Source organism: Ammodytes marinus (assembly GCF_949987685.1).
Source record: "Ammodytes marinus genome assembly, chromosome: 12".
Taxonomy (NCBI): Eukaryota; Metazoa; Chordata; class Actinopteri; order Uranoscopiformes; family Ammodytidae; genus Ammodytes; species Ammodytes marinus.
Genome location: NC_137216.1, coordinates 22,321,360 through 22,465,538, shown reverse-complemented (window position 1 = coordinate 22,465,538; position 144,179 = coordinate 22,321,360). Strand labels below are relative to the sequence as shown.

The 144,179-nt window shown below is 40.4% G+C and overlaps 8 protein-coding genes across 19 annotated transcripts in view; 3 read left to right on the top strand and 5 right to left on the bottom strand.

Annotated features, from left to right (window-relative positions):
* abi3bpa (ABI family, member 3 (NESH) binding protein a) overlaps nt 1-19,759 on the top strand; it is a 28,020-nt gene extending 8,261 nt beyond the window's left edge. Inside the window, exons 5-23 of one of the 8 annotated variants that reach the window (XM_080037738.1) lie at nt 793-983; nt 1,710-1,753; nt 2,546-2,588; nt 3,319-3,384; nt 3,520-3,597; nt 5,970-6,878; nt 7,373-7,450; nt 7,862-8,047; nt 8,825-8,890; nt 11,373-11,435; nt 14,620-14,742; nt 15,135-15,224; nt 15,346-15,558; nt 15,866-15,971; nt 17,033-17,112; nt 17,669-17,698; nt 17,815-17,973; nt 18,456-18,578; nt 18,661-19,759. In XM_080037738.1, coding sequence (XP_079893864.1) covers nt 793-983; nt 1,710-1,753; nt 2,546-2,588; nt 3,319-3,384; nt 3,520-3,597; nt 5,970-6,878; nt 7,373-7,450; nt 7,862-8,047; nt 8,825-8,890; nt 11,373-11,435; nt 14,620-14,742; nt 15,135-15,224; nt 15,346-15,558; nt 15,866-15,971; nt 17,033-17,112; nt 17,669-17,698; nt 17,815-17,973; nt 18,456-18,578; nt 18,661-18,776 — 2,764 coding nt within the window. In that variant the 3' untranslated portion in view covers nt 18,777-19,759. The remainder of the gene's footprint in view (nt 1-792; nt 984-1,709; nt 1,754-2,545; nt 2,589-3,318; nt 3,385-3,519; nt 3,598-5,969; nt 6,879-7,372; nt 7,451-7,861; nt 8,048-8,824; nt 8,891-11,372; nt 11,436-14,619; nt 14,743-15,134; nt 15,225-15,345; nt 15,559-15,865; nt 15,972-17,032; nt 17,113-17,668; nt 17,699-17,814; nt 17,974-18,455; nt 18,579-18,660) is intronic. The other 7 variants (XM_080037740.1, XM_080037739.1, XM_080037741.1 and 4 more) reach the window with 7 other exon arrangements.
* A 615-nt stretch (nt 19,760-20,374) lies between these two features.
* tfg (trafficking from ER to golgi regulator) lies at nt 20,375-37,063 on the bottom strand. 4 transcript variants are annotated; one of them, XM_080038741.1, is made up of 8 exons: nt 36,924-37,063; nt 35,005-35,218; nt 34,496-34,579; nt 31,281-31,427; nt 29,834-30,001; nt 29,565-29,705; nt 22,874-22,972; nt 20,375-21,612 (listed from the first exon to the last, which is right to left on the bottom strand). In XM_080038741.1, exons 2-8 carry the CDS (start codon nt 35,186-35,188, stop codon nt 21,182-21,184), a joined length of 1,254 nt encoding a protein of 417 aa, XP_079894867.1. In that variant the 5' UTR covers nt 35,189-35,218; nt 36,924-37,063; the 3' UTR covers nt 20,375-21,181. The 4 variants fall into 4 exon arrangements, with proteins under 4 accessions (XP_079894867.1, XP_079894868.1, XP_079894869.1 ...); XM_080038742.1 differs by having other exon boundaries at nt 20,375-21,609; XM_080038743.1 differs by having other exon boundaries at nt 22,889-22,972.
* A 244-nt stretch (nt 37,064-37,307) lies between these two features.
* On the bottom strand, nt 37,308-39,314 carry jagn1a (jagunal homolog 1a). Its single transcript, XM_080037877.1, has 3 exons — nt 39,259-39,314; nt 38,395-38,504; nt 37,308-38,281 (listed from the first exon to the last, which is right to left on the bottom strand). Exons 2-3 carry the CDS (start codon nt 38,487-38,489, stop codon nt 37,819-37,821), a joined length of 558 nt encoding a protein of 185 aa, XP_079894003.1. The 5' UTR covers nt 38,490-38,504; nt 39,259-39,314; the 3' UTR covers nt 37,308-37,818.
* A 2,452-nt stretch (nt 39,315-41,766) lies between these two features.
* On the bottom strand, nt 41,767-44,270 carry col8a1a (collagen, type VIII, alpha 1a; the record flags this gene model as incomplete). The annotated part of the gene is made up of 2 exons (XM_080038673.1): nt 41,767-43,685; nt 43,976-44,270. 2 exons carry the CDS (start codon nt 44,268-44,270, stop codon nt 41,767-41,769), a joined length of 2,214 nt encoding a protein of 737 aa, XP_079894799.1.
* A 30,970-nt stretch (nt 44,271-75,240) lies between these two features.
* On the top strand, nt 75,241-94,326 carry dcbld2 (discoidin, CUB and LCCL domain containing 2). The gene is made up of 15 exons (XM_080037627.1): nt 75,241-75,602; nt 77,276-77,500; nt 79,529-79,666; nt 84,886-84,937; nt 85,029-85,101; nt 88,705-88,838; nt 89,024-89,064; nt 89,313-89,528; nt 90,113-90,237; nt 90,774-90,921; nt 91,012-91,158; nt 91,246-91,339; nt 91,548-91,597; nt 91,689-91,823; nt 92,225-94,326. Exons 1-15 carry the CDS (start codon nt 75,515-75,517, stop codon nt 92,641-92,643), a joined length of 2,085 nt encoding a protein of 694 aa, XP_079893753.1. The 5' UTR covers nt 75,241-75,514; the 3' UTR covers nt 92,644-94,326.
* A 60-nt stretch (nt 94,327-94,386) lies between these two features.
* tmem30c (transmembrane protein 30C) lies at nt 94,387-98,193 on the bottom strand. Its single transcript, XM_080038693.1, has 7 exons — nt 97,845-98,193; nt 97,464-97,580; nt 97,072-97,179; nt 96,429-96,519; nt 96,185-96,337; nt 95,892-96,104; nt 94,387-95,457 (listed from the first exon to the last, which is right to left on the bottom strand). Exons 1-7 carry the CDS (start codon nt 98,040-98,042, stop codon nt 95,270-95,272), a joined length of 1,068 nt encoding a protein of 355 aa, XP_079894819.1. The 5' UTR covers nt 98,043-98,193; the 3' UTR covers nt 94,387-95,269.
* A 377-nt stretch (nt 98,194-98,570) lies between these two features.
* cmss1 (cms1 ribosomal small subunit homolog) lies at nt 98,571-135,890 on the bottom strand. 2 transcript variants are annotated; one of them, XM_080038175.1, is made up of 10 exons: nt 135,797-135,890; nt 102,116-102,252; nt 101,311-101,382; nt 101,076-101,214; nt 100,916-100,975; nt 100,714-100,816; nt 100,559-100,619; nt 100,290-100,377; nt 100,109-100,197; nt 98,571-98,897 (listed from the first exon to the last, which is right to left on the bottom strand). In XM_080038175.1, exons 1-10 carry the CDS (start codon nt 135,843-135,845, stop codon nt 98,814-98,816), a joined length of 882 nt encoding a protein of 293 aa, XP_079894301.1. In that variant the 5' UTR covers nt 135,846-135,890; the 3' UTR covers nt 98,571-98,813. The 2 variants fall into 2 exon arrangements, with proteins under 2 accessions (XP_079894301.1, XP_079894302.1); XM_080038176.1 differs by having other exon boundaries at nt 101,076-101,211.
* On the top strand, nt 128,572-132,550 carry LOC307258580 (filamin A-interacting protein 1-like). The gene has a single exon (XM_080038174.1). The coding sequence runs from the start codon at nt 128,889-128,891 to the stop codon at nt 131,121-131,123; it is 2,235 nt and encodes a 744-aa protein (XP_079894300.1). The 5' UTR covers nt 128,572-128,888; the 3' UTR covers nt 131,124-132,550.
* Nucleotides 135,891-144,179: the final 8,289 nt, after the last annotated feature.

The window sequence follows — 144,179 nt, the reverse complement described above, 5'->3', positions numbered from 1 at the left end:
ACACACACACACACACACACACACACACACACACACACATGCAGTTGGTGCAGACACTCTTACATAACGGCATTAACCGTAAATGATTCCCAGAGGTCTCTCGGGTTACTAAGCAGTGGATCCAGGACAGTCTGTGCATCCAGGTGGTTTGAGGAGAGGAATCCACCAACACAGCCTGACACAGCTTTCCTTCTCTCAAAGAAATCTAAAAAGGTCATTTTGGAAGCATTAGATGAAAAGCTCAAACTAACCTTCTGGAAACAACTGTCCTCTTGGTTTAAGTTGCAATATTAGTTTCATATCCGTTTTCTGAATAAGTGGACAAACGCATGCATCAGCCCTTTTGTGGGTTGTTTTAATCAAAACATTATTTCCGGACTGTGGAGCTCATGAAGAAATAAACAGTGTGAGACCCCAGTGGAAAACTTTGGATGAATATTTTTTGCAATTTTGCATACACTCTTCTCGAAATAAGCTGTTGGAACATTTTCAGCAGTATATGAACCAAAACTGAAAAAAAACAAGGCAATATGATAGTATGGTATCTAACAGCTAGTCGTAGTTATAGTGTGACATTTACATGTAAATGTCCTTGCTGGCATATTAAAGATTGAAATGCCAGAACCATCTTAATTGAGAATGAAAACAATCTTGATATAAAAAAGGCAAGTACATTTTCTGTATAGTTCTTGAACTAAAGATAATCTTTCACCCAGACGTCTTAGCTTCTTCACAGATGAAAGATTGACTGTTTAACTCCATTTTCCCGATTTTTCCCTGTCTTTGGTCCAGACACTACACGGTGCGCTATCGTGAGAAGAACAGGAAGTGGAACTACCAGACCTGCCCAACAAGTGACACAGTCATTGACAATTTGAAGCCCAATGGGGTCTATGAGTTTGGTGTCCAGCCCAACTCTAAGGATGGCAGCGGATCGTGGAGCAAGCCGGTCATCCACAACATCAGCACAGGAAGCAACGACGGTATGTTTGTCAGATTTTCACATGATATTCTCGCCCCAAATAAAGAGCACTTTGGCTATGGATGTCACAAGAAGAAAATAAAACAGTCAGAATCAACAAAGATTCATGCAACATAAGTGGACATGTGTGGACATAAACATGGGCATACACACTATGTAAATAATATATATATGTTTGAATAGGAAAATCCACAGAAGAGGACAGATGCTTATTATATGCCTCTGGCCTTCAGAATAACTGGGGAACTTTTCGGTTATCATCAACGATCAGTAATTTAAAGGTGCTCAGAGGAAATTTCAGTTTTTGTTAACTCTGCACCCCCTTTTGACAAAAGCGGTAGTGTTTTTACTGCGCCAGGCCCAGATGTAGCTCCTGGGTGAGCGTAGCCATTAAGGCATTAAGAAAAACAGTAACAATTTACAATAAGGTACACATAATTGTAGTAACTACTACATATAAATGCATTACCTACTACATAGGTTTAATTTAGTAACTACTACATAGGGTTTAAAAAAAGTACTGTAGTAACTACTACATTTATGCATCGACTACTCCAAAGGTTTTTTGTTAACTTGTATTAGGCCACTTTTGAAGAACTCTCTCATTCAATCCTTTAAGACAAAAGCATCTTGAGAAAAGCATGTTTGCAATTTAGTTCCTTCACATTCTATTTGTGTGTCTGTGATGACTTATTTTCCGATTTCTTATTTTGTGTCATGTTTCTAGAAAAGCCCATCAGGAAAATCGTTACACGTCCCGTCACCCCTGAGGTATGTACAAGACACACTTTTAAGTTTCTTATCAAAGCACAACCCATGTTCTTAACAGTCTAGATATGTGAATACAGGTTGAATATGCTAAATGGAAAAAGTTTCAGTTAGAGTGAAGAGACTTTAGGTGCACTTCTTCACCTAAAAAAGAAATATTTCTGGGGACAGGGTGTATCTTTTGGATCAGGCAATACGCTTTGGAGCCCGTGTTGTGCACTTTGGTGAGCTTATGCTACTCTCAGGGTTGTTTGCCTCATTCATTTTCCATCCCACTGCTGAATGGAAACAGCACCAATGCAGCCAGGACCAGTCAAGCCAAGAGAGCAGTCTGTAGCTAGCTAACTTCTGGAGTGGAACAAAAGAGAGAGAGAGAGAGAGAGAGAGAGAGAGAGAGAGAGAGAGAGAGAGAGAGAGAGAGAGAGAGAGAAAAGAGATGAGAAGAAAGATAGAGGAGGAGGGATAAGAGTGTGCAAATGAGTTGAGAGGAGAAAACGGGGCATTGATTTACTGACAATGCAGGGCTTATGTGTCACATGCTCCTGGCTTTGTAATGGTAAAATATCACAGCTGTTGAGAATCAGCCCTGACACTTGCCCCTTTCCAGAGGGAAACTTCAAATAACAAGCTTCTCACCAGGGATTTTTACTCAATTCGACATGGTGTAGAAGGCCTAAATTTGTGGGAGGGGAAGGAGAATAACATGGGGTGGAGGCCAAATGCTAATACTTTGACTTATTGTGATCATTTGATTAACTAATTCTTCCCTTTCTCCTTTTGTCTTTCACCCATCAGAAACCTTTGACGCCACACTCCTTCCCCTTTGGGCCTCGCCACGGTAAGACAATAGAGACATGCTGCTTTGGTCAAACCCACTGAACCCTTTTTTAAATACAGCAGCAGAATTTTTTTTTATAACGCATTGTGATTTATCGCCGCTCAGAAATGTCTGTTTCAGCCCTTCTCTCTGACCCCTGCTTTAAGCACTGGAAGAATTTTAACTAGAACTTTGATTTATCGTTTTGCAGACAGGACCTCGTCATATCCAGTCGCACGTTTTAATAATTCACGATTTTTCAGTTTGCTGGTTTATTGCAGATGACATGTACAGTAAAGCAGATTTCAAACTGTGTCCATGCTGATGGGGTTAGCAAAAAGCATTATTTTGCACAATCCATATTAACTGCACAGTAATACTGTATGCGTGTGGAGAAGCTATCGGTATTGTTTCTACTAGCAATAGCTCAAATTATAATGTGTAATTTATAACGTTTTAGCAACATCTGAGCTAAAACAAGTATGAATATAACTGGTTTTGCGTTCCTCAGGTGGCCAGAATACTACTACATATAATTTTAAAAGTTCATAACACATCACTGTTGTGTTTACAGTTGTTTATGCTGCCCAAGATTCAGATACTGTATTTCTACGAACATTGCACATTTTGCTGATGAGAACATATAATACCTTTGTGAAATTGCTTTACGTTACTTTTTTTCAGGTCTATCAGTCAATGAATCTTATGTGTGACTCCTTTACTTAAAACTCTCTTCCCTTGTCCTTGTCAGTTCACCATAACAGGACCGGGGGCAGACTGCCTAACTCCGGGAACATAGCTCCAAAGACAACTCTTGGTAATGACTTTTCTGACCTAAAGCTAAGTTCAGAGGTCCCAAAAAGAAAAAAAACATACATGCATACATCAGTTTTTTTTGCAGGACAAACATAACTTCTTTCCCAGGTCTTCTAACGTACACTATATTTCTCAGCTCCTTCCACAACTACTACACAGGCATCTGTGTCGACCCGTGGATCCACACGGCATGTGGCCAACAAACAGCCAATCGGTAAACACTGAATCATGGTTCTCTTTGAAAAAAGCTTTGTGGCTATTATTCCGGCTGTATGCAGTCATTGACTTGTAATTACGGGGCTTTCAATACTTTAAAGTGTCCTTTGTAATAAGCTGCATGAGCATAAGATGCATGCTTTAAGTGAGTACAGTAGCTAGACCTCCTCTGTGGAAGCCTATGGTGTCAGCTCTTTGGGTTGTAATGAGGGTACGGTAAGTGGGCTTGGCTGAATGGCATTTAAGCAAAACAATAAAGCTTGCAACAACTCGTAATTATGTTTTCAGGGTTCTGTTGTGAGTGTTACAAATCATTTGCAAGTTATATCGCAAAGCCAGGAAAATCAGTTTGACCAAGATTTATGTTGGGGTGTTCTTCGTCTTTGAGAGAAAGTGACCTTTGGACAAGACTTGAGAACGTTGTTAGGTGCTGCTAAGTCAAATAATGCATTTAAGATCAGTCTTATTTCAATTTTCCTGCGTGTGTCTCTGATTGCTATTTGTAAATCCATAATTACCAACACAATCCTTATCCGGCATTAATCCAATTCACTATGTAAGTTATTATGTTGTGCACTTTCACTACTGATGTTTTTCTTTCAGTATAATTTACATGATGATCAGCCATTACATTTTCAGCTATTTCTAAAACCTAAGGCTTTTGCTTTTCAATGCAGGGCAGGTGATGGTGTGAAGTATGCATGACGAAACTGCATGCACCAGACCTTCCTTTCTCTCCAACAGGAACTCAAGCAGAATTTCTATCTTCCTCTTTTCTGGTACTTTTCAGTTATGTGTCCCTTTCTCCAACATGCATCTTTTATTCTAATTGTGAGTAACCTTAATTATTACCAAACAAAACTAGTGTTTTACCATACACATTCCATGTTCCAATTCTGAATATGACCAAACAGTCCTGTTTAATTTCAAAGATTCCATCAAAAGTGTAGACCACAACTATTTGGTATTTGCAACCCGTATTATCTCACTATCCATTTGGCACCAGTCTACGTTTTCAACTTGATCTTTGTCAACTCTTTGTCAGCCATTTACATAAAGGTGGTCACAAATCACTGGTAATATGAACAGCTAGAGCTTTTTACCAGTTATCCATTTTGTGTTGATGTAAAACTGTAAGCTCAGGTAACATGAAAACCATTTAGTATTTTATTGTGTTATGAAAGCAATATCCTTGAGATCATATCCAAAATGGACCTAACATGAATGAGGGGGACCTGAATGTACCATAGTTTTGGTTTCTCATTAGGGAAAAGGCTCATCATTGGTCTGGCCCTCTGGTACTCTGAAGGTTCTACTGTCATGGGATGCATTGATTCAGAGGATCTATAGTCCCTGTATTGAGACACAGCTATAGTTTCAATATATATTTAAAGATCACATATTATGCTAATGTTGGTCTTCTCACCTTGTGACGGCATAATGGGAAAGAAATGTTTTGAACACAGGTTTTCAGAAAGGGGGAGAAAGAGATAGAGGGTTGTTTCGTCTCATACTCTGGGAGTATTTAGTCACACCAGGGACCCAATATCATTTAAAAAAAACATGAAAAAGTGCATTTTACATAATAGATGACATTTGATATAAAATTTCCAGAAATAATCATTTGCCCATTGTTATGGTCCCTGCTCTGGCTATGTTGGTCAGTTCCACTAAATTAGCCAACAACCCCCAGAACAGAGGTATTTTAAACATAACATGGCCTTGCGAATGAGTCGAGGTACTAATGGCCTGGAATGCCATGTTTTCTCTCCCTGCTGTTTTTTTCCACTTTGTCTTTCCTTTCTTCTTCCTTTTCCTCTTTTTTTCTCTTTCACTGAGGTGAACTTCTGATCAGATTGAACAATCCATGTTTAAAAATCTATTCAAATCACACAGAAAGCAATAAGTCAGCAACTCTTACACCCTCATCTGTCATAGCTTCTTAGAAGCTCCGCCAAAGGATTTGGATGGCCATCACTCACAGGCATTCAGTAGCTGAGTCTGTGTGTGGTAACACAGCTATTGCATTGAAAACATGTCCATATAGTATCGATGCCTTTGAAATTGGACTCCCTTTATCAGATTAGTGCCAGAAAGAAGTAATTGTGTAACCTGTGCTGTAGTCCAACATTAGCTTTGTCAGTCCTCAGGCTCAGTAGCTGTTGGCACTCCTGCTGATCTAAATGTCAGCTATTTCCTAACAGCCTTTATGTCGTGCTTTCATCATTTTCATGACAATAAAATACCATATTGTTTTATGACATGTCATGTAGGAAAGAACCTTACCTACAGAATATTATATTAAGATTATATTTTACAGCACAGTATTGTGGCTTGATGGCCATATTTTCTCTCTCTCCAACAACCTAGGAGGAGACCTCTCCAGATCTGTCTTGCCTCCTTTCCTGGAGGTCCCATTAGATTACGAGCTCCGTCCTCCACAATACATTACAGCCACTGTGGCGTCCGCGCCAGTCCTTGGTACAAATGTGAAGAAACATGGTGGGAAAAATTCCCAGTCCCAAACTAATGCACAACCTCAACCAAACCCCTCGCTCCAGTATTATGGATCACCACCACCACAACCAAAGCCCCAAACCCAAAAAACTCAACTAAGGCCCTGGGTAAAGGCTGACTCTGAACCACAACCCCAACCAATATCCCAACCCATATCCCAGACCCAACCACAACCCCAACCAACACTCCAGCACATACCCCAGACACAACAAGGACTACCAAATATTCACATTCAGCCCGCACCTCAACCACAATCAAACACAACTCAGCCACAAACCCGAACACAACCTCAACCAAAATCCAACCCAGAGCCTCAACTAACCACTCAGCAGCAACCCAAGGCCCAACTAACACAGAAACCAAAGAACAATGTTTCACAACTTCTACCCAAAAGCCAACCCACACCCAAAACATGGCCTCAAACAAAAAAGCAGCGACAACCTCAACCAAAGAGGCAACCAAAGCCTCAACCTCACCCTCAGCCAACAAGGACAAGGAACCGACAACCAACTCACTCAAAGATTCAGCAACGCCCCCAATTACCAACAAAGAGTCATACCCAAACTGCACCTCATTCTCAACCCATTCCTCAACCAACACATACACAAAAGATCAAGTCTCAGTCCCAAGTTGAACCTCTCCCCAAGCCACACCGGGGTTCTAGGCCCCGACCACAACATCAACCCGGGCTTCCTATTCAGTCTCAGACCAGGACCTACTCTGAACCCACCAAGGTCACCCCAAGGCAGGGTTTCCCTACGGGTAAAGACCCTTCTTTTTGCAATCAGCAATCCACACAGTCAAGTATTAAAACCTTATGTTTTGAAGTGGCATATTTATTTACAGTTTGGTTGCATTTGTTTTTGTTTTTAAAATTGACAAAACCAGATATATCTTGTTATTGTCAGAATCTGGTTAATACATTTAAAATATTTTCAGGTAATCTTAATGAATTGCTGAAAATCTATGATTGTAATACATTTTGTGTTCATATTTTATATGTTAACTCATCCAAACCATGATTAAATGCTCTCAATTGGTAAAACAAGGTGAGATCTAAACATGTCATCAAAATTGGTCTTCCATACCAGCTAGAGTTCAATATTGTGTGACATTAATGTAGACTTGATTTAAAGCCAACAATCATCTCCTTGTGTTTGGCAAGTAAGGGTAGGATATGCCCCCTTTACATTTAAATTCAAAAGTTTATCCATCTACATATTATTTAGATAAATAGTGAGTTTTCTTTCATACAGCTCCTAGTCCACCAGAAGAGGGCAAGCCTTTGCCAAGACCTGCCCTGGCTACAGAGAAGGCTGGTAGTTACAACCAGGGTAAACTCCATGACCAGTTTGTCCCATTACCATCTCTGCTTTTCGTCAAGTCACGTGGAACCCAGTGTTTTCAGTTGTACCCATTGGATAATGTAACTCTTTCCCCATCTCCATCTCCATCCTACCACCCCACACACCCAACCCCATCACTATCCCTGCGTCCATGTGTGCCTCCATTTTCAGCCAAGCACACTCACGTCACGCCTGCCCACTTGCAACCAGAGCAGTCTGACTGGCTTGCCGATCTCATTTATGTCTCCCTCCCATTTCATTCAGTCCACTCTTTATGTTGTCCTGTCTTCTACATTATTTTTCATCTTTGTGCTCTTTCATTTATTCCATTAAGGTAAAGCTGTCAACGTCGGACGTGGATCATCTCTAACCTCCCCAATTGCCTTTCTTCCCATGTAGGTAGTGGTGTCCGCAAACCGTCCGTTGCTGAAGTTCCTCGTTCACCCAGCTCATCAGTTCTTCTAGGAGGAATAAACACCACGCAGTCTCGCACCCGGGTTCCGACTCATTCCAATCGTAATGGTGGCCGACCATTTTCTTCATCCAAGACACTCACTTCCTCTCACAGCTCCAGCACACCAGGGGGTAATGGATTACTCACCTCCTTTCCTCTCATTCATTCTCTCTTCCCAAGTAGCTGCCTCAGGTTATCTTCTACTGTCAGCACTGTCTCACACTTTTGTCCACAGCCGTGCATCTAAACAAGAAGACCAAACAAACTCATTGCACTCGATGTAGCACCTGATCTGTGTTTGAATGCAAACAATAGACATTTGGATGCTTGTGCCTTCCTCTACTCCTCCCTCAATCTTCTTCTTCACCTTGTATTACAGTCCATATGTTCTCCAAGGTCTGCCACATGTGCGCGGTGTGTATTTCATAGCTAGCACGAGCAGCAGTTGCGTCTCTGGGGTCAGGGTCGTTAACATGATTTACGGTTCCTCTTACTGGCCGTGTGGGAAGTCTGGCCGCAGCACTGGGCAGGACATACCACATTTTACACCAACCATGCCAAGCCAAGCACTGTGCACACAGCACAGCCGCTGCAGCTAGTCTTTCTTTTTCTTTCTCTCTCTGCATCTCTACCTGTACTCCCCAAAGAGTTAGAGAAGAATAGAGAGTGGGAAATGTCAACTGACTTAAGTTTCAAAGCAAGGGCACTTTCATTTGTATAGCAGGAACATCTGTAAACCCGGATGGAAAACACTAAAAGATCTCCAGCTTTCTTGTCACTGACATTGGACAGTGTTGATTAAACAGACAGTAAAAAAGGAAGACAAAGATAACATTGTCTTTCTTATTTGGTTTGTCACAGTGACAAAACCAAACACCTTATAACAGCGCTTTTTCTCCCTCCAACAGCCGATGGAACGCATCATAGTGGCAATACTCTCCCTAAACCTGTGGTGTGGTCCAAAGAGAAACCTGGTAAAAACAAACCAAGTATAATCGCCTTTCAGCGTTCCTCATTCACTAACCCAAGAGGCATTGTTATGTCCCTGACACAGTCACGCTGATGTGTGCTTTTGTCACAATCATCCCATACTTTGTGATTTTCATCATGTCTGTCAGTGTAATGTTTTACTGTATGTCTAGTCGTGGTCTATGTTGTCCAATACATATACAGTATTGTCATTAGCTTATACCTGACTGAGACTGAAGCCATATGACCTCCTTACTTTGGCATATACCTGCCCTCTATTTAATTTCCCACACATATAGACCTGTAAATTGAGAATATCTTTAGTATGCCTGTTGTGAAAGGTGAATATGGTTTGACCTTTTCTTCTGGTCAATCACATTGTTTACTTTCTGCCAGGCATGCTCAGTTAATGTTGGTTATCAAATCCATCTCAAGTAGTATTGCAAACCATATCTGAAACCACATGGGGACACCCTGCTGACTCCTTTTTGTTTGAGGTTGTGCTTCAGTCCTACGTCACAGCTGGTGTGTGTTATTTCTGGAAACTTTGACAGTTTCAGAGGTCTTCAAGGAGTCACATGGCTCTCTGGAAGCAACTCTACATTTTCCCTGCCTCCCTGCACACCCATCCAAGCACCAAATGACTGTTGATACCTTTCTAAAACAACACTGTTACTTATTATTGTGGACCAACGCTTAAGCCGAGTTTATTTTTGAGCGTGAGCTCAGTTTCACCTTGGCATTTGAACTTGAATTTCTTTCAAATATTTTCGTAGTGTGGACTACAGCTGTGTAATGGACAGTGTCCATCCATTACTACTTCAGTAGGAATATTTTTTCTGGACAGAACTTATTCCGTCGTGTTTTTAATTGCGTGTTGTTTTTTTCTGGTTCTCGCCCTGAAGGGTAGGAGGAAGTTATCTGACAGAACCCAGCGGTCACAACACCACTGCTGCTGTTTAACATCACAGATGAATCTGAGGCCTTTGGCACTTTGAGAGTCTGCCTGCTATTTGAGAGGTTAATTGTGGGACAACATGCCAAAACACGCACTGTAGAAACTGGAGAACACCAACCGGATCATATTGTATACGTATATTGTTGACATTACATCTTATCACATTACATCACTGTGGTCCTGTTCTCATTTCCTGCCCAGTTAACCATAACATCACTCATTTGTGATGTCAGTTCTTCACCTCATGTGCCTCTGGCTTTCTTATTTATATATCTTGAGACTGGCAGTCAAATTTCGGCATTATCATATAGTGCGCCGTTATGTTCAAGCATATGTTTGCCATTAGCTGTCATTTAGACCATGTGTGAGTTAAAGGCTCTCCAAGTATGTATTCTTGGGGTTAATCAGTTAGACTTGTTGGCAGATGTTAAGTTGTCTTGATAGCCTCAATGTTTTTCTCTTGGGATTGATGCCAGAGATCGCTGATTTATGCCGACAAGTGGGAAGTCTGCCCCAGAAAGGAAACAAATCCAAGACAAATGTTTTTGGGGTGTTTTGGCGTCAACGATCGGACAATTACATAATCTTGTTGAAAGGGGTATCAATAATTAATTTCCGAGATATGAACATGACAAATGACGAGGGAAAAATACGCTCTGTAATATGAATCTGGTTATCCAGAATCCTGCTTGAAATTGACGATCCCTAGCAACTCAGATAAGAAATGTGTCAAGCCTCCCAGAGCTTCTCCAGCAAAGATTTAGGATAATTATGCTTGTTTAACAACACTAAATCATGGCAGTACCTTCATGTTAAGAAATTTGAATCTGACAGTTTGTAGCTAAGGTGTTTTCATTACAGAGCATTGATTACTTATCGAGTAAAGGCAATTCATTTATTGTGTTCATTACAGCAGTTTAGGGTGAAATTGATCTGGACGCATTGCTTGGCCTGATTTTTGTTTTCTCTGGGTTGAAGGAATTTTGCTGAAGTTTTGGTTGTGAAACGGCATTATATCCAAAATAATCTTTCACAGTAGGGAGTCAAGGCTTACTAAAAACATATTGGAATATTGGACCTGCTACCTTACTTTCCTGTTGAGGGTTCCCTGAGGATTTCAAATTCCTTAGTTATACTTTTGGGGATTGTGGGATGTGTGGTTAAAGCACCGGCTTTTGGTTTCAAGGTTATTAAACACTGACATGGCTTTCATTAGTCATAGACTATGGCAGTGTTCTGTGGCAGCTCTTCTCAAAATAGTTCACATGCAATCCGCTTTGCTTTTATGTGCTTTATTGTTGCTTGTGTTTGTACACTCATTTTCAACACATTTGTCTTCTGCTCTACCAAATGTCCTCTTATTTTTTCGAATCCATAAACTTCTTTGCCATTCTTTCATCATTATTTCACTATAAAAATAACCAAAACACTTGTTTTCAGTTTTGTATTTCTCCCACAGTGCCGACAACCTGTTCTGTTTAAATGTGGTCCTTAATCTGATATGGACTCTTGTTTCCCACAATTTGCAGTTCTGCGTCCCTCTATTCCTGTCAACAAGAGACCCAACCTGGTGGGGAAACCTAATGACCATGGTGAGGAACAGTGGGCAGTGATGAACACTTAACACTGCTGCACCTTGCCCTTTCCACTGTCCCTACACACACACACACACACACACACACACACACACACACACACACACACACACACACACACACACACACGCGCGCGCACACACACACACACACACACACAGCTAGTCTTGGGGACACTGCTGCTTTGGTAGCCACTGGCTCTCATACTTTTCCTTTATTCCCAGCTTTAGATGCAGAAATATTTTATGCCAGCCACCCGTCTCATCCTAATCAACTATTTTCCATAATGGAATTAATGAGCATATTGAAATGTTATCAGTAACATCTCAAGTTAAAGCTGGGATTTCGGATTGGTCAAAGTTAACATGAGCTGACACTTTGACCAATCAGAGCGAGGCTCCGATTCTCCATTCTTATTGGCTGTTGGGACTGTCCATTCACTTTGGCACGACGTTGTTGGTGTAGAGCGTGTCAGGGTGGGACCATAGTGGAGGGACCAAAGAGAACAAGTGGAGCGGTTGAGGTATTTGGATTCAAATCTCTATCCCAACTGCCATTTTCACCCCAGCTTTCAAGGAACAGTTTGGCACCATGAGAGTTAGAGATGAGAAGATTCATACCACTGTTATTTCTGATTTATGGTAAATATGAAGGAACAGCCAGGTAAAGGTTAGGTCAGCTTAGTTTAGCACAAACACTGGAGACAGGAAGCGGCAAGCTTCACTACTGCCCATAGTTACAGTTTTTGCCTAATGCTTACACACTGATAGTGGTTGCTAGGCCCAAAGCATCACAACCTCTAACTTTGGTGACCATGCCCTAAACACAAGCACCAACCCCACAAACACAAAATATGCTTTGCACTGTGTTTGAAATTCTCCAAAACACTTCTTGCAAAACACTACACACAGTTTTTTACATAAGACACATTGTTCAAAAATGAAATCTCCTGCAATCATTGGGAAAACACATCTATGTAAAATACTAAACACATCCAAACTTGGAAAAGCACACAGACTCACACACATGAAATGTACAAAATAAAGCTAATTGAATACCAATCATTGTGTGCCTTAGCATTACAAATAGACTTCAGGTGAGCTCAGCTTCTTTGTGAGACAGTAAGAGCCAGGGGAAGAGGACAAGAGAGAGCGGTAGGAGGACAAGGACAAAGAAGGCAACAGACGGACACAGGGTCACTATAGTGGACCATGTTATAGATCATGGCCTATCAATGTAGGAGCCTGGGCAGAAAGTCCAGCCCAACTACACAATAGCTCCATAATTAGGACATTTAGACTGGATATCAGGAATATTTTTCGCTGTTGGCTCTCAAAGGATGAAATTGTGATGTCGATGAGGCGATGTGGCCAGACGCAAGTGTGAGGCGGTATCCAAAGGGTTCATAATCCACCTGCCCCATTCCTTACAACACTGTTTTTTTTCATTGTGCTACCTATGTGTTAGGTAGCACAAAAAAAAAAACCCCTATGTGTTAGGTAGCACAAAAAAAAAACCCTATGTAGTAGGTAACACAAAAAAAAACCTATGTGTTAGGTAGCACAAAAAAAAACCCTGTGTAGTAGGTAACACACAAAAAAACCTATGTACCTATGTAGTAGGTAACACATATCTATGTAGTAGGTATGTAGTAGCTACTACAATTTTGTGTACCTTATTGTAAAGTGTTACCCACTTTTTTTTCCAGAAGCTTTTTTATTTTTATTTTCATATGTCTAGATGAGCTGTAGTGAATCAATCTTTCACAAAAAAAATCAGTATGAGACTTCTAAAACCATCCAAAGTACTGAATACAGATGTGTTTTGCATAAAGCACATCTGTGTGTTGTTGCTGTTTGGAAAGAGTAATTCAAAGGTGCATGTGTGTATTGTTTTGATGCTAAAACCAGTTTTGAGATGGGATTGTTATGTTTTGTTTCAAGAGTTTCATTTTGCCGTATGTGCTTTGTCTCATTCGGCCTGTGTGTTAAGTTTTGACACAGTAGGCCAAAGTCTGCAACATGTGTGTAAGCGATCGGCAAAAACTGTAACAAAGTCTGTCACTCAATGAGTGGAAACCCTAGGAAGTCAATGGAGGTCAAATTGAATGTTCTGGTTTGTGGATTCTTTTACCTTCAGATTAGGGTCAAGATAGCAGTTTCCCCATGTTTCCAGTCCTTATGCTAAGCTAAACTGTTGGCTGTAGCATCATATTTATTGGACTGATATGACTGTGGTATTAATCTCCTAATCTAACCCTCTGCAACGTTGTTGGACTATTCTAAAAATGTCCCCAAACTGCTGCTGTTTGTAGATACAGATGACACAAGGTTTTTCTCCGACAGTGACATTGAACCTAAAAACAAATTAAGTTCAGGCCTATTTGTTGTTGAATTTTCTCTATATCTTTTGACATGATTGTTCAATGAGCATCTTGTGTAAAAAATTCTGTCCATGTTGTATTTCTCTTGTTGTTTTGTTGTCTGAATGAAGCTTGCTAGACCGAATCTTAAAACCCTTGCTAGCGTGGAAACACTCTTGTTTATTTATTAGTCCCACATGAAGCAAATTTATTCAACATTAATCCACCACACATATTTTTACAAGCTCCAGTAAATGTCTGCCGTCTGTTATAGTTTGAAAAAAAAACACAGAGTGCTTACAACTCAAGCTTGCAATGAAATATACAGTGTTTACTAATGAACAAAACAGCTTTAAACTTAACATTACAGCCCATCTCAGCAGTCTTGTCTAGAATTTCTGTCTCACACTGTTCTCTCTGTCACTTGTTTTGTTCTTTCTCATTCTTCTCTCAGCATAAGTGTACTTAAGTGCACAAAGCCAGTGTCAGTGTCAGTGTGTGTGTGTGTGTGTGTGTGTGTGTGTGTGTGTGTGTGTGTGTGCGTGCCTGCGTGTATGCGTTCATGTACGGTTTTTGAGCATTTGGGCATCCTTGGTCTCAGCAGATGTATTCTGGCAGATCTCTTTTCCCTTTAAAAACCACTTGAGATACAAGCTATCTCTGATCTTTCAGCAGCCAGGAAAAGGCCAGTGAGTTGCTCAGCGAGGATGGCCAGAGCAGCTGGATCACAACTGTGTATTACTGTGAGTCAGATGATGAGAGTGAAGAATTGATCTCTCCTCCTGGTCTGCCCCCCTTTCCCCTCTTCTCTGTTCTTAGATAAACCCATGGATCTGAAACAAGGAGAAAAGGAGTCCATATTGAAGCCATTCCCTCTGGTCACAGCCAAGCCCAAGCAAGAGCGCAGACAGGAGACAACCACCCATTCCCCGGCATTAAACAGTATGAGTAACCCAACTTTGAATGCATCTTAGGAGGAACGTTATGACACTAACTGCTTCCATTCCTGCAGGAACAATAGAGTACCTCTATATAAGAACAGCATGTGATTAAAAAAACAAAACACAAAAAACGTCGGTCTTCATGCACATGATAATAATCAGGAGATATCAGTGATGCAGCTTGCAGATGTGTATAGTTGTAAGATAAAGAAAGAAAGAGCAGAACATTTTGAATATTGGGAAGCATGCAAAAAAAAGCCTGTGTGCAGGCCAGAGCAGGTGCTGGGCTGGCTGACCTGGGCCAGAACTGTAAAAATGAGGACAGAAAGAGCTGCCAGGGGACTGCTGGCCCATCAAACTAATCCCAAGCCCTCTCTCCTGTTTCCTTTTCAGGCAGCCGGTTTGACATTAATGAAAACTCCTCGATATTCAGGCCATTGCCTTCTTCAGAGGTTGACTTCATGGGCAAGACACGCTTTGTAGGTAAGACTTCAATAGATGTGTTAGATCTCACACTAATCCGGTTCTGCATGAATCAACAGAAGAGTTGCTGAGGTAGCATGCATCAAAGAGTAACTGCTGTTTTTATTGTGCCTTCGTGCAGCTCCCCATGTGATCTACAAGACGGATAAGAAGCCAGATGAGCCGTGCTCCATCACCTCGTCCCTGGCTTACTTCCCTGATGATGAGGAGGGCAGTGATCAGAATGTGACTGGTCCACCTCGCGTACCTCCCTCCAACCTCACTGTGGTTACTGTGGAGGGCTGCCCGTCTTTCGTCATTCTAGACTGGCAAAAATCTGACAATGACACCAGAGGTATAGTAAATACACACTGACAGACATTTGAAAGAATGACAGACCTGCGGTTTAAAGCCCCAATTCAGCTCTTGGCTCTTGGGTGGTTGAGTCTCAAGGGTCCAAATTGCATCAGAGTGCTTGGGCGCTGTTATTGTTGCTTACAAAGTCTAATTTTGCTTTGGAGAATGAGCACTTCTATGGAAGTGAACTCCATTTCCACTCAGTCCTGTTGTGTCTCCAATCTTATCTTATATTGAAATGCAAAAGCTCACTGATATTCCAATGGAGATATTCCTGGTTAAATAAAGGTTAATAAATGTTTCAGAGTATGAAGTTGTATCCACCACTAACGGACCAAATGGAGAGGAGGTGTCCATATTGACGACCAACCAGACACACACTGCTGTGGAGAACCTCAAACCAGAAAGCAGGTATGTGACTCAGACATATTTATGTAGAACAAATCATGTTGTGGAAAAATGGGACACAATGCCTTAACATGTTTTTTACATTAGTCATTTTTAGTTTAGGAACAACCTGCAGTTTTACGTTTGGGTTCCTGTGGAGATTTGGCCTCTAGTAGACCTATGGAGCAAGCAACCTATGGAGTGTTTTACTGGTTGTGTGTGTCTGGTGCGCACACACTTGGCCAGACATTACAGCCCTCGTGATACACATACTGGCCAATTGTGTCAAACTTATTCCACTGATCTACACGTAGCAGTAACATGTCAATAATGACTTCAACGCACCAACAAAGATACTATAGACAAAGCCTTCTTGCTAGTTAATATGGGTGTAAACAATCCAGGTTTCAAACAATTAACAAAAAACTACTTTGCAAGTATATAATGAGAAGAAGAAAAACATCCATCAAGTCCATTTTTAGACCTCAAAGATACACACAATGAGTTTTGATGAGTAACACAGAATGTAAACATTGCTTTTGTTTGCTTTAAAGAAGACTCCAAAGCAGCCCCTTCAACAAATCATGATTGTTTGAACTGCTGGCTGAGAAGATCAAGAGAGCTGTGTTAAATGCCACTGAAAAAGCTGTATTTGTGCTTTAATTCAAGGCATCTTCAGATAAACTTGCATTGTCTTGCAGCTCACGCTTGGTTTTGCATATAAAAAAAGGGCCAAAGTGACACAAAAGCTGAGCAAATCTGGGTGGAGAGGGTCACTGAGTTTTTAATTAGATCTCAGCATCTGGAGTCTCAGAACTCACCAGAAACCTCCCCCTGGGCTGGGTTTGCTGGCCCGACTACTGCCAGGACATCTGAACGCAGCACGTGGAATAACCATCAGCTGTGTGTGTGTGTGTGTGTGTGTGTGTGTGCGTGTGCTTGTGCGTGTGTGACCTTTTCCTAGCCGTCAAAGGCATGAAAAAAATATTATGTGTCCCACTGCCAGTATTTGAAGGAACTTAAATTGAAAACTTCTTAAAGTTTGGAGCATGCCTTTTATTCCCTCTCTTTCTTTCGTATTTCAGTTACGAGTTCAAAGTCACACCGAAGAATGAGATGGGAACAGGACCTTCCACTGATCCCGTGTCTTTTAGCACAGAATCAGGCAAGTTTCAAAAACCATTTAATCCACTAAGTCTTGCTGGAGGATCTGCCTCATAAACCCCGATGTGTTAAACCTCGGGGAGACCAATTAGTTGCATGCGACTGTATATGTTGTTAATTATCAGGCAGTGATTAGCATTGCTTTGAATCTCAGAAGGTGGGATACTATGCAGTTGTTACTAAGACAAGGGTCTTGTAAACTCATCAGATGTACTCTCAGAGAGGAATATCATCCACCTGGTGAGAATAACACTCTGAACAAAGCTACATTTGTACCAGTCATAAAGCAGCTGAAGTAAAGTCATGAATTGATCAAATGCTATGTTTTAAACCCACAATAAAAGCACAGAGAGGGAATGCTTTGCTTAGTTGGCCTCATGCCTTGCGCAATCAAAGCGCAGTCTGTTGGGGCAGAAAACTGTAAATGCTTTGCCAAATGGGCTCCGACACAAGTATGGGTTTGTCTTGCTCAGTAATTCAAGATGTCTCATGACTACGTGTTAATTTTCAGTTGTTTTGATGACGTTATTCATTGCAACGTTTTGTCCCGTTTGTAGCGGATCCACGAGTGAGTGAAAATGTTTCAGGTGACTATCATCTTTTTCTTTTCCTATCATTATGTTCAAGGAAGATTAAGATTCACCTATTTACACAGAGAAAAAAACAATGTATGAAGTATTTGCTTCTACTGATTTCCTCACAGGCAAAGATGCCATCTGGACTCAGTTCCCATTCAAAGCCGATGAGTACTCTGAATGCAATGGAAAGCAGTATGTGAAGAGAACTTGGTACCGAAAGTTTGTGGGTATCCAGCTTTGCAACTCCCTGAGATACAAGATCTATCTGAGTGACTCTCTCACTGGTAATTACAGACATGATTTAATGACATGAAACATTAGTGAAGTAAGCAGCTGCGTGGGGCCCCCAGGGGCCAAAATGTCAACTCTGTGGGAATTCCCTTGTTTTAGTTGGATAGCTATGCACTTTTGCCTTATTATTAGTGGTTCAATTGGCATCAATCAACCCTAAGAGGGACATTCAATTATTTATTTATTATGAAAGCTTTGCTTAGGACCCCAAAAAAGGAATGGGTTGGACCAATAAATAAGGCAATGAATATGAAAAAAAATTGAAGACTAAAAATACAACAGTCAAAAGCATCTGTTAATATCCAAACAAGGGTTGACCTGTAAGTGAAGTTATAAACAAACGAAAAAATACAAATCCAACCCAATCCAACCATTTATGATGAATAACCAGATTAATTTATTGTTATTGTTAATATTTACAGTTGGATTTATTACCATAGATAGACAAAACCTGTTTCCTTTCTGTTCACGGTAGGGAAGTTCTACAACATTGGAGATCAGACTGGGCACGGTGAGGACCATTGTCAATTTGTGGACTCCTTTCTTGATGGACGGACCGGCACCCAGATGTTTGCTGACCAGCTACCAAGCAGGACAGGTATGTCAGTGAGCCATGACCATTAACTGTCTGATTATTTTCTTTCGTAGCATCTTATCCCTCCTCTTTGTCCTTGTATCAGGTTTCTATAGAGCAATGAGACAGGAACCCGTCAGCTTTGGAGAGATTGGAGGGAAGTCCCATGTTACTTATGTAGGCTGGTACGAGTGTGGCACACCTATACCTGGAAAGTGGTAAGACCCCACAGGGCGAGAAGAAGACCCCTAACAAGGCCTGAAGGGAGGTTGGGCCTTACTATCATGTTACCATGGACACTGTTGATGGGTCTGTCTGTTTGAACTCACCGTAGTCACCCAGGTATGAACCTGTACGTATCACAAAACTCAATTGAGTGCATTTTTAACATTGGTCTCAATTTCTGTATTTATCAAAAATGTCACAGCCGATGAAAGAATGCAGGAGTTTGAGTGAACCGAAATGTTGAATATACACTAATCACAGAGAAAATGTTGGGAAGCTGGCTCCCAAAGTGTAATAACTTGTATCATGTTATTTATCAAGGCGATCATTTCTGAATATTCTGTACGTGCTCTGGCTTTTGAGATGAGAAAGTATAAATTGTTTCCAATACTTGCATGTCAGGTGAGCACACACATTGGGCATTTGTATACAGAGAGGCACCAGTCAAACTTTCATTGTACATTTGGACTATAAATACAAGTACAAGACATGCAGAATTGACGTTCTGCTGGCCCTAAGGGATTAATAGCAGTTGCAGTTTGCACAGTATTAAACCTTTGTTTATATATATGTATATTGTGTGAAATACAATTTGTACACCAGGGATCATATAGTTTGATACATTTCAGCTCAAAGATTAAACAGCTTTAGCCAAAGTGTTGATTTGTAACAAACTAAGAATGCCAAAGTTCGAGGCCAATGTTGGTATGGGGTTACGTGGTAACAAAAGATTTATGTATTTTTAATGCTTGTGCAGTCTTTTCCTGTATTTTCTAAAAAAAACAATATGTATAAAAAATGTGTAAATGACACAAGTAAATAACATAAATTATGTTTTTGTGTTAAAACGTATTACAAATTGTACATAAATCTAAAATTCATGGGAGAGAAATTGACAGGATTTTTTCCACATCTGTCATGAAGGCAGTTGTTTTTGATGGACCATGTATGTTTTCAGCAATAAATCTTGTTTTTATATATACTGTTCTTCATTTCAATTTGACTTCAATGCCTTCAGGAAAATAAGGGAATGTTAGGGAAAATATGTGTTCTTTTGGTCAAGTTCTGATCCGAAGTAAATGAAACACAAGGATTAAATAAATAAATAATAGTAAATTTAACACCAAAGTTGGACATGTAATCCAATTTACTATCCCTAAACTTTGTGCAAACGGTTTCAATATTCCCCATTTACAGTGGAAAAGCATCTAAAAGAAGAGTGATTTCAGTTTGGCACAGGCCAAGTGACGAGCAAAACTGAATGCACTTGTCTAGAATAATCATTTTACTAAACCTTTGGGCTCAATTTTTCTCACTCAGTGAGACAGTTTGACATTAAAGACCAACCACATACTCCTATGCCACATGTCCCAGCCAACCACAACCCACAGGCAGGAAAACAAAATAGGAATACCAGCATTACCACAGTTTTCCAAATCTGGGAGAAGGGAAAGGGAGAAGCCAAACTTAACAGAGACATGAACTAAGAAACCACAAAGAGGGAGAAGGAGTGTGTCGAAAGAAAGACGGCAAGGCAAACTTAGTGCCAAGAGCAACACAATAACAAATCAAAAAGATAAAAAGAGCCATCCAGCTGGGTTTCAATCATTTATTAGGTTCAAGAAAAAAAGGTTACATTTTATACATAAACAACTACTCTCACTTGAAAGTGTAATTGGATTTATTAGTAAAAACCAGTGATAAGAGAAAGAGAGGAATAGCAAGCTTTACTGGAGGTGATATTACAAGCTAAACAAAATAAGTCTTCTTCATGACAATGGGATCTACACCTCCCATAAGCCATCACTCAGCTAGTGTTCCCAACATGGGGCAGTTCAGTTTCATTGACACATCATTAATACCGACATGGTGGGTGAAATTTATCAAATGAAGACAAATAAACAAACAACAAAGGGGTCATTTTTTCATATATATATATATATATATAGTGTCTTGAGAAGATGTTTTGGGAAATATGTCATTGACATGACAAATGCAGACGTTGGATGCTGAAAGGAACGACAAACACTTTGTGCAACAGACTGTTTTTGGTCTCCCAGGTGAGCGCATACAGACTGGTTAACATTTTTACAATGACGGATACAAGAGGGCAGAGCAGACAGCGGACTGCTGACTGAAGGAGAGGGGGGAAAAAGTAACACAAGGAAAACACACCGGGGCCAGAACAGAGTGGTATGTTGGAGAGACAGCAAACAAAACACTAACCGTTGGACTGGGGGGAGTTGCTTGTTTCATATTTGGACTTGATATTTGAACGACTGGGACAATGCAGAGCAGTAAACCATTTAGGGTCCTGCACCCACTCCAAAGAGATGGAGCCACATGTAGGGAAGGGGTTTTAGGGTGGGCTTGTGAGGATCAGTAGCATCCACTATCCTCTTTTACCGGTATCCAGGGCCTGGCTGAGTGTAGCCCTGGACGTAAGGTGGGCGGTTGCGGGCGTACGGGTTAGCAGCTCCTGGGGGAGGGGTGACATTGGTGCCCGGAGGTGGGGTGTACCCTGGGCGGGGTTGGTACCCTGGGCCGGGCTGGGAGCTTGGCGGCAGGCTGTAGTTGGCAGGCTGGTTGGCCTGGGAGGTATAGTTTTGGGGAGGGAAGGCTCCAGGTGGATACTGCTGGGCTCCTTGAGATGGATGGGGCTGCTGCTGCTGCTGCTGCTGCTGGCCACCCTGCTGGAAGGCCTGAGCCGGGGCCGGAGCAGGACCGGGGGCTGGAGCCTGGGAGGAGGGTGGCGCGTAGTTCTGAAACTGCTGCTGCTGCTGTGGCTGTGGTGGGCCAGGCTGAGGGGCTCCGGGCTGGGGGCTGTATCCTGCTTAGATTAGGGAGGGGAAAAGGGAGACTCTTTAATTACTATAGAGGAGAGACAGCAGCTACCCTTTTGCATTTTTAAAAGTCACATTAGGGATGTCCATGGTTAACTGGTTAACCGTTAACCATTAAGAAGATCTTTAACCGGTTAATACTAAAGGTTAAACGGTTAAAAAAATTAAATAATCTTAATTTCTCTGAAATCCGGACTCTTATTTTGATATCGCTAAACCGGATGTAAGAATGCCAACTATCGGTAAAGAATGAAACGAGAAGTGTAGGCTACGCTCAACTTTATAATAGGTCCATGGTACGCTCCCAGTCACGACTTATGGTCACATTACAACACTCCCGTGTCATATATTTCTATAATTTAATTAACAGCGTGGGCTCCCGCTAGCTTAACATAGCGCTAGCATTAGCCTTCTTGAGGTGGATGCTGTCCTGCATCTATCACCGTCTCAGTGAGTGTGTGAGGGAGTGACAGACAGCCAGACAGTGAGTGCCCGCCCCCTGCACAAACATAGGTCTGCCATGATTGTGTGCCAGGATCAATAGCGAAAATCCGTCATAAACAAAAGCGTTAAGGATCATTATGCAGTACTGATAACATCGGAGCTTATCAATATTACGGTCTTTCAAAATGTTGCCCCGTGCTCAGCACTACTTAGCACCGGGTTTCGGTGGGCTACCCATCCCCTAAGCCTGTGTGTGTGTGTGTGTAAATGTCCCTTTCAGTCTCTTATTGCACTTTCTGCTCCTACATTCGCATACTAGACCTCTTCTCACAACAGACAAAGGTGCCGTGTGAATGTCAAAATGTAGGCATTTAAATTGGCTACTGGTGCCTGAATTGTTTTTAAATTAATATGCCGGTCCTTGGAACAAAAAAAGGTCGGGAGCACTGCTGTAATGCTTCATGTATTTCACTATAAATAGGCTACATTAAATCTTAACGGTTAACCGGTTAATAACCGTTAATTCTGGTGGTTAACCGGTTAAAGAAAAAATTCTAAATGGCCATCCCTAAGTCACATATTATGCTTATTTTCAGGTTCACATTTTTATTTTGGGTTTCTACTACAAACTATTTTCATGATGTTGTGTCCGAAAAAAAACTTCATATTTCTCACAGTGCCATTTCTGAATCTGCTCTTTTGAGCATCTGTCAGAAACAGGGGACCCATATTAATGTTAAAAAAAACATGAAAAGGGGCTTTTTGCGTAATAGGTGACCTTTAAATCCTGACCATTTGTACTCTTACCAGAGTATTGCATACCGTACTGCTGCTGCTGCTGCGGTGGGGCACCGGGTTGCTGAGGTGGGTATCCACCTGGAGCCTGGTACTGCTGGTAGACCTGACCTGAAAGAACAGGGACAAACAGGGACAAGCATTGTCAGCAGTCAGTTGGCAAAACATTCATCATGAATGCATCTTGGCTGCATTTAAACGATGCTTTCAGATATCAGATGACTATTCAAATAATGCAAATGGTGTGTCTGTATCTTCAAGGAAACACCGGTGCACCTGGACAGAACAGCACCCAACTGCTTTGATAAAAACAGCTGCAACTATTTGTTACTACCGAAGAACATGTCTCTGTGGTATATTACAGGAAGAATTTTCCCAGGGCCTGAGTAGACATAAACACACACTGAGGCTGACATATGTATCCACTTTTGAGATACTATAGGCACGAAAACTCATCCGGACAGGGAGTTGTCCTCTGCACCAGACATGTCTTAAGTTTGCAGACGGTGACTTCCTGTTGCATTTTTAGTAACTATGACTTCACCAGTACACACTGCCTATGTGCATATGTAGGAGACGGCCGCCATACCCGCTATAGCTCCTTTTTGGCTTCATTTCAATGATAGGCCTTAAATGGCAATTCTCCGAATATCCAAGTACGTGTGGAGCATCATTAGCAGTATTTGAGTTTCACGACAGGTCATCAGTAATATCTTGCTCGACAGCGATGCCATTGTACATCTTCCTCCAAAAAACCTGGAAACTTTTTCCCCTTGTTATTTTAAATTTGCTCATCAAGCTTTCCTTTCCACTGAATGCCTGAATGTTGAGCAAACATGCAAAGACTTGGCAAGCTAGTGTTCTCCCCTTAACAAGTCTACTCTCCGGGCTGGCATGGACATTGGGCTGACGACACATGAAAAGCAAAGAGAGAAGGCAAAATGAAAGAGCCGCATTGGAGTCGACTTGTTTCTCAAGCCATGGTCAAACTGGTGCCGACTTTATTCTCGTTGGGAGGGCTGACATAATGGCACTTCAAATATTTCTAGTTTCAACAAAGCAAATCTGAGAACAAAACCCCACAAGGAACAATCAAATTATCATCAGAGAACCTCAACGCACTTAAGAGACAACTCCAATTGTTTGTAATACATTGTTTTTATGTCCAAGCAGCTGAGGTTTATAGTCGTTTTTGTGCTAGAGAAGGCATGTGTGTTAGATTGGCTTATTCTCCTGGGGCCGGTTGCACCAACTGGTCTTAACTAAGCCTGGTCGTAACTGCTAAGTAGGGCTTAGCTAAGACCAGGCTTAAGAATGGACCTAACGCCGGTTGCACCAACGGGACTTACGCCTGGTCTTAACTACGCCCGGTCTTAGCCATGCGCGGCCATGTGAATGTTCCATGGAATGCGCATATCACTGCGTTGCTAGGATACCTCATGACGACATGCTATTTTGTTGAGACTGGACATCCAAAATGATGGAGGAAATGAGAAGAGAAATTTCACTTATTCAGAAATAAGAAAACTGATAGAAATAGACCAACACCGAGAACAAGGCACACTGACTGCAAGCAGTCCAACGAGGCTACTAGTGAGGGGAAAAAAGCAGCTTGGCGTGTGATTAGGTCTAGGCTACAGACAGCGTTAAAATAGGCCTAAATATTAGGCTACATATAGCGCTATAACCTATCTACTCGGCCCAGGCACGCGGCATGTCTTCCCGTGACCGGGACAAGATTTTACGTTTATAATGCCCCCTGCTTCCAATGCACAGAAAGACGAGAGCCTTCAGTAAAGCGCTGAGGTGCGCACTGATGCGCATTACCAATAGGTTCTCATTAGAAATTCAATCAAAACGTAGGTTTTACAAAATTAATAATAAAAATTGTATTGGAAAACAGAGTTTATGGCCAGTGACGTTGTTTTAACAAAAGCCAAGACATAACTGGTTTATGCGCGCGCAGCACATTGTTTTGTAGGGACTTTTTTCTTGTGCCTATGACTCTCAGCAGCGCTCTCTCTATGACAAAAAATGACCAAAAGTTAGAGGAAAGCCCGTTTGTGGGAGAAGATTGGGTGCACACTTCTACATAGGCTTTTACAGTAGCATAGTATTTATTTTCTATTGTTTTTGTTTTTATAACGGATCGTTGCGCACACAGCCTATATGACGACGATAATTTTTGTGAAGGCTACATAAACGTGTTGTTAACATAGGTCTACCCTTTGTCATGCGGACAAAGCATGGGAATAGAAAACAGTAAACAGTAAAAGCAGTGTCGATCATACTGTAGTCTACAGCGACAGTCGAGAATTACGATCAGATTTTTCATTCTCCCCCTCTCTCTTCCAGCGCACTTGATCCAAGCGCACCGCCACCGTTTATGCCCGTAAAAAGCTAGGTGTACACGGGCCCTTTATTAAAAAGTAACAAAATCACATTGAGACAACTTAAAGTTGGTAAAGTAGGCTATACAGGTGCCTGTCTGCGTGTTGCCTGACAGCCATCGCCGTATGCAATTAATGCCACAGCGCATCAAGTTAGGCTACTTCAGTGCATTATGCCAACAGCTGAGTCTTTTAACAAGGGATCCATGCAGAGCTGCAGGTGAAGGGATCGCCTCTCCCGATTAACCAGTTAACTTGATGCGCAATGGCAATAATTAAAAAGGAAGAGCAGGTAGGCAGACACCTGTATGGCGTTTTACCTTGAGAGAGAGAGAGAGAGAGAGAGAGAGAGAGAGAGAGAGAGAGAGAGAGAGAGAGAGAGAGAGAGAGAGAGAGAGAGAGAGAGAGAGAGAGAGAGAGAGAGAGAGAGAGAGAGAATACGTGCGGCACACCATTTCTTTCCGCGAGCATTACTCATATTCTCTCATACCTTTGCTTTTGTTGACACACAACTGGATGGATTTGATGTTTTTGGTATAAAAACAGCTTAGAATTTTGACTTTAAGCCTGCCCCTGACCAGGCGTAGGATTTACGCCTAGTCTTAGTGAAAAGAACGCTAAGCCCAGTTGGTGCAACCGGCGTAACTGTTAGGTCGGACTTAGAACGCCAAGTTACGACCAGGCGCAGTTAAGACCAGGCTTACGCCCAGTTGGTGCAACCCAGCCCTGGGGCCATATTACAGAAACGTCCTATCTTAAGTCCTAACTTAAGATAGAAGAGTCTAAGATAGGATTTTCTCTGATTTGGTATTACAGAAGCAAATCCTAACTAACTTTAGGAATCCTATCTTATTACCACATCCTATCCTAAGTCTATTTAGGAAATCTTAACTGCTAAATCAAACGTCAGTTTGCAGCATTTCTGTCTGTTGCATAGCAACCGACAGTGTTCTATCTCAACTGACTCTCAGCCCAGCCTGACAGTATTGTGTAGGCTGACAGCTAACTTTGCTTTATGGAGCAGAAAAGGCCTTTGACTTTAAAAAAGACAAGTTTGAGCTGTTGGTGACATCTGTGGAGAGGGTGAAGGAAGTTTTGTCTCCAACAATTTTTTTTCTTTTTTTTTTTTTAAAGAGTAATTTCAAGTCATTCAATAGCCTTTCAGTAAATACATTAACTGTGTCTCCATTGACTTGGTTTAAAAAAATAAAACACAGCTAGTCTGGGTCTAACTGAAAAGTTAGGCTGGCTGAAGGGTTATCCTAAAGTTAGGAGACATTTTTTAAGATTCTGGGCAGTTAGGATGCTTCTGTAATACACTTTTCCTATCTTGACTTAAAGGCCTACTTCACCGGTGGGAATATGAAGGTGTATTGAATTCTCTTGTGTGACAGTAAGAGAAATGTAGGGTTAGACAGTGAGACCATAAAACACTCTATCTGCCTTTTCTCAGGCTAGGATGAACCAATTTCTATTTTTTTTGCACATTTATACTACATGGGATCTCAGAATTCAATACACCTTCATAAACCCACCGGTGAAGTAGGCCTTTAAGATAGGAACATTGACTTAGGAACTGTTCATCTGTAATGGCTATTTTCCTAAATCAGGTCCTAACTCTAATTACCATGGTTACCAAACAGTTAAGATAAGAATTGTGAGTTAGGAAGTTTCTGTAATACGGCCCCTGTTCTCCCCGGTCTGTAATCCATCATGACTGTTATGTAAGAGACTAGAGTGATGGAAGGATGCATGGCTGTCAGAGCCCTTTGGCCTCGGGGACTTCAGTTCCCCTCCAGTGTAGCCAAGAGGTCAACTAGGAGCCTGCTCAGCTCACCGTGGGAGGAGATGCATTCTTGCTTCAGGAGAAAATGATGTTCAGTGGAAGAAAGAAGCCTTTGGCTGCAGTTCTGTTGACCTCTAAGCATGCCTCAAGAAGGAGTCATGAGAACAAGGTCCTATTTTTAAAATAAACATTTCACACCAAATACACTTCTGCCCATCTGATAACCAGAAGTTTACAGTTCTTTCTCGTGCAGATGTAGATTATTGCCAAGGGTCTTTCAGCATCTCTCAAAGACAACAGGTTGAAGTCTTTACCATCTTCGCATGGAGCTTGTTAGCAGCATTCCTATGCTAACAAGTAACCTAGGGTTGCATTTAAAGTGAGCTCAAGGCCACTTTAAAAAAAGCTACACAGGCTCAGTTGGCATCCAAACTCATGTACTACTTTTTATATGTTCTCGTGTGTTGACTGGGTTTTTCTGATTTGCCTTGAGGCTATCATACTTGCAAACAATCTGACGGAGGAAAAAAACAATGAGTATGGAAAGGGTTGAGTGAGAGAGCAGGCTCGGAAAGATCCAGTTTAATGTCTTTATGTTCCAACCATCTGCTAACTGGAAAGTAGAAAAGAGATGAATAAGGGAAACTGTAAAGAAGGGAATAGGATAGGAACTGTCTGTTGCTATGTCGGGCTCGGAGATGTATCTAGCAACCTGCACCAAGCTTACAACATGGTATCCAGACAGAACTGCATATTTGAATATAAACAATACTTTTCAGATTACATTTTTTTTTCTTCCTCCACAAACTTTCCACTAGTGCCTCTGGATAGGAATCATCACACCAACAACATCTGGAATACCAGTCAGAATCAAATCGTAAAGAACAAGTAACCTATTGGACAAAAAAGTCTGTTGTTTTCTCCTTTTGCTCATGTTATGGAAGGAAAGGAAAAAGCCATGAGCAGCTTTCAGCTGAACTGAATAACGTAGTAACTGAATATGTTTCTGGATCAGCTAAACTCTTATTGAGCCCAACAGATATAGGCCCTGGGACGCCAACCAGGCCAAACCACAAACCACCAGTCAAATGGGAGTAGTAAGACCATATGTGTGCTGATCATCAGCGAGGCAGGTGTGGTAAGGAGACAGCATGAGAGCTAGCATGAAGTTACGGCTCTCACAATGTGCACCTCCTTCGCTCCAGTGGTCTCCCCGTTTGGCTAAGCCAAACCACAAACCTGCAAACAATCCAATCCGCTGACAGCGATGTGAATAAACATTAATACACTATGCTTCACCTCTGTGGCTGCACCTGCCTAGGCCTTTTCGTCAAAACAAGATGAGAAAACAAGCCAGAGAATTCCCTAATGTTAAGGGAGATACTTGGTCGAAGGAAACACAGACATGCGAGATCAGCACAGCAGACCCCCTCGACGCAAGAACGGTACTGCATTACGCACATGTATGGAAATAAGCCTTGTTTTTGAGTTGTGTAAGCATAGAACCTTTGTTCATTTATCTTAATCTCAGCCTTGGGTTTGGGTCCAATATGTCCGTGTCTTAAAAATCTTCCACCGGGGGAACAGCTATGATAAGGTCTCTGCTAAGTAAGATAAACCCCAATTTAAAATGTAATCAATACCCTTGTTTACAATGTTAAGATTCCACAGAGGTTAGACTCGAGGACCATTTCTCATTCAGTGAAACTTGCTGCTTCAACACCAGAGTGGATCTTTTTTTTCTTCATAAAGCATTTTCTTACAGTACCGGCAGTAAAGTGTGAATGTGTCACTGCAAACTTTAGTCAATGTATAAAGCTGAAAAAGATACTGATATTCATCATATACACTTTTTCCTTCAATTGAAATGATTTGCTTCCATTTCTCGGTCCCCATTCCTTCTATGGCCTGTCTATTTTGTTTCACTTTGTGTATTTTTCTATCACTTCTAGGTATTTTGTCCCTTCCAACCTTTCTGTGGATAATAAAGTTCACTTTGATTACATATTGATTTATTCCACACAAATGTCAAAAGAATTATGAATTATGGCTTAAGCGGTGCTGGATTGACTTCAAGAACCAATACCACAGTACTGCAGAACGTTTTACATTTCTAGTACCTGGATTGTAAATCAAATCCTACCTACTTTAATTCACCATAGGATATTTGTTATGCTGTCTACCTCAGATTTAAATAAGGCAGAACTAGTCTTCTAAAATAGAAGAGCCTGGATCAGTAGTTGTAGTTTAGGGCAACACATTGAAACTCACTCAACAGGGGGTGACATTTTTATGAGTCTATGCCGGTGGTAATGCTGTAAAAACCACATATATAACAGCACCACTGTAAAATAAAGTGTGATTGGCCCAGTCACCGAGGCTCTACAACTCTCTGGGGTCATTATAGTATTACACTTTGCATTTTTTTTCTAACAACGACAGGTACCGGTGCTATTTTGTGTGTGTATACCATTCAAACGCTGTATTAAATATGGCATGTGTGTATTTTGGATTTCTTGTGTCTCACCATCCATGCTAGTCGGGGGTCCCTGTTGTACATAGGGAGCCTGTGGTTGGGGGGGCACTCCTGGCTGAGGGGCTGCAGACGAGGAAGAAGCAATGCTGTCAGGCGTCCCTGAGCGCTCCTCTGGTGCAACCACTGGGGGAGCTACTCAGACCGCACACAGCCAGACACACACACACACACACAGCAGAGATACGAGTTTATCACATTAAGGCTATACACTCAAACAAAACTAATTACTTTTTTCCTGCTAATGGAATAGTGTGCAATACCTGGAGCCTGGTCCTCGCTCAGGCCAAAAGCAGAGATGACATTCTTGCTGACCTCGTCCTGGTTTTTTAACGGGTCAAAGGCTGACATGCTGGCCGCGCTGACGGGAGTGACCTGTTTCACTGCGGGGTCTGCTGCCAACACTTTGCCTTCACGTACATCCACCGATTCTAGAGACACGGAGAACAGAAATTGTTTAGGAACCAAAAGAGAAGGAAACCAAACGTTAACTATAATGTAATGCCTGCATGCAGTCCTTTCACTAGTTTAGAAAACTTTAAAATAAAATAAAATATTTTTTACAACACCATTGACACAGACATGTAGTACAAGGGGTGTGAGGGTTTCAATGTTCTGTACAAACTGCCAAAGCCTCATAAAATACTTTATTATAGTCCAGCATTTTCACTCAAAGAACAAATCCACCTGTTTGACTCAGCATGGTGCCAGACTGCAAACTAGAAATCACCCGAGTTAGTTTGTTCCAGCCAAATCACATATAAATATGTACTTGTTCAGGAGAGGGCAGAATTGGAACATTTAAGTTACAGCTAACAGCTCAGTTTTAATATTTTATAGCCTATTGCCATAGTGCAATGGTCACAGTTGTGATAAAAAGGGGAAGGACGTCTTTGTACTTGAGATGTGTGTGGGTGGCAGTGACCACAGTCAAACTGGATTGAACCAGTACACAAATGTTACAAATGTAGCATATAAAAACAGACAAATCCTATTACATTTTTCTTTTTATAAATTATTTCAATAATGACTAACCCTCATAAACTGTCTGTCTGGTGCCAGTTTCCGTGTGGGATATAAATGTGAAACATGAACGGGTTTTGTTTGTTAAGGAGGCCATGCGATGGTCCTTATTGAGATTAGGAGACCAAAGACACAAGGTTTGTGGTTTGTTCATACCACCTGGACTGTGTGTATGTCTGACCGTTAAACACAAGCATGTGTGGGTGCTTTTAATAAGTAGGCAGAAGTTTTGAGTTTCCATGTTGCAATGATTCCAAGAGCAGTTGTAAACACACACACACACACACAGTAAGACAGGAAAGACTGCAAAGTGTAGGTGTTTCAATGCTCATGAGATACTCAATTTGAGGCTGATAAGGATGTTGAAAGTTGACAGTATATAGCACACACTTAATATGGATCCCATACATTTGTTTTTTGAAGAAAGTAGAACATGAGCATTGCATCTGCAAAATCAACTTGTCGGTGCTCTCTGGTGGACAAACTATGTAATGGGAAAACTGTTTATAAATGACCTCAAGCTTAGTTTTGCTTGTGTGGCAAAACTGAACTGATGCAGTTATATCTACAATACCTAATATCGGATGATCTAGCTCTCACGTGTGTGTGTGTGTGTGTGTGTGTGTGTGTGTGTGTGTGTGTGTGTGTGTGTGTGTGTGTGTGTGTGTGGAGGGGGGTGTTGCTTACCACTGTCTGGTGCTGTAGCAGCCATACCGGGATCTGAGGGGGGCTCCAAGCTGTCCAGGAGGTTGTTGACTTTATTTCGCAGCTCAATGAGCTCCCTGCGAAGGTACTTCACCTGACTCGACTCCAATGGCCGCGGCTGACCATTCACTGCAGTTAATAATAGGTGGAGAGAGAGAGAGAGAGAGAGAACCTTGGTCAAACAGTCAAGTCAAACATTTCTCTATCTCTGCACAGCTGACTCCAATTGTGTTTCAGACGGTCAGACCTCAAGGAGGGTGACGGATAGGACTTGAATCCTGATTGCTTTTACAGAAGACGAGAATCCCCTAGTCCATACCTTTTATTGATGGGGCATTTTTATACATTAGGAAATCTGGATCTCATTAATTTTGACACAGATCATGTTCTAGATCCGAGTTATAGCCCTGAGAGCCAAGGAATACCTGGGTCAGACCATTCAGAAGTGTCTTGAATGCAAGGCAGATTGTAAACAAAGCTACGGGTGACCGTAAAATGTGGTTATAGAGGACCAACAGCTGACATTATACTGCTACCACTGACGCGCATATGAAATTAGCATTGAGGATTGTTGTTGATAATATACACCCAGTAAAAGCCAAGGACACACTCTGTTATTCACTTCATTACAACAAAATGGACTTTGTAGGTCTGGAAAATCTGGTAATTCTACACTAAGTATGTGTATATTATAAATGATGATCTGTTGGTTCCACACTGTGAATACCTGGGATTACACAGATCATCGATTACACGGCTAAATCCACAAAGACACTTACAATAGCAGCCAGGATGACAAAAGAGTACTGTTTGGTAATGCTTACTTAATGAAAAAAAAAAAAAAAAAAAAAAAAAACATTTAAACCAATAAGTCTTTTAATATTACACCGTCAATCCACAAGGAACACGGGACAAGATCCTTGTCTTCCACCCGATGTGACCTGCACGACAAGGATCACTCTCTCGTCCCCCTTTGTTCCCCCACACCATTTCCAATGGCAAAATAATGACCGCGAGAATGTAGATGGCCAGACATTCCTCTCTATCATAGGTTTCTGGTTAATGCTGAACAGAGATGCAAGGGATCAGGAGGCACTTTGTGAGAACGGATTCCAACTTCTCTCACTCGCATTGACTCTCGACACGTCTGAGAATATCAGTTCCACATGAGGTGATGAGCCACAACTCACATTTGATTGGGAGGATGTAAAACACAAACAAGAAGAAAAAAAGAAAAAATCCAAATGTTTCAACTCCCTGGCTAATATTAGCAGCAACAAAGAAGACAGATTGACTGGGGAGCACAGCACAGAAAACTACATCATGTTGTCCTTTCAGATTCAAGATTGAGCGTCACTGTATTTCTGACTTTTGCGAGAGCCATTTTGAGTTTCAAATCTCGCTTAGATTATTACATTTGAAAAAAAAAAATGCAAACAGCTGATAGCTATATTATCTAGACTCAATTACTTACATATCATTAACTTTTACTTCTATTTCTGCCTATAGTCCCACACTGATAAATCCCTAAACACTACTTTATAATTTTTTTCCTGGCAGGAAGGAGAAGACTGAAACATTATATAGACGATTAAACAGTCCTGCATTTAAATAATGAATATGGTTTACAGGAAGTAGAATAATTCATTGACAATTACAAAAACACATGTGATGTAAAAATGGCCTGCCAGGGGATATAATCAGTGAAAACATTAAGGTTGCGTTCCGAATCGCATACTTTCTTTTTTCTATTCTACATACTACATCCGACGATAAAAAGAATCTAGTTAGGATGCAGTAGGCATACTATTGGGACATACTTTTCTCTCTTATTTCATCATAACATTGCGCCTTGATCTTGCCTCTTGCTTTTATATCCGTCGCATCCCCGTTTGTTTTCATATGGAGGCTTCGTCGATGTTACGTCACTTCACGTGCGCACTGGATTGTGGGTCAGAATCGCCCAAATAGGATGCACTTTTCAACACTAACAATCTTGGCCGCATGAAGTAGGACATCCGGGTACTTCTAACCATCCTAAATCTGGCCACAAGAATCGGGACATCCTAAATCTTTTTTCTACATACTATATAGTAGAAAGTATGCGATTCGGAACGCAACCCACGTTGCATATTGACATATCCTGATTCATCTTGACTGGTGGGTATGGCCTAATGTGGACATGTATGTTTTAGCATGCTTGAAAGAAAACTGTCCTGGATTTATTATTAAAGATTAAAGAATAAGACGCTTAAGCTTATAGATGGATCGATGGAATATACTTCACCTATAACTTAATGTGCGTACAGTATCTGCCTTCTTTGTTTTCATGCCCACAGTAGCCCACACACTCTTTAAGTTACCAGATCTGAATTCATTCAACAAACAAAATGCCCTAATAGCTTAAATAAGAACATACACATTGAGAGCATGTTCACAGTTTTTGTTAATGTCTGGAAAAAAGTTTTGAAATCAACTTTATATCAGTGTTTAGTAATCAAACCAGACAGAAAACACCATTTAACCATAAAACTGTACATATATGCCATGTTGTTTCAGGGCACGCCCTGTTTTTTATATTATCCAATTCAAGCAATGTTTAAATCATCGATCGATTAAAACTGAACTCCATCTGCTGTATGTATTTTCTGTAAAAAAATATGAATTTTCAACATTTTATGGAACACAATATTAAACAAAAACAGGCCTCAAGCCTGCATGTTAGGGTGAGGCCAACTGGTTTGAGGAAAGAGATTAATTCTTCTGTGGAAAGTCACATAACTACAGGGCTTAATGACTGTGGATTTAGCTCGCACATATTTCAGACTATGAACAAGTATAACTGGCACAGGGCTTTCGCAGTACATCAACTATTCTCTTTGTTTGTTTGCTGAACCAGCGCAAAGAAACAAATGAAATTCCAAACAAATTAGTCAGAAGAGAATACAGGCAAGTTTTCCTTGGACAGAGAAGCACTGAGGTTTTTGTTGAGTGAAACACAAGCTGGACTGCCCTCCAGTGACTGGTTGCTGTAACAGCTATGAAAAACATCCTGGTCTACAGTTTATCACCATGTCTCATCACATGATGCCCGACATCTACTGGCTTGAAGTTTGGATTCCTCAAAGAAAAGTTAATTTTGCATGGCTTAGTATGATTATGAAGGGCAAAAGAAAGAAAAGCCTTTAATAACTTACCAAACAAAGTCAATTTGAGTATTCTACTACACTGGATGGCGAAGGAGAGGTCAGAGCTGTCAAAGATGGTGATGAGGTCATCATCTAGAAGAAGGGCAAAGACAGGCAAGATGATTAATTACAAGGGAAATTACCTCTGAAAGAAAAGTATGTTAAGATGCCAGTGACATGATCAAGTAATTAGTTAGTATTGTTATATTAGTATTATTAGCACTTTTTAATTTTGTTATTAAGAGTATACACATACTTCACATAGCTATTGATACAGTATATCACTGACTATATTAATGTGAGTTTATAATATTATTTTTTATTAAAAGTACCTTCAAATGTATCAATTTCCATTTTATCCTTCCTACTTTTGCCAGTATGGCCTTACTTTAGGATTAAGTTTAATTTGAAGTGGTATTATTTAAAAGGGCATTAAACAGTCTTAAATTGGGGGAGGGGGGTACCCTGCATTCACACTTTTACCCTTGACACCAATTAGGGCCCGTGTCACGACTCACCTTCGTCCTTGTATTTGATGGTGACCTCGTCGTTACTCTGAAGCTTCCCCCTGAAGACGCGCTGCATCATCAGCACTAGCTCATCGTATGTTATGTCTTCGTTGTGGATGGGGATGCGTCTGATGTCATCGCCCAGCTGCGCTTTGATGATCAGCTTCCCACTCAGGTCCAGCTGGCCGTTCATGGTGCCGTCCGACCTCGTCTGCTCCCACCACTTAAAAACAGGGTCAGAGGAGAGGAAGGTTAAAAAAAATCAACCAACACACAAATATTGTCCTAGCTTTCCTTATCTCTTTCTCAATGCTGATTAAGGCCTTTTTGACCTCTATGTATGACAAATTAGAAGCAGCTGAGTTTGACTAGCTTTGATAATATTTGGGTTATTATAAAATGTATATTCATACAATTGGTTAATGAGGTCACAAAGTACTTACGGCATCCAACATCAAAATTTGTTTATTTTCTATTCAAATTATAGTCAAATACTGTGTGTGTGTGACGTGAAAGTAGGTCATCAGGTCAGGGGAAGTGGTTGTTGTAAGAGTTGTTATCTATGATCCAGAGGCCTTGTGAAGATTATAGAGAGAGGGACAAAGCTTCTCTTTACATGGGATTTGAATGAATATTCTCCCTCAAACTTTAAAAGTGATGACATCTTCCCTCGTGTCAGTTTGTCCTGATTATAATCTAAAAACAAATCATATAAATAATCCAATAAAGAGACTATGACTATGCCATAATAATATCACAAAGTTTCACTTAAACTGCATCTGAGTCTAAGGGTCAAACTTCATTCAGTGAGGTGGCAGTTCTGGTCCATCACACAACTCCTTGCAGACTTTGACCCAAAATATCAGCCAGTATGATAAGAGAACCAGACCTTTCAACTACGTTCAATGGACCTTTTAGGAAAATATAATAATGTGATAATTTGTATGCTTGACAGTTGAAACTCACAGGTTTTAAGTGTACGCAATCGTACGTGTGCAGTGTAACTACAGTATATCTTAAAACCAAACATATGCAGTATGCAATAATTAAATACCTCTCATTTATCTCGTTTAATCACCAGTTGGATTAACCGACTTCACCTGCTGGTGTTCTAGGCCGGAAATATATACAGCAGTGAATTTAATTCCAGCAATGCTACGGCTTTAGTTTGACTGTCCTAGCCAGATGAATAATTGGCTGGATGCTAGGGATTGAGTTGTAGCTAACGTTTAGCATACACTTATGTTGAATAAAGGGACGGCAACACAACTGATTTCTACCTGGTTCTAGTTCTAACAAATTAAAGTTTAGTGGCATCGGAATTATACTTGTAAAAGCGGAATTGTCAAAAAGCAAGTCTGGTTAACGCAAATTACAAAACACGCCCAATCGCAGAGTCATCTGTCAGCGGCCCATAAACAGCATCTAATGACTGCTAACGTTTGCAAGGCCATCTCATCATTACCGTTTAATTAGTGACAAAATATAGATGCGTGCAGAATTTAACGAATAAGATAGTTAGTCTCCTTTTGTACTACACAATAAGATACCCAGCCCTCATTTCACTGTTTAGCAAACGATCGGGAATAGCAGTTTACTATTTAACTACTGATAGCTACCTGTAAGAGCATTCAGAGCTAAGTAAATAGCATATTCCTAATTAAAGAATGTCACAACTTTGCCTTACTGAAAATCACAATAGATTCGTAGTTGATATTTTGTTGACAACTTCCTAACAATTAGTCTCGACACCTGTTTGGGCGAGTTAGCGTAGCTGCGTAGCCAAAGTAACGTTAGCTGCTAGCTGCTGAGCTAACCACTTAGCTTGCTATCCGGTAACATACACACTCAAACAGGGATGGGAAATGGTGTGTAATTAAACTAATACATACTATAGCTGGACGCCAGGCAAAAATAAGGTGTTTTACCTGAATCAGACGACTTGACCACGCTGTATTTCACAGGTTTTCCCCAAACCGTGAAAATGAAAATATATTAGTTAGCCTAGCCAGACCCCGGTGTCAGCAGCATCAGGAAGCGTCCTCCAAGCTGTCAACGTCAACCAGTACGTGGCATTCGTTGTGCGCAGCCGCAGAGCATCTGGAGCAAAGTGCGTGTGATTAACTCACCTAATTGTAAAGATTATCAAACACCAGATGTAACAAGTTAAAGGGCATTGATCAAATTTTTATTTGGTTTACAATGCATATTGTATTCATGTACACAGGCTTTAGAAACTGCATGTTTGATTCTGAATGAAAATACCTCAAAAGCAGAGCATGCAGATTGTGATTCATTTATGTTATCTTGGTAAGAATTCTGAAATAAATAAATAATAAATTGTGGGAGGTAGACTTAATGAAGGAGGTATCATCAGCACACCCACAGCAAAGGCAAACCTGCTTCCTTATTCTCAACAAAGTTTGTATGTTGGAACTTCAATGCCTTCAGTTTTTATACTTGTATAAAAGACATCTATTCTTTTAAAGTCATGGAAACATTTTCAGAGTGATGACCACAATGTCCTGTTTCTAAATGACCTATTTATGCCACTATGCATTGTATATGCAAGAGAAACCTCATCATCATCAAGATCATCATCATCAATATTTTCTTTAAATAAATAATTGTGACAAAAGAATCCAGTTTCCAGCACATATTGTACCTCTTACTCTATTTAACTTCTATGTGGTGTCTAAGATAGGCTATGATTTAGAATGATAACAGTAACTGAATAAATAGAAATAAATAAGAATCATAACATATATAAATTAAGATAAAAACACAGTTTTTCCCAGTCAGTCACAGCCTCCTTTAACGCCATTATTTCTTCTTCTTCTCCTGAGTATCATCGAACCATGAGTCTAACAACTTTTTCATGTAATATAACTGCCAGGCGTGCACTTGAATAGCAATCACCATGACGACGTACATCACAGTCACTGCGGAGAAACCAAAAATGAAGCGGTAGGCCTTCCCATGGCGGTAGAGCTGCTGCGCTACAGGAAACATCTCCATTGAGCCATAAAGGAGAGGTGCCACACAGAACAGCCCTCCGCTGATCATGGATATGACCAAGTAACTGATATTGTTCTTTGGCAGTGACAGGCTGCTGCAGAGCAGAGGGAGGAGGCTGAGCAGGTAGGGGTACTCCCACTGGAACGGCATGGACACTGTGTTATGTGACACCAGCTTTAAGTGACTAACAGTCACCTGTGCTGCAACCAGCAGCCATATGAGAAGTTGGACCATGTTTAACCTCCGCACCTCTGACTTCAGGGAGGCACTGTAAAACAGATATCAGATAAACAGGGTGTATAAGCAAACCTTTTTTATATTATTGCTGTTCAGATACTTTTATTTAATGACCTATATCAGAAACAAATAAAAGTTACTCACCTCATTTGGTAAGGTGGGGCAGGTGCTACTCTCTCTCTGGGTTTGAATTCACTTCCATTGGTACTAGCAGCTCTGGCGCTGGCACGTGACGTCATGATGAGGGAAAAATTCTAAAACACAAAACAAATCAAATTTCAGAGGCGAAAAATTGACAAACAAGAACTGAAACAACCGACTTTTTAATTATTTGATCATTTGGTCTGTAATTTTTGTAGATTACAATTTCATAAGCAGAATCAGAATTCAGAATCAGGTTTATTGCCAGCTATGTTCACATATACAAGGACTATGCCATGGTCTGAGGGTGCACAAAATACATACAATAAACTCAAACACAGAGAACACAACAAGGCAAGTCAACGAATATATAGAGAACAATTACAATATAAATAGAACACGATCAAAAAGTAGAAAATGATCAGACAGATGAAGGTATGTTAATGTAACACATTGAGGATATTGTACGTTAATAGCATGTACCATAAAATGATGTCTTCAAATTGTTAGGCTATTTGATCATTCATTTATCAACACATTACCTGCTTATGAGACTGGACCCAGGAAGCAGATGCAACGTCGTAAAAAAAGATGCTATCAAAGGGTGTTATTTTAATACCAAAGTGCTAAGAAGTACTTAAATGAAATTACATTGTTCAGTCAGATTAGTAATACTGGTGTAGCATATTAATTTACGGCAGGCTAGCGCGTGAGCTGCTATTGCTAGCTAATCTAATTCAGCCTTATATTTTTTGAGATACGTAGCCTACTGTATTTTTGGGTCAGGCCAGCGTCGACTTTTTATCAGTACTTCCACTAGACTAGAGTATGACACCATATAAAATATGTATTGTTAGTAAAGCTTACCGCTGAGTATTTTCCTTATCGTCTGGTTTAGCTCCTTGTTTTATGTACTAACAAAAGATGTGAGGGACGGAGGTCGTAAACAGCTCTACGCATGCGCACAATCTCATCCACCAAGGGACGTCCCACTCCACCGCAGCATCAGCATCTCTCCTCACCATGCCCCTCACAGATAGGCCACAGCCGGCAGAAACCAGCCCTGCGTTCCAATACCCGTACTTCCATACTATTATTTAGTATGCCAGAAAATTATTTAGGATGTCCCAAAACATGCACGTCAATTGTAGTATGCTGAAAATACATAAACCCCCACTAACTCCAATAGCATTTTGGAGTATTCGTCTTTATTCTTGACATTTCTCGACAAAATTAAAAATAAATCTTCCTTATCTGATTTTTTTTCTCTCCTGTGGCCCCTTAAACTCTTCTGTACTTTAGTATGTAGTGTAGTAAACAGAAAAAGTATGTGAATTGGAACGCAGGGCAGGATGCTCATTCACGATTTGAACCGGAACCGGAACCTCTTTTTTAATTTTTATATTAGCTGATATTGTGCTTCAGGGGGTGTCAAATGTTGTTTTGAGTGAAACGTTACCAACCAACAGATGACTTCAATCTGAGGAAATCAAATCACACATCAAGTGTCAACTAGGAGAGGTGTAACCTGACAATCCTTTGCCATTTTATAGTAACAGGGTCGCTCTCATAGTTTCTTGTGGATGAGTCCCCAAAGTGAATTTACAAACCTCAGTCAATTGTGTGTTGTTGTTTTTTGTTTCATGTGAGCTTAGAAATAGAGATGCTGACAATTGTTTTTTTTTACTGAAACCATTTTTATTTAGAAAAAACAACATTGACAATTATAACAAACATGAAAAATTATGACATACAAATATTTGGTTACAACGAAAATATTAGCACCATGGTTAAAAGGAGAAATACACATTTATTTTCCTTCAAAAGTTGTCATGTTTATGTCCTTGTCATTGCATTTAGGAAACCAGCAGATAAAATAATAAATTACTGATGATTATATAACTGTTGTTATGAATTGCTGCAACATGTACTTGTTGTAACATAAATATATTTTTTATTGACAGTGATGCTGGCAGCAATACATACTAAATACAGCGCCCAAGGATCCACAGATTATTTTACAAATATGACTCCTTCCTAATTATACTGCCATTACAACTATGAAGTTACAAAACAGTCACAAAATAAATTCAGTTGACTTTTAGATTTAAAAACAGTAATTAGAATATACTTTTTAAATTTATTTTCAAAATGATTCTGGTTTGTTTTGAAAATAAATTGTTTAATGCAGATCAAAGTCTTGGAGAGATTTGTTTCTCCAATAGCAATATTGACTGCAACATATCCTGATTCCTGTCGAGTATTATATTGAAGTTAAAACGGTACATGTCCATATTTACCATTTGTCACTTCAAGCTGTATAAAGCTATAGTTTAGATAGTGACACAGAGATGCTGTATAGTGTGATGTAATGTTTAATATACATGTTGTGTATGGAGTGGTTTTCATAGTATCAGGATATGCTGTATCTTTTTGAACTTCACACGTTTGCATTAATCCCATACAATTATTCACAAACATTAAAACATAAAATGAATAATACATTCTTACTCTTTCATTCTCACTCATTGGAGCAATTGTCAGTCAGCAACATAGATCATGAGTGTGATTTAACCCCCATTTCTATGTGCCCCTACACATGCACATAACACACTTGTTGTCCTTGAAATATTTAAGGCCTTCACACACCTGAAAAGAAAAAGGTTCAACTTGGGACCATGGAGAGATTCATCTATCAATATCAAAATTGGATGGTATATCATTAATCTTTTCCCAAAACTTATTTGGTCACAGTCCTTTGCAGTTAAAATGATGAGAAATGTGTTGGCCTTGGAAACATGTACAAACTGCTGTGATGCTTGCTTATCAATATAGATAGAGACACTGTATTTATACAAAGGTATGCATGCAAAAATACAGATTTCCTACCAAAATGAATATGCCTTGATGTTTTCTACTGTTTTCACATTCTTCATCACACGGGGTAGCTGCCAGTTTTGAAGAGGTGCAGTGACACAATTTGAAAATGATGCTACAGTGTAATCAGAATGATAATGTTGTTTTTTATCTTCTTTTGCATACACTTCACATGTTCCCTTCATTGTTCCTGATGACAACTTGCACTCTTGTGGGGGTTTGGCACTCTTCGGCAGCCATATTTATTTTCCTTTGAATACATTATTTTATTTCTTCAAAGCTGTAAAAGAAAACATATATGCTTTAATTACACGGCTACAGGGCTAAACATATCAAGAACGTCATACTTAAGATTTTCCTTGAGACATTTTATCTTCTCCTTTCATGTGTGCTGACAAGATCAATAGTTAGTCTTAGGTGATGTATTATCATGTTTTATATCATACAAAAATATGCCCCTACTTCGTTCTCATGAAGACCTCTTCCTCCCTTTGTGGTTTACATTGGATACAACAAATACCCAGAAAAGGAGGAGTGCACATACTGCCCAGCATAAAGTCCTGCTGCCTGATCGGAGGGCATCTGAATATACACTGTGTCCCCAGGTTGTAGGGGCAATACGGCACTCCCTGATGCTTGATCTAGGGAACCTTTTGTGTATTCATCATATGTATACATCACTGGCTCATCGTTCCTCATCAATGCCACCCACACATTAGCTCCTTTGCAATTAATGTGGTAGGCAAAATAATAAATGCCAGGCAGGTCACAGGTGAAAATTCCTGTCTGGGGATTGTAGTTTTGGCGACCATTGTACAAGAGCTTTTCAAAAATGACAGGAGTGCCCACAGGTGGAAAAGGAGTGGTTCCTACGGCTGTGAATGCTGGCATTTCCAACCCACTGGCACCCATTTCTTCTGCCCCATACTTGTCCTTCTTACCATAACCACCAGCCTTTACACCATCTACTGACGGGCCCAGAACTCCAGCCAAGTCAGGAGACATACCAGGTTCTCCAGATGGGCCTGGTGGTCCAGGAGGGCCCGGCCGACCTGGCTGTCCAGAAGGTCCTGATGGTCCCTCTTTCCCTTGGGGTCCTATGGGACCAGTAAGACCTCGAGTACCCTCGCCTGGTACGCCTGGTGGACCGGGGACACCACTATCTCCTTTTGGCCCCATCAGACCAGGAGGCCCAAATGGCCCTGTTGCACCATCAATTCCAGGTATTCCTTTAGGGCCTTGAGGTCCTACTTCACCGGGTAATCCATCTAGACCTTTGGGTCCGGGAAGTCCTAGAGGACCACCCGTACCAGGTAGACCTTTATGCCCACTTTCTCCTTTGGGACCACTTGGTCCTGGTGTACCTCTTGGTCCTGGCTCTCCAGGCTCTCCAGACATTCCATCCTTACCGGGTAACCCAGGAGCACCAGGGTTACCCTGGGGTCCATCAAACCCTTTAGGCCCCCCTTCTCCACAGTCTCCTTTAGGACCAGGTGCACCCATTCCTCCTTTGGGTCCCAGAGGGCCCATAGGACCTATTGGACCACCTGGTCCAGGGCGTCCAATCATACCAGGTATTCCTCCATAGCCTTTATCTCCTTTTGGTCCTGGAGTTCCAGGTGGCCCACCCATACCCTTATCACCCTTTGGTCCTGGGAGTCCTGGTTTACCAAATCCAGGCAGTCCTGGCTTTCCTGGCAGACCTGGTTGTCCTGGGTGTCCTTTTCCACCTCCCATGCCTGGTTGTCCTGGCAGACCATTTTGACCTGGCTTTCCTTGACCAGGTAGTCCTGGTGGGCCAGGTTGTCCTCCTTCACCAGGTAGCCCACCTGGTCCTTGCTCTCCTGGGGGTCCTTTCTCTCCTGGTGGTCCGTGTGGCCCTGGTGCCCCATTTAACCCAGGTTTCCCAAACCCAGGAAGCCCTCTTGGGCCAGAAGGTCCATTGTGCCCTGGAAGCCCTTTGTGACCAGGTTGTCCTGGCTGCCCCATCCCCCTGTCTCCTTTGGGTCCTGGTAATCCTGGTAGTCCCGGCAGACCTTTGTGACCTGGCTCTCCTTTGGTTCCTGGTTGGCCTGGTAATCCCTGTACCCCTGGTTTACCTATTCCTGGAAGCCCAGGTGGTCCTGGGGGACCCTGAGCACCTGGCTGTCCAGATGGTCCTTCTTCACCACTCGGCCCCATTTCTCCTTGTGGTCCAGGCTCTCCATTAACTCCTGAGATGCCTGACAGTCCTGGTGAACCCGGTTTGCCCACTCCGGGCACCCCTAGTGGACCAGGAGGTCCGGGTCGTCCTGCAGGTCCTGGCTGTCCATTCCCTGGAGGTCCAGGAGGTCCTGGAGGTCCCTCTAGCCCAGCCTCTCCAGCTGGGCCAAGCACTCCTTGGGCAATCCCCTCCGCTCCACTAGGGATTGTCAGACCTATAAGAAATTAGACACATCTTTGACCAAAAATGATGAATTTGATCACACATTGATAAGATTTGTTGACAAATGGGCAAGCATAGACATGAACATTGACCCTCATTTGGATGTAAAAATGCTTGATACTAAATATTTCTTGTGAAGAAACAATAAAGCAAATAGTTGAATATTTGCGAAAAATTAATTAATAAAAGTGTTTGCCCCTATCCTGTTTCAGCAGGTCATGTCACATGTGTTAAAAATCTTGCAAAATTGCTGATAACTGTTAAAAATAATTAATATCTCACCTTTGTCTTGGCCACCTTTATAGCCGCCCCCTTTACGAGCATTGTCTGTTCCTTTGTTCATAGGCAGCTGGGGTAGCTCCTTCCTGTACTGGGGATACTGCATATAGGGCACCTCTTTGCCATGGTACTGTTGTTGGGGATAGCCTTCTTTGCCCATGCCCATGTGTTGAAGGTGCTGCATTGGCTGGTATTGCTGAGGGTGTTGCTTGTGTCCATAGTATGCCCCACAGCTATCATAAGTTAGTACTAACAGCTGTAACAATGTCAGCAACAGGGGGACAGGATGGTGTGGCATGGTCAAGGCCTGTATAGAAAGTAGAGAAAATAAGATATTAGGGAGTGCTGTATCCTATTTAAAATCCTGTACATTGGTAAGTAGATCAAACAGTAGTTTGGTAGTAATTTAGCATTTCTTGAAAATATCATAAATCCTTAGATTTTATGAAGGGGAGAACCTCATTTGCAAAATGCAGGCAATGTGAAGCTGCACTCTCTCTCTCCCTCTGCTGGAAATACATCAGAACTACACAATAGTCTTGAGAACGGGGCTTCAATCAGTCACACTTACACACACACTCTGTGGGTGTGTCATTTCTGTATGATTGTCAAACGCAGACAACTTTGGAGTCAAACAGACGGTTAAGTCTATAGTATTTTCAATATAAAAAGCACCATAAATAATATCACTTACTAAAAACCATTGAACAAATTAAATTGATCCAAAATGTCTAAAAGCTTACATTACATTTTTTATTTGTATCTTATCTTCCTCGTTCCTTCCTATAAACAATACATTTCTAAGAGTGTATAAAGAGAGGTTTCAATTAAGTGCCTAACAAAGTAACAAATCTTCAGCAAAAGCAATTTCGTCCGATTTACAACATAACAACTTGCATGGCTCAAAATGTGTCTATTTATTTATTTTGGACTGATCTTTTGTATATATTAGGGATACAACCATATAGGCATAATTGAATTCAAACAGACCTTATATAATTCTGGAAATTGACTGCTAAAGATGATACTGTATATATTGTTCAGATTCATTAAAAAAAACACATTCAAAATAGGATAAAGAAAGATTTATTCTAAGGAATGTGAAGTCATATTTCAAACTGCTTTGTTTTATCTGTATCTCTCTAGTGTTGCAGAAAAATTAAGTGATTATATATATATATATATATCTTTTGATACAATATTCTGTAATAAATAATGTCCAATGTTATGATGTAAAAATGTGTTACAATAAAAAGTTACAATATAATACAAAGTAGCTTTTTGTTGTTGTGAGATCTTAGTTGATTGGACTGCTTACATTTTATGTTGACTGATTCTGTACGTTAACATTGTGGTGATCGATAACCTTCTGCAGATTCAGAATGATAAGATCGTGTTTAAAGACAATTACCACAGGTTCCAATGTGGTTTAATTTCAACTTTGGCTCTGCTTAAGATTAATTGTACATTGTTAGATATAAACCTGATTTAATGAGACAACAAGGCGTCACTCCCACAGACTAGTCTGGGATAAACTGCACTTACTATAGTTGTCCACAGGATGGAGCCACACTGAATGTACACACTATATGCACTTCGTGGGCTAAACTTTTCCCTGAAAACTCATACATTGTACAGAAGCAGAAACATTTTGATGCCTAATGCTTAAAAAACTACTGCAGTGATTAATCTGTCCTATACGGTTCATAATGTTGCCTTGCACTTTACAGAGAGAAGTCATGTTACAAAAACCATATGAAATGCACATTATTACAGGGCAAACTCCTATTTGTTTAAATGTAATGTTGATGATTTACATATCCTGAATCATAAATGATCAAAATGTGTGTTGGAAAATTATTGGAAGATTAGCATGGAAATGCACTCAAAGATTGACACACAAGCCTTCTTTGTCTCCTTTTACAACAGTGTGAAGTATTTCTGTCACTTCCTAGTCAACTCCCTGGTAAGCACACCACACTGCTCGTGTGAATAAAGGCATTCGCATTAAAGGTGCACTATGTAACTTTGGGTGGTTCAGATAAGTGAATTTTTTCTAAGGTTAAGTTGTTCTTTTAACTGAATATAATTTACTCACAGGAAAATTGGATCCTGTGAACACTGTTTGAAGTTAGAAAGCTACCTGACAAGTTACTGTTTCACTGTTGTTGTTTACATCAGCAGGGCCCACAGTTTTGTTTACAAGCATATTCTAGTATTTCGTTTGGTTCCAGGTGTCTCTAAATATTTTTTTTTTGATTTATGATTATACAATTTTTTAATACGATTGTAATTACATGTAGAACATTTTTATTTGTAAAATAACTGCAGGCTACGCATATGTACAAACAAATTACCCTCTCCTGAAACTGCATAGTGCACCTTTAACGACACAAGAATCACACATGGTATCCAGTGAGAATGATCTAAAGCCACCCAGGTGCTTTTCTGTTAACCGTAGACTTTTCACCCAAGGTCCATTCATTTGATAATGCTTGTCTGATGTACTGTATTTGTTTTCTCCTTTAGGCCTGCAACAAAAGGTCGGTCCGCTTGCGGTCAAGCTATTCAACAAAGACATCCTATGTATCCATTACTTAACCCCTTGGGTTCTCTGTCTTAAATGGTCAGTAACAGAGCAAGGCAAAGGGGTTTGCTTTTTGCTGCCCAGCACACAAATAACTCACTTCAAGCTCCTCAGAGTATCTAGTATCTCAGTCATTATTTACAGGGACCATTTTCATCCTAGTCTCAGTCTACATATGTCCTGTCACACTGGTTCAAACGTAATCCCAGTCCTAATTTTATTACGGATGACTCTTCTGTATTTTTTTTCTGATTCACGTCCTAAACCACATCCTTTCTGTCCACTCCATCACTGGCTCTTTGGATCTTTTTCAGCCCTTTCACCTTTTTCTCAGTCGACTGGTGATTTTGACAAGGCCGTGCCACTGTCTCTCCCGATGAGAGCCAGTCTTTGAAAGAAGAGCGCATAGTTTCCAGGGCAAAAGAGGCCAGACATGCCATAAAGTCCAAAGGAATACCACTGAGTTTTTCCCAACAAGAACTGGAATCTATTTTTGCACTAAGCGGAAGCTGTGATCTATTCCCAGTATCCTAATCAACTATAGGAATCTGTGAGGTGTACTGACAGAAAAGAAAAGACCCTGATTCTAAGGTGTGACACAGTTTTGCCTTAGCATCAAATCTCCTTCATTATCTGTGTGAGGCTACGTTAAGTTTCCCAAAATGGGAACTTTTAGGACAACATTGAATAACAGCCTAAACAGTAAATATAGGGTGATAATAGAAATATATTGAGTATAATGAAAGAAAGAGAAAGGTGTATCTGGTTTTATTTAGAGGGTAAAAAGAGTGTAAGAGTAAGTCTACAGCATGAGAAGGGCCTGAGGAATGTTTCTAGGAGGGAGAGCGCTGATAACAAAGAATGACACTGTGTATACGTTCACTGTATACCGGATACAAAGAACTTTAAAACCTTTTTTAGACCAAAATCTTATCCATGAGGGGTGCATGCAGGTTTAAAGACAAAAGTGCTTCAATACCAACACATTTGTCAAATTGAAATTTGAAATGTTGTCCATTTTAAATTGACAAATGTCAGGAAATTAAAAAAAATATTAAAAGATAATAATATAGATTGACATACAGTACGCATCAGAATGAATATTGAAATAGGTGTTAAATTCCATGGTAAATGTACATAAAATCATTTAAAGACCTACTTCACCGGTTGGAATATGAAGGTGTATTGAACTCGGAGATCCTATGTAGTATAAATGTGCAAAAAAAATTAAATCGGTTCATCCTAGCCTGAGAAAAGGCAGAAAGAGTGTTTTATGGTCTCACTGTCTAACCCTACATTTTCCTTCTTGTGACATCACAATAAGGGTCAGGATTAACAGGACAGCTGGGCCAAGGGAAGACTTGGAGAAGACTGAGGAAAGAAAAACCTCATTCATTATATTATAATAGTGATTTTATAATGATAGAGCGCTGGTTCCCTATGGGTGAAGTATTCCTTTAAAGCTCCCATATTATACACTTTTCGGTACTATTATACACCATATTATATGGTCTTAGTGGTCCCTAATACGCTTTTCTTTAATTGTTTGCTGAAAAAAACTTTCAGATAATTTATTGTACTATGCTGATGTTCAGCTAATCTCACAATGGCCTATTTTTTAAAAAGAGCTGCAGCTCCCCTCGTAAATATACAATCTTTGAGCCCCCCCGCCCCCTGTCCGGAAGTGAAGCCAGATACGCCTCGCCCTCTGTCTGTCAGGGCCGTGGACCAATAAGAAATAGGGGTGTGGGCTGCACAGTGGAAGCTTCTGGCTTTCCAGTTTTTGAGGTCAGAAACGAGGAGAATTCTGACTGGAGTATATTGGGGGGGAGGGGTGGGGGTTTCAGAAAGGGGGAGAGTGAGAAAAGGAGAGATTGTTATTTTTCTTAATATTTTGGCAGTCTCTAGGCACACCGTGGACCCATGGATATGTTAGAACACATTTAAAAAGTGCATTTAGCATAATATGTGACCTTTAAAGATGTAGTGTCATTGCCATTATAAGAATGCATTTTTTTGTTATTTTAAGCTAACTAAAAAGTCAGTGATATCAGGGAAATACTGTATATTGTATAATGATATATATAATGTAAGTGTTCCCCCTATTATGAACATAAAAAAGTACAAATAAAAACGTTTTAAGAAAATATATGTGACACTTTTACTACCTTGAAGGAACGTCCCAGCTCAGTGTTGGTATGTTTTTCTGCATGTGTGTGTGTGTGTGTGTGTGTGTGTGTGTGTGTGTGTGTGTGTGTGAGATGTTTTTTTTTTTTAAAGATATTTTTTGGACATTTTTATGCTTTATTGATAGTGCAGAGAGACAGAGGTGAAATGGGGCAGAGAGGGGAGTGACATGCAGAGAACGATCGCGGGTGGGAATCGAACCCGGGTCTGCTGCTGGGCCCGGCCCGGGAGGGGGACGCCTTACCAACTGAGCTAAAGGCGCCCCCTGTGAGATGTTTTTAAAGGACTGGAAATACAAAACCTACGTCTACAGATCACGAGGACCATACAACGAGGGTCTGTTCAGTGTCACATAGTCACTCCGTAACGTTGTCATGGCGACCGCTGAGTGATGGAAACACCTCCCATATTGACCTGCTGAGCTGCTTGCCAACACATTATTCTACATAAGTGTGGCCTCCACAGTGACTTGTTCACACAGTAGGGCCACTTTCAGACTCTGACATAAACATTAACCAGCTATTTTCCACCCTTTAACTTGTTACGAGAGAAAACAGAAAGAGCGAAAGGTGCGGTTATAACAAAGTATCCATGAAGAAGTCTGTTATACCAATGTATGTGTCGTCTTTCCATCCACACAGATATCAGAGATGAAGTCACATATGAATAGGCTAAAGCTGTGAGAAGTCATGATTGCGTGTGCCAGTTCTGCACAAATGTCACATTTTTCACACACGGGTGTAAAACAAGTTGGCTCCTTCAATGATGACTCTCTGACAAGCAACCATTTTTTACGGACACTAAACAGGAACAGAAACCATGTTCTACATTTTCATGCCAGGCAGATGTCACCCATGTGTTATCCTGTTAACAATGTATCAATACTGGTTTGTTTATGAGGCACACATAAACACATAGTAGAACAATTGTATACAACAGAAATAGGCTAACATTGATCCACATGGCTAAAACTTTTTTGTAAACTATCCATATGTGTGTCGTTGGTCTGGTATATTTGACACATCAACATTTTGACCTGATTAAAAACCCCCACCTGAGATACAGTGAGGGCATTACCAAAGTGACAACAATTAATCCTGAGGGGAACATCCTCTGTAGACCGTGAATGATTGTACAAACTTTCATACCAATTAATTCAAAAGTTATTGAGATATTTCAGTCTGGACAAAAGTGGTAAACCAACAGACTGACATTGCCATTGCTGGAGCAGCCACATTTTTTGTGGATGAAAAATATGTGCAGAATATTATGTTAACAGTATATTCTGACTTCATCACTTATCTCTCTTAAAGCTACATTGCGTAACTTATTTCGCTCCCATAAGGAATTCTGAGTAATTACAAAAACACAGCATCTACATGCAGTAAGTATTTGGTGATTGAAAAAGGATTTTTATACATTCTGCTCTACGTCCAGGTGTTTTCTTAGCAAACAACAACTGAAACATTTCTTGGGCTCTTCTTAGGATTTTTTCTGAGCTCCTGCACTAGTGTCGGGGGGGTGACACCAATTTGTAAATGCTGCCATACAGAGAAATACAGAGAGAGTTTTGTGGACCTGATAGGCTAACATTTATTTTACTTTATTTTGTAAACAATTATAAAAAGTAAGAGGGGGTAGGACCAGAAAAGTTTTTTTTTAACTTCTTCCTATCCCTATTGAACATGAACTATATTATTTGAGTTATGTATTTGTTGTTTAGGATCCCATTTGTTTGTTTTTTTTAATTTACTATTCTCCTTTTTTATTGCTCAATTGTTTTATTTATGTTTGTATTATTATTTTCTTAACCATGTTCAATAAAGACTAATAAATCAACTTTGTGTCAACTAGTTTGGCGATGGCATGAATGTAACCGACATTCATTTTTATGAAAAAGTTACGCACTATAGCTTTACATACTAAACAAAGTGAAACAGATACAGTTCGGCAATTATTTTTTTACACATGCCACATCGCATCACTTTCAGTGTCACTCAAATTCAACCCAACACATCAACCATGAGTCAACAGCCCAGAGGGAAAAGGACGAACAAATATCTGCGGTTCGGACCCTAATTTTTCAACATCTGCTGTCAAGATCATATGCAGCCTGGTCATACACCACTGGGGCTCTCAGCATGTCTTGCATGGCCCAGACAGTCCCAAAAATAAGCAAACCTCAAAGTAGTCTAACATTGCATGTAATATGTGTGTATGTGCGTGTGCCTATGCTTCCCCCAATTACTTCCAGATGTCCATCTTTTTGACATTTTACATAAACGAAACACGATAAATTGTGTGTCAGGTGTGCGTCGTAAGGGGGCTCATGGGCATCACGTGTCTGTAAGGTATTGTTTCTGCTGAGTGAACCTGAGGTGTTGGCTACTGCGGTTTATACAAGCTGCAATCTCTACAATCTCATTAAAAAGCAGCTGTGCACACCCCTCAACTATAATGTGAAAAAAAAGGATAAGGCTCTTAAAACTGCAGGACAAAAACTCACCCTCCTTAGAACATTTGATTCACTATTACATGTCTGGAGAGAACATTTAAAACAAAAATGTACATTAGGTTGGCTCAAACTTGATATAAACTCTATTTAAAACTATTAAAAAACTGTGTCAGTTTTCAAGAATGTTATTTATGAGTTCAAATGCTTTTCAGTTACTTATCCATCCAGAGCTGCCATTAAACATGATAATAAGGATTGTCATTGCAATGTGTATGTACAACTCCGAGCACACTACAGGTACCGAGCTCTGAAATGTAACTCTGCTTTAGTTTCAATTTGGATTTTTTGGATTTAAGACAAAGGACTTATGATTTCATTTATTTCTCTAGGAAAGGCTGAAAATTTCAAACGGGGAAAACAGTCTGCAATCATATTGTCACTGTGTGTTAAAGCCAAAATGATTAAAGGGAAAATAGTACACTCCAAAAAGTTATGTTAATTAGTAAGTTTGTACTTGCATTTATTAGAGCAAATACCAATGTTGGGCAGGAATAAGAACATCAGAATAGATACTGGTTGAGAAGAAACACACACACACACACACACACACACAGTGACGGAGCCAGCAACAGTGACAGTCGATGAGACACGACAGCCAAGCTCAAGCCGCTAATCTTAAAAGTACTTTTCAATTTCTCCTCTCATGCTCATTAGACTGAAATGGAAATATAGCTCTGAGTCTGCTGTCCCCGGCGTCTCCAGACACATCTGTCTATTCTCTCTCGGCTGTTAGAGAGAGAGAAAGCTCTCTTCTCACCCACAACCTTTCTTCCTGTGTGTCTGTGTGAACAGGTTGAGGCCTGTTCTGAACCGTCTTTCGTTTGCCCTGGCTGGCCCTTTTCCTCCCCTCGGAAACATCCCCGTTCCCTGACCCGAAAGCCAGAGGGTCAGAGGGCCAGACTGGGTGTCTCTTTAAACAGCCTCGCTAACAGATCTGGGAAAAGGAAGGACTACAGAATAGTTCAGTGGTGATGAGACGCCAGTGGTATTCATCACATGATGGGCAACAGTTGTGTGTACAGTTGTTTCTTTGCTTGTGCTTTGTGTGTATGGGTGCAGGAGAGAAACTTTACAGAAGCCACCAAGCTCCTTAAAATGTTGTTATTCGTCCAGATTAGGTCTTTGGGGTTTCCTCCTTCTGCGTATGACAGGAAGCCTGACCAAGAGCTAGTGTTTAAATCCCCACTCAACATGGTTGGCAAAACCGCTCACGCCTTCCTGCCCTGCACCGCAAACCATTTACAAATGCAACCTTAAGCCAGCAGCGGGGAACCCTCGCACTCACTCTTGGTAAGTGCCCTGACGCTGTGGTTTTTCTCAGGGAAAAAGGGAACAAAACATTTGCAGCTCCTCAGCTCCCTAAACACAGCTTTTATCACAAAGCACACCTCGTAAAATTATCACCTCCTCAAGTCACGCTGCAAACGTCCTCGCTCAAACAAACGTCGTACACAAAGCAGAGGAATACCATACTCCAGTCCACACACTCGCACACACACACACACACACACACACACACACACACACACACACACACACACACTGCCACAGCTGTGCAGCTATATGACCAAAGTTTGGTGTTTACTTCTTTCCCTCTCCTTAACCCTACCATTATTCTTGGCTTTCACTAGGTTCATTTGTTCTGTGCATTCCTGCCGAATAATGTATTCAGGAGGGTACAATGTTGTATGCACATGCACGCACAGACACACACATACACACATATACAAGCACACACTCTATTCAAAAGGTTACTTGTGCATGGGACCAGCTATATTTACAGTAGGGCACACTCACACTAGGCCATTTGTAAGGGTCACATCTTATTCAGCACTTTTGCCCCCTAAGGTCACTGCAGGGGCAATTTGCTGATTTTATATTATGATGCAATGCAAAGATCGATAAGTAAAGGAAGAGAGAAAGAAAAAGACGTTGCGTGCAATAATAAGAAAGGAGGACTTTGTAATCAATGCTTTAAAAAGAAGGAAAGGGATACTGAAACTCTTTAGAAACTTGTTCAATATAGTATAATTTTTTATCAGATCACAATACAGCACAGACCAAACTACACATTAATAATCCAATGAGAGTCAAGGCCTAATCTTAATCTAAATAAATAACAATTGTGTTCGATTTTGAATGATTTCATCCTTACTTTCTTAGGAGACCGACACATCTATGTTCACAGCCAATCCACATGACCCACGCTACATTGTTTCATTCACAGTAACTCAGCAAAGTAACTCTTAATATATGGAGGATGGATTCTGATAATAACATGAAGATTTTATCCATCATCAAGTGCATAATGTAACAGTCACTGTGACAAGGCATCAATCCCTCGAGTTCTATCCAATAAAGAGCATTTTGAAGCAGATTTTAGGCCCAGAGAGACAGAGCTGCTCAGAGAAAAAGACTGTGTGTTTGCTCTGGAGTCTCTTCTCACCAAACTGCCGCTCTTGCCCCCATCACATACATCTGACAGTTTGGCTTCAAATTTCTGCATACAAAGACACACATGCACACAAAACACTCTAATGCATATTTGCTTTCCGCACAGGCATTCACAGGTGGACATATGGCATCTGAACAGCTCTCTGGAGCTATGGAGAAAGCTAATGTCTGACTAGGGATGCTATACAATGCAGTGGCCTTGACACCACTCTAGCTTAACAGATGTTCTGCCTTCTTCTGTGCAGAGATTATGCTTCACAAACTAAAGGCTATATAGGTAGGCCTTTCATTTTGCCCAGAGAAACCCCAAACATATATCAGAGACGTTTATCACAAAAAAAAAAAAAAACACCAATTATTTTGGCCTAGAAATAAGAATTAAAAAAGCAATCATTGACATCCATCTGTTGTGCTTTATTTAATATTTATCGTGTTATATTTACCTTAGAACTTCAGCAGTTTAATGCTTTGTCCAGAGCTGACATTTTGTTCAAATGAACCATCCCATTTCACAAAGAGTGTCGGATGTAATCAAATATTTTCAAAATGCATTAGTGCCAAATTAAAATGAATGCAAAACTTTGAGTTTACTCACTTAAAGACGATACGGTGTGAAAAAACACTACAAACTAAATTGAAAGAATGTACACATGATTCATTAAAAGCCAATAAAACAACACGCATGGACATGAACAAGAAAATACAGAATACATTACACAAATTAACTGATAAAATAAGATTCCATTCAAATGCATAATGAAACCCAGGCTATATTGAGAATAGGACGGTGCTTACCTTATGTGAGTGGCCGTTTAAAAGGAAATAATCACTGCAGTCAAGACTGACTGACAGAATAGCAGACAGATAGACAACCACACAGAGGGAACCCTGGGAAATGTGCTCATAACAGTCGCACACCTTGTGGACTTGTTGCTTATATCTGCTGGAGGGTGGAGCCACTCGGGTGGGTGGGAGAAAGAGAGAGGAATGGAGTGATGGAGGGATGGAGACTTGACTGAGTGCTTATAACTACCCCCCCCCCAAAAAAAAGTTACGCCATAATTTACAGTGGCAGACCGGGTTCACATCTCCCTGCTGACTGACCACATTGGATGACAATGATATACAGGAATGTTCCCGTCATAAATGTGTTAATGTCTTAATCTATGGGCCATTGTATGCAGTAAAAAAAAGCAGAGTAATTCATTATTTATGTGTATGAGCCCAGACACACTGGAGCTGGTTGTTTTGATCACCTGTCTGGGTACACACCTGGGGAAAAAAAACGTAACACACACACGCACTCGCACACGCACACGCACACGCACACGCACACGCACACGCACACGCACACACACACACACACACACACACACACACACACACACACACACATTTAAAGGTTGTGCAGACTACATAACCCTATTCATTTGATCAATTAAAAAAAAGCAACTGCATCTTTGCCATTGGAAATACAGTATGTGTAAATATTAAGAGGTGAGTATTAACCATGCTACATTTTATTACAGTATTCCCATTTAATAAGACTTAGAAGATATAATATTCAAGATATAAGCTCAACAAATAAAAACATATATGTTTGCTGTAGTCACGCCTTAGATATAGCATTTAAATTATGTAATAGGCTAAAGAAAACATTGTGTTTTTCTGAAGTTAGACTTTACTAATAGTATAATGCATTCAGAATTGGTGCCACTTGATGTCAAACAACTACATAATAGGTGTATTCATCATTAATGAATTCATAAATTAACACATTTACGCGTGCAACTTCCGTTATATTATTCGAATGTAAGCTAAAATAGCATATTATTTGTGGACTTTCGTAATTAAGTATTTCAGACAGTATTTGACTGTATGAGAATCATATTCCATGAGTGTAAGTTCAACACCTGCCTTTTCTGGTCTAGAAGCAGAAGGATAAACAATAACATCCTTGCTTTAACACCCGTCAGAGCAACAGTGTGAAAGATTTAGTCAGCATAACGGTAATCGTTGTAAAAATCCGCCTGATGAGCTCTTAGAGGAAGCATTTGGTCACAGCCACAGACTAAAATTATTCCTTTTTTCTCAGAGGTCCTTTGTCTGTCCGTGATGGAAGACACTTTCCAGGGCAGTTTTTGACACCTGTTTACAACAGCTTAGTAACTCTGACGTGTCCTGCCACTAACTATTACACAGCACGTATATACAGCATCAACCCTCGGCTGGGCCTGCTATGTGTTTGCACTTTTATTTCCATCTTGCGTCAATGGCTCTGCTCTTTGCTCTCCTGATTTTATACACGGTACAGAGGCCGGCAGTGTGTCCCGGATGAGGGTGGCTTAGTGCGTGCGTGTATGAGGGATAGTGTGTGCCAGTCGGTTCCAAAGTGACACAGTGGTGTAAAAGGGTGGATGTCCTGTTGCATCTCCAACAGCCAAGTGTCAGCTCAGTCAGCTTACTGCTCTTGGCGTGACTTGTTAGCTGAAGGCTGTCAGTCATTTATGAGGAATTCAGTTTTTTTATGCAGAGTGTGTGTAAAGCAGTAAGACACATTAGTCCCTCTATTGCATTTGTCTTAGATCGGTGTGAAAAAGCTCTAATGACATTGTCCTTTGTTGTGAGGTGAGCAGTATAGAGCCATCTAATGTTAAGCTTCATCACTCCAACGTTTGTATATCTGGTGCAACCTTGACATCATATGTTATTTAATGCAGTTTTCATCTCTGAGGAGCATAGCTTGTAACTGTAACACCCGCCCACTCAAACAAAAAAACTCATATATATGCAATGAATGCAACACACACACACACACACACACAGGCACACACACACACACACACACACACACACACACACACACACACACACACACACACACACACACACACACACACACACACACACACACACACACACACACACGCAGGCACACACACGCAGGCACACACTTTGAGTTGCGGTGTGAAAGGTACACGATGGCCAGGGGGTAATGAGTTGTGTGTGTTTGCCCTCGTGCTTCAATTCTCTTCCTGTTCCATTAATGAAGCCTCAATGGGCCTCGCAACCGCCCCTCACCATCCGGCCTGCATCTGTTATAATGTATGCTGCTGCACGTGAAAGTAGACCCCGCGTACTGATCCGGTCCTGTGATTACCAAACTACAAATCACAGTTTTTCTTTCTCTCAGGAAAAATTGATTTGGTACTCTCCAGCACTAAATGGCAGCCAGATAGCATTAGTAACACTTTTGTGAACATATTACCCTCACAAGTTGGTGGAAACCAAATCAGAGACAAAATGGAGACCGAAAGGAGAGCGGGCATTGTAGTGAAGTGTAGTCATTTACCTCATTACTCCAATGTTGGGCTGCCATGTGCCATCAAAGTGTCAAAACATAGTATATTATATTAATTCAGGTTTATACTTCGATACAAATCATATCATACAATTATTATTTCTTATTACATGGGGAAATATTGGCTGTTTTCGAAATCAAACTTTATTTATGTATAAGAATGAATGCGGCAGTTTGACTATGGCTGCTCTCATACAGATTTTGTACATCATAAAGAACTTTTATGGTAAGCTTAGTACGCGTAATATAAAACAAAAGTAACCATGCGTAGACCTTAGGTTTTTCATGTAAAGAAATAAATATATTCAAAATTCACAACGCAAAGATATCTAGTTGTTTAGGTGCACTGCCTATGTAGGAGAAACTGTGTTGGGGTTATAAGCATGAAGATACATAACTTTTCACTGCTGTATGAGAATAAAATGAGGACAGGGTTCCTAACCAAGTTCTCACATACAGCAAGAACAAATAACCCAGGAATCCACACACAAAAACACATAAATAACATATTTCATAAGTACTTACCCAAACACAGAATGGCACGCAGCATATGCTATAGAGTGTCTTTGTTTTCCCAGCAGCTGGCATGCCTCCTCTGTGCCCTGAGAAAGTTTACGATTCGTATTATGCCTAACATTATCCAGACCCCTTGATGAGAGTTACACTTGGTATTTGTGTTTATGCCTCCAAGTGGAGCACCACTTACAGGCGGAATAAAAACATTAATTTGCTTGTGATATAAATGCTGCTTATCAATAGTCAAAACAAGTAGATGGCAGATGGAATGGCATTAAGACACAAGACGCAGTATGCTTGTCAGTGTGCAGAAATGTGCCAAAGTGTTCTTATTAGATGTATTTGTCTGCACTGCCATTTATCACTGTCTCTCGCTCATAGCCTCCAACGTTCACAGACCATTTTCTGTGACCTCCACTCTTGGAACTCTGTGTGCTTCTGTGTTGTGAATGCACGCAGACGGTGTCCAAAGGCCTAAAAGGTCCCAGCGACTTACTGCCTCCTCTATTCGGTGCAGCATGGCAACTGTAAAAGCATTTTTTAATATTTGCACAGCTGTAAGTTTACATTTTACAGTCATAAAAGCAGGGACAATCATCCCATCACCACAGTAACTCACTATTAAGAATCTGTAGTTGCCACCCGGTATAGTCCTGTCACAAATTCAGATGAGTTTATGGCATCTAGGTTTGTAAGGGCTTCCACATTCCTTACTCCTTCTTTCTTAACCATGAGGCAATGTTGGAATTTGCAGGGCAAACAGGAGTAAACATCTGAAAGTGTCCGTGTCATCTCATCTGTAGGGACAGAGAGCTGTGGAATTTAGACCTGCCAGAAACCACCCAAAATGCTGGTGGTCTATTAGACTATTCGTGTCACCATTTTGAGACACTAGCTACCATGTCGTGGAATCGTGGAGTTCTTTCTTAAAAAAAGAAAGCAAAAAAGAGCATAATTACCTAAATACAGTCTGAAAATATTTGTGTCCCTCTTGCCAGATTCTGATCTCACACTGAGTTAATATTTGCCTCCTTGTGATGTCACCCGCAGACACTCGGCTACTGAGGGAATTCTTTCAGGAGAACTAGTACATCAGGCTTTTACCTACAATGCTTTGCAGAAAGTGTGTCTAAAAAGTCTAAAATACTTTTACTATTTTGAACTTTTGCCCCAGTGCCAAGCACAGTGAACCTTGACCTTCCTTTGCTGACCCCAAAGGTCAAACTGAACAAACCCCACACATGAACCATGGAGGGCAGTAAACCAAGAAACGTCACACTACATTGAGAATAATTCAATTAAATTCACAAAGCATGCTTTCCTTGACAATGCCACAAAGCACACAGCATAGATATCACAAATATCAAGTCATTTGAGCCACGCTTGTGCTATATAGCTTTAGGGATGGTAATGTTGATCGGGACTAAAATATCCCATTGATTATAAGGTGGGTTGCTTGAGTTAGGTTCAGACATTCATGAACCATCAGTTGTGCTTTGGAGAGCATTTGACGCAAGCAAGTCAGAATTATACATTTCATATCACCCTCAGCTGTACTTTGACTTTAGTTCTAATAAGAACATGCAAAACTAAGTTAGTGAGCATGGTAAAACATGTTAGGATTATGTTTTTGAACATGTAAGCATGGTGACATTAAAATACAGTTCAGTACAGTCTCGCAGGGCTGCTAGGATGGCTGTAGAGTTTTGGCGTCACTTATAGAGTCTTAATATTCTTCAAGATTCGAGATGGAGGCTTCAATGTGCCTTATATATCTTCTGTTGAGATAGTTTAGCTAATTTATTATAAAATAAGTTGAAATAATCTCACTTTAATTGGACATTTTTACTTCTTTTAAGATAACATGAGTTTAAGAACTCGAAATAAGGTAAAATTACTTGATAATACATATAACCTCCTGGGTGTATTCCAAAAGCACACAAATAGTCGTTAAAAAATACCATTGTCATTTACAGAAATTAATCTTTTAAATAGCCAAACATTTTATACTCAGCCATTATAAAATATGAACATTATTTGCTCAGTACAGTCCTGCACCCTTCATCATATGTTATGGTGACCATACTGTCGCAGGCTTCAGCCCACACCTGCTTCACTCAGGGTGGGTACTTCTGGTTTCCTACCCCCCCCCCCCCCCTCCCATTGGCCGAGCAATAAATCACTGGGTTTAAGAGTCCCCTGTGTCACTTCAAAAATGCCCCTCTCAACACCAACAAGGCTAGAGGTTTGTTATTCAGTTTTTTAAGAAAACAACCTCGTTGCTCACACAGTGGGGCTCCCAGGACTTATGCCACAACCTCCCTTCTCTCACAGGCCTCCACCCTCATGGAACAAATGATCACTGTGGGGTTGAAAGAAGTGAAGGTCAAAGTCCCATAACCTTTACTTTATCGCAAAATTATCGCCCATCTGTCATGGCTACAGTATTTGTATCTACTACAGAATTTGTGTTATGACAACACAAACTACTTGATCACATATTTTGGCTGATTCTCTCCCAATTTGGAACTAAATGTCTGATGTATCCCCCACCGTAGTCTCCCATGGCCCGGCCTAAACATCAGGATCGTTCACTCACTATGACCCCAAATACCACAGTCTCCACTCAGTCTGCCCAGGGCTTCTGGCAAATGGTACACGCAACACAACCTGTCCGGCTACAATCATGTTTTCATCCTATACTGTGCATGTATCTGTGTCCAAATGAGTAGAGGGCTTATTTAGCTTGTGTTTGCTGTGAATGTACAGATGGGCCACCTACTCCCCCGCTCACAGCTGGCCTGTACTGAGACAAGTCTTCACACAGCAGTGTTGCAGCAAAGCCCCCATACATGCACATAGGCGTACACATGCACAAACACGTGCACGGTCTCCCCTCCATAGTCTCCTCATTTCACACGTAAAAAAAAGAAACATTCACAGCACCCGGCCCACAATCCTTTGCCTCAATCAACAGGCTGTAACATTCCAGTCTCTCACCCAGGGCTGGCCAATGACATCATTCTACCTAGAGAGACGGGCACAACGCTAACAAGGTATGAGGTGGCTTGGTGGGTCCAGCCCAATTCACAAGGCTCTCTCTCTCTCTCTCTCTCGCTCTCTCTCTCTCTCTCTCTCTCTCTCATGGGCTCAAATCAAAATGACATATTTTAAGGCTTATGCCTTTGACTGAGTGGAATGTGTATCTGCAAGTATGATATGGAGGAGCACCCCATTTCTACAATAATGGTTCACATTTGGGAAATAAATGTGTTTGTTGATTGAGATGTACTCTCATGTAATCTCATGCCTCTATGTTAAATACAGTTGTAGACTATAGGGTGTGGTTAGCGTGTCTTAGCATTAAGACATCAAGGACAAACAGGCAGCTATAACCTGGTTCCCTGCAAAGGGTAAAATGACAACTTCTCACACGTCTAAAGTTGAACATTTAACACATTGCAGCATCTCAAAGTAATTTTGTGTCACAGTGAGGTTGCTACAATTTCCACATCATATGCTATGTGGAGGGACCAAATCCAAAATCTGTGCTAAACATGTTCTAAAGCCAGTAATAGGCTACTGAATAGCAGTGCTGAAAAGATGGACACTGTTTTTTTGTACTGGTAATGTATTATTCCTTCAATCATCTTGTCTTTGTATTGAAGGCTATACGTTACACATGTCCCTCTCTTAAAGAGGACCTATGATACTTTTCGACTTTTATGACCTATAAACTTTGTTATAATGATTTATAGTCATGTTTAACCATACTAGCCTATCAAATAATTACATACATGCATTTAGACGTATTCCCTGCTTACCGTCTGGGGTGGCTATGCAGAGCACTAAACACTAGGGCAGCCAGTCGAGAATTCACTTGTTAAAATTTCCAGGTATCGTGTCGTCACGTTCCCGGATGTTTCCATGTATGCTAATGCTGCTCAGGCAAGCTCCGGCCATGCCCCCACCTTCCTCTCTCAGAAATCTCCCCGCGCGCTGCTGGAAATGTTCCGGAAGGAAGGTAACCAATCACAACGGAGTGGGGTTTGCAGGAGGAGGAGGGGGGGGGGGGGGGGGGGGGGGGGGGGGGGGCGGAGAAGCTCAAAGCAGTGTGTGGAGCAGACTGCTGTGCTCGCTAGGGTGACAGGAAGAGTGTCCCGAAAATCTACATGGTTTTTTGTGATGTGATTCGTGTCAAATATTTTGTGAATTTCTACTCAGCAACTTTGTACCATCTATAATAAAGGCTGTACACTTTTTTGTTACTCTCAGCTCCCTAAGGACGTTTTTGTCCCCTATTGACTCCCATTCAAAATGGCCATTTTTACCAATTTGATCCTGCTTTTTCAATGATTTTATGCTTTCATCCTCGACATAAAGCATCAAAATTGATCATTTTCAACACCTTCACAATTTTGAGCCATTTCCCTATATTTGGCATAGGGTTGAATTACAAGCAATTTTCCAGGTTGTCGGTCCTGACCCCCACAGTGCAATAGAAAAAAAAAATTCAACCTAAATGGTGTGAGTGTGTTGGTAGGGATGCTAGTGTGTGGTGCATATGTGTGTATTGAGAAAATATAGTGTGTGTGTTTGTGTACACACAGCCAAACTTTACAAACTCAAACGTTTATGGAAAAAATGGCCCAATTTAAACTTTATTTTTTCAAACCATAGCCATGATGACAAACACATGTAAATTTGATGATATTAGGCAATAATCAACACTTAAGACACCAAAATTGCTATTTTAGCCCTATCTAGCTCAATCATTTGTTTCCTCCTGTTTTTTTTGAGGATCAAATATGCTCCCTAAAACCATTTTTGTACTTTTTTGTAATTTTTTAGAGTTGCAGGCCTAAACATAAGAAATATGAGAAATTAATGGAAAGTGTGGATCCATATGGATACCTTAGGGTTGTGTCTGTGCGTGTGTTGTGAAATTACTGTGTGTGTGTGTGTGTGTGTGTGTATGTGTGTGTGTCTTTGTGCGCATGCATATGTGTGCAGCTGTAAGGTGCAATTTGTGGGTTTTCAGGTGGCTGCAGGTTCACTTTGTTACTTTGGTACTTTGTTGACATCATCAAAGAAACTGGAAATAAAATTGTCAACTGACAATGAATTAATATTTGATATGTATGTAAAGAGGTCAAGTGGGATAAAACGTTTTCAAAAAAAAAGTAGAAAAAAATATTACTGTATAATGTTTTTAGGGCAGTTTATAGAGAGAGGACGTTTTTGTCCTTAGGGAGCTGAGAGTGAGTATTTATTTGCATCTGTGACTGCACAAATACTAAACATGTATCAAAAGCAGTTTTATTGCAAATCATTAACATATCCTAGAGTCTGATTATCCCACTCAAAAAAATCCACTTTGCATCTATTATATGAGAAATGTTTCAATTATTGTGTTTTTTTTAAATAAAATGGCTCACGTCATCACATAAGCATGCATGTAAAGGGTTAAAAGCTATTACAAATGAATGAATATTTGATATGTATGTCAAGAGGTCAAGTGGGATAAAAGGTTTGTAAAAAAAAGTAGAAAAAAATATTACTGTATACTGTTTTTATGGCAGTGTATAGGGAGAGGACGTTTTTGTCCTCTAGGGTACTGAGTGTACACAAAAAGTTAAGGTCACACAAAAGGGTTAAAAATGCTGAAATATTCCATTAATGTGTTTATGTTATTGTGACACCTTTGCACTTTTTTTGCTTTGTTATTGGAGGAAATCTGTATGGGAATGTAAAGTCACACCTGCTGGCTAATCCAAAACACCCTACAGTCACACTTATATGTACAGAACCCCACATACTCCCCCATCACACTATGGTACGACTGCCCCATTCCTACACATCCAGCACTTGGCAAACAGACAGACTCATGTGAGTGATATAGCGTGAGACATGTCACAGGGAGGCAGACAGTCTGAAGATTCCTGTCAAGTTTGATTTATTGCTCAGATTTGAGGTGCATGGGAGAAACATGTGAGTGAACGCGAACATATTTATAGTTGTAGACGAGGGCACAGAGGCATAACATGATATAGTACAAGGTCATACAGTTCATTTCATTTAACCTTTATTTTGTACTCAGTTGAGGAGTGACCCTCATTTATAATGATGTTGAGTTATAGATGGGTAGAAGGTAGATATTTCCCATCCTCTGATATTATCCCATCATCTGTCTTTGTCTCATTCTTAGCAAGGCGTCATTAAGACAGGAGCACAAATGGTCTTCACACATTTATTTTTTCACGTTGACCTTAGTGTGAGTAATAGTTTTCATAGCTTTGTGTTACATCTTGCACACTGTGTGCGGTTGAGAATTGATTTTAGCCCTAACAGTCTACCCTCTGATTTATGAACTGTTTGCCTTAGTATATCTGTCGCCCTGTCTTAAGGAGAATGATGTTCCATCGAAGAGATGAGGCTCCAAGGCAACACTTCCTGGGATTAAAAAATGCCTCTGTACCCCAGCCGCTCTCCCAATGGTCAATGGCAAAGCGAAACTGAACACAGTAAACAAGACAGAGCTTCACGCTCCTATCTTTTTCTACGAAGTACCACTTGTCCCTTTTGTGCTTGGTGATCAGGGACATAAACTGGTACAAAGTCACGGAATCACATTTCGATTATAAAAACATGAAAAATTGCCGTCTTCATCTTCCTGCTGCAATAATATTCCAGTCAGAAACAGCTCCTGCATACATCTCTATGAGATACAACTTGAACAAGCATAGCAGTCAGAAATAAGCTGTGTCTTGTTACAATTTAAAAGAGTCAGTTGTGGGAGATGTTACTTTTCGTCTAGTTCAAACATTAGCCAGAGAAAATAACGCCGATCATGTCTTGCATTGGGATTGGAGACCAAGCAGAGGGTCAAGCTAAAACAGGGTTGTATTAAGGGAACTTAAGGATTCAGAAAAGTCAGCATATCTTGGCCAGTGACACATTTTAAACTTTTTATAGTTTCCTACAGAAATTCGAAAACAAATGTCAAAAGTAATTCAAATTAATTTGCATTTTCAAAACTTCAAAAATGATGGAAGTTGGGCTCACTGAGGTGAATGTTTGGTGTCACTGATTTTCCGACCGGGCACCCTTAAACAAAGAGGGCATGAAGAAATGACATCATAAATAGTGTCAGTCAATTCTCAAATCATAAAGAAATTTATATTTGTTTTTCACAAATGGATTTGACGAAGGATACAGTCTCTTGTATATAGATGCAAATTGAAAATACTCATAAAAACCGATGGGGGGAAATCCACTATAGTAGCTCTTCCCTTTAAAAGACATTTTGTGAAATATTCTAATTTCCTCTTTTTTATCATTGGCTTAGCATAAGGACTAGAAACCACACTAACATATGATATGCCTTCACACGAGTATTGCACACATTAGGTGCTGAAAGGTCGAAGGTTAAAAGGCAATTTTGACTTGCCATATACCAGATGTTAGAGATATACATCTCTATGAGCATGTTGAGGTCTTGAAAACATTCTGAAGAGTTTGATCCTAAGACACAATTTATTTAATTTAATTTAAATGTTCTATTTCTATTCATTCGCTTTTAAATGTTTTATTTCTATTCATTCGCTTTTCTAATGTGTATTATGTATTTTAATCTTGCCCCTGTAAAGCACTTTGAATGGCCTTGTGTCTGAATTGTGCTATATAAATAAACCTGCCTTGCCTTATGATGCTGACTCTCCATTTCTGTAAACTCACAGAATAAAGCTGTACCCCCCCACCCCCATATTAGGTGAAAGGGTAAGGTAGTGGGCCATAAACACAGGTGTTCGGTGAAAGGCATTGTGGGTAGGGTATTCTGCAGTGAGGTGTTAGTATGTGTGGAATGCTCATAGGGTTCAGTGTTGACTTAGGACAAACAGATAGCATGCTGGGATACAGCATATGGTGATAGGACAGGCCTGGCTGGCAACTAGTACATTTTGGCCAGAAGTCCTTAGATTTTGTAAGAAAGCCAGGTCACTGCCTGAAGACAAAACAAGAATGTGGTACACTCAAGAGAAGAGAAAGATCATTAATGCATAATGAACATACATTCAGCTAATGAGAATGAAAGATCAAAGTTTGTTTAAGGGTGCCCGGTCGTCAGTCTGCCCCAGGGCAGCTGTGGCTACTACCGTAGTTTACCACCACCGGTATGACTGTGTGTGAATGAATGGAACCTGGAAACCCTGTAAAGCGCTTTGAGTGCCTTGAAAAGCGCTATATAAATCCAATCCATTATTATTAAAGTAAAATCAAAGTAGCTCTGTTCCCAAAAATAAATTTAAATATTCCTCTTTTGAATTGTTCTGTACTGATGCACAGAGTCAGAAAGAGTGCCACATGCTGACAATACAACCAAACTGCACAGTGAATTTAGAGTCTGCTTCTCTTTATTCAATGCATTTCAGACTTTGTCCACCGGCAAACTTACACAAAATCACTATTTAATGTCTGCCTTGTGACTGAATGCACATTTGAAAAAATCTAAATAATGGCACTAAACGTTGGCATTCCTGGTAGAGGGGGAAAACAGTTAATGTACAGTCTGTAATTCCATATGGCACATATACAGTATTAGGCAGTCCAGCGCACTTCCCTCTGTTATTCCAGTCTTAACATACTGTTGCCATCATTAAATGTATAAACCAAATGCCCTGACATGGCAGGTAAGCATGCCAGTTTTAATATGCTTGATCGAAATCGCTCTAAAGATTTATTTTTGAAACTATGACATGGAACAAAGGTTTTCATGCCAATTTGTTTGTTTACATTTTATGCACACAAACTTGACATGACATTTATTTCATGACAGGAGTTCGTAACTACGTCAGATTTCCTAAATATGGAAGGCAAAGGTTGTCCAAAGAGATTAAAGGTGATGGGGACTTGCCGTGTGCCATGCCAATTTTAAACACAAAGCATATGCTGATATCTGTTTGGTTTCATTGTACTAGATGTGAAATACAGCATATACTGTGTATATACCCCTGCATACTTCAGTCACATACGTCAGAGAAATGACTTGAACAAAAAGGTGCATCATCAAGCACAGTGTTTTGGCTTGAAGAATTATAGTATATGAGGAATATCGATTGGGTTGAAACGTTCTCTGTACAATAAATACATTATATTGTACTAGATTTAGTTGTTATTGGTTCTGTAAACGGTTATATCCTCTTCTCAGTCTGAGTGAAATCCCACCACCAAAACCAAACTATCTCCATGGTTTGACTCTTCTTTTCATTGATCAACAGATGAACCACTACAGTGCATCTGGTACACCACAGAATTCCCTTCGTAGTGAAAGTGCTATAGTTAGATAATTTACATCTTTGGGTCCATGGGATACAATATTTTCCTCTGAAATATAGAGGGATTATAAAGTACCGGTAACTTGAAAATTTAAATATTTAAGTAAAACAGAAGTAGCCTACTTGAAATTGAACTTAAGTACAATACTTGTGGTAAATGTACTGGTTACTTGCCAGCACTGTAAGGCATTTCAGATTAAAAACATGTCTTGTCATTTTCAGTACAAGCAAAATACATTTACGATGTCATATGTGTTAAATGACAATGAAGCTTTTTACTTTTAAGATGGAAACACATTGTTCATGCCAAAATGAATTTGCTTTAATCTGGACATTTAAGTCTGCCGTACAAATACAAAAGGTCATTTGTCAGGGAAACTTTCTTGACCCTTTTCTCTTAAAGGCCAATAGTTGATTCCTCTTCACTGAGGTTTATTTTTAGATTTATGTGTAGATCTCTCATATTAATTCTGAAACACAGCATATCAAGTCCTTCCAGCTTTTCTACGCTAGACAAAATGTGGGCTAGTTTATGGTGCAATATTGGAAGTAAAATATACCAGAAGCAGCGGGGTACCTGTTTGGTCATTCTCTATAAATCACTGTATTCTTGGAATGCTAGTTGCTACTTGTGAGACCTTAGAGTAAAATCAGCAATGTGTAGTTAGCTTCTGTGAAACATATATGCAAACATTAGACCACACACACTCATACAAGGAAGCTGAGTGTGGCCATACAGGCCTCCTACACTATGACCTTTGAACGTCAGAATAGTATAGATATTGCAGTTTATTTGCTCTGTCTTGGAAGACGAACCAAACATAACATACCTATGCCTTTTTTTCCTAAATTAAAAACTGGTAACAGAACCTATAAAACCTATAATACTGTTTCCTCCAATAACTGATGTATTAAATTCATCTTTCCGAAGCTGGTTTAACAGGTAAAGTTAAAGGTTAAAACGCAAATATCTAAAAACCAGTTAAGTCTTGGGCTGGGTGCCAGGGAGATGAAACATTTTATTGTGTGTTTGAATAATGAATGAATCTGGCCTGGAAAGGTTTACATGAGGAGCTCATGCAGAATGAAAAAGAAAATACACAGCACCTGGACAAGGAATGTATTCACAAAGCCGAGGAATGGATCCTGGGCCTGTCAGACAGAGCCAACCCAGCTCATGTCCGGGTTTCTCAGCCACAGAGAAAGCTCTGGGCCTTGAACCAAGACTAGATATTGCAGAACACTTAAAAAACAAAAGATAGAAAACCCGCAAGTTTAAAAACTCAGTCGCAGTTATTGAAGCTTTTAAACTTAACTTTTGTCCGAGATCCAAACTAAAACCGCAGCTTGTAAAAAATCTTTTATGGAAATATCTCAATCACATGAAAGAAAAAAAAGCGTCACAAAATCAGGTAATCCATTATAACAACACAATCTACCGCACGGTTAATGCAAATACCAAATTTATAAAGCATCTGTTTTTATTTACAGCTGTTTCCAGTCTTTTAAGCTAAGCTAAGCTAAACTAACTGTCCGCTGGCTCCATTTTCATATTGAATGTTGAGATATCATAGTGGAAACAATCTTCCTATCTTACTCTCAACAATAATGCAGACAAGTATATTTTACAAATGTCATATTATTAATTTACCACAAACAGTGGGGCAGGAGAACCCTAAATCAGTTAGTTTTTAACACATTTAATACTAGTTTTTCCTGCTCACATCATTCATCATTCTACAATGTCTTCTCTGTGTTTTTGCATGTGTTTGCATGTGCACATAATGTTGAATGAACTTCTTGTTCAATTGTTTATTAGTGTGTATTCCCAGTGAAGATGGGCTCCCGGTTGAGGCAAAATGACACCCATCATTTACAGTCCCCTCTGGTTTTGGGGGGTCTGCCGCTGATTATTTACAAAGAGCGTGTTCCCAAAGTTTCCTGTTGAAAAACTATACAGCACATTCTCCAAGTTAAAAGACAACCATCTGTGCGCCGGGTCTGATTGATATTGTTGGTATGTCTTCCATAAAATGTCTATTTGTGTGAGGAGGAGGTATGTAGAAAGCTGACTGTGTGATGTATGAACATATGTCTACTGTCCCACTGGAGGGTGCTGTGGTGTGAACAGACACTGTAGTTAATGGTTACACAGCAGTGGACCACCAGCCATGATCTCCCATAAGGCCGTGTGGGCAGGATACTGACACGCTCTCATCCAGTCCGTCTTGTTTATATAATGAAAAAGAAAATGGAACAAACCGGTAGCTAGAAAACCACATTTCCTTCCACAATGATACAGACAACCGCAGACCCTTAGATACCCAAACTGTGCTCTTCCTCTACCTGACGTTTGCGATGATGGATGGAGAATGACACATAACTCATGTATATATACTCAGACAGGCACACAAACAAAAGATACATACATGGAAAACACTTGGCTGATTGAGTCTTTGACTGAAGTACACACACACACACGCACACGCACACACACACACACGCACACACACGCACACACACACACACGCACACACACGCACACACACACACACACACACATAGAACTTCTACTATCTGAATTAAATGCCTACATTAAATATATTGAACATAAATCTGAGGAGGACAAATAGTCATATGGCTGACAAACATAAAAAAGACAGTAAACGCATGCGTGAAATGCTGCAATGCTTCTTTAAAGTCATAAAGCTTTACTTTCACTGTGCATGTTGTGGTAAAACAAAAAAAAATCTTACTTGCAAAATTGATGTATTTATTGTATATGTATAAATAAATATACTAAATAATATATTTATGAAATTAAAAATACTTCTCAAGTACAATCGTCCCCCTCGGGTTATAGTTATGGATGTGTTAATGTATATTAAGAAACGTAATGTTAAATGAAACAGATTATGCTTCATTAATTGTTAGTTTAATGTTGTACAATGTACATGAAATACATTGTCAGTTAAATTGTACATAAGAACAGCACTTGTCTTAATGTACTATATTACCTGTTGTTGTCAAATACTGGTTGTCCAGATTATTTGGGTTGATCATAAACTGTCAGGATCTTTGCTAAAATCTTTAAAGTCCAATTCTCTCTTTACAACGGAGTGTGTTAGAATACCAATTAGGTTTCCCCCTTACCTGTTGACCTTCTCAAGCTGACCGGTCGAGAACAGCTACGTGCTGAGACTTCAAACGTTTGCAGGAAATTCCATTAATTTCCCCTTTAACAGGAGATCAATATCGTTCGTAACCTTGTGCTGTACAGCCTTTGCTTTACGTCCTTCACATATCACCAGTGATGTGTCCATTTCTATGCACAAGAGGGAGCTAAAGCCTGCAGGTGTTATCGATTCTTGAAACATTTAATTGCACTGCTTTTATTTGCGGTTCAGTGGCCGCTGGTAAACACAATGCTTGTTTTCATGTGTTTTCCTATCCCACCAGTGAGCAATAACTTTGTGGCTTGTACAACATCTATTTACTTTAACAGAAGTGTCATGTTCAAAGTTCACATGCATGCAGATGAGTAAAGAGGAAAGAGGTGAAAGTGTGTGTGTGTACTACTCTATGATCATATGTTTGAAGGATCAGCATTGTTGTTGGGGTGGGCCAATCAAAAAGTATCAATTCCACCAGTACTTGTTTTGAATGTTGATATGTGTGTAAAATTGAGGAATCTAAAAACCCTGATCTGTTAGATCATATTCTGGGAAAAACTAATCAGGTAATTTCTGCAAGAAACAAATGTGTGATATATGTACCATTAAAGGGTGTTCTGTGTTATAACATGCATTGGATTTAGTTGCTCAACATCACTACTATCATTGGGTAGTGAAGCCTCACCTCAGGTTAAGGGACAGACTGCTATTTGGACTGATCCATTTATTCATCATATCTCTTATATTACTGATTTGTATGCTGGTAGTATTTACATTCCTCAAGATACCATCTATATATATATATATTTAATGACAAATTTTTCAATATATTTTATGTTATATCATGTTATAAATGGACAGTTAACTCTGTTTAATCCTCAAAGACAATACTTCACCTTACTCTCAAGTGTTTAGCAATATCTGCTTGACTTGCACTATCGATTGCACAATTGTGTCTTTGCTAAGTACCAGAAACTCATTAGAGTTCATTTTATTATCCTATTTTAAGTTTCTATTCTGAGGTTATGTTATTGTGTGGTGTTGCATACCCTACAGTGCAAAGAAGCTTGCTTGTTGTCCAGATGTGGATCAGCAGGTACAGACATGATCCAGGAGGCATGTGATGACTAAACTCTCACGAACAATCTTTTTTTTTTGTCCCAAAGCGCTTTGCCGAGGCCTTATCAAATAATCTGAAGGGAAAACAAAAAACATACAACAAAAACATCTGACAAAAACGATCTGTTGATCAACTTACCGTCACTGTCACAATCAAACCCACATGCAATTCATTATTCATGTATAATGTCAAGAAATGCATTAAAGGTGCAATTTGTAACTTTGGGTGTGTTTGGGTATATTACCTGAATAAACAAACTTTCCTTATGGGACAATTGGATCCCTGGAACACTGTTTGAAGTTAGAAAAGCTAACTTTAAGGTTACTTTTTCACTGTTGTGGTTTACAGCAGCTGGGCCCACAGTTCTGTTTACAAACCCATTCAATTGTTACTTTTGGTTCCAGGTGCCTTAAAATATTTTTTATTTTATTTATGGTGATGACATTATTCAATATTAAGAATTACATGTAGAGTAAAAATATGTTTTGTAAACTAACTGCAGGCTCTGCATATGTAAACAAATCCCCTCCCCTGAAACTGCATAGTGCACCTTTAAAACAATTTATATGAATTGTGATACACTCAGTTTAGGTACTATATATGAATGGTATACTGAAGGTTACATAATGTGAAAAAAAGGCATGTGAAATGATAGTCATTGAAGAAGTTTCAGATGTAAAGGAGAGTTCAAATTTTGAAAAAAGTCAGCAGTTGCCAACTTGTTATAATACTTTGTGACCACTAAGTGGCACAATCTAGTTGCAGCAGCACTACCGTGGCAGTGGACTGGAGTAACTTTCTCACAAAATATGCGGCTTTCCAGCAGAGGTCCTCACTGTAATAGTTTATCACATTCAAAATATCTTATCTAAGAACATATACACATGATGATTTGTATTTATATGTTGTAAGATAAGATAGTAGATCGTTGACATGAGACCAATACAAAGTCTAGTAGTTGTTCTGGCCATCCTGAAAATGATGTCAGAAGTATATGTTGTGTAACCATATGTGTTAATACAAGCTGTGTGCATAGTGTGTGTTCATTCAATTAGATGTTTTAGCATTGAGGTCATAGTTAGTGGTAATATTCTCCCACCCCCCCTCATGTAGGGGAGAACGGGGTAAGTAGGCACACTTTTTACTCTAGTGAGAATTCCTTATCACCTAAACATCTTTCAATAGTCATTCCTACATTAAATTGAAGCTTAAGGTGTTGGCTTGAAATGTGTACCCCTCACTTTTTCTATCTTATTGTAATAAAGAAGAAATTAATCATCAAAGACACCCTTACACATTGTGACAACCAACCCCATCAAGGGGTCGGTTGTCAAACACTATGGGGTTGTTTGTCACAATGTAATCTTAATGGGAATAATCTTAAAAAGAAGGCAAGAAAGTAGAACTAAATTTGAAAGTTTAATTGCATTGTCAAGTTGACAAATAGGCCTACATAACTTAATGTAGCCTTGGCAGCTGGTCTAGTTTGGGATGCACTGGGTTGTTTTGATTTTGTTGCCCTTTTTTCTTTTGCATGCTAGCTACCTTTTCCTGCTCTATTCTTTCCTTCTCTGGGGTGTCAGTGAGGATACAGCTTGACAATTTCTTTCGTTATTGGGTTCCTTTTCTGGCTGCAGCCTTGAGATAACATGTGACAACCAACCCCCCAAAAAATATGACGACCAACCCCAACTTGAATTTCTTGCTAGCATCAAGGCCAACAACCATCTGACAACTAATCAGCTTGCTAACCACAATCTAAACTATAGTTTACCCTTCACACTTTGTATGGGTAACAAGTGTTTTGTTATAAACCCATTGTGTAAAAGCCAAGAAGAAAAATACTAAGGAGCTAAATATTTTCAATTTGACATGAAAAACACAAACAGTCGTCTCACCTCAAATTCAGCAGTCTAACTCCAAGGAAGACTATGTAGGTGACCTCTGATCCCAATTCTGGATATTTACATACCAAAATTTCACAGACAGTGCCTTCTGGTTCCGAGATATAACGATTGTGACAACCAACCTGTGTGACAAATTACCCCGTTCTCCCCTACTGCATGTAAATAAGGATGACAATCTTTTAAGCACAACACCACCTTTAACTGCTACCTAGTAAAGTCAATGCAAAAAAAAAAAAAACCCCAATCGAAGAATTGAAAAACGATATGGAGAAAATATACTATTAGCTGGAGGGATAGTTCACTGAATTGCATTATATCGCACTTAAACATGTATAATATAATATATTAACACAATATGTTCTTTATATTGCACTTTTGAGGGAGTTTGTGAGAATGTCCCTCAGGGCAGCATCTCGATAAGCTTTCCACTTTGAGTGTATCGGAGTCCCCCCCCTCCTGTCATAGAATGTGGAATAGAGAAACACTGAGGCAGGAGGGTGTATATTGAGAGAATGTACAAGTGGACATTTTCAGCATGAGTAACTATCTGAACGCTTATCCTAACATTACACTTTCTCTAACCCTCATGGACATCTGCCTACGGCCTGCACACACACACACACACACACACACACACACACACACACACACACACACACACACACACACACACACACACACACACACACACACACACACACACACACACACACACACACACACACACACACACACACACACACACACACACTGGCTCATCCATCCAGAATGAAAGAAAAAACAAAACTGTGAATCATCCGATATATAACTCACAGGCTACAGGCTAAAAATCTGTGTTTGTTGCTACATGTTACTATTGGTTACTCTGAAAGTTGCATCACATCCAAACTCTTCGCCAAGCAAGGGTGTATTATTGTAGAGCAATAATAAGTGAATATTTTCTTTCCATTAATCTACTGCTGGGCTATTCTGAAATGTCCAGCCAAAGCTAGGGCCATGATGCGTGTCAACCAGTCATTAAATCAATCTGGATCCCAGGACGTATACTGTGTATTCTCTTCGTCCACATTTTGTTGTACAGACAAGAGGCTCACAGCTGAAAGAACAACAAATTAATGCAATTATAACAGGGGAGGGTGGGTAATCGTCAATAAGCTCACACAAATCTTTATTTCTACAATATAATGGGGGGGAAACAATTGGTCCTTTTCACGTATCTAATGGCAGGGCTTAGGCTAGTTTCTGTACTTGGCACTACATTTTTGTACTACACTGTAATATGTTTTAATGTAAGGAGTGGACAATAGCATAACCGAAATAGATCAAATACAAAAATACATGAATATAGGCTATATGCACACTATATGTGTGTTTACTATAAATACTGTATGTTCTGAACCCACACTAAAAGAGAGTGGATTATAGCATTGGTCATTTTTGGTTAGATGATATTGAGTCTGTTTTTATCTGTTTTAGTATCTAACATTTAAACACCTTTGATACCCCATTACCACTCTGACCACTTAGCCAACAACATTACAAATACTGCTTAATAAGTAACTGAAGTGGGATTGGGACAGTAGGCCCATTTCACAGCATTTTGTTGAGTGAGAAGGAACCATAGACTGTAAAAAATAAGGAACCTACAGTACTTAGTTTTCAGAATATTGAAATTCAATTAACAACAATAAATATTAAAAAAATAATAAGTAAGGGACTATTTTGTTGGTAATAATCACTTTTTCTCTTGTAATAGCCGACAATGACATTAGTTTATATTGTGTTTTCCCCGTAACATTAGAACTTAATTTGTCAAAACATAACAAGTTTATTTTCCTAACCCCATCAGCTTTTTCACTTTTCTCATATGGGAACAAAACCTTCATTTCGAGGTAGCCTATGCTGTTAAAACCTTGGAATAAAAATAAGTCGAATTTTGAATTATTTAATTAAGTAGGCCTAATTTAAAAGGTAGTCTAATGTTGAAAGGGGGTGTTGGTAGACCTGGGATCATTCAGACCACTTGGGGGACTCGGGTGTCCCAGATCCAGACCAGGAGGAGGAGGAGCCTCGGTGGAGGAAGTAGCTCCACAGCTTGGATGTGTGTGTTTGTGGTGTGTGTGTAATGTGTGTATGTGTGGAGCTGTTACCTCCATAGGGAGAGTGTCGCTAACCACTGGATTTTTTTCAACGACAAGCAAAGAAGAAAAATAGAAGACAAGACAAGGAAAAAATCACACGCGCACTCGCTCTCGTGGACTTGAAGATTAGTGTGTCTGTTTTGTGTGTGTTTTTTTCCCACCTACGGTACAGGTTGAAGCGGTGCAACCGGGTCCAGAAGCGAGCAGTATGCATTCAGACTGTAGGCTGCTATAGGCAGAGCGGTAATGGTGGGCAGGGGACCGACAGGGGCCGGGGTTTTCGTCCTGTCGATTCTCATCATACTCACCGCGGAGAGCTGCCGAGCGCAGAAAGGTTGGTACCCCACAGCTGCGGTGACAACCCCGAGTGTGTGTGTGTGTTGGGGGGGGGGGCGACACGCGGCCATGCTGTGTGTGTTTTTTTAAACATCAACGCGGACGTTTAGAGATAAGATCGAGGCACACGGTACAGTGTTATTGTTGTCCGTCAAACTAAAAAAAGCTACCTTACATGGACCGGGTGTGTACGTGTAGTTCCGCTTGGTTTTACACACCGCTCTCCACCGCCCGTCATGGTGTGTTTTTGGGTGTAGTAAAAACCAGGCAAACCGGTTCTGAGAAAAGGGAGAAAAAGGGAAATTGTGAAGGAATAACTCTTGCTAGGTGGATACATTGCAAGCCGAATTGACATGTGGGTTTAAACGAATTGTTTGGCATTCAGAGGCATAGTCTGTAACAAGTGTTTTACCCTTAAGCTACCTACTTTTTTTTAATTGACACTTTTGTTGACGGAGTCTGGGTTTAAGTAGCTGTGTACGAGACAACAGCACATTTTGGGAATTTGTGGCCTTGTTTCTCGGTCCAGGTAGCTCTATTTGGAGATTACTGTGAAGCCACTACTAGCCTACAACAACAGCGAGCTGTATGTGTTTTGGTTGTTTTCGAATTACTTTACAACGTATTGTAACATAATGCAAAGAGTTGGTAGGTTTTTTTAAAGAGGCAACCTCAGGTGGTTTAGACTCGAGATTGGGGGTGGGGTAGCAGTGGGGGTATGACTTTAAACACGTGGACAGTTTGCCATGAATTATTTCTTGGTATTATTTGATCATTTTTTCCTCTTGTCAGCAGGTCTGGTGGTAAAGCAGAAATATGGATTGTTGTTTGAATGAATTTGCATTCTGGTGTGTGTGTCTGACTGTAGGAAGAGAAACAGAGCTCCTGCCAAAGCCCATGCAGTTGTTCAGTATGTGTGAGTCAGAGTGAGGGGAAGGCAGTTTTGTTTTTGTCCTGTTCATCTGGATAGTGTCCACCAAGAGGCTCTTACGTAACCCCAGAACATCCACTTAGCACCATGAAGCGTGGCTGTTGAGCGTTATCTCAGCTCTATGAGCACACAGCATCCATCCACACACAGATACACAATGCATGTCTCTGCTTTCTGACAGATCAAAGACACAAAAACAAACGTCTCTTTAAAAGGTCAGAGGTCCCAATCATTGGAAATTGACATTTTCAATATTCACGATATTGTCTTAATTTTAGATGTGTGATTTTTAACAAATAACATGTGATAAGCTGCCTCCTTAAATTTTTAGGTTTTGGTCAGAATTGGTTTATTTTTTTTGCAACACAGCCAAAATGATGGACTTAAACCATCATGAATCATTTGGCAGCAGTTTCTTCCGGTGATTATTTTCTTGATACATTTTTTAGGTTTCTAAAACGTCCTGATGTCTTCAAGAGTCTGATTATGGCAGGCCAGGCAGCATATATGAGATTCATTCAATATGAACCACAGTTCAGTTCACCATAAGAAGGGACATATCACCTAGAGCTTCAGGGCTGCCCATCAATGTCTATCAATAGTTTTTCCAACGATGCAGGTTAATGGCAAAGGATAAATATGTCTGACTTTGGCTAAACGGTTCCAACTATTTCTAGTGGATCCTTCATGATTGGTTTTGGATCCTTTCCTTAAACTGTGCGTTTTGTCTTGTCTTGCAGGTGATGGCTGTGGCCCCAGTGTGCTTGGCCCCAGCAGTGGGACTCTGTCCTCTCTTGGTTACCCGGGGCCGTACCCAAACAACACGGTGTGTGAGTGGGAGATCAGTGTGCCCCGCGGGAACAGGATCCACTTTCGCTTCGCCGAGCTGGACATAGAAGACAGAGACTGCCAGGTCAACTACCTCCGCCTCTACAACGCCATCGGACCCGGCAGGAGTGAGATCGGTGAGTGACGAGCGGATACTATACTGAAGTTGAATGGATTTGTCTAAAGCAACAGTTCTTTTTACCAAAATGTACACACAGTCTAAAATTCAGGTTTGCACTGTACAACGTCAGAAAGCTAGTTAGATGGTGGAATAGCTTGGGAGACCCCCCCCCTCCCCTTTTCAACTCTTAGTGACATCAGAAAGGAATGTGATTAGCTTCTTTACCCTCTATGTTTATGTGCACTGAAGAAATCGTGTATTGAAAAACTTATTAACGTGTGCTGCAATAACTTCATCATTTGCTAAGTCAGTATTCAGACCTCTCAATGACCTTAACCATGTTTTTTAACCAGGAATAAGGATATGACTATTCTGCCTGAGAAAATACAAACTGGATCTTTGTCATTATAATGAATTTCATTTGTATTATTTCTTGCAATTGTGCATTTTATGTCGACCTTGCGTATGGACTTTTAAGAGGCCCCAGAGGAGAATGTTTTTTTTATTTTTTTTATGGTCAAACATGAAAATAATTTTGATATAAGGCCAAGGAGAATCCTTTCATTCACTACAAAACTGTTTCTGTCAAAATGATTTCATATACATGATGTTTAAGCAATCTGAAAAAAGCCCGCAGAAAGCCCATAAGGAACCAGGTTAATGAAGTTCATGGAGATGTGGTGGTGACTGCATGTGTCACGTGATACGCCTACAGACACATTTGGTCTCGTTCCATAGTGCTGCCGGGCACACTTTCAATGAGAGTTGCTGGTGATGAAGATCGGAAATAAACGCTAGACCCATAAACCAACAGTTTAATACAAAGCAAGCTCTGGACGAGGAATTTAATGGGTGATTTCTGGATTTTTATGGGGCTGTAAAAAGATGGGCCCTCAAATTGATTAGGGATAAAAACAAATTAAAAGTGCTTCAGGTGAACTCTCATGTTGAATGGAAAGAATATAATTTAGCGTTAGCCCACAATTATTTCTTGAATTGCTCTATGCTTTAATTTAGAATATCCGCAGGTCTTAAAAGGTTTAAAAAAAAACATTGAATCAAGTGTCTCCTCAAGTGAAGGTCTTTATTAAAAAGTATTACATAATTTTTTTTTGGGGAGGGGGGGGGGGGTCAGTCAACACCATACATTTTAACAGAGCAAACATTGTCACCACAGCTTTATACAGATACAGTAGTATCTCAACCACTCGTAATGGGAAAAGGTTGATATTATAGCAAAAACTTAGATTAAATCATTAAAGACGACAAGATATACTTATTTTCAGGACTGTTTCTTATGTTGGACTCCTATAGAGGAGCTAGACCAGTTATTTCCAAATGTGACGCAAAATAAACACATGCATGACACTGATAAAATGTTACTTACACCTTTTGCTTTTGTCACTTCAACACGATAAAGTATCGGTGGAACAGCGATGTCCTTCTACCTAAGAATGTGTTTCTACTTCATGTAAGAAAAAAAAGTGTTATTCTTTTACAGAATTTAAGCAGCAGTTTAGCCGCTAATCCAGCCTTGTACTGGCCCATGTTGAGAAAGCAGAAAGCGGTGAACGAACGCACATCGCTTTGCGTGCAGCATTATGACCATATAAAGAAGTCGGTATCGCTGTGACGACAATGTGAACCCAAGTTAGAAAAAACCTGCTGAAACATTGCTTCAGAGTGGTGCAGAGCCAATCAAAACAGCTTGCAGGGCTCACTCCTAAATGCACATATATACCTCATTATTTGATACACAACTATCCAACATCAGGTCATGAAAGATGCATTATAGGTCCCCTTTAATCACCATTTTTCATTGGTTTATTAATCCATTCACCCATTTTCTGCTGCTAATGCTAGGACGTCAGGAAGAAAAATAGGATATGATAAAATAATCCTAAACCATATTCTCCTGGATTTATTGGCATGAGTTCCACCATTAACTAAATCATGATCAAAAATAGTGCACATTTGTTATATCTATTAAACTAAACCAGAACCTCTCTGTCCTGTATGTGCTGTCTGTCTATGTGTTAAACAGTGAAGTACTGCGGCTTGGGTCTGAAGGTCAAAGAGCTGATCGAGTCCACTGACAACCGTGTCACCGTGCAGTTCATGAGTGGGACACACCACACTGGACGAGGATTCTACCTGTCCTACTCCACCACCGAACACACAGGTAACAAGAAGCACCCAGCTTACTCACCTGGCTGTGTGATCCCTCATAGGTCACAGGGGAGGGGGGTGTAACAGACAGGAATGATGCTTGTCATTTCTTTGTGGAGCTGGGTTTAAGAGTTGCTTTGGAGACGTGTGTGTGTGTGTGTGTGTGTGTGTGTGTGTGTGTGTGTGTGTGTGTGTGTGTGTGTGTGTGTGTGTGTGTGTGTGTGTGTGTGTGTGTGTGTGTGTGTGTGTGTGTGTGTGTGTGTGTGTGTGTGTGTGTGTGTGTGTGTGTGTGTGTGTGTGTGTGTGTGTGTGTGTGTGTGTGTGATATGAGTCAAAGACTGACTGAGTCTCATTACAGCAGTGTCATACTCCACCACCGCCATGGTTTTAACTGTTCTAAATTTGTACGTCTTTTCTATTTTTATTCCATCAGAAACTATCTCATCTGTACAGCTCCACCACTGTGCATTTAGGTTTTTCCGAAAGTGCATATACAAAAGGTTTGGAGACGGAGAAATTCCTCATGCCATATTTCATCCAGTACTAGTACTTTATTTCTCCTTAAAGGTGGAGTCTGTGTAAGCACTGAAAAAAAATCTGGTGTTAATACACAGTCTAGGCTCATTAAACTGGTATGTACACAATGGATAGGTAAACAACAGGGGGCCCACCATAATTAGCAACATGCCTGTTTTACAGAGCTTATGTTGTGTATTTACACTGGATTTCTTTCTGTATGGACAGGCATCGAATAGTGTGGAGCTATTCCCTCAAGTATTGATTTTGTCAACAAGCGTCCTCGAGACTCGCTGACTCCACCTTTTAAATTGACACATAAAATAAGAAAATTGGAGATAATGCCTAGTAGCTTTAGATTTGTGATATAGGTTAAAGGTCTGATATGTGTGTTGGTATATGATTTCCAAAACATAGCAGTGCAGGAAACGAAAGATAACTAACCAGGCTGACTAATCTGCTTTTGTAACTGCTGGTGAATCTTGAGCGTGGGTAGTTTATCGTGTGACTTCAGGGTAAGCCCCACAACACTGAAGTCTTCAGCTATGCCAGTGGCTCTGTGAGAATGCATGTCAACATGCTAACATTGACAGAGCCAACATGTTGTTTACTATCTCAATAGTTGTGAGATAATTCAGTCTGGACCAAAGTGGTGAACCGACCAACTGACTGTCCCACATTGCCATTCCTTAGGCTACGTTGCTGTTAGCCGTGGCTAACAAATATGTGAGATGGAAATGCGATGTGTCTTCTATGTCTGTATGGGTTAACTGTATATGGGTTGGATATGGATCTAATTATTCTTGGTTAAATTCAGGATCCGGTCTGGGTGTACTCTGGTCCCTTTTGGATCAGGTATCTTTCAAATGACTTCATGAATAATATTGGGTTAAGTTGTCAGTTTTGGGAAATTTTAGACCCATCAGGATCTCTAAACAACATTTCAATAAACACAACACAATGTTTTTCATAAAATGCTTTTGTATCTTCTGACTTGTATTATTATTATTATTATTATTATTATTATTATTATTATTATTATTATTATTATTATTATTATTATTAGGTAGTACAATCAGGTTTAACCCTCATTTTTAATGTCGCCTGTGTTTCAGAAGACAGGAGATAGCACGGAGGGATTGAGGAGAATGAGGCATTTCTGAAGTGATAAGAGCTTGCATTTGAAAACAAGTATCCTAAAACAAGCAGAAAACAGTCAACTTTATGATGCCCGTGTTTACATGCATAGGGATGTATGTGGCGCATCCCTATAGCTGACAGCTGACTGAGTGGCCGAGTCACACATCGGGACACCAATCCTCCCCTTTATTGGCCCGTCGCAATATTTCTTCTACTTCTATTAGCAAACAGTACAAGGGGGGTATTTCTTAAACATTTTCCATCCATATTTTTGGTGGTTGGTTCAGTTAATAATACAACAACTGCTCATAATTTCTGCTTTGCTACTTGGCTCTGGAGTTGGCTTTCTGCCCCTTTGTATGACGACCTCGCCCACGTCCAGGAGGTTCTATTTGCGTGCTGCGTTGAATTGAGTCGAGTAGAGCTAAATGTGTGGTGGAAAAGCGCCATAATTGTGTGTTAATTGGTCACTTTCAGACATCGGCCCATTAAGCTAATCTAATGACGATTTACTATGTTGTGGTAATGTCGAACGCCAGAGTCACTTCTACATGGCAGTCACACACTGATTGAGATTTTATGATGCGTCTCATTCTTTTACTCTGCGATCAATGATAAAAGTTTTTATCTGAATGTATCACCTCTTATCCACAAATAAAATAAAACCAGTTTAATAAGCTTACAGTGAATGAGAGCCAGCTATAAGGTTCCTCTCATATCAGAGCAGGTTATAAAAAACATTTCCTTCTATTTTTTTTCCATCAGAAAAGATTTTCTAATGCATCAGTGTTGTTTCTTTAACACAAACGAATAACACAAATAAACCAAGAATTCACAACAACACATGATAGCCTGATAATGGAAGGTTGACATAATCAGCTGGTACAAGAATACTTCAGATATTGTGTATAGTTATCCATGAGACAATGAAGCAGATTCTGATGTTTCAAATCTGGGCATTGTCTCATTGTCCTTTTAATATGAATGTTGGTGTGTTTTAGAGGACTGATATTTGTCACGTGGAACATTTTCAGATAAAAAAATAATTGAAGCCACAAGAGGAAGACTGTGGTGTGTGTGTGTGTGTGTGTGCAGCAGAACGATATTTCAGTCTAAGTGGTCATCTCAGTAAAACTGAATCACTGTAGAAGGCAGACAAAGCCGTCATTGACCCTAACTAGTGCTGCCATCCACCCCCCCCCCCCCGCTTTAAAGAAGTGATGCGTGTTTTTCTTGTCATGTAACTGATCATGCAGATGAGCGTAGGCGGACTGTTTGCACAGCTAAGTAAATCAGTCACCATGGCGACTTGCGGTTTGTTGGGGCTATTTGTCAGTTTGACTCACCGGCTGGTTTACCAGATAAATAGGTCTGTTTGATAATGTGGTCAAGACTCGGCGAGACCGGCCACCACCACGGGGGGTTAAACGTAGAATTCCCAGCAGCCCACATCATCCTGCTGGACATATGTGGTCATCGGCCTCATCACAGAAACATTCCTGTTGTTAGGAACCCCAACACACTCAGTTTTTTGCTGACTTGATATGTTTGGAATTCAGAAATTGAAATATATAAGTATTGAAAATGACTAACAGTAACATATGAAGCAGAACATCCTCACATTTAAGACAAGGAACCAGCAAATATTTGAAATTTTTCATTTAATGACTTAAACGATGAATGGATTATCAAATTTTTAGCAACAAAAAAAAATAGTTTATTTCGATAATTGACTATAAATCCATCTCTAGAAAATAAAAGCTTAAAGCCACTACGAGTAAGTCGGCACGTTGGCGACACCTTTGAACAAAAGCGGTAGTATTTTTACGACGCCAGCTGTCGTGAAGCTGTTTTCTAGCTCGTGCAGGGCCTCAAGATTCAAATAATCAGGAAGCAATATAGTGCGTGTCCGTGTGTTGAAAGTGTGAGGGCACCGGACTCTTTTCGGCTCGGTGAGAGTGGTTAGTGGCACAGCATCAACTACACCTGATTGCAATGAGTTGATCCATTGTCACCTCTCACGGAGCTGAACGAGTATGTGTCCCCACACAAAGCGAATGAACGAGAGACGGCAGTTAGTTATGGATCACGATGAGGTAATGTGTTTATGTTGTTGTAAATAATGACTATTTCAGATGAATAATGGTCATCTGATGATGCTGGTGAGGCAAAGTAAACTTTGTTTTAGTAGGCTACCGCTCATTCATTTAGGAGTAAACACTGCAGTCTAGGTTCGCTCCGTGAAATTGTGTATACGTTGCTTGGCAACGCCCTCCCGCCCACCTATCACTCTCCCTTTTACCTTTTCTTCATTGCATTTTCTTTTTTTTCTTTGATAGTTCAGCCCCATTATCAGTCATTATGACGACAAATAGCCAAACTGTCTCAAACAAGGCTCCAGCTCCCCTTCTAGGGTGACCAGATCGCATTTCCATTACTTTTCACACGTCCCGCAAATTGAGACGTTGTCCCGCATTTTTATTGAAAAATAAAAATGCGTGTTTTATAATCTGGCATTTATCCGATAGCTGTGAGGAGACAGCAGTCTCCGTTTGTCTGTGTGTGTGTGTGTTTGTCTGTGTGTGTGTATCGGGCTGCTGGGCTCAGTGGCTCTGTGAAGGTGCTGCCTGCAGTGCTTCAGCGTTTACTTTCCTGTTACTTCAAAATAAAAGCCAACTCACGTTTGTCAAGTGAAATGCTAATGTGAAGCCAGTGAAATGCTTTTAATGTGAAGCCGCAGCCTTAATGCTCTATTTGTTTAACAGTAGCTAACTTAACTGCTGCGCGCTGATCTAAAGATAGTGTCTTTTTAATATAGAAAGCCGTGTCTCTGGCATTACCGGTGGTGACACGAGTTTATTTTGCTAAAAAAACGGCACTTTGTCCCGCATTGTCCTGCACAAACGTAGTCTTTGTTCCACATCTGGTGAATTGGGATCTGGTCTCCCTATCCCCTTCCCTCACTTGGAGTGATAGGCTTCTCAAATCGCGTTCCTGCGCCATACTGAAATCTGCGACCAATACGGATATGTGACCATAGAGCATGCACGAGCGAACCGAAAATCGGACTGGGTGTACGACCAGATCAAATGCAGTAATAAAAACTATATAAAAACGTCTTTCTTTGCACTGATGGTCTCGTTTGCTGTTAAAGGTAATTTATGATTATGAGAGGAAACATGAGGCTGTTTAAAAGATATTTAAATGTTACTCGTAGCCGCTTTAATGCATCAATTGATTGACTGAAAAAGAATGATCAGCAACTATTTCGATAACCAATGAATTGTTTCCAAAAAAAAATCATGAACAAATAAGTGGCATTCTCAAGAGGATTTTCTGCTTTTCTCTGTTTTATATCTTTTTAACTGAATGTCTGTGGGTGTTTGGATGCAATCCCATCTCGGGATGTTGCGCCAGGAATTTTATCACATAGGCATTTTACCAGATTATTTGATAGTGCCAAAAAAAAAAATTCCTGGAAAAGGTTGTTTTGTGTCCAGAGAGAGAGAGAGGGAAACGGGAAGAGACGGGTTCACAGAGAAACCAGTTCTGACACTGTTTGTTTGCCTTTTGCAGATCTAATCACCTGCCTGGACAAAGGAAGTGATTTTCCTGAAGCAGAGTTCAGGTAAATAACGTTGTGTGCTCTTGTGTGGATATTTGTGCATTGATCCAGCTGTCCGATACTCATCCAATCTTTCTTTCTGTGTTTTCTATAGTAAATACTGTCCAGCAGGCTGCTTGACATCTAGCGAGGAGATTTCTGGAACTATTCCTAATGGATACAGAGAGGTGAGTACATACATTACAGTTATGAATGTGTCACATTTCCAGTTCGTGAGTCATGGCCCCCTGTGATTTTGTACTGTTTGGTCACGATCCCCAACTGTTACCCCCCCCCTCCCCACACACACAGGATCCATCAGACCATAAGCATTTGCTGACTCATGTTTTCATGGCCTTGCCCCATTATTTTTGTTTTTGTGCACCGCAAGTCCGGCCCGCACATCTTTCCGTTTGATTCTTTCTCTTTCCTTTGTGTAAACGGGGGCCCCTTGCTCTTTTGGTATGCGAGTCCTGGACTGATGACCTCACGGCACCCCCGCTGTGCGTGCAGTCATGGGCGCCGAGTCTCTGACCTCATGCTCTGAGCTGGGGTTTGTTGAGGGAGAGAGAGGGAGCGGGGAGGGAGGGGTGTTGCTGGCTGATGGGAGGACAGGGAGGAGCGTCGGGGGTGTGCTGCTTCGGGGAGCGAGGTGCCCCACAGGCACAGAGGAGGGGCAGGGTCAGCGGGTGAAAGGGAGGTGAGATAATAGTTTGGCCGAAAATAATAAGCCTCTAATCCAGTCCAGCTGCAACAGGGTGCTGAGCAGAGAGACACAGAAAGCTGAGAGACTAAGTCAGTGGGATTGAGAAGTTGAAGATAGTGTGTGTGCGCGTGCGTGTGCATGCATTTCTTTTTGTATACCTCTAAGTGTAACATTGATGCTTGTGTTTTAGGGTGGTGTGTGTGTGTGTGTGTCACTAAGCTGCGACTGTGGAGTCATACTTTCTGTATCACACATGGATCAGCTGCCGCACCCAGAAGAGTCTCTGTAGCGCCCTTTCTCTCCTTAAAAATGTGTTTCTAACTGTGATCCATGTACTGTTTTATATAATCCCACATCCCACCTACTGTATCATATGTCTGTGTGTGTGTGTGTGTGTGTCTCATTTTATGTGTGGTTTCCTCTGTTGGAGGCAGGGTGCGGTGGTTTGGAGCATAGCTTTGTGTTTGCGTTAGCGGTTTGGTTTTCTGTCTTTAGGATGTAGTGTGTGTGTTTTTTGGGAAGTTTAAAAGTCACAGGGCAAGTGTACATTGCTTGTGGCAGCATTTGTGTGTGTGTGTCTGTGCGTGTGCGTTCGTGCGCGTGTGTACACCAACATGTGTTGCACGTGCTTGTCACTCTGTGGGTCACCAGAGCTTTTTCCCACAATGGTGTCAGCTGTGAAATTCCAGCGTGGGTCTTTTCCAGTAATAAAATTCCACCTCACTCGACCAGCTGTTCCTTGGAAGGAGCTCGTGACCAGAGTGGAATCAGATTTTTTTTTTTTTGGTCAGTTTGTTAGTGCAGTGGCAGCAGGTTTGGACAGGAATGCCGACAGTGTGTGAATCATTAGCATCAGAAGCCCCTCACTATCCTCTCTAACAGAGGAGTGACATCATGCTGACTCATCAGCCTTTTATCTACCACAGTCTGAAGGTTAAGAGCTTCTCTGTGGTCACGGTATGAGACTGCACTGCCTGTCCCCGCTGAAATACCAGTATTGATAGGTTTATTGGTGTTCCCACTTTTGGCATTTTTTCCGCCCAGTAAGTTCTGATGTTATGTATATACAGTATATGGTACGTTTTCTGATAAATGTATCACAAAAACAGTTAATAAGAGAAGAAAATAACAAAAGTCTGACTGGTAATATTTAGAAAGATATTTGGGTGTCTTTTTTCAAAGAAATGTGGCCATGATGCACACTAACTGGGACATTTTACAGCTAAGAGAAATCTACTTTTCAGTGCTCTCTGGTGGAGAACAATATATGCAGTGGATACGTAAAACGTATACACACACATCCCAATATATCTGAAATAAGCCAATTTACCAGACATAACCAGAAAGGAATTTTTGTTTTGTCATATTCAGCTTCATCCAAATACTGTATTTTTTTTATTACATCGCTTGCAAAAATCTTTTAAAATCCAATATATCCATGAAACTTTCCCAACCATTGCTGTAAACTCATCCTCATGGCTTCAGACTGATCATGTGTTCAGCACTGGTATGGATATAAGGGGATTTTGTTCAAGCAAAGTTACACAGCCAACGCCCCAATACGTCTGAAAAAGAGTGGGATGAGAGAGTGTTGTTGAGTCGATCCAACATAAATTTCGGTAAACTTCTAATTGTTTAAAAAAAATGACAGGACTGAAGTACACAAATAACCAGAAAACACTTACAAGTAGCTACTAGGAACTTTCAGTTTGTGTTCATTCTAGAGGCTCCTTTGTTTTTTTACGACACCAGCTGTTGTGCCTGGGTGAGTGTACTCCAACAAAGGCATTAAGAAAAACTACAGTGGCTTGCAAAAGAATTCATACCCCTTGACATTTTCTACATTTTGTCACGTTACAACCACATACGTACATTTATTTTATTGGGATTTTATGTGATACACCAACACAAAGTGGCGCATCATTGTGAAGTGGAATGAAAATGAAACGTGGTTTAATTAATTTTTTTATAAATAAAAAACTGAAAAGTGTGGCGTGCAAAAACGTCACGTTTGGTCTCATCTGACTATGCATGGCTTTTGGCAAGGGTTGGAGGAAGGTGCTCTGTTCAGATGAGACCAAAATGGAAGATTGTTGGCCTTAATGCAAAAGGCAATGTGTGGTGGAAAACCACTGCACATCACCCTATACACACCATCCCCACTGTGAAACATGGTGGTGGCAGCATCATGCTATGGGGATGTTTTTCTTCAGCAGGTACAGGGAAGCTGGTTAGAGTTGATGGGAAGATGGATGGAGCCAAATACAGGGCATAAAACCTGTTAGTCTGCAAAAGACTTGAGTGGGGCAGAGGTTCACCTTCCCGAAGGAAAACTACCCTAAACATACAACCAGATTTACAATATAATGGTTTAAATCAAAGCATAGGCATGTGTTTGAATGGCCCAGTCAAAGTCCAGACCTAAAAACAATTGAGAATATTGAGAAAGACTGCTGTTGACAGACGCTCTCTCCATCCAATCTGATGCTGAATCTGTAGTTCGAGCTATTTTGCAAAGAAGAATGGGCAATAAATATCAGTCTGTAGATGTGCAAAGCTGGTAGAGAAATACTCCAATAGATTTGCAGCTGTAATGGCAGTGATAGGTGGTTCTACAAAGCATTGACTCAGGGGGCTGAACGCCACACTTTTCAGTTTTTTATTTATAAAAAAAAATTAAAACCACGTTTCATTTTCATTCCACTTCACAATGATGCACCACTTTGTGTTGGTGTATCACATAAAATCCCAATAAAATAAATTTACGTATGTGGGTGTAACGTGACAAAATGTAGAAAATGTTAAGAGGTATGAATACTGTATATAAAAATAGATTTTTTTGCACTGACTGTCTAATGTTCTGTTACTTGAAAAGTTCCTCGTAGCTACATTTCAGTGAGGTTCGTTCCATTCCTCATAGCTTCTCGCAAAAGCAAAATACAAGTATCTACCCAGAGACTCTTGGCCCTAATCTTCACGAGTTCATGAGATGTGGTGGAAGTTTTCTGGAGTATTTTGTTGTTGAAATAGAAAAGTACATAATGAGCATTCCTCAATCTCACCTTTCTTTCCCTTCCTCCTCCAGTCGTCTCCTGTGTGTGTGGCAGCCGTCCACGCAGGTGTGGTGTCCAACGCTGTGGGAGGGAAGATCAGCGTAGTGAGCAGCAAAGGCATCCCTCAATACCAGGCCACACTGGCCAACAACGTCACTTCCACTGGGTAAGAGCTGCAGGCAATGCACCATACAAACAAGCCTCACTCTGCTCTTCATTTACTTTGGGTATATTGCTGCTTCGTTTCAGTCATAATCACTCAAAAATGGTTGAAAATCAGATGATGAAATGAGGTAGAATGATAACTCATTGATCCATGTTAACTTGACACTGTAATCCATCTGTCCACAGAGGAACAAGGTCAAACAGCCTCTTCACCTTCAGGACCAACGGTGAGTTGTTTTCCTTTCTGGAGCACCATAAGGAGCTATTTTAGTTTTGCGAGGAGATTTAATTTCTTTACCGTCAGCATCCGTCATTTAAGATTGCCATGTCTGTAGTTTTTACAAGTTTCTTCTTTGCTGTCTTTGCACACGCTCACAGTTCGACACCATACAGGCATTTTAAAAATATGATTAAATGTCCCAAACATTTTTATATTGCTATTAATGATGGTAATGACCCCCTCCTTGTTTTGCAGGCTGCTATGGGTTGCTGGGTTTAGCATCTGGAAGTGTGGCGGACGGACAGATGTCTGCGTCCTCAGTGTGGGAATGGAACAACACCATTGGTCACCACAGTGTGTGGGCGGCCTCAGGGGCGCGGCTTAAGAAGGAGGGGCTGCCCTGGACGCCTTCTCAGAGCGACCAACAACAATGGCTGCAGGTCGATCTCAAGAAGGAGAAGAGGATCACAGGTACACAACGACTACACACATTCATATACAAACACACACTCACACACGCTCAAATTTCTAGTCACGAAAGCATCTATCTTTAATTCAACTGTAAGCCCAGTAGATCAGTCCACCTCTTTGGTCCATAATGAACTATCTACAACTATTGGATGGACTGCCATGACATTTTGTTCAGATATCTATGGTGCCCAGAAGAAGAACATGACTTTAACTGCAAGTTATATTTGGCTTTTAGTGATATAACACTGAACAATATACAACCATATAAAGACAACTTTCGGATGGACTGCCATTAATTTTACTACAAACATTCACGTTCCACTCAAGAGTAATTTTGATCTGTAGTTGATCCCTTTCATTCTAATCATTGTTTAGTTATAATTTGCCCAATACTTTGGTGGATGACCAAAAAACCTGCTAAACTAATTCCCATCAGCTTCAGTTGTACTGCTGTTATTAGCATTTAGCACTATATCTAAGTGCAGCCTGACAGAGCATGGCTACAGACTCTCATTCGTGTTTAAACCTTTAAAGTGGAGCCAACTGCACATAACGTCCTTGTTTTCGGCTGTCTGTTCCTCCAGGTATCGCCACCACTGGTTCCACCCTGAGGGAGTACCAGTACTATGTTTCAGCGTACCGGGTCCTGTACAGTAACGACGGGCAGCAGTGGTACACCTACAGGGAAGCCAATTCTACACAAGACAAGGTAACACAAGCAGCAAATCAATAAAACCCTTCTGGCTCAATAATGACATCATTGCCTTTTAGTCCCCCCCCCCTCCTTCAAATTAGTGCAAAATGGACAAAAATGTCACTTAAGAAGGCTGCAGGGACACACACTTTGACTGTTTCCATAGCAACTGATATTGACTAAGAGATGTTTATGGCAGGAAATGAGAGCAGTCAGTGGTTTGAGTTGAGTGCTGTGGTAGACAAGTCAGGACACTTGGGCATTAATAATGAACGGATATGGATTTAGTGGCCGGGTTGTCGGGCTGGAACTGCTGCCTAACCAGTTTCTCTCTGTTGCCATTCTCACGGGCTCTTGTTGTGTGGAGGGAAATAGTTTACTGGCTGGCCAAGTTTGAAAATAATCAGCTTATGTCTTAAAGTGCATTTGTTCACAGTCTGAAACAAGATTGGCTCTGCTGACCCTTTTTTGCTCTCTCTAAACTATTGGGCTGAGGTTGGGTTTAACTCTCCAGGCACAAATAAAAGAGATTGTTCTTATTTTTCTTGTAGATTTTCCAAGGCAACACCAACTGCCTGCACGAGGTGAGGAATAACTTCATTCCTCCAATTGAGTCCCGGTACTTGAGGATTAACCCGACCCAATGGCACCATAGAATCGCACTCAAGCTGGAGTTGCTGGGCTGCCCAATTCCTGCAGGTAGGTAGAAAGGGGGTGATTCAAAGATAAACAAACATTCCGTAAAAAGAGAATTAGAAGTAACATATATTTTGGTTTTATTGTTGACAGCGAGGCCGAGGACAGAGCTGTGGCCAAGAGCGTTCCCCCCCTCTCATCATACCCCTCCCTCGGGCACAAAACTCCCACCTCACCTCGGCCAAACCACACACCCCCCGGATATCAGAAACACTACTATGCCTCCTCACACCGGCAAAGGTGCGTCGGATTACTCATCTGAATAAAGCACGTTTTCATCCTAAAAAGAGGATTGCAATCTGGTGTTAATTGTTGTATTTTCGTCAGATGTGGCGCTGGCAGCAGTTCTAGTGCCCGTGTTGGTCATGGTTCTGACTGCTCTCGTCTTGATTGTGGTTTGCGCTTTGCACTGTAAGAACAGGTATGTATTCTCATTTTCATATTAAGGGAAAAAACATCACTTTTTTTTGGAGATGGTGAAAATGTACAAGACTGAACAAATATGTGCACACAAATAACCACAATACTAAACAATGACAAGGGGATTTAGTGGTAAAAGAAATACAGACTATTTAAAAAAAGTTATGGTATGGTAGTGCCTTCCCTTATTTTATTCTTACCTTTTATAGGAAAAAGAGCTCAGAAGGAACGTATGATCTCCCCCACTGGGATCGCACAGGTATGTAATCTGTTTGCAGCTCAGCCTGATAAAGTTTAGGTGCATTGTGTGTGTGATTTGGCTGATGCACCTCGTTGTGCTTTTGCTGCAGACTGGTGGAAAAGCATGAAGCAGCTGTTGCCTTCCAAGATGGTGGAGACGGAGGATTCAGTGCGGTACAGCAGCAGCGAGGTGGGCCGGCTCACAGGGAGAGGTGCAGTACCCAGACTACATGCTGAACCTGCAGGTAAACACTGCTCCAATTGTTGTCCTTACTGCAAGCAACTTGTTTGACCGTGTGTCATATCCGCAGAAGTTGTGTTTTTCGGTTGGTTTCAGGTTTTATTCAACCAAAAAACTTGTTTATTTACATTAAGTGTTATTCATAGAGCCCTTTGGTTAAACAGTTGATTAGATTTAAATTGTCAAGCTTACAAACCTTAATGTTGTGAAATACCGTACTTTAATACCATAAAAAGAAAATATCTGCACACCTGGTTCTGCTTTCAATGTTATAAGGTTGTTAACAAAAGTTTCTCAAGTTGCTCAGCTTCTGGAGAATTGTTGGGCAGGTTGGTGACAGTGTGGACATCGGGTACTAACTGTGAGATTTTATTCTAAATATACCATGACCTGCTCTCTTTTCAGAGTATGCTCAGCCCCTGGTGAGTGGCGTTACAACATTAGGCGCCCGGTCCACCTTTAAACCGGACGAGGGGCCTGACCCTGGGTACTCTGATCCGGACATGTACGATGCTCCCATCTCCCCCGACGTCTACCACGCCTATGCAGAACCTCTGCCCGCCTCGGGCTCCGAATACGCTACGCCCATTGTGGTTGACATGGGCTGCCACCCGTCGGGAGGCTCCTCTTTGAGCCAGCCCTCCACAGTGTGTGCTTTCATGGGTGGCGGGCCGACCTCCCTGCTCACACAGACAGACAGCGGCCATACAGGGAGGTCAGCCTATGACACGCCCAAGAACGCCACTGGACAGGTCACGCCCACCGAGGATCTGACCTATCAGGTGCCTCAGAGTAGCACTCAGAAGCCAACGGGACACAGCTGAAGAGTCTGGATGCACATGGCCTTAACCTGCCCCCCCCTTACCGCCCCAGAGACAAGAGACAAGAGAGGGGCTTGTCAATGGAAGAGGTGGTGGTTAGAACCCGTGAGCCCTGGAGCCCGGGCTCCAGTCTTGAATGAACACTACCTTAGCTTTAGATTCATCTGGAGATGTCTGTATTGCCTTAATGTTTCTGCATGGCCACAATCTGCTTGTGTTAGTGCCATTTACAGTCCTATCACTGAAACCACAACGATGAATGTGTTTGTGCCAGGTGTGTGTGAGAGGTCGAGATAGATAGATGGATGGGACGGACTGACGGAGGATGAGAAAGAGAAAGCTGACTACTATCTGAAAAAAAGACTTTGTCCCTGTTCTGTGATTCTTAGTAGTTCTTGCCTTCTGTGAAACTGTGATTTCCATTATTTCATTATTATTTCTGTTACATAGTGAACCAGGTCCAGCAGAAATGTACCTGATGATTTACGCTCATTCAATCTAAAGGGTTCTCTTACTGAATTATGTGCATGTTGCATTAAGTACCCCACATCAAAGGTCAAATAATTCCTCCTTTCTAGAGTAACTCTAGTTTTCCACGGTACGTTTTTGTCTGACTTTCTTTAAAAGCATGACTTGAAAATTGTGTGTAGTTATAGTAATATCCATCACTGCAAACCTTTTTAAAACTCAGATGATTTTACTGATATTTATTTTTTATTTTGCATCCTGCTGATAAGGAGAAACTCTTTTTAAATATAGCCCAACACTTCCCTGGCTGATTACAGATCAAAGTGTGGTTGCACTGTTGTGGACACCTCGCTGACAATAGATAGTTTTTTTTTTCCATCAACCTTGTCGGAGATGTCGTACGTTAACTCGGAAAAAGGCTGATCGGGAGGATCAAACCAGAGAACTTCAGCAAAGAAAAAAATCCTTTTTGTAATATCGAAGACCAAATGTTGCCTTTTCTTTTTTCTTTCTGTTCAAGCAAAGTTAATTCACAACAGAGGTAACTTTCCCAATTGTGCCAACAGTGCAAGTTGAGCCAAATAAACACATATGGAGTCTTAATGTAGAGGGGGGGGGGGGGGAAAGCAGATTTTAAGAGGCCTGGTTAGTTGATATTCTAGCAAAAAAAAGGTACAGTGAATAGAGGTAGATGGGTCAATCTGTTACAGCTGATCATTTCATAGAATTTCTTGTGTGTTTGTGTCCTGAACTTGTATGTGTGCATCGTGGTGATTGTCTCGTGTTGAAATGGGTGTTTCGAGCTGTCCTAATGAGTGTGTGTGACTTCCTTGTATCTATGTGCAGCAACATCTGTATGTGTGGTAAGCTGTTTTGACATTTTTGTTTATTGTTTTTGACTGGTTTTAATACGGCTTATAGTTGTAGTAGGATGTGTTAAGTCGTTGTCTGTAGCACCAGTAGACTGCATTCCTCTCCTTTGGTACTAATCTGACCAAATGCTCTGTGGCAGGAATGCAGATGGAGAAAAATGGAACAAGCTGCTTTCTAACATTACAGAATGGCAACCTCACCTCTGAGGGGGAGAAAGGTGTTATTCACACAGCTGTGCCGCGAGTCGTGCTTTGATTATGTTCAATAACCAAAGGCCAATCTACACGCAGCGTTTCGGTGCTCCCTTGTCACAGAGGGATTGTGTGTATGTGGCTCTCACTGATTGTATATAGAAATAAAGAGTTTTTAAAAGAAAATGCTTTATTACAATCTTCTTCAGCTGTCACCTAAAGCACAACACAGGTCATAACAGACAAGTAATTGACGTCTGAAACTGTTTTTACATTTTTAGCTGCCTGACATTCACATATTCAACAATTAAGTACATTCCGTTATGGTGTGATAAGGATTTTTTCTTCAACAAATGAGTAATTAGGATGGTGTTTTGACTCATTAGCCTCAGCTACAATTGTCTTAAGTATTTGTTGAACATGGTACATATTATACCTGTTAAAGTCAGTATGTTAGCATAATGACCTAGTTCTAAGCAGCACTGTGGCTAATTACTATATCAAAGACCTGCTAGAATGGCATCCATATAAGATAACTAAAATAAAAAAACACAGGCTTACCTCAATTAAAAAAAAAACATTTGTCCAAAGTTATGCTTTTATTCAAGCTTAAAAATTAGGATTGGAGCTGGTGTTCTTTATAGTATGTAATATTTACTGAGACATTGAATACATCCTTAGAACCATGGGGACTGGATATAATAGTAATTGTTGTTGTAATAATTAAAATAAATATAACTATGCAGAGAAAATATGAACAGAAAAATGTTGTGTATTTAAAAGTTCAACAACTAAAGCTTACACACACACAGCTCTCAGTGTGTTGTTCAGAGAGACATCAACACGATTAAGGCCATGAAACATGGGTCATTTAGCTGATAGGGAAAAGTCATTTCCCAGACATCAAAATTAATTCTTCATTGGTTTTTCACAACACATGCTGCTGTGGAACATTCTTTTTTTTTCAAACCACCTCTTCCTTCATTTGCTGGCATCAATGGCCTCATCATTTCGGACTTGTCTCTTCCACTTCTTAAGCAGGACCACAGTTCTCACTTCTCAGCTGCTTGTGAGTTAATCTCCATTGTCCTCCCCCGTCATTCCTCCATGTTCTTCCCATCCTTCCCAAACTTCCACCAGACCACCGTGAGGACGATGGCTATCAACAGGATCAAGCTGCTGACTACGAGGTACGCTATGGGCAGGAAATGGTTCTGACCTCCAAACCAGGTCAGCGTGGTCAGCACCACTTCCTTTCTGCCTCGGAAGTACTGCACTGGGAAGTCTGGAAAGGTAGGCGGGGTCAAGGCTCAAAATAGGTAATCACAAAAGAGTAGCTCAATGGCAAAAACAGCAGGCCCTGTTGTCTTTAAATAGTCCCTGTACGAACAAACAAAACCTACCCCAATAGGTGGAGACAGCAATTCTGGAGATTGTTTGTCAAAATAATTGAATATCTCCGCCAGCTGTCCTTACAGTGTGTAGGCTTCAAACAAATCTGGTGTTATTATTACACAACCTAGGCTCTGAACTAGCATGTTGATAACTACGGTTGCGTCCCTTTGTTTACATACCCGTTTACAGAGCTTAGGCAAAGTAAGAACACCTTTTTTTTTACACGTACAGGTAGTGTATTGTGAGGAGATATTCACAGATTCTGACAAAAAGCATTCCCCAGAATCGCTGACTCCCATGAAAAACACAGCAGTGAAAGGATACTGTAGTCAATCTGGATGCTGTAATTTCCTGCCGGCAGACCATTAGTAAAGGGCTTACTGGCTCGTAATAAAACGCCATAGAGCTTCTTGAAGTTGGGGAAGGCGGCCTCTCTCATCCATATGAGCAGGTCCTCATTGATGAAGCCGTTGTTGTTTGGGTCGACGGTATCAAGATCATACACAGGCTTTTGCCAGTAGAGAGGCTGCCCTGTGCCTATGACGTCATCACAAATCAAGACATTACTGACAATATGAAGTACTGATTCAAAACTGAACTACTGATTCCTTATTTACCTTTGAACACTTCAGCCAATGATGTCATGTTTTCAGTCATGGTTGGGTTGCGGTACTTGACATTTTTGTCGGTATACCAGGTGATGCCCTCCCGTAACAGAGGGACGGGAACTGGAGGACCACTGGAGCCAATGTAGGTCAGAGTGAAGGAGTCTGGGAGAATAGATTTCAGTTGAGAGGCCGCTGAAGGGAATGTGGAGAATGGATGCCATGATTGATGATGTGCGTTGCGAGTGGTGCTTACCATTGAAGATGCTGTTGGCCACAGCACCACAGGGAGCAATGGGGAGGCCATTTTGGTCTCTTGAAAAAGGCGTGCAGTACGTACTGGGGTTCTGCTCAGGAAACGAGAGTAATGGAGAAAATCAGGGAGTTTATTTAAGGATGTCAAATAAGCAATAGAGCAGTGGTGCACCAAGTATGTTTAAGACCATAATTACAATTCTAAGGCACAAAATATAAATTTTCAGACCAAAGTTTTTTCATACGAAACATGATAAGTTTACAGAACATGATTTGAAATGATACTACCCTACAGTATAACAGGTTGTTAGAATTATTTTCACTTTCACCAAATACATCAAAATGCTGCGTACATAGTAATAAATTAACACTACATTTGCTGCATAAATAATACATTTACTTTTGATACTATGAGGACACTTTGTATTCAATTCTGACATAGTACCATTTCATATGCAGAACTAAACTATTAAGAAAGTGATTTTTTTTTACTTGGTACAATTTACACTTCTACCGCTTCATCAAAAGGCGAACAAATCAGAATACACTTTCGGTTTTAAAGAAGCTATTGGTTGTAGTTTTTTATGCTAACTGAAAATACTGACAATGACAATGTTATTGTTGTGATCAATAAGTGGAGCCACCTCTAATTTATTCTTCCTGCCAACCATCTGTGCATCATCTCTGGAGTCCATGTATCTGCGGAGATTCTGATGGAAGTTTTGGAGGCCGTAGTAGAAAAAGACATTTCCCTGGAAACGGCAGCAGGGTAAGTGTGGAAAAAGAAAAATGCTGATATTTGGATTCTGTGTATGATTGGCGTTAAGCTTTACAGCATGGACAAGAAATAGTAGCACTGGGACACAGAGTGTGATATTATTACACTATTATAATAAGTACATTCTTGACCTTGGAATATAGCAGTTCGACAAAATAATCTTACATCAGGGTTGGCTTACAAATCATTTCAGACTTTCAACCACAATTGCATTCGTTGGGTTTCAAGAAAGGTTGTTGTCAAGTTTGAGATTGTTACCTTGAATGCCTTCTCGATAGGAAACACCACAGTGCAGGTGCAGGGTTCTGCTGCGTGGCTCACATTTTTACGCTTTTCAAAACATTTATTACAAGTCCCGGCCTCTGTGTAGTCCAGCTGTTAAGACAGGAGAGTCAATTAAAGTCCTAGTAGAATAAATTGCAAATAAACATTTTCTCTTTACTTCAAACCTAACCTTGTATCATTCCTCTCTTTGTCACTCCCTTTTTTTATTGCACCCTAGAGCATTTGGACTTTCCTCTCTCTGTATCTCACACAAACACACTTTGAGTATTATATTACAATATTTCCACATAAGGGGGAAAAAAGAACCTACTGAATAAGCAAGTGAAATTTTCAGAAACACACACAAACACTCACCTTCATTTCCTGTGTTCTCTGCACGGTGAGAAGAAGCCATACTCCCAGAAACATGCATATCAAAGCCGTGAAGTAGAAGAACGGCAGCACGGTGTTAGCCGTTAGCATGGGTGACCAAGCAGGTAGCCTCTGCTGTTTGAAAGCAGAGTTGTCTGGCCTCCGAGCCAAGGGCCCAGACTTGCCATTCGCTTTGCCCATGAGAGGGACCTTCGCTTGGAGAGAGAGAGGAGGAACTTGGACAGCTGGAGAGCCAAAATGTGTCAGAGAAAGCCGTGCTCTGTCTTCTCTTCCTGTTTTTTTTGCTTCAGCAATATCTTCTTACGCACACACACACAAATGAACTCTGCTTGCTAAGAGATTTTCCCAGCAGGCCTTGCTGGGCGGGGGAGACCGTTGTGGCCTGTTATTTATTAACCACAATCCTTTACTTCACTACCTCTTTCTGTTTTCTGTTACTTACATTTCTCTTTGTGATTATGTTTTGTTCTTCTTTCCGGCTATGTTCCATCTTTGTGTTGAATCAGAATAACACAAAAGTGTACTTCAGGCCTTTATTCTAATCTGCTGGTTCTGAGCCCCCTTCTTCATGCAGCTTCAAAATGCTTTATCAAAGGATGTTATGATAAATAGGATTTCCTAGTGGGCAAGTAAACTCATGACCTCACATTCTCAGTAGGAGGGACTTCCCAAGGTCAGACTAAACAAACAGAAGGATGCTGGTTTCATTCTGAGTCAGTTTATTCAATCCATCACACTGGGACATCGCATTCGTCTAACAAGAGTGAACAAACAACACCGCACACGAGACGCGGTCTCTGGAAATAGTAAAAGCACAGTGCAGATTTCACGCTGACACAAAAGGGGAAAACAAACAGGATGAGACCCCTTCAGCATATTGTAAGGGACATCAGAATGTCGCTTTAAACATCAAGGGTTAGGGGGCATACAAGCAAAGTATACAATATGCAGCTAAAAAAGTCCAATTTTGACTTTGTCTTCTTTACAACCCTTCAGGATGCCGCTCTCAAACAGCTTCATGAAGTCCAGTTTGACCTGAAATAGACATGAACATATGTTCGACTTATTACACATAACTATTTAGTCATAGAAACACTCTAAGATGTTTTAAGGACATTCAAAAAAATACTGACAATTTGCATCCAATATGCTTTTTCTACAAAAACTATTGAAAACTCATACAATTAAATATTCAGCTTCTCCCCCAATGAACTACATAGAATCAATGAACATACAAATCCTGTTCATTTCAACTACCCGACAAAAGATGCCTCCTACTTCACTGTATATGTGCGATAGGAGGCTTGAAGTATTAACGCACAAGCTGCATATTGGACCATGATTTGTTCCAAACTAGTTGTGAAGTTGACAATCCTTCCAATTCTAACACCATTAACTGATAGTTAACCCATTGATGACGGCTGCTGCGCGATGCCACATTGCCTCTCCTGCCTGATGCTGCATCGTGCAGCATTGTTACTTTATCTAATTTTCATGGCATGCGCAGCATAGAATGCACTGTCATTGGTTCAAATACACATGAGGTGGGTTTTGTTGATTTTTAAGACCACGTGACCACCCAAAAGTTGTGTGGTTTGCCGAAAATCACATCAATAAAAAAAAAATAAAAAAAAAAATAAAAAAAATAATAAAAAAAAAATAAGCCGGCTGTGTCAGCGATAGTGTATTACAGAACAGTTAGTGGCGTTTGGTGCGCAGAATCAAGGTCCACTATAGGCTACTGACGAAAATCACACTAAATATTTTATATTATTTTTTATTTTTTTCTCCCCCATCTAATTTTGACGATTTTTAGAAAAATTTGTTGGTGTGTAAGCGCTAAGGAAGCATGTTTAAATAAAACCTGTGAACCTTAACTTTTAAATGTATTTTATTTCATGTTTTTATGTGCTACACAGGCTTAGATATTAAGGTTTTGGTAGACTTGACAATTCGTACTATTTTTTCAGAAAACCCTCAGGCATTAAGGACATGCATCCTAGATTGCCATAGTCATCAATGGGTTAAGGTAAACACAGAGGATGCACCCCCCTTTGGCAGATTAATGTGAAAACAACCTTCTTGTGTCAACCTCTGCATGTCCATTAACAATAAGATACACAATCTGAGTGGAAAGGTCCTTTAAAATATCAAAATAAATAGTAAATATTTAATACAATTATGCAGTGTGTTTAAAGTCAAAACAAGTTCATTATATTTCCATCCAGCAGGGGGCAGTAGCTCACCTCAGGAATGTCCACCATCCTCCGGAGCTTCTGGTCCCTCCAGTTCCAGTCCAGAACCACGTATCTCAACGCCTTCAAGTTCAAACCCTCTGAAAGAAAAACAGATCTATTGTTTCCATCGAACAATAGGACATCCAAAGCTGTGAAGTTAAGACGGTAGGATTGCCGTGTCCATACACACCATTCTCAATAAGAGCCTTAATCCTGCCGGGTGTCCCAACTCCGATGTGTGTGACGCCCTTTTGCAGCAACTTGACCTGCTCCTCTACCTGCACACACACACACACACACACACACACACACACACACACACACACACACACACACACACACACACACACACACACACACACACACACACACACACACACACATGTTGTTCTGACAATACTTTTCAATGTGCACAAATAATCCTCATGCATCGTAGGGAGTAGCCGTCATCTCTAGTACCTTGATATGTTTTGCAAAAAGTTTTATTGCTTTGGCTTCCCCCTTGAAGGTTGTCAGCTGCCTGGGAATAACACAAAAACAAAAAGCGTTCACATTAATATAATTAAATCGGTTTAAGGGAGGAAATTTGAAAAATAATTCCATGTATCGCTTACTTGATGAGCTCGATGGCCCGGAGAGCAGCGCTACAGACGATGAGCAGGACCACAGAAGACTTCTCTTTATGCTGCTTTTGAATCTTGGACCACTTGGGACACACTAGGAATAATACAAAGGAAATAACAAAGGAAATAGGAAGTGAGTTGTGTGTATAAAATTAAAACAGCCAACACTTTACTTGAGAACACCACCACTCACCCTGTTTCAGATAGGAATTGAGGGTGTGGGTCAAATCATTAGTGGACAGGAAGCTGGAGTCTGGAAGATAGAAGGGGGGCAGACAGGGACTTTGATGAACCAACAGGTCAGCAGATATTGAGTGAACCTTCAGCCTAAAAGGGGACTTGCACTGACTCACCCAGCAACTTGAGCTCCTCCTGCTCGATCACAGAGCGCGTGTCTGAGAAGAACTGTGTAACAAGGTTCTGCAGGTCTGCCGGACAACCGGGTTTTGGCTCCGAAGCCGCCAAGACGTCTGTAATGGTCTTCTTCTTCTTCTGGTAAACAAAATATAGTCGTGTACATCAATATTCACAGACAAAGCTCAGTTACTACCGTTCCCTCATTCTAACAGCAGGTGTCGCCACACTCACCTTCCTCCCCTTTTTGACTTTTGATGACTTTTCATCATCAGCCTCTGTCTTCTGAGGAATTATACACTCTGTCTGTGGATACAATGCAGGAACACACAGGTCAGAAAATAATGCTAATATATTAAGGGTTTTGAAAGCATTTTAAATTGTGAATTTAGGAAATAAATCCTGAATAATTCTCAGGTAATTAAAAGTACAGTTCATCATAGAAGAAATATTTACTAAAATTAATAGTTTTATGCATTGTATTAAAAAACCAGAAGTGCATCAACAGGTTATGAGCCTATGCACAGATCTACAATCAAATGTATGCAAAATAATAGTTTATTAACAAGTCATTTGATGGTAATTTTCTTATTAATTGTAGGCCCATTCATTGATTCCAATTTCCCAGAGCACAAGGTGAGTCTACAAATGCCTTATGTAAAATATTTTTAATTGATCAGTATTATAAAAATGAGAGAAAAAATGTCAATAATTAAGAAGCTGGAACTACAGAATGTTTGCACATTCCTGCTTGAAAATTATTCAAACAATTAATTATCAAAATGGTTGCAAAATTCATTTCCTTTCGATCACCTAATCAGTTGTCACACAAAACAGGTCCCAAACATCACATTGGTGGTATATTCAAAATTTCTCATGACACAGCATTAAAGGCATATTTAATTTACATTCACGTTAACAGAAGAGCATCCTGAAAACTTAAACAGAGTGGGTTTGAAGGAATCAGTTCTCCACTTAGGTATACTGTAAAAAAACTTGTGATGGGCAGCTTTTACACAAGGGCCTAACATTTTAATACCTTTTCCTTTGTTTTCTTCTTCTTGGCCTTAACAGTGTTGTCTGTATCTCCCTTCCTCTTCACTGGTTTTATCTTTGCGCTCGTTTTTTCTGTTGGCTGTTTATCTTGTTGCGTCTCCTCCTCCACTTCAGATGCACCTGAAAAAAAAAATAGGTATACATTTCCTCATTACAATCCTGGATTTTTTAGGGTTAACTTGCAAATGGGAGTGGTGCAAGATAAATGAACTATTAAGATGAGGTAACAGAGCTGTGAACAGATACAGTATGCCTAGCCAACACGCCATCTTAGAAATAGAAGTACTCCACAAGCTTTATGGAGGTAGTTTCTGTAGGTTGGCTTCTGAACAAGAGATCTGGCATTTGTACGTCTCAGACACTTAAGGTTGACTTGTTTTCTCCAGGCAGTACCTTTCAGTCACAAAGAGAAAAACAGAAAGCACACACAAACCTTTTCTGAGATTAAAAAAACAATGCAGCAGACCTCAATCCGAGCATCTGGTTATATTTAGCCTCTCTGTTGCTACCACTTCGCTGTGCAAACCTCTCGTCTCGTGCTATGAGGTCATGCTCAGACCCTCTGGCATATATGCGTTCTTGTTCAAAATACTTTAGCGTTAAAAACAGATGCCAGAGTGAACCTCAGCAATAAATCTGTGGGTTTCACTGCAGTGTCCTTCCTGAATGTGCACTTTTATAAAAGTACCGGTACTTGGGCTTTGTAGTTCTCCCCGTGGACACCTTAATATCAAAGAACAACGGGGGAAATCTGCTTACGCTTGGCTGTACGTGTTGAAATTTCAAACATCTTGAACATCTTGCTCAAACCCAACCAGTAGCTTTAGAATAAGTCATAACCACCAGTAATGGAAAACAACTGCAGTGACCTCACTAATTGGGGTGTGGCAGGAGGTGCAATGTGATTCAGTGTCTCATCCAATAGAGAGCATGACGCAACCGTTTCCTACCTTAAGTTATTAATCAAGTGACAAATTCTCCTTTTTAGCGGTAACACAACTTCGAAAATCCAAGTCAGAAAAAATGTTCACCTACGCTGAGTTGTCATTCAGATTCGACCATATCAGGAATTTCTAACTGTGACAATATTTATTGAAAAGTAGACGATTGTGCACAATACCTGAATTCCTGAATTCATCACAATAACAAACCATTAGAAAACATGAAGAGAATAAATCAACATTTATATCCGATATATTTTTTTTGACAACAACCGTCATCAACATAAAGAAACCATTTAGAGTATGTCCAAAAAAACATTCGGATGCTTAAAGAGGGCGATCCAAAAGCAATGTTTATAAAAAAATGTGCATGCCTCATCATTTCCTAGCGTGTATTCTACTTAAAGCCACTACGAGTAACATGGCACGTTGGTGGTGGACAAAAGCGGTAGTATTTTTACGACGCCCGCTGTCGCAAAGCTGTTTTCTAGCTCGTGCCAGGCGTGCGAGTGTGAACTGAGAAGGGCGCAATATAGTGCATGTCCGTGTGTTGAAAGTGTGAGGACTCTTTTCGGCTCCGTGAGAGTGGTTTTGACACTGCATCAACTAATGCCAGTCAGTGCTACACACACCTGATTGCAATGAGTTGATGCAGCAGCGTCACCTAACTACTCTCTCTCACGGAGCTGAAAGATTACGTCTCCTCACAGAAAGCGAATGAACGAGAGACGGCAGTTAGTATGGATCACGATGAGGTAATGTGTTTGTGTTGTTGATGTAAATAATGACTATTTCAGATAATGGTTATCTGATGATGGTGAAGCAAAGCAAACTTTGTGTTAGTACCAACCGCTCATTCATTTAGGAGTAAACACTGCAGTCTAGTTTCGCTCTCGTGAAATTGTATACACTTGCTTGGCAACACCCTCGTCCCGCCCGTAGCCTATATCACTCTCCCTTTTAGCTTTGCTTCATTGCATTCTCTTTTTTTTCTTTGATGGTTCAGCCCCGTTATCAGTCATTATGACGACAAATAACTGTCTCAAACAAGGCTCCCGCTCCCTTTCCCTCACCTGGAGGGATAGGCTTCTCAAATCGCGTTGCAGCGCCACACTGAAATCTGCGACCAATACGGATATGTGACCATAGAGCCTGCACGAGCGAATCGAAAATCGGACTGGGTGTGCGACCAGACCAAAAGCAGTAATAAAAACTATATAAAAACGTCTTTCTTTGCACTGATGGTCTCGTTTGCTGTTAGAAAGGTAATTTATGATTATGAGAGGAAACATGAGGCTGTTTAAAAGATATTTAAATGTTACTCGTAGCCGCTTTAAGCAACACTTACAGAAAATACCTCACCCAACCACCTCCTTTCTTATGTGTTAGTCATCTGTCCAGATATACAATCTTTCTGCTGAAAGACCCACCCTAATATTGATTGACCAAAGCATCAACCATTCCCCACCCAGTCTGTCCCTGCAATCTCTTTCTCATGTTGGCAGGAAAATGGGGACACACAGGAGCCAAAGACCAGGGCACAAGAGGTTCAACAAACGGATAAGGGTACAACATTAAGACTTTATGGAGGTAAGGAGGACTTAATGCAATGATATTGGGAGATTAATTACTAACACATACATCTACTGTCCAGGAATATTGATGAGCAGTGAGTGGTCCAGTTCCACCTGTCTTGCAGCAGGTAAGTGCTTTTTAAACTGGCTGGTGTTGGTATTATTTGCTCGTAGGATCTAGCTGTGGGTTATGTTTATGAGGAAGGTTGCTTTATAATAGTTTGGTGCTGATTTATCCGTCCTAAATCTTTAAAGATAGACCATGGATGCAGCTTTGACTGTGAGAGGTATAAAGAGATTGCAAACAATTATCAAATACGTTACAGTCAGCAAGTAGCCTTATACATTGGCTTTATTTAGTTACAAGCAACAAGGTAAAACGTTTGAACACATTTCTAATGTGATTTGCAAAGATGTACAGTATGTGCTTGAGTTGACAACACAAAATCCAATCACCTGACATTGCTTTCTTGGGCTCGATGAGCCGTGAAAAACTCTACAATATGATTAGTGTGCATGCAGGTTCAGATGAGTCGAAGCTGCTGAGGGGAGCAGCCACACTGATGTTAAGACTCAAGCGCATTCCTAATCGAGTCACCCATGAGCACAAAGACGAACCTTACGCATTGGTCGATGGGCCATTCAGCAACACTTTAAAGAGGTGATGAGTGGCTGATTCAGCATGTATTTGAATTGGTGTTGTGTAGGGAGTGGGTTTTTCTGGATAATTCAACTATAGGGTGCTTCTATATCACTTAGTACAACGATGGACATAATGAACGTTTCTGTACAAATTAGATCACAGAGGTTATAATGGGTCAAGAGGGCTAGTGGTTTTCCTCTTGCTGAACAGCACTGCAATAATATTTAGTACTCTATAAGAGTGCCTATTAAAAGGTTAGTAAGTAAATTACAAAGAACTATTCACTCAATTGGCAGTTAATTATTTATAGCTACGTAAACCCAATGCAATCTACTGCAATAGCCATGAAACATATCCTCCCCCATTAAGGTTAGAGTGCTCAGTTTAGTTATACGTAGAGGTGCTATTTATTTACTAGTCTACGCTCATTGATATAAATGGGTTGGTTCTAATATAAGAAATAACAGCTAATTTAACAGCTCTAAACTACTGCCTCCAAAATAAATCAAGTTAAATTGACACCTATGTTATACACAGGTCAAAACATAAACTGAAAATCATAACCTTAATGAAATTTGGATTCATAGCAGAGCTGTTAAATTTTTAGACTGCATGAGTTGCAGCCAGGGGTTACCAATAAACTGGTAACCGAGTGTACACAGAAATGGGGATATTGCTTCTACTGTAGTAAGAAATTTTGCGGATTCACTTTTAAATGCTGTGTTTATGTCTGATGAGAAAAACAAGCAAGGTATAGCCACCTTTCTAGTAGAGTATGCAATAATCTCCACACATCTCAAACCTGGAATAATTCAGTCGAAGCTGTTTGCATGGCTAGAGGCTCCTAAAAGTATAAGGAAATATATTTTTTTGCAATTTGGGAAAACCAACCATTTAAATAGAATATAATACAGTCAAGTAGGCCTTTGTTCAAGGACTGTACTTATTGCAAGATAAGAGAACAACAGCTTCAACGATTTGCTTCAAACGGTAAAACCCTGTGGTTCCTCCATCTTTGTGTATGCTGTCGCAACACAACATTTATTAGGGGAGCTCTACATTTACGGTGGCCTGGGGGCCCAATTTAAGTAAAATTATCCAATCTGCACATGGCCTTCTGTCTGTAATTAGCACCTGTCTTATTAATGGCTACATGGTGAGAGGTAATCACTGATTGATCACACACAAAGTGCAGCTTTAATGGCAAGCAAAGTGACGCGACAAAAGATTTGGGCCTCTACGGGCCACCAGATCAACTTCATATTAGGGAGCTTTTGGCCACCATGCCAGCTTCAATTTATTTAGTTAATACCTGGTAACTGTGAAGGCCTCTAACATTCTATCACTTGCTTGAATGTAATGTGGTAAAACTATGGAAGCATCTGTATTTCTTTCTTTCTACATTTATAATGTATGATCTGCTGTTTGTTTCCCTGTAATAACACAAATACGACCGTTAGAAACCAGCCAAGCTTATTTTTTTCTACTATGTTTCACGGCTGCTACCGGAAAGTCGAGTTTTTTGCGAGTGGTAAACTTTTCTATGGTAACCGCAGGCTCCACCAATCAGAGACGTCACTGTGATGCTCTATAATCATTGGTAGTGTAGTTCTTTTTTGTGAGATAGCAAATAAAACATGTTTTTCTTCAAACAAGGTTGATATCATTCGAACTTGTGTCATTTACGGAGTATATACAATCGTTTTACGCTCGGGTAGCTAGCAGTCAGTCTGCCTTGGATGGTAATGACATTGTGGCAAATAATCAAATCTCCTTTGGACTTTTACTTCCGGAACCGCAATTTTGAGCCCTATTGCCATTTTGGTTAAATTGATTAATTGTGCAGCCCTACTTGATAATGTTGGATTCATAGATTGATGCCAAAAACAATACATTGGGCAATAGAAAACATTTTTATATTGCAATATAAATTACCTTTAGGGACTGTTGTGATTGTAGCCAGTAGGACGTAAAAGAAAATACGGGTGAATATAAGCCAAGAACAAAAGGGACAATGAATGAATCGAGGTCAAAGCAAATATTGCAAAGGGTAACTCAATTCATATCATATAAATAAATAAAACAGAGGAAATCTTGAGCTAGGTCTGAAGTGTCTCCTGAAGAGAGCAGCCGCTGACCTATGAGAAGATCAATATCTTCAGAGTTTCCTGAGCCAATACCCCCCAATATTCTCCCCACTACAGTCTCTCCAGATGGTGGAGTCAGTAGGAGGAAGAGAGTGTGCCTTCAGACACAAACAGAGCAATGAGCGTGCAGCTCAGATGACCATAGGTCGATGGAAGTCAACGGCTGTGGAGAGGGGCTCAGATGCAAGGAAATGGGGCCGCCTGGTCATCTTTAATGAGTGATCAATAGAGGTTTTTAAATGGATGATCAATGGCGCTGACTGGACATAATGAAGATCGATGGACTGGTTCCAGGAAAACGGTTGACTGTTTCAGTTCCAGACAAATAGCACTCAGATTTGGTTATTTGTTTTTTAGGGTGATGCGCTCACCTGTGTCAAGTGGCACTCTTACTACACAACTGCTTAAAACCGTGTAGGCCATGACCTCAGACAAGCTTTTAATTAGCACCACAATTTACTCCATTACTCTGATTTAAGAGTGCTTTGGCCTGGTACAGAAGGATAAGACTAACCAATTATCTATTTTATCCTCCAGCCACCCAAATTCCATTATGGCCAATCCCATCCCCCCCCAAAGATACTGTTTGGTATTTACGTGTGTGCTTCTATAAAAAAGAAAACATACAATATAATACTTTCCATGAAATCAATTCGGAACTTGTTTAAACAATCAATAACTCATCACAAGATATGTACTATTGCCTGATCTTGGGCGTAGTGTTGGAGGGTGAGTGTGTGTACCAGTTATTGGTTTTGGAGGCCTGCAGCTTCCTCTCTAAAGCCACAATTTGAACATGTGTTATTGTTAAATCAATAGGGACTTTAGGCAGCACGCACAAAATTAACAAGCAGGCTACAGTGGAAAGACTCTCTAGCAGAGATGAAGAATGAAATTCCAGTCTGGTTTCAAATTCACTGGTTTCCAAAATGTTGCCGTTCCAAACCATTTGGTCCGTTCGGTAATAACATTTTGACTTTGTATCTGGTTTACAAGCTTTCCAAATGAGCAGTTATTTGGCTATACTTGCTCTTGTTAGTGGTTGATGGACATTTAATCTTTTCATCAATAAGGTTCATAGCTTAAGCATAACAAAGTGCAGTGCATAATATCACCAGAAGGGAGAGTATCGGATGCAAAGTAAACCAACAATTGTTACAGATCAATATTCTTACATCTATATTTTAGATTTACACAGTAGGACATTCTGTAAACCTCCTCTGACAGGCGTGGTGGTGTACATAACACACACACAGGTTTCGTTCCGAATCGCATACTCTTTCTTTTTTCTATTTCTACATACTACATCCGACGATAAAAATAATCTAGTTAGGATGCAGTAGGCATACTATTGGGACATACTTTACTCTCTTATTTCATCATAACATTGCGCCTTGATCTTGCCTCTTGCTTTTATATCCGTCGCATCCCCGTTTGTTTTCATATGGAGGCTTCGTCGATGTGACGTCACTTCACGTGCGCAATGGTTTGTGGGTCAGAATCGCCCAAATAGGATGCAGTTTTCAACACTAACAATCTTGGCCGCATGAAGTAGGACATCCGGGTACTTCTAACCATCCTAAATCTGGCCACAAGAATCGGTACATCCTAAATCTTTTTTCTACATACTATATAGTAGAAAGTATGCGATTTGGAACGCAACCAGTCTTGAACCTTGAACCTAAATCAAATGCTTTTCTTGTTCTAAAGCAGGGGTGTCCAAACTTTTTTCACTGAGGGCCACATACAGAAAAATATACGAAGGGCCGGGCCACTAAGCAAAAATAACACATTTATCAGGACATGTAGCTGCTCTGATGTTTAGTTTCATAGTGTCTTCGTAAATTGTAATCCTTCTTCACGGCAACACTTTCCTTGTACATTAAACAGACACCAGTGTTTCCCCCAGAAAATGGCTTAGTCAAGGTGGTCACTACCCTGGGTCATCGGAGGCGCGGCGCGTAGCGCCGCGTCGAAAATTTGGGGGGTATTTTGCTCAAAGATGCCAATGCGCAGTAAAGAAATAAACTGTTAATTTGAATACAACAGACACTGACCTTACAGTTGTGCAATTTTGTTTGCTATGTGCAGGTACAAATGATGTGCAAACATGCAGTACAAAGCACAATTAAAGAAAACTTCTACTGTTTTGGTGCAATACTATACAGACACACTAAATACAAATAATGGACCATACACTCAACATGTGTATGCACATAAAAGTGAAAATTCAACTTTAAAGTTCCTTTTTGGATGAGGGGCTGTTGTGCGATTATTGTGGACAATAAGCCTATTGTGATGCGATAGCCTATAATTCATTAATGGTTGTTTTTAGCCTACTTGCTTGATTTCTTTTTAAATACAGAGTTTATTGGTCGTTTTCTAACATGTATTTCCAAATTTAAAACATAAAAATAAAGCAGCATTGAAAATTCAGAAAATAAATCTTCTTGGCCTACACTAGCATGCTGTTTGAAAAATAACTCAATAGTTGAAATAATAAATACAATGTGTTTTCCCCTTAAAATGACTAAATACATTTCTCCAAAGGTCAAAGACAGTAACAGTGTGGCACTTCTGTAAACACTTACTGAAACTTGCCTGGGCCATCACTCTCATGCATTCATCAAACTTTTCTCTGCGCTGTCTGAGCTGATAGATAGGTTGTGTTGCCACGGTGATGTGGAGTCTTAAACTGTTCTAGCTTTGCAGAGCACTTCTTTCTGTTCAGCTAAATATCCCCATAGAACTGCACCGGGTTTATTATCGCCAACAATTAAATGTCGGTTTGCTTCTGCTCGTTTAACTCTCCCGCGTGCATGCCGTAGTCGCGCGGTGCAGTACGGTCGCGCGCACAAAGCCGCGGACACAGAGCAGCTGATAGAGAAACGCTTGGAGACACATGCTTTTTACCTTTCGCGCAGTTATGACCATGTATAAGTACACATCGCGCTCGCTAGTACATTAATTGTGCAGCACTAAAAAAAAAAAAAAAAAAAAAAAAAAAAAATTTTTTTTTTTTTTTTTTTTGGGGGGGTGGGTGGTAGTCAAGGCGGGGGGCTGGCGTTGCTAAGGCGGCCGCCTTAGCTATAAAGCGCTGGGGGAAACACTGGACACATTCCCCCTCTTGTTTATATGCCAATGATACACCCAGTGTTTTCTGCCTTTGCGTCCAATGTCCAGCAGGGTGAAAATAGTATCCAGCCGAGGTCCCGACCCTCCTAGGGGGAACCGGGGGTATGCCCCCCCGGGAGATTTTTTAAAGTTTTTAAAGTGAAATGCATGAATCTGGTGCACTTTGAGAGGGAAATTAAGAGGCTAAATCTGAAGAATTTTGTATGAAAAAAAATGGAGACACTGTGTCAGATGAATTAGAAGCTATTGGAGAAGGACACATAGATTTTCCATAATAATATTAATTTAAAATAAAATATTATGCAGGGTCCTCTGGGATGGGCTTGTTGCTCTTTTTCTTTTATGGGAGATATTCCTCTGTAATATAATGAGTGCATTTAAATTATTTAAAAATTAAAAGCGCCATATTACATTATATTTTTTAAATGTGCCACGGGCCAATCAATCAGTGTTTGACACCCCTGCACTAGTGGGTTAACTGAGAAATGCAAAAAAAAAAAAAAAAAAAAAAAAATATATAGGGGAAGGTGGGGTGATTTGTGCATTTTGGAAGTTGCAAAACCCCTTGTTTCTAGAAAACCGTGGAAGAAATTGGAAATGTGACCACATATTTAAGAAGAGCCGTCCATTTGACTCATCCTGTAAAGAAGGGAGACACAAGGAATAAGATATAAGCACGTTTAAGCTCAAAAAACTGTGTTTTGCCTTTCAAAGTAAAATTTCCATGATCAAGGTTTTTTGATTATTGTGTCTGAACAATTATAGACACGTTTGAAAACATTTGACACATGTTTTAGTGCTTTGGTATGCTACACTTTGAGTCTATATAGTTAGCACAATGTCAACCCTAAATTGCTGCATCATGCCTATTATCCAAAATTCTGGGGATGGGGTGATTTGTGCGCAAGGGCCTGGGTGAGTTATAAGTAAGTAAGTAAGTAAAATGTATTTATAAAAGCACATTTATGACAGTTTGCACTGTCCAAAGTGCTGTACATAGTGCATTCAGTAGGTAAACAATGAAGGTACAATAACAATAACCAAAATAAAAGACGTAAAGCCCATACATCCACATAAACACAGATAGTAGTGCAGAGGTAAGATAGTTAATGGGGAGGAAACACCAGGGTGTACATATGGGTTTTGAGCCTTGATTTAAAGGCAGAAATGTAGGGGGAATCACATTTGTCAGGTGGCAGTTGGTTCCACAAGCACGGAGCAACTAGTGCAAAGTACATTTCTGAGAGTTGTGCCAGTGGCATGGCTGTATACGCTGGTCACCAAAAGAAAGTGATTGTCTACAGTAGCTCAGAAGAGAGTGACATCTCAATTCCACTTAACGACACCACTGATGAGAGTTCAGATGGCCAGAAAGATGATGATGGTGACTTTGTCATTGTGACGTGGGGTGATTTGTGCGACAAGACAACTTTTTTTCCGAAAGCTATATTTCTTAAACAGTTTATTCCAGATCCAAAGTTTTTATTGCCAGGGATGCACAACATCCTGAAATATATGTACATATTTGAGTTGGAGACATAACTGTCAAGGCCTCACTTTAAAATCACTTTGAGTAAAAAGTTGCACAAATCACCCCACCTTCCCCTATATATATATATATATTTTTTTTTTCAAAGGGCCATATTACATTATATTTTTAAAATCAGCCGCGGGCCAATAAAAAGCGGGCCGCGGGCCGCAGTTGGCCCGCGGGCCGTAGTTTGGACACCCCTGCTCTAAAGCATTGCACACCAAACACTTTTCTCTAACTCTTCTTAAAATAATGTGTTTTATATCAGGCACACAAAGTTACACATTACCTTGAAGACAAACTGGTGTTCATTAGTATGTTTCAATTTGAGCCAGGCAGCTTTTGACTTCAAGTAAAACCAAGTATAATGTGCAATTTGTGTAATGTCATGTCTCATCTGCTCCTTTAAAAGGTAAAATATATGAACAACGATCTGACCTCTGATGTCTGACACACAGGAATGTAGATTCAGAAGAAGGGTTTATTTGCAGGAAAAGTTAAGCTGTATCGGATTGTTGCAGCAATAGCCATCATTTTGAAGTGAGACTTATTCATTAGTCATTGTGTTATGTAGTAAAGTCCCCTAACTGACACTCGTGTGTTTGAGCCAAGCCAATCCTGGCTGGCTGGAGGTAGTGATCAGACATGCCAGCGTCTAATGAAAATTACCAAAAGCTTTTGAGCTCTCAAAAACCAAATGAGGAAACCCTTTCCTCACCTTGCCATGAGACCATATCGCCATTTTTTGTAATGTGGACACTGTTGTTGGCCAACACAATTACAGATAAGCTGCCAAATTTTAGCTTTAATAGTTACATTAGTTAGGCATGTTCCACTATTCTTCATATGAACATTTCAGCTCACTTCCTTTTTACTTAGGCCTAATCCTTATCTTTGAATTCATTTGTCTCTTGCTCTTGTCTAAATCCCCCCACCCCCCCACAGCAGATACCATATGGACGATATTAGTCAAATTGCTCACATCTTTCGTTCTCTATCAATCACCCAGACTTTTATTCGATACATGTGGAACCAAGCATCTGATATCGGTGAGGACAAGAGTTAAATGTGTGTTTTAAAAAGTGCACGCCTGTCCAAAAGTACAGACACCAGTGCCCACAAAATCAGTGGTAAATGTTAGAATTTCATTATTTAATAAGCAATCTCCTGTCAAAATAGTTTGGTAGATTTTAGTTTGATGTTATTTTAGTTCAATAACTCAATAATCTACTTCAAAGATCACTTGCAGACTGACAGCTATATGGCAGCGTAATGTTAACTGATGGCACATAAGTTTGTTCTTGCTTCAGATGCTTTGAGAATGTAAATATTTGAATAATATATGATTAAGTGTAGCCAAAAGTTAAGTTCATATATGAAGAAATCTATATCATAGGAGGGTTTTTGTATTTTTTCATTAACCACAAATCCAACATTCAGAAGTCCCTTTGGCCTTGAACACTGCGACATCTGGCATTTAAAGCATATCAATGGTTAGTTTGCTATATGTAACACAGTTGCAAAAAAAGAGAAAAAGCTGATATGTTATCATCAGCATTCTGCTATACTTGACTGTATTGTGTGCTATAGATATATTTACGATGAAAAATAAATTAGATTCAAAAGGTAAGGTATGCACTATGCTGTATCAAATTTAAAAGCAAACATATCTCTTTAGCCCACTCAAATAATCATGATCAAAATAAAACAATTTATCATAATTGTGGATGCACAAGTCAACATTTTCTCTCCCAGAACCGATTCTAATACGTCCCGGAGTGAAGATTGGGTAAGGCGGGTTATCATAAAAACAACAGCGGCTATTCTGTTGACAAAATAAATGTATAGAGCTGTTAAGCGGAAGTGCCTCACTTCCGGGACATGGGACCTCTCGGCTCGAAAAATTACAACGGTAGTCAATGGAAAGAAATGTATTATTTTCTGGTCCCAGTCATGAAATGCCTTCGATTACACATATGTTTTGTATGGATTTAGATGGTATTTTTTCGTGCCAAGAATGGAACAATTTAGCGAGTAGAAGCTGGATACGGTCAGGTTTTGTGCAGAGCGCTTTTGTGGACTACAGCTCTTCGCTGCTCTTGACGCTTATGATATACGTCACCACCACTAGCACCCGTTTAGCTCCGAAACATGGCTGTGTCAATAATGCACTTTACTGCCTTCTTTCAAGGACAAGACAAAAGTCTTCAGGGTGGCGAAAACCACTACAAAAGTGGACATGTGGAGAGTTTCACTTTCTCGAGTGGGGAGATTGTCGGCGTCACAGAGGCGACAAGACGTGTAGTTTTTCTCGTTACATTTTTTCAAAAGCCGTCAGACGAATAATCATACAACATACCGTCAAACTCTTCACATGAAAAATTATCATTTAGACCCATACAAAACATATATGTAATCCAGGGCATTTAATGACTGGGACCAGAAAATAGTAGATTACTTTCCATAGACTCCCATTCATTTTTTTTCAGCCGATAGGTCCCATGCCCCGTAATTCCGCCACTTCCGCTTAACAGCTCTATAGCCTCCGCTGTTAAACATTTCCCAGTCTTCATAGCTAGCCTGCTAACTGTACAATTTCTCTGTTACAACACCCCAACCGACCTTGCTTGCTGTACGCACTGAGGCCAAAGCATACATCAGCCAAACTAGGGGCCAAAGAAGACTCCACACAGACTGAGCCAGCCAAGCTCTGACAGGTGGATCTGAAGAGGATATGAGCAGCTCATGGGAAATGAGTAGCTAGAGCAAGGGTTTCAAACTCAAATTACTGGGGGCCAGATGTCAGGTTTTCTGATCCTCAAGGGAAAACATATTAACCATGCTCGTCTTTCCCTCTCCTTTCCCTTGTAACGTATGCTGCTGTAGAAAATTGCTTGACGGCCATACTGTTACCTTGCTACGTTGGTGGTCTATTCTTTACACAAGTCATCTGGTGCATGTTTGTCCTTCCTGGGAGAGGGATCCCTCCCCTATGTTGCTCTTACTTAGGTTCTATAGTCCATGTTTAAGGGTTTTTTCCTTATCAGAATTGACAATCTAAGTCATATGCTCTACGGATTCTGAAAATTCCATGAGGCAAATTTGTGATTTGTTATATCGAGCTATAATAAAAGGTGCTGTAAGCGGAATGGTTCTTTTAGCTAACTTCCTGTCAGTTACTGCAGTTAGCAGTCCCCTCGCTCGTCCCTACGTCACCACACTAATGCACTGCGGTCTTCAAGCAGCGAGTTCTCTAGCATAATCTGAGATCCATAAGTGTGATAAAACATGATAAAAACCATCAAAACAGACATTGGGAAGGATTTTTACCTGCTCCGCCATTGTAGGCGCATAAACATTCAACCATGTGTCGCTATGGCGAGTGAGACCATGAGTGAGACGGGTTTTGGTTTGTAGCGTTCTCTCTTGCGATTGGATATTAATTTTGGGATAACCCGAAAAGTTTATTTGCCGATTACATGCAGAGCAGCTGACTGAGAGATTAGCTTTATGAAACGCGCACATTATGTAAGTGATCACTGTATGAATATAGAGCAATTTAACACTTATATTAACATAACTAAACCGCTTACTTCACCTTTAATACAATTGACTTGACTTGAAACGAAAAGTACATTGTTAAAATTGTAATACAGTTTCCCTGGATAATAGTTTTTTTTCTCCAATAACCTGCAAGTCAAAATAAAAAAAGTCTTGAACCCTAGGGGAAGTTCCGATCAAATGCTAGTGGTGAACGAGTAGCTAACCCTGTCTAGTATCATATAATATATGACACAGTTGACTTTTAGCTAGTAGATAGCAGAGCAATATCACAGTAGGAGGTGCTGGTTTGTTAGGATTTCATGTCATACCGTCCTCCCCTACTTCCGTATCACTTCTTGTATTCACCAAGCTACGTCCAAATTGAGGGATCCAATAATTTCTAAAAGATTATATTTAAATCCTTATGTAAATCATAGTTTATCCGAACCAAAAGCCAATTTTTGTGCTTCGATTTGGAAGTCTTCAAGGCGTAACTTGAAAAAATAAAAAATGGGTTGAAAATATCACAGCAGAGCACATGACAAATGACCATATGTCACCTTACTTTACTCTTAAGATACCACGTGTGAATGTGTAGATAACATTTTTTTCTGTGGAACTGCTACGGACTGGGGGAGCGATATATATATTTTTTAAATTTACGCAGGTGCACCAGACAATTACAAATACATTAATCTCAAATCTCGGTTTGGTGGGACTCCTGTAGCTTTTTTCTGAGGGCATTTGGTGCCCTTTTAAATAGGCAAGGACAGGCAAGAGGGATGCATGCTGCCTTGGGTGGTGTTTGGATGAATAAACAGAGGCGGCCAGCCACATACTCGGCTGCCAACCTGCCTGCCGGAGGACAGCCGGGCTACCCTGGCAACCATTATTAAGGCTGACTCTGGATCTGAGCCAGAATTTACGTTAAGAGGTATTTTCACATGCCTGGCATCGTGTGGGAGTGTGCTTAGCCTGTGCTCGTCTAGACGCTGTGATCTGACCACACTAAAAAAAGAACAAAGTCCGACTTATGTCATCTGTCTGTGTGTGTGTGTGTGTGAGAGAGAGAGAGAGAAAAAGAATTGTCACCACCATTAGTTCAAATGAAGGCATAGGACGCAGAGGCACTTGTCTTGGCTTGACTGCTCACATTAACTGCACCCCATATAAGGGCAGAGAAAATAAATATATATATTATATCCTCATGTCCAAAGAAAAAAAGGCTTGAGGCCACTGCAGAAAATATGTGCCGAAGATCACCAACCCCATATTCCAGAGCTAAACCTAAGATGGCCGATGAAAGTCCAAAACCTTCAGCATTTTAGTTCTTTGAGTCTGGGTCAATAAGATATGATAATTCAGTCCATCGTGTAGTAAATTGTATTGGGAAGTGGACCTGTATGTCTTGGGGACTGTGAACATGGTGAACATGATTCCTGAGTACAGTAAGTCATGATAGTTTAAGAGTGACCTAATGAAAACCTCACAGCAATTGTGTTGAGAGCTTTCATCTTCCCTTCCTGTCACTGGGAATAAGTGGAGTAAACGAACGTAGTGGACAGCTAAGACAGCTTCATCCGTCTTCCTGATTGATACAGAAAGGACATCAAGAGGAAGGGAGGGAGGTTGAGAACGTCACTCTCTTTCCACACAGAGGCAAAGAGAAAATACCTCTATGCATACACCATCTATTAAGCGAGCCAACACAAGGATTTTATTGGCTACAGTTTGAACCAGCTACAGGGCCATCTTTCTGTTTGGTGTTTTTCTTGCAACATGTTTGTCCCTTTTGTACCCAGTGTTCATCTTGTTCGTAGAGACTCAAGGTTGCTCTCAGTCCTCAGTGAAACCAAGCAGATGGTGCCCGTCTTTCTGTACTTTCGTAAGAGGAAAAACAACTGACAAAAAAGGGGGGACAGAGAGAACAAGTCTTACTGCTTTTTTGTTCACTCAAAGAAAAGAAAAAAACAGAAAGAGCGACAAAATCACAAGAATAAAAGGTCTGAGGAGGTCTTTATCACAGTCTTTGAACAACTGCGGTGAAAATACAGACCTCTGGACACATTTTAACATTTCACACAATTGCTTTTTGCAATTTCGACAAGATGGGAAACACAAGGGCCCACAGTTACTTATCAAAAGAAACTGGACCAACAACTATGGGAGTAAAAGGCGTTCCCGGCCACTGTGAGAGCTTAAACTAGAGAAGCAGAGCTGAACACCAGAGAGATTACATCATTTCTCACTAATATAAACCTGCTTGCTTTTGTGTCTCTTAATATGAGATCAGAACACCAAGTTAGAGAGTTGGCTAAGGAACACTGTTGAGCTGATGTGATCTACTTCAACAACACACTAACATACCGCACAAATACATATCTCGCTCATATGTGCCCAGTTATCACAGTTCTACTTTTTGGCAACCGTAAGTTATTTTCCCTGCCAAGATGACAGTAATTGTTGTAAATGTGCTAAGAGTGAGGCTATGAGATGACATAAGCCTCACACAAAGTAATGCCAGGCGCAGGCCTATCTATTTCAGAACCACTAACAGTTATGACAAGAAGTCTTCTGATTTTGGATTAGCCCATAAAGGCTTATATAATCTGCATCAGCCGTTTGCTTATTAAAGCCACACAATAACCACTTGTACTGCAAAATGGCCAATGTATTACCTCATTTATCCTCTTTGGTCAGAAGCACACATTTATTTTTCTTCTCATGTTCAGCTGCCACCTTTAATCATTGCTCATTGTCCCGTTCCTCCCAGGTGGACTTAAAGCTATGCACCCACTTGGTAAAAGTAGCATAATAGTTTATTTGGATCAAGATGTTCTCAAGAAACACAACTCACAGTCTCCCCTCCTCCCTATCCATCCCCCAAAGATCCCCATTCAGAGGGCCAACATGCGAGACAAGAAAGAGAAGTGGAAGAGCAGACGCAAAAGACAAGACCTGTCCCGTGATGACTTGTTGTTTCTGCTCAGTATTCTGGAGGGAGAACTGCAGGTAGGATGACTTGTTCAAAATGAATGAAAATCCATTAATGGAAAGCTTTGATATAGACAGTTTATTTTCTTTAAGCATATTCAGTTATCAAGCATAATGTATTAACATTTGATTGATTTTACTTTTGTGAGGCGATATGCCTCCCCTCCAATGAGTGACCCTGCCCTTTGTATATTTTTCAGTATGTGGCCCTCAGTTAAAGTTTGGACACCCCTGCTGTAGTTGAATCTAGCAGCTCATGTGGAATTCAAGTCAAATAAACAGCACTAAAGGTGTCTATGGCTCTCATAAGATTCAGAAGTTAAAACCAGCGTTCTTCTGCAATGTCCGTCACTCTAGGCCAGAGATGAGGTGATTGCTGTCCTGAAATCAGAGAAGACTAATCCAGATCTACTGGGGGCCAAATACGGTTTCTGTGGACCAGAGAAGGTACTCCGTGCCCTACAGAGAGACTCCCTTCGGGCACAGCAGGACCATCTGCAGGATGTGTACAAAAAACCAATAGCTGAGGTACCAACAAGAGTCAATAGTAAGAAACTAGACACCAGATGGAGCGGATAATACAATTTAATGAGGTGAATGCATTACTGTCTGACGAAACAGCTTCAACAGTATTACTACTGCATCGTTGCACACAATTTGTTATTTTATAAAAACAGGTGTTGGACTGAATCTAGTCTTCTGAATGAAATCTGTGAGTTGAAGGATTGATTTTTTCCTGATTTGCACAATTGTATTTTTACAAGATAAGAAGTCCCAATGAAAACGTATTGCAACAAGTTCTGTGGGTTATCCTGAGTAACAAGAATATTGTTTCAATACAACTATATTACTGTGCAGGTAAAATCCAAGTCTTGAATCTCAAAAGCTCATCTGGATAGGACCCATATAGTCCAAGGAATATGTTGGAAAATGCATCTTGTAATTTGGGTAAAATTATATTTTGAGATTGATGTCTACACTTCATAGATGAACCAATCAAGGAAGCTGCCTTCCACTAAGGGACAAACTATAGCTTGGAACGTGGCCCCTGATTGGCCTCCCCACGGAGATGGGAGAAAGTCCAGACTGATTTGCGAGAGATAAACAAATTATGAAGCTTGTGAGATCAGGCCTGTCTCGCCAGGCTACCTATTCACAGATTGTCTGCATTGTTTTTCCTCTTTTCCTCAGCTCAACCACATGGTAGAGATCCAGAAGCATTCATCTGAACAGATGAAGGAGCAGCTCGTCCAGATGACCAGCTCTCACAGAGACTCTCTACTTAGGCTAGAGGAACAAGACAGGAGTCAAAGGGCTTTTATCAATAAGAGCAACTGCCTTACCACTGTACTGGAACAGGACAGAAGGAGGTGGGAGCACCAAACCATACAAGTTTAGATAAAAGCAAAGGGAAACATTGATATTTCGTAGTACCCACAACTAAATTGGTAGTTTGAAGTAATTTGAACCTAGAAATATCCATGCCTTTCAGAACCCTTCTGATGTTAAAGAGGTCAGGATTTACAGCTAGCGTAGAAGTTCTAAGGGAATTAAAGTATTTCAGCACAGTAGAAGCGCCAAATCTGAGATATGTGATGTGCACTTGTGCAGGCTTCGATTATTTTGGTCTATGTTGGTCGGTAATGCTCTTCATGACTGAGTGAGAGAGCAAATGCAATGTTTTCTGGCTACCACCCCACTGTGTGTGACCTCAAGACTGTACTTAGAGTTACTCCACTCAGACACAGTCCATTACATCCTGGTCTTGGGTTAGACCTTGCGGCCAGCCTGGCTCTGTTCACTCTCCCTTGTAAACATATAAACATGCACTCACATGCCATTACATGTAAAGTCAACAGAACCACACAGCGAAGGAAGAAGCTTTCTTCTAATCTAAGTACATGGGCTCAGCATTTGCTGGTGGGATTCCCTTCCCAAATAAAGAGCACATTTAGATGTGGCCTATGGGTATAGCTATGTCTAACATGGTGGTTCTCTCTATGCAATTTGAGGCCCTCAACAGGGCTGTTGTGTTGAGGTCCCTGGTTGTCTCGGCTCATGTACGATCAGAGTCCACTCTATTATCTAGCTGTGAAGAGACTGGACACGCACTGGGCTCGCAGCCTTGGGAGGAGACTAGTTGTCTGTATCGCTGTGTCAAAGTAAAAAAAGAAGAAGAAAAAAAACACTTACTGATCCAGCAGAGGCACACACAATTAAAGGCCAAAAATAGTCATGCAGTAGAGTGATCAAGTTTACTAGTATTCTGTCCATTCAAATATAATGTGGGAACCCTAAACATGCACAAATAAAGGCCTTGAGGTTCATCTTGGTCTAATGATGATTAATACATGATTAGACAGCATGTCTGTGGTGCAGTGTGAACCTCGTGTAGCTCATACATTCCTGACTGCTTGAAAACAGGAGTTTCATCTCACTGCCTGCCCTCCTTCACAAATTCCATTTTAAGAACATCACACTTGAATTCGACACTTGAACTGAACTGTCTGTTGACAGCATTATGAAATTGTGACATTGTTGGTTGGACTGTTGGGGATATGAACACGTTTTTCTTTGGCCAAAGTAACATCATGCTACTCATCTTTTATTATATTAAGTGGCCTCTTGTCTAAAGTTGAAAAAATTAGACATTTATTTGATGGGTTAGCAATCGCACCAAATCGCATGGACATAGCGCCACATACTAACTTGATTTGACATACAGGGACAGTACAGGCTAGGCTACTAGCTTACACGCCTGTCCCTTTCATTACCCTCTTCATTGTGTCCTTTGAACATCTTGGTTTGCAGCAAGTAACGTTACGTAAATAATTTCCAGTTTTACTCTAAATCGTCTTCAACCATCTTTCAATTTCCCTCACAGTTTCTTTTCAAAGTGTATGCTCTGAGCCAAGTGAGCCACTCAGTCTGTCTTAGAATCTCTTTTTCATTTCCATGAGTAGCTCCACGAGGTGCCATATGCACAGCAGATGACCGGTTTTAAACTGTGAACTATACGGTAAATTCCAGTCACGGCATATAATCACTTTGTGCCATAGAATAATCCCTCTTGCGTGTCAAAGGATGATTACATACTGCACATCACAATGCAGCAATCTGGTTGTTCCAACCTCAGCTATCAGAGCATGCACTAAGTCATATGTGTTTTCTATGGTGTGTCACTAGGCTGACAGTATCTCAGCATTAACTGCACACACATGCACAACACACAGAAGACATCCATGCTTTCATCTGTTCTCATGAGTTCTCCACCACAATCCGTTCACTGACACTAGCCTTCACCCGCAGACCACTTTTAAAACTCATTTACACTCCCCAACTGAACATATTATAAAAATAATAAGAAAAAATAGTCCAATGACATCATAGCAGTGCCATGAGGCACAACCTTTGGCTAAATGCTTAAGTCAGTAAACACAAAGTATACCTGAGGCGGATGGAAATGTTATAAGTGCAAACCAAAGTATTTGACAAATTAAAATGTTGACCTGATGACCAGTCTAGTTAAAGGTCAGTTGATCATGAAGTTAATACAATGCAGGAAGTAAAACATGAATGTCTGTACTAAATTTCACAGCAATCCATCTACCGTACTTTTCGGACTACAAGCCGCGACTTTTTCCCCGTTTTTCGACCCTGTTAATACACAGCACAGTAAATGTTCTGTAGCTACTAGGGATGGGCGTTAGTAATCGAGTAGGCCTACTCGAGTACTCCTCGTTTCAAATGATCTCGATTGGTGGATGAGGAAAATCTTTTTTTTTTTTTTTTAGTGTTTGTAGCCTTTAGGCCGACCGGTGGGCCGCCCCTATTTTAAAATGTTATATACGTGTACAAAATGGCACAAAACGGATACAAAAAAGTTTAACAAAATTAAATATTTTGATCCAAGTTAAATAAACTAAGCGTTGTGTCAAACAGCAACCGCAAATAACTGCCACCTCCGTGCAGCGCAGCCAGTGTGTGGTCTCCACAGCACCGCGGAGCTGAATGCGGTGCTGGAAAAGTCACGTAAAGAAGCCAGGCTGACTTCGGGCACATTCGAGCAAACGGCAGTTAAGAAGCATTTATTATGGAATATAGGATTGAGATTCAAAAGCCGACCGGTGTAACGTTCCGTTAACGAGGAATTAGTCGCGGTAGGCTAATTATAGTAACGGACACGGAGTGAGCATTACGCGGTTGGATAAACTACTTCTACTGCTTTGGTGAGTTATTTAGCCTATCTATGTGTTTAAATTGTAGGACAATAATTTTGTTGTATTTGCTGCCCTTCTTATTTTATTGTGTCTATTTTGATTGTTAGCCAACTACAGCCCATGCTTTTTTTCTCTCTCTTTTTTTTCTCTCCACCGCAGACCTACTCGATCGGTTTAAATTGTGGCCCGCTTATTTAATTACTTTCAGTTAGGAAAATGTGTTTTAAACTTGTGGAAAATAAATCCTTACAATCATATGGTAACTGTGACTGTTTGACAATAAGCATTGAGCGCTTTATTGCGATGAACTGTTGTTCTGCAGACAGATGCGCTGTGTTCTAAAAATTTTAAAAAGTTTAACGAGGAATCGATTGATCCTCGAGGAATGCAACCGATCACACGAGTAGTGAAAACACTCGTGCCCATCCCTAGTAGCTATTGCACTAAATGGTAACACTTGAATACGTTATGCAAATATGCAACTTGTTTGTTGAAATGTTAATAAATGGGAGCTTCCTCAAGCAGCCATCTCTTTCCCGACAATCCCCTCTGTGCACGAATTCTTACATATGGTAATTAAACATTATAACACCTGCGGCTTATAGTCCAGTGCGGCTTATAGTACGGAAAGTACGGTAATAGTTGTTAACCTATTTAAATTACAATCTTTTGCTAAGAGTAAAGGTCAGGGGACCATGAACATCATAAGAGTTCATAGTGGACCAAGCATATCTGGACAATTAATTGTATGGAACTGGTCCGATAATAGTAAGACATTTCACAGTCTCCTCTGGGAACCATGAATGCCTGTACAAAAGTGGAGTTGTGGACTGACCAACAGACAGACCAACTTTGCCATCCCAACATTGCCATCCCTAGAGCCACACTGCTAGTAGGGGAGAACGGGGTAATTTGTCACACGGGTTGGTTGTCACAATCGTTATATCTCGGAACCAGAAGGCGCTCTCTGTGAAATTTTGGTATGTAAATATCCAGAATTGGGATCAGAGGTCACTTACATAGTCTTCCTTGGAGTTAGACTGCTGAATTTGAGGTGAGACGACTGTTTGTGTCTTTCATGTCAAATTGAAAATATTTAGCTCCTCAGTATTTTTCTTCTAGGCTTTTACACAATGGGTTTATAACAAAACACTTGTTACCCATAAAAAGTGTGAAGGGTAAGCTATAGTTTAGATTGTGGTTAGCAAGCTAATTAGTTGTCAAGATGGTTGTTGGCCTTGATGCTAGCAAGAAATTCAAGTTGGGGTTGGTCGTCAAATTTTTTGGGGGGTTGGTTGTCACGTTATCTCAAGGCTGCAGCCAGAAAAGGAACCCAATAACGAAAGAAATTGTCAAGCTGTATCCTCACTGACATCCCAGAGAAGGAAAGAATATAGCAGGAAATGGCAGCTAGCATGCAAAAGAAAAAAGGGCAACAAAATCAAAACAACCCAGTGCATCCCAAACTAGACCAGCTGCCAAGGCTACAGTAAGTTATGTAGGCCTATTTGTCAACTTGACAATGCAATTAAACTTTCTAATTTAGTTCTACTTGCTTGCCTTCTTTTTAAGATTATTCCCATTAAGATAACATTGTGACAAACAACCCCATAGTGTTTGACAACCGACCCCTTGATGGGGTTGGTTGTCACAATGTGTAAGGGTGTCTTTGATGATTAATTTCTTCTTTATTACAATAAGATAGAAAAAGTGAGGGGTACACATTTCAAGCCAACACCTTAAGCTTCAATTTAATGTAGGAATGACTATTGAAAGATGTTTAGGTGATAAGCAATTCTCACTAGAGTAAAAAGTGTGCCTACTTACCCCGTTCTCCCCTATTGCTAAAAAAAAAAGGAAATTTAAAAATAAACTCTGGGGGGGCGCTTTTAACTCAGTTGGTAAGGCGTCCCCTCCATGGGCCTCGGCCAGCAGCAGACCCGGGTTCGATTCCAGCCCGCGGTCGTTCTCTGCATGTCACTCCCCTCTCTGCCCCATTTCAACTCTGTCTCTACACTATCAATAAAAAGCATAAAAATGCCAAAAAAATATATCTTAAAAATAAACTCTGGGGCTTGTTTAAACACGGAGGAAACATTTTGCAGGCTTTTCTCAAAAGGAAAAAGATAAAGTAAACTTGGCTCTACCATAGCGGAAACCCACAGCTGTTCTGTCCATCCCTCACACTCAGATCCACCATCTGCCAGCTCAGCCAATAACGTGTCAGGAGAAGATGTGCATAAATGACTATACGAGTCTGGCAGCGCATCACTTCAAAGCCAAAACTCTTTTCTGATCGCAAGCTGTTGGGCCTAGTTATTAGCAATACAACCGAGTGCATTCAACATCAAGTAATCACTATCGCAAACCAAGTCAAGATTCAATGTTTCAACCAAAGTGAACTCTTTGAAACACACAGCCAACTTGTAATCAATCAATTAAGGGAGTAAAGAGAATGTCAACAAGGCGTAGAATCATTTACTTACATAACTGATGTAGTTAGTAACAGAAGTTAGTAACAGAAAACATCCTGTAGCATAATCATTGACGGGATGAATTCACGTTAAACTAAAACACAGTTGATTTGGGATATGTGCTGTAAACCTACTCTTTACAACACATTTTGCTTAACAAACTGATACTTTATCTATCACGTAATTTTCCAGAAAAAAAAAGTTGTCAAAGTGAAATCCAATCAATCAATTTAATGAATTAGGAGAAAGAAGACGGAAGATGTATACATTTTAAATGCTTAGAAATGATGTTCCTTCTATAAAATGTGTTGATAGAACAGAGCAGCTGAATTTGGAGCCAAAACTTTCAATTACCGTGGGGTCTGGAAACATAAACGTCTAAAAAGTGCAGTTTAAGTGTGTCTTTTTGGCCATTTTGTAATTTTTGTGTGATGACAACATCTCGCAGGGGAAATAGTCCTGCTTTAACTAGGGACTAGATGGGTTTGCTAGACAGAAATAAATACCACCAGAGATATGTGCCAGTGAAAGCTGGAACTAGGAGCCATAATGCTAGTAAAAGCTCCCTGTGGGGAACATGCGTCACACACAGACCTATGTTTTTTGTTTCTATATAGCGCTGGTAGTGCTATCATTTAGAAAGCCAAAATACAATTTATTTCCATTATGATTTTTACAATTGTTTATCTAACAGGCCACTAGCATAATGAGAAGAATGAGTATAATATGTCATCCATGCATGTTTCACTGAGCACATAGATCTGTTATACCATAAAATAACAGGGATCCAGAAGATTTTGATAGAAGTAAGAGACAGGTAAAAGTTGCAGTAACAAAAACACTTTCCAAATCGTCCTCAAAGCAAGAAGGTAGGGTGAGGGACAAAATGAGAGAGAGAAAAAAGGTAGAGGAGCAGTGTGGGGAGTAGAGAGAAGGAGAGACATATGGATGTAATTGAGGGCCGATGAACTGATGATCTCATCTCACAGTTAGGTTATCAGGCCCCAGGCAAAGCAGCTACAACTCACAAAACATGTCTCTTCTTAAAACATATGGGGAAACTACACACACAATCATACGCACAAAAACACACACACAAACATACACACCATATAATAAAATAGTATGCATTAGATGTGTTACAGTCCATGGGACATGCCATGTTAGGGCCAGCACATGTTTGCCTAGGCTAATCCTGCAGACAGAGTGTTAGCTTTTCTTGTTTGAATTGCGATTGATGCTTTAGTTTTCTTCTGCACGCACACACAAAACACATTCTGTCCTTACCATTAGCCTCTTTCCCTCTCTTACACAATGACCTCATCTGGAATGGGCTGAACTCCAATACACTCTCTCTAACACACACACACACACACACACACACACACACACACAATCTCTCTGTAACACACACACACACACACACACACACACACACACACACACACGTTAAAGTCCCATATAAGGACTTGCTGATGATGTAATGGGCGCCACTGACTGCGAGTGAGACTCAAGTGTGCAGAGCACTTCTCATAATGTTTGGTTTTCTGGATGGAATGTCCACATCACTGGGATCTTCGGGAAAGGAAGAAGTGAAAGAGTAGAGACTATTTATTCTCTGAGGATTAAAAAAAAGGACAGAAGCCAACAGAACAGCACAGCACAGGTAGGAACAGTCAACAGACTTGTGGACAGCAGAAAGATGTAATGTAAATGTATAAACTTGTGTCACCTAAAAACTTTAACTAGGCTACAAGATAAGTTTTGGGCCGAGTAAGTAATGGCCAATTTTGCACCGATTTGATGCACAGAATGCCAAAAAGTATCGATGTTTTATTAATATTGTATTGGAAACTTTTACACTGAAGACCTATTCCATATACTTTTTAAGTTAACCACTCTTTCAAATGATTTGCCTTTTAATAAACATAATGAAAAACAATACTCAACTCAAAGTGAGAGCATAAAGACCAACTTGAGGTTAGCCTTTAAATCTACCTTTTAGAGCAATACACTATACATTTCCATAGTACCACACATCAATTTAATTAAAAAAACCTTGCTTAATAAACTCCACTACCCACACACACACACACACACACACACACACACACACACACACACACACACACACACACACACACACACACACACACACACACACACACACACAATGTAGATATAGGTTAAGCAGGTTACATGCCATATGCTCATTGCTCTAAAGGTTTCTAGATCTTTTGAACCAATACCTTTAACACAATGTGCAGTCTCATATTTTTACAGTAACTGTCCTACGGACCTCATCAAAAAATCCACATATTTAATCTTATAAAAAAGAAAAAAAAAGGCCTTTCAACATGGACACAAAGGAAAACATGCATCTAGGCATGCATCTACACTTTGAAAATGACAAACATGATGATGACGGGTAGACTAAGACTTTGAACATAAGTTTAAGTAGACCTAAATGTCAGCACTGGTTACCTCAGCAAACAGTCCAGACTGTGATATGAGCGAATTCTAAACAGTAAAAATCGGCTGGTGAGAGATCAGTTTGAAGTGTGCCTCCCTTGAATTCACACAAGACAAAAAAAAATAACAGTGCACATTAAATGTATTTGTGAATTGCTGGTATGCATCTGGGAAATTGTGGGGAATGACAGCACTTGGTAAATGTAGCCAGTCTGTAATTACATTTGGAACAAGGGGGAATTCCTGCCACTCCTAGCTGGAAACGGGGTAGCGTTCGATGTGCACAGAAGGAGGGTGATAGGGTGCAGTGTTGAGGGTACTCAAGGGTAGAGGAACTTCTTAATTAACAAGCACTCCCTGCCAAGGGACCATCTGCCGTGTAGTCAAAACATCCTTAAGAACTATGCTGCCTCGAGAGTGCAAAACAACAAGGAATTATATGGACATATCCAAGTTTTAGGGTTTACAGGTAGGCACACACACAAATGACACATGTACACACATAGATGATGTGGAAAAGAGAACAGGAAGTATTCATAACTTCTGTAGAGGTTTGAGTAGAGAGAAAATTGTGATTCAAAAAACAATTTTTATGCCTGAAATATACAACTTAGGAAATTACTGGTGTTTATAAGTTGTGGCCAAAAGGGTTAAGTATAAACATGAAAAAGTCTATTTTGAAGCTGAAATAAGGGACAATTACATAATTAAACCAGGCCACGACATCCTGTTTGACATCAGCGTCATTTGTTTTTCTCTACAGGCTCAAGCTCCTGCTTGTAAAGGAGAGAGAATACCAGGAGATAACAGAGAAGAAAAGTGAAATAGAAGTATCAACTCTAAAGGATGAGCTGACCGAGCTGAAGGCTTTTGCACTGCTGGTCGTAAAGGAGCAAAATTGTCTGAGCGAGCAGCTGGAGGAACAGAGGCGTCGTGTGAAAGAACTGACCGCCATTGCTGACCACATCAAGCAGGAGGTCGATGCTGCTTACCCCAGTGTAAAGAAGGCGGAGCCCAAAGCCCAGCATTTGAAGGTAGAGCATCACAAACAAGTTTCCAACTTCAGCCAAAACCAGAACAACATGACGGCCCCGGGCCTGCTGTCAGAGGTGGAGGTACTGAGGAGAAGGGTCGTGGAAATGGAGGGAAAGGATGAGGAGTTGGTCCGCATGTGGGACCAGTGTCGAGATCTGGACCGCAGACTAGCGAGGGAGACCAGCTACTGCCGGAGCTTGAAAGTGGAGGTGGATGAACTCAATGGCAGAATCAGTGAATTAGACAGGATCGAGGAGGCTTTAGGTAAGAGCAGACAGGACTGCAGTATACTTAAGGGCAGCTTGGAACAAGAGAGAGGGGTTCGCAAGATGCTCTCTGGTGAGCTCCACACACTGAAAATGAGGGTGAGAGAGCTGGAGGCTGTTGAAAGCCACCTGGAAAAGAGTGAAGCAGTGGTTAGACAGGACTTGGCCAAGCTCCGGTCACTGACTGTCGCTCTGGTGGAGGACAGAAAGACCATGGCCGAAAGGCTCCGACAGGCCGAAGAAAAACTCAACAGGAAGGAGGGCAACAAGAACGAGCAAAGCAATTTGGCAATGATGACAGACAGACTGAGAGAGGAGAGGCAGCAGGCACTGACGGCTAAGGCAGATTTAGAGGAACGGATTAAGGCCATAGCTAAGGAAAAAGAGGAGCTCCAAGGCCGACTGAAAACAGAGGAGGAGAGGACCATAGAGCTACAGAATAAAATAACCATAATGAAGAAAAGGCTACAGTTGTTGGAAAACAGGAAAGAGAAAGAGGAGAAGTACACACACAGCTCTTTTCAAAACACTAACCATTGCTGCCAAACAGAGGACAACAAAGTCAGAGAACTGACCCAGGAGCTAGATAGGCTGCGAAAGAGACTACACGACAAGGAGGTGTTGGAAGGACAACTGATGAGGGTGGAACAGGACTTTGAGTCCCTGCAAAAGAGGTTAAAGGATGAACAGAAGAGGTCCCGCATTCTGATGGAGGAGCTTGAGATGGCAAAGAGGGAGCTTTCAAAGTACGAGCAAGGAGAAAAGCAGGAGGTTAACCAGGAACACCTTCTCCTTTGCCGTCTTCAGAAAGAGCAGGTCAAGTCCAGACTATTAGGCAGAGAGGTAGATACCTTGAAGGAGAAACTCCAGGAGCTAAAGGGAACCGAGGAGTCCATCTGCAGGGTTCAGACAGATCACTCCACGCTGCAGAGGAAACTGACCCAGCAGGAAGGCAGGAACAGAGAGCTGGCCACAGAGATGAAGGAACTTAGCAGTGAGCTGGACAGGTATAGACAAATTAAGAATCTTCCACCTGCTGCAAGTTTACAACCCTTTTCAGACCTTCACCACAACACCAAAGAAGTTCAAACTGAGCCAGCAAATAGCCTACCACCTGACTACAGCGAGCACAGTGAGAAACTAGACAAAAAGAATGACGTTGAGGACCCCAAGCATAATGCAGAAGTCATAAACAGAAGACGCTCTCTTGTCAACAACCTCAACAGCTTGAACTGTGCAAATAATAATATCATCAGTCAATACAGCAGTCATTCGGCCAATGCCATGGATACGCACCAACCGGTTAATGGAGAAATGATGATGTTACACACACCGGGGCAGCCCTTGCACATTAAAGTGACACCGCATCATATACTGAACACGGCTACACTAGAGTTTAGTAGCCCCAATGGAGACACGGCGACATCCTACACCAGCACAGCAGTCATTCCAACAAGCGGGGCCTCACCAAAGCAGAGAATTACCATCATCCAGAACTCAGCTATGTCCACGGTTAACTCTAAAACCCCACCTGTAAGCCCCGATCGCACCGTCTCGCCGACCGCCTCTCGGGTGTCAATTCCAAATTCACCCCGGTCGTCAACACCCGACCACAACAACTCCCCCATCCAGATTGTGACAGTCAGGACCTGTTCCCCAGATCCCAAGGAGGTCGCCAATCAGACTGTATTCTGCAGAACTCCGGATCGGCCGAATATCTGGCAACGTCAGAAGTCCAACAGCACTGACGCAAGTCCCAATGTCCTCACAACAGAGGATAACAAGCTCCATATCCATCTGGGCAGCCCATATATCCAGTCTATGCACGGTATCACCCACAGCATGCCACAGCCCGTTGGACCATACTATCTCCGACATGAGCAAAGGACTCAAGTGCACGCCAATGGCTGCCATGTCAAAGGTGTTGGAAAGATAACAAGTAGCATCACCATATCCCCCGCTTCCTCTTCAGCTTCACATTCCTCAAACATTACAGTAAGCGGCCTTTGCGATTAGGTCAAAATTAATATATTCTGACGATAGATACTATTTCTTAGTTACATTCCAGGACTAGATAACTAAAACAATACACTTCCTTTGGTGAGAACCTACAGTTTGTTGTAGTTTGTAACTATTGCATAAATGCTTTGTGGTATTGGTCCTTCAGGAGCCGTTGTAAAGCCTTCTTGATCTAGTTAATGTCCCTCATTTACTAACTTCACAACCCTTTATTACATGTATGACATGTGTGTCTAGTGCCTGTATGAGATTGAAATGAAACAACCAAATGTATGATGTTCTTTTTTTAAACATGATTTTGTGTTTAGTTGTTGTCTTTTTCATTAAAAGTACGTGTTGAATTTATTTTCTCACCTTGAATACCTTTGAGAGAATGATGGCAGCAACGCAATTAACATGTTTCTAGACACTTTAAATGCAAGACAGTTGGAATCAGAAAAGACAAAAAGGAAATAGTAGAACCCCTGTTTGAAGTTTGTTTTTTCCCTCGAGGACCAACTTCACACTGCAAAGCACAACACATCAAGGACTTCTAAAAAATACTGGTGGACTCTTTATCTCTTAATTAGCCAGATGGTTGCAACAAAATGAAGGGAATAGGATAAAACTAAGAACTACTGAGATAGAAAGGGTTTATGTGTTTTTGGGAGTTCAACTCAAAAGTTTATTCACTCACTATCTCAACCCCCAGCAAAATTCCTCCAGTGTCTGTGTGAGTTTGTAAAAGTGTGAAACCTCCTTCAAATATGCAGTGGAAAACTCAGGTAATTCTGACACAAGAAAACTTGGACGACTTAGTGGTGATGGGGCTGTTCAGATTGTATGGTAGAATACTAAAGGTCTTTGCTATTTGGAGAATAAAATATTAACCTTTTAATAATCAATCTTAAACCATTTGGAATTGTCAAAAATAAAAATAGATAAGTAATTTCAAATCACAAAAATGGCATCAATTGGTATGTCATTGCTTGACAGTTTTGTTTTGGTAGTCACTTCTGTTGCCAAAGCAGGGAAATAATTCAGAACGTCATCTACTGCAAGCTACACCTCACAATACATAATAACACACGATGGCAGGGGGTTAGGATGATTTGCTTACTTATTGAACATTTCCTTTTTTTGTACATTTGTAAAGTGCATATGAAACATGAAAGTACCAGTGAAAACTGGTCAGTGGCCAAGTGTCTCTATATTGTTGTAACATGTCCGTTCAAGTTTGGCTTCAATTGCTGAACCTGCTCTGTCAGGCATTCAGGGGGTAAATACACATAAAAATTGGAAATTGTTATATAGAATTGTTTATTATAGGCATTCATTAATGTACAAACATATTTATTATGTCAGAATTGTTTTAAATCATAACCAATCAAATAATCTCACCTGTAAATTAAAATGGTGAATTTCTTTGTTGTTGATTTTTTCAAATGTGCACTAAAAATAAACTAATTGACTAATATTGGTATCTAGTAATTTATCGGCAGGCCGATTACATCGGCCGATTTTCGCATATTTCGGAATTATCGGCATCGGCCGTTTTTTTTTGCCAATCATGTGTGAAATGTATTGCTGCCCTGGAGGTAGCCTAATTGAATAGCATTAATGCTATAGCCTATTTACAGCAGCAGCAGGTGTGTTGTAATACATTGGATTAATTTACACTTGACAGTTCCCCCTGCAACCAATAGCAGAGGCATTGGTCATCGCTTGACAGTTAATAATAATAATTGATAGAATTTATATGGTGCTTTTTTGGAGGTCATTCAAAGACACTTTGCATCATAGAGAATCATACATGTAGAAAAAGACAACAAAATACAGAAAAAATTTAAATAAGGTTTGAAGTGGAGTCAGGTGTCATTATGCTTCCTTAAAGAGGTGAGTTTTGAGTTGACTTTTGAAGGAGTTTATTTGGTCTGAGATGCTGATGTTTGGGGGGAGGGAGTTCCAGAGGGTTGGGTGCAGTAAGATAAAATGCATAATGTCTCAATTTAGGCATATTTGTTACACTTTATTTTTTTTAGACAATGCGTATTGCAATAAAGAAAGTTCCTGTAGATATTCAACAGTAAAAAGGTATATATATATATTTAAGGGTTCAAAAAATATTTTGGGGATTTTTTTTTATTATTATTAATCGGCCGATTTAATCGTAATTTTTCTCTGAAAATAATCGGCATCGGCACTCCAAAATCAATATCGGTCGGGCCCTAGTATCTAGGTCTACCAAGTCCTCTAAATAAATTGGAGACTAGTATCAATGCTAAAACCTTTATCACAGCATTTGTGGTTTATTAAAAATGCATCAGATCAACCTATAAAAAAGTTAAACAAATGAGTTGAAGACATAAATGTCTTAAGACACCAATTGGCTGTGAAAACATTAATTAATTAAATCTTGCTGACAAAGTTGTTGATGTGTCCTCTTAATAAGAAACTAGCTGAAAGTATTTGTGGACGCCGTAAGGTTTCCAGTGGTAGGAGAGGCTGGCAGACGGCCGACATAGCAGGTATATGATGACAAACGCAGGAACACATTAACTACACTGACATCACCGGTTGGCAAGGTGGAAACCAGATGAGGCATTTGACGGCAGCTTGGTGCCGACCGTAGTGTGACACAGGCCTCGTGAGAAACAGAATGAGTAGTTAGAGTGAGCGTTTAGCCACAAGACACATCACCACAAAAGTCATCCTGCTTCTCACGAATCTCCCCTTCTTCCTTAAGACTTCAAAGTCAGTCACATACTCTATCTAACAGACTTCAACTCTCCTTCTCTGTCTTGTCAATTTGCAGTCACCCCCACCGCCTTTTCTGTCACGCATCTCTGCGATACAAATGTGAGCCAGGATGCAATGTCAGTCAGGATAAACCTAGAAAAACAGAGAGCTGCACACATCGTGTCTCCGATTTCTTCTGCATGGTAAAACATGTGCAGCACACCTGGTTGGAGCTTGTTATGGATGCTTACATGATTTTTTCTTTTTTTACAAAAAATCGTGTTAAAACATTCATACAGTAGAAAAGTCTTGTGATAACGGCTCACCACACCATGGTACAGTATGTCTAAATGCTCTATACAAGGCTGGTGATAAAAGCCATGTGTGTTCCACTTTCAAAAGGGCATCACTACATAATCTTTACACAAACAAAAAGTGCTTTCCCAAAAAAGTAAATAAATATGCAGGAAGTGTACAAATTTTAACAGTTGGGTCGTTTTTCCCCTAATCTGATTCCTCTGGGGTAAATGAAGAAGCCTGGTCCAACAAGGATCCCCAAAACCAAAGGAATAACTAATAGAAGAAGCAACAGAGCTCTCAATACAGGACTGAAGATGTTAAACATCCCTCAGTGGGAAAAACCTTGACCTGAAATGTGATTGCGATGCTAATGTGTGGGGCAGCATACGGAGGATATTGCAACCAATTCATGAACAAATAGTGCAAAAAATACCAGCTAAATATAAAAATAAAGTATGTAAGCGAGCCAAGTCAAACAACTGACTCATTTCAATGCCTATCAAATGAAACGGGTGTAGCAACAAACAAAAACATACGATTCCATTCCATCATATTAAAAAGCCATGTGTTACAAATGAGTTGTTTTCCTGAATGATATGAAAGCATTGTCAAACAGCAGTCAATTTAATACAGTCTGTAATACCATTTTATTTTCATTGGGAAATGTGGGTAGGTACTCCTCCCCTGACCACCGTTACCGGTACCTTAATGTATCATAACTATTTAAACTAATAGACCTTGTAGGGAATAGCAAAACGTTTCATGGTGAAAAATGACAGAGGCTGTATTACCATTCAATGTAGGTGGGGACTATACGGGTTAGTAAAATGATCGCTAAATACATTCTATTAATCGTATTCTATTTACCTATATGTCTGAATTTGTATCACTCTGCACAACTATGCAAAGTAGACTACAGTGGTTGGTGAGTAGTTTAGTGAGTGTGCGTGTGTTTGTGAAGAAAGCAAAGGGAGAGGAAATCATACGTGCAGATTTCGGCAAATATTAAGGTTAATTTCAATACCAACCGAAAACACACTTTATCCTTTGCACGTTGCTGTCCAACGCAATCAGGTCAATGATACTTAAAAGTACTTGACTGCCCTCTATTGGTAAGCAGAGTGCATGAAGCCATGCAATAAATAGCCGTAAGGAACAACTTCCTCTGTTGATGTTGTTTGAAAGTGAGGATGGGAAGAGCCCAGACTAATAAGCCGCATGAATAGAGTTATTTTGTGTAAACATAAGTTTACTGAAGGTTCAGGCGAAGGTACGCAGCATGACGTCAGAGCGAGATAGCCTAGATATTTTCTGTGATGACACACACTGCTCTCATACACACGTGTTTACACTGCTTCTGTTCCTAAACACACCGTGCTACCAATGCTAACTCCCCGTGTCATAACAACTCAGAGGTAAGCTATGCAGACACTTACTGAAGCTTTGTGTTTTACCCAACCCTTGTCACTGTCACATAAAGTTTACAGAAAATCACTGTCCACTTTCGGCTAGCTCATGTTAGCTTACAGTTAGCTTCCAAACAAGCAACGTGTCTTGTGCCAGCTACAAGCTAACGGTAAGAGTTTGTTGATAACGTAAAGGCCCAAACAAGAAGCAGTGAAAATTGAAGTTACAAGAGTTGAGCAAAATACCTGAATTACCCGCGTGGTCCCACCACTCTTCACCCAAGTCGTCTCCCATTTTCTTTAACTGGTAACACACCGTCCAATCCAAATCTGCCGCTGTAAGCGCGTGCTGGGGGTGTGTTCAAAAGAAAGCACGTGTTAAACACAGAGTAGTATGTTTTCCCCGTATGATTCAAACACAATTTGTTAGATATATAAGCTACGTGGCGTGGGCCCACACCTTTTTACAAACATAACCTGGTAAGTAACCCCCACGTTTAGTCCTATTTGTGTGGCCTCAGGAGCTCTTTGAAATGTCACATTGTTAATGTTTTCCATGATATAAGTTTCAAAGTAGTCCAAGTGCAATTTATCCCTCTTCACTTGGGCACACACCCACCATCAACTTGCAGGTTGGTGACCCCCAGTGAATCAATAGACATTATATTTTTTAATAATATAGCCTATATGATTATAGGCCTACACTACACGTCTAGGGTAGTTTTTGTGAAAGAAATTTGCTGCATTTAAAAAAAGATTAACATGAAGTGACACTAGTGGGAGAACACTAGTCAAGTTTAGAAATAAGTGGATGTAAATGCTAGATTTGACACTTAAATATTTAGACATATTATGCGACTGCAGGTGGAGAAAATGTAATGACATTTATTTTATTTTTTATTTTTTTTAATGTTGTCTTTATTTGAAACGTTTGCCCTAATGTAAATCAAATCACCAAGCTAAGTAATAATAGTATAAGATCACAGATAGCCGGTACACTTTAATAATTGTTTGTGCAATTAATAAATTGTTAAACACTAATCAACAACAAGAATAAATTCAGAAAACTTGATTTTGCATACAATGGCGCCACTGCAAGTCTCTTTTTGTCATAGCACATTACTGCAAAAGGATAGTGTGCCTAATGGCAACAGTGCTATGCTGTGACAAAATATGTCACTTTTGAGAAAAATATAGAACACTTTTATTATTGACTGCTGTATCTAGTTAATATAGACTCATATCATCTATATGAGGTGCAGACACATGATTGAAGAAACTCAAAAGATTTACTGAGGCATAGGTGCACAAATCAACAATAGCTCACTCAAAGCAAAAGATAAACATCCACCTTCAGAGCTCCCTCTCAGACACTGAGGGCATTAAAATATACATGCAGTGCCTGCCTCTATTTGTCTTCTGCTCAATGTTGTGCTTTTGTTTTTCTACACAAAATGAGTTTAACATATTCCATTTCTGCATGCAAAGAGCTTTCCGTTTTCTTTGTTGTTTTATTGTCTAGGTCAGTTGGAAGTCCCTCTGTGTTTCCCCACTGTAATGTATTTGATGTTATATATTATAAGGACACATTTTAGGAAAGTGCCATACACATGATTTAGATTATAACATACCCTCCCTCTCCACCAAGTTGTGCACCATAGCAACTGGGAACGAAAAGGGAATAATATAATTGTTTTAGTTTACGTTTCTTCTCTCCACTTAGTTTGTAGAGATTGGTGATGGTTTCCATAGAGATGGAGAGAGAGCAGTGACCTACTGTTCTACTAAGTGTTTCTACATAGTGTACATTTAAAAAACACGTCTTCTACTTCTTTTGGCATTATGGTTTGGCCGGGGTGCTCTTATCTTCCAACACACAGAAGAAAGAAAAGGGAAGACAAAGGGGGAGGAGGAGGACATGTTTGGAATGGTGCCCTCTTTTCTGCAGCTGTGGCGGAGAGGAGGGACAGGTCTTCTGGGAGTAATTGCATGCTTTTTTGTGTTGCTGTTGGAAAATAACACATTTCTAGCTGGCAGAGGCTTTGCAATGTCTGATTAAAGCTTTGCCACACACACAAAAAAAAAGAGAACAGACTGATTACCAGGGAAATTAGAATGGGTTGATGATGGCTGTGCTGTGCAACCTTCGAAATGAGGCAAGAAAAACGAATCAAGAAGGAGAAAGGAAGGATGCAGTCAACACAGGGGGCTGAGGTCTGCCAACATTCTGGCAGGACAATAGACACTAAATGGCAGCTTTGTATGTAATTGAGCATCATTCCTGTAAAACACAATCCTCATCCTCATTTGTCATTCTCTCAGTTCATTTGCCTGCATTTTCATATGCTGCTCTCTACACCCCAGGGAAACTTGTGTAACTGCTTTTTCCTGTGTTAATCAGCCAAACTGTATGTAAAAGAGAGGGTGCCCTTTTTTAATGGGTACACTCCACAGAAGGGTCCAATCTCTTAAAGCTCCCATATTATACACTTTTCGGTACTATTATACACCATATTATATGGTCTTAGTGGTCACTAATACGTTTTTCTTTAATTGTTTGCTGAAAAAAACTTTCAGATAATTTATTGTACTATGCTGAAGTTCAGCTAATCTCACAATGGCCTATTTTTTAAAAAGAGCTGCAGCTCCCCTCGTAAATATACAATCTTTGCGCTGCCCCCGCCCCCTGTCCGGAAGCGAAGCCAGATACGCCTCGCCCTCTGTCTGTCAGGGCCGTGGACCAATAAGAAATAGGGGTGTGGGCTGCACAGTGGAAGCTTCTGGCTTTCCAGTTTGTGAGGTCAGAAAAGGGGAAAATTCTGACTTGAGTATATTGGGTGGGGGAGGGGTGGTGGTTTCAGAAAGGGGGATTATGAGAAAAGGAGAGTGTTATTTTTTAAAATATTTTGGCAGTCTCTAGACACACTGTGGACCCATGGATATGTTAGAACACATTTAAAAAGTGCATTTAGCATAATATGTGACCTTTAAAATCCCCATAAAATGAAGCCAGGCCAACACTTTTGAACATAAAGCAGTGGTCATAAAGAAAGATGGGGGTTACTACCATGGGTTCTTTTTGGGAAGAGATTGTAGTAGTAGATGATGTGAAATGAAAGATTGAAAATATATAACTTTTTCAGAATGTATTTTGTTAAAATTGTTGTAATTGTATTTACCAAAGCGTCTCCTCATTTAACTAATCTAATTTTAAACTAGTAATTTAATCTAACATTATTAGCTTTTGATATGTCCTGGACTGACTTAGGTGAGTAGAATGATTCTGTCCGCATTATGAAAATCCATCCTAAAATAATGAAAATATTACTTTAATGTTTGAGTAAAACCCCAGCAACACAAGGGGAAAAATCAGAATAAAGATGAGGAAGAGTGAAGGAGAAGCTGAACATCGTTGTAATTAAAGGCTGACAGCTGTCTCTTCGGGCCTCTACGATTACACACTGTGGAGTATTAGTGTTAATGTGTTTATTTAGTTATAAGCAGCTGTTTCTACACTTTCTCATTTTAATGATCACCAGAATATGTGTTATTTTTGGTTGACATTCTCCTCTTTTTTACCAATTGTTTTTTTTTCCAGAAAGAGAGGGTGGCTAAAACAAGTGAGAACGGACACAGGCTAATTATGGCTTTGAAAAGATTCAGTGCTAATTACTACACATCCACGAAGGCATTTATTTCCTAAGACTCATGCTATGCACTTACACTGCGATAAAAGTACCACTTCTCCCCTTCATGAAAGATACAGTGGAATTATTTCCTCTGTTTTATCCATTGATTAAAATGAATTCAAGTTTCTGCTGTTGTAAATCTGCACTGTTGTTGTTTTAAGTCAATACGGTTTACCTGATTAGTTAGATGGCAGTAAATAATTAATATTTCTAATAATTGTGTGTTAACCTTGTCTAATTAGTGGACCTCAATCCAAGAAGAATATAGCATACAAACTACTCTTCAGTTTTAATGAGGGGCGAAAAACAAAAATGATGATTCAAATGAATATTAATAGAAATACAGTAGCTGTCCCGTTGACATGCCACAGCTAGGAAAGAGGGTCAGCAAGGAAGTCAGTGGCTTGACAGCAAGTGTGTGACCAAGTGAAAATAAACTGGAAACGACCTTGAGCTTTCCAAAACTTCAGCACATATAACTTCCCATACAGGTCTCCAAGTTACAACTGTATTCATGAGCATCTGGCTTAGGCTGACCTGCATGGAGATGCGCTGCATTCTAAACACAAGGCAAATATTAATTTGTTGCTGTTGCTTTCTGTTGTGCTTCTTGCTTTTCAAGGCATTTTGTAAGTGTACGTGTACAATATAATAGTCAAAGTTTTTCATATTGACCACACTGTATTATGTTCAATACAATGGAATATACTATACTAGTATTGCACTTAATTTTATAGAAGACTTAATATATATATATTTTTGAAATGTTAGAATAAGAAATACATGATAGCAGACCTGTAAGCATCAGTTTGTGGTCACGTGTTCACCACACACAGGCAACATGTGGGCATGCATGACGTTAACAAGTGAATGCCTTTCTGTAGATGACGTGTCTGGGGGTTTAGAGGTAAGACAGATGGTATCGCACTGCAGCATGCATTGTTATGGCTAAGGTCCCAGTTACTGTCTACCTTACCAACTGTCCAAGCACATGGGTCAGCTTTCACCTGATGGAAGTTTTAAGGTCACATGTCGCAAAGTGCACAGAAGAAGAAAGGACAACTGAGGTTACATCATGACATGTCGTCCGGTTGAATCTTTAAATGATGCTCCAGCTTTTCAAAACACCAGAGGGTCAGTTTTGTGTTGCCTTAGCCGGAATCCTTTTCATGGGAAGCAACCACTGATGGGATTTTGTCACATGTTTCTGTAGCTGAGATGTTGCTCATGTGACCGAGTGCAGGCAGGGTGTAGTGAGTACATTGGAAACACAGAGGTCACGTTCATCTGCCCAGGGACTGTGTTAAAATGTTTTAATTGCTCCTGGTAGTGGTACAAAGCAAATGTCTTGGGGAGTACTAGGCTACTGTGTATGTGGCAGGTTGTGTAAGTTTTAATTTTTTTTGCTTCAGAGGGAGCTGTGGGAAATCTGATAAATCAGAAAAATTGCCTCAAGTGATTTCACCTTAGTCAGCATCGGTTGGTTTGAAATAAATGGCCTCACCAAAACTCTGTGGCCCGCACCTCATCTGTGCTTGAGGCTACATTAGCCACTACTAGCGTAACACACCTCAAATCTCTGTCTGAATTGTTGGAGGTCAAGTTGCTTTGTGGGTAATGTAGGCAGAGATGTAAGAAAACACCATCCATCGTGAAAGTGACGTTCTAATAGGGACCCAATGCTGAATAGGTGAAGTTCTCTTTTAATGTCCTTAAAATGATCAGAATCAGTCTTGAAAAGGCCCAAGATGTGCAACACAATGTTTATTTAACCTCCAAATTGCCCAGAATTATTACAGAGGACATATGACATATTGAAGCTTTAATCGTGGTGTGATGAATCTGACACAAAGCTTTTCTAGACATTATTAAGTAGATGATAAATAACTGTGCTGCCAGAACATTTGTAACAGTCTAGCACAATTGTTTTTCCTATCAAACAGAAACTCTGCTCCTTAAGAGATAATTAATTTTAATTCCAAATGTGTCTTATTCATATCCTTTTTGTTTCCAGCAGATTGAGCCAACAAGAAATAATATTCCCTTGTGCGAGACACATCTAAATGTATAGACACAGCTATTTGATGCGGCAGACAGCAGGGACTGACTGTACATTGTGGGCAGAGTGACATGGCATCTCGTCCCCTCTCTAATTATGGTAAGTGACAAGAGTGATTGTTCTTAACTGCAGTAGTGACAGCGTTAAAGGGCCGAGGGCCACCCACACAGCTGCGAGCTCAGCGACATGTAGATATTTTTTTGTGTCCCTTTCACCAAAGGGACACAGACGCACGAAACAAGGTGAGAAGGGATTTCTGTGTAATGCACCTGTCAAATAGGACCTTGCTGCCTGTGTGGTGGTGTGTTATGTGACTCAGGCAGAGGAAGGCCAGGACAGTTGGAAAAATGAACAAACACCTGTGTTGTTGGCGAAGTGAGATAAGACTTCCAGCATACACAGGCTGCTCATGAATTGTCTCCTATCTCTGGAACTGCAGAAAAGGTTAATCTAATGTTATTTGGATCAAATAGTTTGACTATACTCCCACCTTTTTACTGGTGACATTTTCCCACCGCAATGCAATAAGCTCCAGATGACAGGAAACAATGACTGCAATGGTTGTCTGCTAAATTAACCGGCCACTTGCCCAATAACAAATAAACAATTCTGACGAAATTAATCAAATCACACTTTGCAATCAATGCCCTGGCCTTTGTTCAGCCTCGGTGTTATTTGGAGTGTCTGCTCAATATTATCGTAATGAATCTTCAAATCAATTGGGTTTAAATCACAATTCATTATTACTTTGACGGGTAGGAGGCTTTTGTGCCTAAACTTGAAAATTAAAAGTGAAAAAAAAATGTATTGAGGAAACCACCTATTTACAGACACACTTACAATCTAATAACTGTATGAACATTGCTGCACAAAAAGGAGAACCAACCTGAAATACCAACAGTGTTACAAGTCTTTACAGCTAAAGAGCAGTCTTGTGTAAGCCTAATGCAAGGCTTTCAGTAGCCATCAATGGCAATTGCTATAGCAACCCATGAATATTATTGAATCAGATTTGGGCCATACAAAGAACAAATGCCTGCCTTTATCGATTGTTTTTCAACAATAAAGGGTTGACATTTACACAAATCTGACTAGCTCCATTGTTAGACATTCTCTGTTGTGAAATTACTCACCCATGAATTGTGGGATTTATGGGAGAGCAAGGTATCTGTTAATGGTTTGGGCTGACATCCATTTGAACAGAATAAATAAAAGGACACAATGAATACGCTCTCAACATCATAATTCCTTTTTGAATTATTACGCTTGTTTGTCCAGACAGTGGACCCTCTGATTGGTGATTCATAAAGCAGCTCAGAAGATCAGGGCTTACTGTGAAAAGTATGTGTTGACACAGGGACACAAACAGAACCAGAAAAGTTTGAAGTAGATAGGACACCAGCCAGATACTTTATTGGTACTTGGTTTATACAAGTTTATGTGAAATGCCCCTTGTGTTGAAACAACTGTTTAAATACAGGCAAATAGGCTTCCTGACCCTTGAAGAGATGGATTTCTGGGGGACTCTGTTTCTTTGATCTTATTTAAGTGCCATTTAAAATGAAAACAAATGGGGAAACGTTTTCTGACTATGAGGCTATAGCAATCGGTCAAAGTTGATAATTGGCTTTATTTCAGATTTAAGTGTGGCCCATGTGTCAAAACTATGGTCAATTTGACATACTGGCTACTGGCTCATGTTCACACAGCAGCAATGACGTGTAACCTTAAGGGACGGGTTTTATAGAAAAACTGTTTCAATCTGGCAGATTGATAGTTAAACCAGTTCAGCCTGAGATGAATTTTAGCCTGAGAAATAACCACACAGCGAGCAGGCCACATAAGTTTCCATGGTCAGGCTGTTTCAACCTCAAGAAAGAACTTGATGAGAAGACTATAAAATGTGCTGGAAAGTGGAAATTTGGACTTCTACAATTCCATGAGAAGTTAGTGAGCATCTGCTCATTAAGATTATGTGATATGACTGAAAGCTCTGCAACAGCTACTAAATAGACTGAATAATCTCTCTGCAAGTACATTTGAAGAGATGAGCTTGTTTCTACATTCTGTATACTGTAATACTGACCACATTGTCAGTTATTGGACTGCAGGATCATGAGGCAAACAACATAGCTTACACACCACTCTGCTGTCATTGTGCAAACAAATGCAGATATGACACACCTCAGTGCTTTTGCTTGATCACAAGCCGTAGTCAGAAGGTATTCTTCCCCCTAAAATAAAACATCAATAGCATGGTGTACAGGAGTAAAGCTGTTGTGGTTCACAATGATTTGCACGGTAGTTAAAAGCATTCTTTCACCTCAAAGTCTGGAGTGAAAACAGCATGATGTCATTAAAGTTTCAGTAGCACAATATTATCACAGGTAAACACAATGAAATATTTCTCTCACCCCTGAAATTAACACCGCTATCCCAGCTATTAGCCCTGAACTATTTGAAAAACAGAATAGAACCTCTGCAAAAACTACAGGGCATGGAATTGATTACAATATGAATATAATAAATGGTTGAAACGCTCAAACTACCCATTTGTGTTTTATTGAGCAGAATAGATTAACACGTTTTTTTTTGTTTAACTCTTAATATATGAAAATACATTTCACTAATTATCTTTTATATAATGTAATGGCAGCCTCCCATTTACCAGTCATGAAATTAACATACCTGCATAATTAATCTCACATGTACATTACTTCCATCAATGCATAATTACTGGTTATCATAATCATGATGAAACATACACACACATGCTAATGCTCTTTGGGCTGCCTCTTTACCCCTTCCACCCCATGCTGCACTATATATGCTTTATGTAAATAAGTAATCACTCATGAATATGTGAGTTTAGTGAGATATC

Coding starts and splice junctions, on each gene's coding strand:
- tmem30c (XM_080038693.1), bottom strand. CDS start 98,042: ATGGGCAAAGCGAATGGCAAGTCTGGGCCCTTGGCTCGGAGGCCAGAC. Junction 97,180..97,463: donor CTATCGAGAAGGCATTCAAG/GTAACAATCTCA, acceptor TGCCGTTTCCAG/GGAAATGTCTTTTTCTACTA. Junction 95,458..95,891: donor CAGCATCCAGATTGACTACA/GTATCCTTTCAC, acceptor CTACCTTTCCAG/ACTTCCCAGTGCAGTACTTC.
- jagn1a (XM_080037877.1), bottom strand. CDS start 38,489: ATGACGTCACGTGCCAGCGCCAGAGCTGCTAGTACCAATGGAAGTGAA. Junction 38,282..38,394: donor GCCCCACCTTACCAAATGAG/GTGAGTAACTTT, acceptor TCTGTTTTACAG/TGCCTCCCTGAAGTCAGAGG.
- cmss1 (XM_080038175.1), bottom strand. CDS start 135,845: ATGGGAGACGACTTGGGTGAAGAGTGGTGGGACCACGCGGGTAATTCA. Junction 100,817..100,915: donor CAATTCCTATCTGAAACAGG/GTGAGTGGTGGT, acceptor TATTATTCCTAG/TGTGTCCCAAGTGGTCCAAG. Junction 98,898..100,108: donor GGATGGTGGACATTCCTGAG/GTGAGCTACTGC, acceptor TGTCTATTTCAG/GTCAAACTGGACTTCATGAA.
- dcbld2 (XM_080037627.1), top strand. CDS start 75,515: ATGGTGGGCAGGGGACCGACAGGGGCCGGGGTTTTCGTCCTGTCGATT. Junction 75,603..77,275: donor GAGCTGCCGAGCGCAGAAAG/GTTGGTACCCCA, acceptor CTTGTCTTGCAG/GTGATGGCTGTGGCCCCAGT. Junction 91,598..91,688: donor CCCCCACTGGGATCGCACAG/GTATGTAATCTG, acceptor CTTTTGCTGCAG/ACTGGTGGAAAAGCATGAAG.
- tfg (XM_080038741.1), bottom strand. CDS start 35,188: ATGAACGGCCAGCTGGACCTGAGTGGGAAGCTGATCATCAAAGCGCAG. Junction 34,580..35,004: donor CATCAAATACAAGGACGAAG/GTGAGTCGTGAC, acceptor CCCTTCTTCTAG/ATGATGACCTCATCACCATC. Junction 30,002..31,280: donor TGCTACAGCACCAGACAGTG/GTAAGCAACACC, acceptor CCGTGTCTCTAG/AATCGGTGGATGTACGTGAA.
- LOC307258580 (XM_080038174.1), top strand. CDS start 128,889: ATGACGGCCCCGGGCCTGCTGTCAGAGGTGGAGGTACTGAGGAGAAGG.